Source organism: Onychomys torridus, chromosome 11 (assembly GCF_903995425.1).
Source record: "Onychomys torridus chromosome 11, mOncTor1.1, whole genome shotgun sequence".
In the NCBI taxonomy this organism is placed as follows: Eukaryota; Metazoa; Chordata; class Mammalia; order Rodentia; family Cricetidae; genus Onychomys; species Onychomys torridus.
In genome coordinates, this window is record NC_050453.1 from 28256107 (window position 1) to 28400285 (window position 144179).

The window sequence follows — 144179 nt, forward strand, 5'->3', positions numbered from 1 at the left end:
GTTTATGTCCCACTGAGTTAGTTAGATCACCATCTCAATAATGAAAACACTAGTAATTATGATCTTATAAAAGTAAAGGTGTGTTGGGCTCATACTTTTTGAAGTTCCAGCCCACAGTCAATTGGCCCCCTTGCTTTGATGACCTGAACATCATGATAGGAACCCATGGCTGTGCAAAAACTGCCTATATCATGAGCCAGAAAGCAAAGAAATGCTAAGCATCTACAATTCCCTTAAAGGAAACACCCCTAATGATGAAAAGACATTTCCCAGCAGACACTGTCTCCCAAAGTTCCAGTGCCGTACAGTCGTTCCAAAAGCATTTGCTACTGGGGCCTTTGGCTGACAATCCTGACCATAAGTGGATTTGCTTCTTTATGACCACCATGACTATCTAAAATATGAACATGTGACTCAATGTGGGTAGATCACAGTCTGGGATTGTTCTCTGAAGTGAAGTTCTTCTCCTGTCTGGTTAAATATATTGGTAAAATGTTCCTCTTGGACGGCTAGTGACGAGCTCCTGTAGACCCTCCACCCCTCATGTCACTCCAGGATCTTTCTAATAAGCCACTTCCCACCCTTCTGTTAAAAAAATGTTAGCCTGAATTGGCTTTCTATCACGTGTAACCAAAAGATTTTTTAATGTTATTCTCTTTTAATTGAAAATAGATTTTTCATACACTATATTCTGGTTATGATTCTCTCCCCCAATTCTTCCCAGATCCTCTCCACTACCTACCCACCCAAATCAAAGCACAGAGATGCACAGTCACACACATTCATACACAGAGAAATCCCATAAACACACAAAGCCAGAAATCATAATATATAAGCCAAGACCTGTAAAGTTTAAAAATAAAATGCCCACAGCATTACGAGACAAAAAAAAAAAAAAAAAAAAAAAAAACCAAAACAAAACAAAAAAGTCTCTCAAAATTCCACTGACTTTGTACTGCTGGGTGTGGGCCCGCCCTTCTGTGTGGTTGTATACCCAGTGAGATTCCACTGGATAAAATTAATGTTTCCCTGGAGAGTGGTTGTCAGTTGGAGACAGCTTCTGTCCATGTCCCCTCTCAGCACTGGACCCCATCTGGCTCAGACCTGTGTGGGTCCTGTGCATCATCCGCTCTGTTGTGTCTCGAAGGCCTTGTTTCCTTGGTGTCCCCTGAGCGGAGGGATTTGATGCTGACATCCCAGTTAGGACCGAGTGTCCCAAGGTTTCTCACTCTCTGCACACTGTCCAGTTGTGGGTCTATGTGCTTGTTCCCATCTCCTGCAGGAGGAGGCCACTCTGATGAGGGCTGAGCAAGGCACTGATCTATGAGCACAGCAGAATGCCTTTAGGAGTTGTTTTATGGTTATGTTTTATGCTATTTCTTTAGCAGAAAAGTCGTGTTTGGTTTTCCTCTAGGTCCCTGGCCTTTCTAGTTTCAGGTTCTTGGTCACATGAGCAGTGTCAGAAAAGGCAAAGACTTTCTAAACAAAACATCGATAGCACAGGCACTAAGATCAACAATTAATAAATGAGATTTCATGAAACTGAGAAGCAGAAGCTTCTGCATGGCAAAAGACACCATCATTTGGATAAAGCGGCAGCCTACAGAATCGGAAAAGGTTTCTACCAACTACACACAGGATAGAGGGCTAATATCTAACATCTATAAAAATCTAAAAAAAGGGGGGAGCATCAGGAAAACAAATAACCCAATTTAAAATGGGGTACAGATCTAAACAGAGATTTCTAAAAAGAGGAAACATAAATGGCTGAGAAACACTTAATGTTCAACATCCTTAGTCATTAGGGAAATGCAAATCAAAACTACTTTGAGATTTCACCTTACACCAGTCAGAATGGCCAAGATCAATATGACATCTTGTGCTGGTGAGGATGCAGAGTAAGGGGTACACTCCTCCATTGCTGGTGGGAGTGAAAACTTGTACAGCCACTCTGGGAATCAGTGTGGCAGTTCCTCAGGAAGCTGTAAATAGATCTACCTCAATATCCAGCTCTACCACTCTTGGGCATAAACCCAAAAGATTCTATGTCCTGCCACAGATACACTTGCTCATCCATGTTCATTGAAGCTTTATTCATAATAGCCAGAAATTTGAAACAGCCTAGATGCCTGTCAATAGATGACTGTACTTTAAAAAATGTAGTACACAGGGTGGCAGTGGCACACACCTTTAATCCTATCACTTGGGAAGCAGAGCCAGGTGGAACTCTGAGTTCAAGGCCAGACTGGTCTACAAAGCGAGATCCAGTACAGGCACCAAAACTACACAAATAAACCCTGTCTCAAAAAAAAAAATAGTTGTACATTTACATAGAATATTTACATGAAAAAGAATATTACTCAGCCATTAGAATGAATGAATTAATTAATTAAATTCTCAGGTAAATGGATGGAGCTAGAAAAAAAAAATCATCCTGAGTGAGGCAACCCAGACCCCAAAAGATAAATATGGTATTGCCTTAGTCAAAGGTCTATTGCTGTGAAAAGATACCACGAACATAGCAACACTTACAAAGGAAAACATTTAATTGGAGATTGCTTACAGTTTCAGCACAGAGTGGCAGCATGCAGGCAGACATGCTGCAGGAGAAGGAGCTGAGAATTCTACATCAGGGTCCACAGGCAGCAGAAAGAGAGAGTCACTGGGCCTGGCTTGGGTCCTTGAAACCTCAAAGTCCACCCTGCCACCCCTATCCTCCCCAGTCCCCCCACCCCCGGTTACACACTTCCCCCAACAAGACCACACCTCCTAATCCTTTCCAAGGAGTGCCACTCCCTAATCACTAAGCATTCAAACATGTGAGCCTATGGGGGCCATTCTTATTCAAATCAACACACACACACACACACACACACACACACACACACACACAGAGGAGACTGGAATGGGAGGATTAAGTGGGGGAGGGGAGAAAAGACGGGAGTAAGGAGGGAATGCAGGGTGAGATAGCTAAAACTAAAGACAAAGACTCATATGGAAAGCTAACACAGTAGATGCTTCTTAAAATACATACGTTCATGTAACAAATCTAATGGAAACACCAAATAGGGGAGATGGAGCCCCAGCTAGATCTCTCTCATCACCAAATGAAGCTTCCAGTACTGGGAATGGGTGACATCTAATCAAGTTGCTGGCCAAAGGGGCCCCATGGACACCCCAAACAACCCAGGCTGTTGCCAAGGGTATTGGTTGCTCTTCACAAACTGATGGTAAGGCCCTATGTGTTCCTGTATAACATGGTTATTGAACATGGAAAAGTTGAGCTGGTGTCTACCTAGAGCCTTGACCCCTACAGACTAGTATTGATGGTACTGGAAGACGCTCTTCATACTACTAGAGGAGAAAGATAAAAACTAACCCAGCCACAATCCGTACAATCTATAAATGATACGTCTGCACAACGTGCTAGTGCAATAGGGGCACCTGGACACATGTACCTCTGAGCAAAGCTAAATGTGCATGTGCGTGTACAACAATAGTGATTAGAGATCATGAATTTGGGAGGGGGGACATGAAAGGATAGGGAGGTGCAGCAGTGATATATATATATATACAGTTCTCATGTATGAAAGTTCTCAATTTTTTTTAAATAAAAATTTTAAGGAACATGGGTGAATTAACTTTCAGCAAATTGTTTTATGTGTACCAAGAGCTATTCATGTGGAGGTGTTAAGCTTTTCTGTGTGGTTTTTGAATTTAGAATTTTCCATATTATGTCTTTAAGGTAGACTCTGGTGATTAGTACTTGTGATTAGACATCCTATGTGGGAGCCTGTCCCTGGAGGAAACTAATTCTCCCCTTGTGAGAGTCTCCACTTCATTTTCATCTAAGGATGGTATAGATACGGCTTTTTAAGACCCATGCACTCCTGCCTCTGTCCAGCACGGTGACTCCTGGAAAGTTAAGAGATTCAGGCGTTCCAGTGAATGCTGGCCACTAGATGGCGTGTCGAGATAACTCAATGTCCCTTCCTGGGGCTGGCCAGCTCCTCTACTCCTGCCATATTGGATGAGTGAGTCATCTCAGGCCACCTGAAAGGCACTCAGGAAATGCTCAAAACCAATTCAGCAGAGAATGGAACTTTCACCTACATGGTATGATAAGAATTAGGATGTCTCTGCCAAGAGAATGTCTCTGCCAGGAGATTCTGAAATCAGCCTACTTCTTACTTCTTTGAATTAAAAGTATATAAAAACTTAGAATGGATTTAGCCGAAGTGAAGGAAAATAGATAACGTTATTTCTCCTTATTCTGTCTCATTCAATAGGCCTAGCCTTCCTTGCTTCTTGAATAAAATCTAGATCCATAATTCCTTTAGGTATTCCTCACAATGGATGACCCATTCACGTTTAGCCCCTAAAATAGCCTTATGTCTGCTATTTAAACAGCCATTCTCTTATAAAGATCCAATTCAATACATATAAAGCCAAATCTCTCTACTATCCCATTTATCTTATTAGAAATATGCATACTTTATTATTTTCCTGTCTAGCATGTCTTCACTCAGTTGCCCCTCAGAGTCTTAGGCTTTCTGGGTGCTGGGTATATATAGATTTGGGCAGTGGGGTACATTAAAAAGGAGGAAAGGTCTTTTGCGACCGGCACTAACATATCATGATATCCCACCACATATGTTCACAATTAAAAAGTAAAAACCACACAAAAATACAGGAAATCATGAGCAACAGTTAGCAAATTTTCAAGTTCCAAAATGAAAACTCCAAACATTATATGTATTAAAATATGGGCTGTAAAATTGAGATGGATAGTTGCAAAGAGATAAAATGAACTGTACATAAGAATAAGGTGTGACGGTATCAAAATGACCACATAGATTTGTCAAAAGAGCTAAGTTGAACACCCAGAACTGAAAAAATATATTAGAATTGAGACTGGAATCAATTGATGAGAAAAATTAGTGACTGTAAGATAAATGTGAAGAAATTACCCAGAATAGAGAGCAGAGACAAAGAAAGAGAAAACACGAAAACTATATTAAGAAACACAGAGAGTAGAACAAAAAGATGTTAACATTTAATTGGATTTGTCAAAAGAGAGTTTGAAGATGAAATATTTGATGTGTTAATAGCTTCAAGTTTTCCATAGTTGATGAAAAGCCAACCCACGGACTGCGGAAGCCCAAGTCCCAGCTGGAATAAATAAGAGGAAACCCACAGTGACACGTTCATTAAAACCTAAGGACACTAGAGACAAAGGGAAACATTTAAAAGTGGCCAGAAGCAGGATGCGCAGGAAGAGTCCCGGTGAGGGACCAGCATTGATGGTGCAGCAGACAGGGCACCCTGAACCAGACCAGTGACTTTTTGTGATGAACGCCTGCACGTAAAGACATATGGACACAGGGGTTTACTGTGTGATTCACTGTGTCACAATGCAGCTTCCATGATGAGATTTTCCCTTTCTTCTCATCTTTTACCCTTTTTTCTCTTAAATTTTACTTTGTTTTATTTGGGGGAGGGAGATGGGTGGGATCAAGAGGCATGATCCAAAAGATACAATGAATAAATAAAAAGAAAGCTTTCTTTAGAAAGTAGCCAGAAGACCAAGGTAGGTTAGCGAGTGACAAGGAAGAAGAGCTGGGTTGGTGACTGACCTCTCAAAGCGACAGTGGGAGTCAGAAGGGAGTGAAATAAGGAAAGTGACTTAGGAGTGAGATTCTCTGTCAGGGACAAGACACTTGGATTGAGATCAGCAAAGACCAACAGTACATCCTAACAAGGGACCAGCATAAAAGAAAAACAGTTCACAAAGAAATCTAAAATGCAGCCAGAAAAGATTTTTAGGGGGGAGGGGAAGCAGTGGTTCTAAACATACTTGAGAAATTTTTTAAAAAAAATTATTTTCTAAGGGCCGGAAAAACCAAGATGGAGTTAAAACATTAACCGAATAGCAGGAAGTCCCGAAGAAGCACAAGAGTCTAACTGCTTTAGAGTCTAATTTAAACTAAATCTACATGGAAATATTTTAACAGAATTACTAAAAGAAGAGGGTTAAGCTCAAACGTTTTCAGCAAGGACAGATTGTCTGGAATCCCTTGACAGGGCCCAGCCATCAAAGGGATTAATAGCTCCCCCAGGTACTTACCACCGTTTATGCTCACAAAGGTTTTTAATTGTCTTCCCTTAATTACAGTGCTGTGGAAGTGTCTCAGGTCTCTTCAGAAACTAAAATGTCCTCCCATGAATGGCCCCCCTCCTCCCTTCCCCAAATGTGAGTTCTATCAGGCAAATACTGACTCTCTTCTTGAAAATGAGCCAGATACCATCATTGTCCAACTACCACATCTACCTGTGTCCTGAAATGCTATAGCAGTGAGTTTACCTGGCCAGTAGCTCATTAAAACGTGCTGGAACACACAGTAGCTGGCCGTGTCTGCCTCTACAATATAGTGCTTAGGCTATTCTCTGGAGAGTGTGTACTGTATTATTATTATTATTATTATTATTATTATTATTATTATTATTATTATTAGGCTAGCAGTACTGGGCTTCACAATTCCATTTCCACACATTGTCACTTTGTATGATTCCTTACCTGGAGAAAAACACTTACTGTAAGATCATAACACACCATAATCATGTTAATTGAGTATAACAAAAGTAGATGAAAATGCTTTATTTACTTTAAAACATTACAACCGAATGCACTTTGTATGTCTGACATAGGAAAAAATCATGGGTAACAGTGACGCAAACATTTCAGTTTCCATGTCACAGACAAGGCACGAAACAACTGGGCAGGTGACTCTCATGAAGCAGGCGTCTTCTCTTCACCTCACTGTCCGAATGTCACATTCTTTATTCTCACAAGGAAATTTCTCACGGAGTAGTGTAACACCTCTGTTAATAAACGTGCGGGAGAGAAGCTCTGGGCATCTTTCTCAGCCTTTTGGATACAAGGAGTCAGACCACATTGATCCCCCTGTCCAGTTAGCCCCACCCAAAACTCTAACCAGACTTCCAGCTCAACTGCTACAACTTTCCCCTCACCTTCGTCTCACTCTAGATCTGGATCCTCAGTTCTACCTCTATTAATATATATTAATATATATATATATATTGAAGACCACGGTTCCTGCTCACAACTCTGCAATTCTGACCCTGGGTGAACCTGTAGCTTGGCTTAGAAATTCCTCTTTGAGAAGAATCCAGAAAGTTGCGACACATTTGTCAAAGCCTTCCCCGCATCCCCCTCACAGCATGGTGCTGAGAAGGAACCTTCTCCAGCCAAGACACCTCTCTCTCAGGGCAGGCTTCTAGGAACATCATGTGCCCAGATGAAGCAGCAAATGCCTGTCTCCGTGGCTTCTCCTCACCACACATCCAGTTGTGAAGAGAATAAAACCGGAGTCTGGGCCTGTGACTGCAGGGATCTGAAAGAACCCTAGACAGTCGGAAGGCCATCTAAAGACGCTAAACGCCTTTTAGGCAATAGGCGAGTCACTTGGCATATCCAGCCTCAGCTCCACACTCGGTACGATGGGAGAACATCTAACCTGCCTCTATCACAGGGTTTGCTGTGAGAACAAATGAGAGAATGCTTGTGGAACTGGTCAGTAAACAGAATGTATCACAAATGTAATGCACATAAGCATTAAAAACTGACTTTACCACCCCAGCAATGCTAACCTCAGGCCGCTGCTTAAGAAAGCAGCTCAGCCTCTCTCTACTCAGCTTTGATGCTAACGGGGGCCTCTGAGCTGCAGTGATCATCCCACGTAACTAGGAGGTAGGGCACTGGCAGGGAAAACTAGGCACTATTTTGCTTCTAGGACCTTAGACCTTCTATGGATGATTTCTAAACTCTGCACATCACTTCTAAACTCCCATAAGATCCTGGCAGCAATTAAACCTGACTTTGGAAGAGAGAATGTTGTACATTTTATCATTTTTTTCCTCCACCTGCTTTCGGTCCTAAAATGAAAGTTATGTTATTAGCAAGGCTGTTAATTTGTACCCTTTAAAAATGATTTACATTTGCCATTTTCCCTGATGGCTCCTTTCTTACTATTCACGATCTAAGTTTTATTCAGGATGGCATCAAGGGAATAAGAAAATTACCTGTAATTCCTGTTGTCTGATCTGAGCCTGTCACAACACATCACTATTCTGGGAGTTGGAACATATCAAGCAGGCTCCTGGAGAGGGCTCCCAACCCTCTCCCTTTAAACGTTTCCTTTCAGCTGGGCGGTGGTGAGCCAGTCTCCAGTGTCACAGCCAGACTGCTGGGTGCCTCACAGTACCAGTCTCAAAGGAGTCAGAGGTACCTCACCTTGATATTTGAATAAAATAATCCATAGCCCAAACAATACTTACAGCCAGCAGTTAGGGGTGCACCAGAGGTCTGATTTGGTGTGACACTGCCCAAAGGTATCTACCACAAGGCTCTCTGAAATTACATGTCCAGAGTCCAAATCTTTACTCCAGATCCACCCATCTATTCTCCAAGGCACAGTCCAACAACACTTCTTGACAGTGGCAGTCAAGTAATCCTTGTGGTTTTGATTTATTATTGTTTGGATCTTGAAGACCGAGTATCATGTGGCTCAAGCCGGCCTTGAACTCACTATGTAGTTGAGGATGACCTTGAACTGCTAATCTCCTGCCTCTATCTCCCAAATGTTGTCACTTCCCCCTAGTTTGTGCAGCGTTCAGGATTGAACCCAGGGCTTTGTGCATACTATCTAAGCACTACCAACCCATGTCACATTCCCAGCCCTCCAGGCAAGTGATTTATTTGACCAAGTATTTTTAAACTCCTTTTTTATGTGTGTATTTTGCCTGCATGTGTGTCTGTGCACCACATGTGTGCAGTACCTGCAAAGGCCAGAAGAGGGCATTGGTTCCCCTGGAACTGGAGCAGGGAGGCACCATATGCTGAGATGAATGTGGATCCTCTGGAAGAGCAGCCAGTACTCTTAGCCACAGAGCCATCTCTCCAGCCCCCCCTTACTTAATTTTTAAAAATGTATTTTTATGTTATAAGTATTTTGCCTACATGTGAGTGCATCGTGTGAGTATAGTGCTTCCAGATGCCCTAAGAGATCACTGGGTCTCCTGGAGTTGGAGTTACAGACAGTTGTGAGCCATTGTGAGGATGCTGGGAACCAAACGGTGCTGGGAACCAAACTCAAGGTCCTGTGCTAATTCAAGCAATTCTTCTTATGGCCAGGCAATTTTGGAAAACAGATCCAACAGGAAAGGCCTAAAGATTGGGAATCCAAAGATCAGATAGGTTTGTGCCTTCATTTATGGGAGTGATGGTTTATCCATCTATTTAAAAAGGGGTGGGGAGTGGATGAACTAAAGCAGCGTCTGTTACTCTTTTTCCTCTCAAAGACTGCTTAAGATCTAACCAGATTTTTATATGTAGTGCCAGCCTCTGCTCACCCTGGTGTGCCCAGCCTTACACCAAGTGCATAAGAAAGGGGGTGAAATGCCATGTGAAATTTCTTACATTAGTGCAAGTCCTGCACTCAAAGCTGGCCTGGAGGAGCAGATGCTGAGCTCCCCAAGGCATGCTTGGGTGGGAGAAATGAATACTATCCTCAGTCTCCTAATGAGTCTACACCTGGCCCAGAGAAGAACTCTGAGCACCACAGGACACCTCCTGCCACCTGCTTCCGAGCTCCCTCCTCCAGCCTGTCCCTGACTCAGCTGTGACTCACAGGCAAAGACAGGAGCTCCAGCCCTCCAGGGCCTCTGTCACTCATCCCTCTCCGTTCTCCTTCACCTCTTCTCAGTTTAGATTTTCACAGCCTGGCTTTGCAGATCACTGCGCCTGTCCTAAAAAAACGGGATGGATGGACAAACAACAACACTTAAATATCAAAATATTCCCATTTAAGTTTTAAAAAATTTAAATCTCTGGGTTTATTATAATTTATCCATAGCACTATTTCCTTTCATATGCATAAAATATTCTTATCCTTTCTTGGGCATGTCTCAGCTTCCTTATTAAATTGTAGGGACTCAAGTGGATGGAGATCACATCTTATACCAAACTTACTTTATGCCCTAGGAACACAGGAAAGGAACTAATATGTATAGGCACTTCCTATGCAGGACAGACTATTGGGGTGTGTAAAGAAAAGTCGATGGGAACCAAGGACAGCCAGCTTTGCCTTGTCCATGGAGCATTATCTCTTATCCACACACCCAGAAACGACTGCTTTCTCTCTCTACTGAAGGTCTGGAAACTCAAATGATTCATGCAGTCCTACAAAGAGCAATCTGAGCCCCCTTCCCAGTCATTTTAAAAGCCTGTTATCATCTTTACATTGATTTTTTTTTGTCTGCCTATAGTCTTCTTGCCTTTGGAACTTTATGTTTCCAATTCTAACATGTTTTTCCTATTGCCCCCCTCAGCTTTCACTAAGCTCACACATGCCCCTGGCTTTCCAAAGCAATCTATATGGTCTCCGTAGCCTGTGCTATGGGGCTCTTTGGTGGTAAGAAGCCTGACACAGTGCTCAGTGTAACAATAGCTACTGCAGCTATCCAATATTCTTCAGAAGTGCCTGAGCAAGTTGAAATCAAAAGCTGGTGATTAAGAAGTGATGTTTCTGCCATATTGATTTAGAGCCCAAACAGACAGACCAGACCAAGGCTTTCTGAGGCCAGGGACATTAGCAAGTCTAAAACTCAGCACCAGGGTTATGGCTTTTGTCTTCCAGCCCTTGGAAGTGCCAGCGCTGGACTGAAGTATCTTCCTGTTCTATCTAGGGCAGGCCAAAGTAACTGTGGCATCCTCTGGCAGGCCAGTTCTCCCCCAAGCAATGATATCAGCTTATCCCTCAAACCCTCACCCAGCAGCTTCTTACATCACACACATGAGACCTTTTTTAGAAATGTTGTGAAGAATAATGGATACTAGCAGAACAACCTTTGGAATTCCAGGCAGGTGACCCTGGAAAAGTCTTGAGGAAATTCTGACCAACCTTCTTCAGAGGCTATACATAGACCGGTAAGAGAATAGATTACGGCTGGATTATGGGATAGCGAGCATCATCTTCCCCCAGTCATTTCACCCAATCACGTGTCTCCCCACAATAATGCAGGCTGAAGTCGGTCAAGGAAAGTGAAAGGTGAGTGAGGAACTGATTCAGGGCCAAACATTCTGACATGCGAGAGGTTTATCCTCGATGGTGAATGAGCACACACATAGGAGTACCAAACTTCTCCTCTCAAGTGGGAATCCTCAGTTTGGACTCGGCTCAGCTAGGCAGTTCTCTTGTTGGTCATGGCTAGATGCTCTTCTGAGTCTGTGCTGAGTTAGTGAAACTGTCACATACAATGACAACAGTGACCAGGCTCTTCTCTCACCATGGAGGATACATTTGATAGGGTCCGAGAGGACAAACTCCATGCACAGGAATAATGAGAAGGAAGAGTTCATGGTTGCTTTGGCAGTTTACGAACATTACAAAGTCCAGAGCCTTCTCAATTTGGGATTTAGGCAAAACCAATTACTTTTGCAAGGGTAGGAAGAGGAAGTGTTTCTTGCTGAGAAAGTGGTGCCTTTCTTCTCTCCAAAGCATCTACAGTGGCAGGTCAGGGAGGCCAAGAGGGGTGGACACCACATCCCTGGTGCCCTGCAGTGGCAGAATCAGGGTGGTAGAAATAATCCTTAAATGAAGTACAGATGCAAAAAAAAAAAAAAAAAAAAAAAAAAAAAATCTGAGTGTGTTTGTGGGGAAAACAACCCACATTCAAGATCCAAAGAGACTGCATATTATTTTCCTCTTAAATTCTTCTCCATTTCTCCTCACTGCTTTCTTTTCTCGCCCTCTTCCAAGTGTGTGTTTTGAACATCTGTCAAAGGCACCTGATGACAAGTTAGTCACACTGCAGAGTGGAGTGGGACACCCTCAGACGCACCAGCCCCTCCCTGAAAAGTTCAGGAGAAGAGAGGAGAGGAAGAGAGAGAGGCTTAGGAGTTCAAGGCTTGGATGTCACTGTGCACAACAGAAAGATGAGAAGCAGCTTACGTCCCCCGAATGGAAAAAGAGACCACTTAGACAGCTTTTCAAAATGCTATCCTGTTTGTCCCAGCCACTTAAGACTTGTGAGTCAGAGCAGCAAATTGAAGCCATTTCTGTGATTGCCCAGGAGGTCACTGCCATTAAGCTCACCAAAGGCCTTCTGATTTTAGCATAACGATCTCATTGACCAATGCCTGCAGGTGATGGGGATAAAAGGTATATTTTACCTTGAAGTTATCTCTCTTGTGAGCAGAAGGTCTTTTAACAGTAGTAATAAATTCTTCTGTCTCTAAGCACAGAACAGCACTTGTAGAAAAACATACCACAAGCATGGGTAATTTCTAGAGGTCAGGGGTCCAAAGCTACCTGTTTCAGAACTGGACACAGAGTCTTGATTCTGCTAAGGAAATGTGGGTGAGGCAAGATAGACCCCGTGGGTTATGATGTGGTACGTTCTCACACATCATTGTCTTCTTGGTAAGTTTCTCAAGATAGATTGGGCACCAGGGTTTGAAATCAGCCTCCTTCAAGGATGCCTCCTGTCCGTCACCAAAGCAGAGATCAACAAATCTTCCAAGGTGGTTGCTGGCCAGAGAAGGTCCTAGGCTTGCTGGCTCTCAGCTTTGTGTCTCATCTCCATAGTCTGCATCTGATTTCTAATGATCCAGAGTTGTGTCTTGACACCATCAGACCACAAGGGACATTCTGGTTGGAAAGTCACTCTAGGGAAAAGCACAAAGAGCCCCATATTAAACCACAGGCTGATAGAGCACCAGATACCACTTATGATAACTGGGAGAGTTGAGAACCTGCTCAAAACCAAGCGCACCTTGACTCAGGGCTTTGTTAGACATGTGACGATTATTCCAAAGCCCAGAAAAGGCTAACGCCAATATACATCAGATGGAAGTGGGCCCCATGGCCAAAGAATAACTTTCTATTGTCTGAAGGATAATGATGGTCAGAACTCTACAATACTGAGTGGTGGTGTACCGTTAACCTGAAATCACCTGAAAGCTTCTTCCTCCCTCATGGTACCTTGGTCATGGCATTTCTATAGTTCAAGAATAGCAAAAGACAGTAGCTTGGGAGAAAATAATAATAATGCCAAACATCTTTTTCCTCTTCATTGTCCTTCTCTCCATATTGCATATTCAAAAAATACCCAGAGCTGAGGGTATAGCTTAGTGGTAGAGTGCTTGTCTAGAATGGGCAAGGCCCTGGGTTTGAGTGCCACTGAAAGGAAAGGCAGGTAGGTAGGCAGGCAGCCCAGCTTGGAAGGGAGGAAACAAAATGTCGAGCAGGCAGGTTACCTGATGAACAGAAATTCTTGGACATGGAAAGTGATAGCCAAAGGACATAGTGTGTGGGGTGTGTGTGTGGGGGGTGTGTGTGTGTGAAGGGATGGGGGTCAGAAGTTCTTTGGCGCCCCACTGTGGACATGTGACTCTTCCCCAATGTTTCTGGAGTCCACAGCTCACTTTCAGGGGCTGAAGGAAGAGCAGACTGCTCTTGCATTTACAGAAAAAGCAGTAAAGTCTATGTAAGTCCATTAACAAGAAATCTGAGTGAAGGCAAAGGTTTCCTTCACATATGCAAGGTACTGTGCTCTGCATACACCCAAAGTCAGGAGGAAGCAGGTAAGTTGTCTTTTGTTAGTGTCTCTGAGATGTGTGCTCTTTGGCAGAGAGGAATGCCCACATAAGCATGCATTGAATATTTTGCACGCAGACCACAAAAACCCAGGTAAAGGCCAGCGGGGACGATTTTGAGGGTCTTTCCTACAATAGTCTACCCATTATCTACTCTACACAAATAAGTTTTATTGCTGTTGTTGTCTCTTGAGGGGTCCCACCCTTACTTCCTCCATCTGACCCTGGATAAAGTGAGGTTGATGACTTGGTGGCTCTCCTGGGCCTCCAACCCCGTATTTCCCACCAGGGGCCCTGCAACCCCCCACCCCCCATCCCCGACCCAGCTCAGGAGGATTCGGGGTGCACCCTCACAGTTTTCTTGGCAGGCTCCTTTTTCCTCCTCTTTTCCGAGTTGCTGTGGAAGGGCAGGTCGCGGCCGCGGTAGGACGGGGCCCGGCTCAGCTCCAGCTCGCTGTAGGGTGGCAGCGCATCCTCATCCGCCGCGTCGTCCTCGTCTTCGCCCTCGCTGGCCCCGGCCTTGTAAGTGGCGGGCGGCGACCAGGCGTAGTAGGAGGCGCTGCGCGGGCCGAGCTGCGCACCCAGCTTGGACGGCGTCTCCAGGCTGCCACCGCGGCTGGTGCTCTCGGCTCGCCCCTGGCGCTCCAGCACGCTGCTCAGGTACGAGTGGTCGTACTTGGGCGCGGTGCCCGGGGTCCGGCTCACCAGGCGCGGCAGCGGAGCCTCCTCGGGCGGCCGGCGACGTGCGGGACTGTAAGCCCAGCCGCGATCCCCGTCGCCCGGCGGCTCGCGACTGCGGCCGCGCCCGTAGTACTCGTCCAGAGAGCCGTCCTGGTAGAAGGGGCCGTGGGCCCGCGACTCGGAGCGCTCGAAGCGGCTCCCGGCCCGCGCCTCGTGGCTGTTGCCGTTGGCGCGTCGCGACCGCTGGCCGTAGGAGTCTGCGAAGGCCGCCAGCTCGTCCATCGACACGGCCGGCACGCCCGTGGCGAAGTTCTTCCGCGACAGCATCTCGGATTTGGAGCGCGGCTGGCTGCGGGCAGAGAGATGGTCACTGGTTACTGCGTTTGCGGGGAGGGGATCTTGCAAGACAACCCCCGCCGCGTTCCAGAGGCCCAGCCTCTGCCCTCCACCCAGCGGGATGAGTCACCTCGGCATTTTTCATGCCGCTTGTCCAGCAAGAGCAACCTAAGCTCTTTCACGAGTTTGTGTGAACGATCAGAATTGAGTTGTGTACCTAGAAATAGCTTGTGATCTCTGTGGTGCTGAAACAGATCACCTTCTGATCATGATGAGACCCTTGGTTGGCAGTCACACACTCCACCCATCCTCACAGCCTGGTGATATCTGGTGACAGACTGGGATATCTGGTGACAAGGAGAGGGCTGTCCCTCCCTCAGAGCCAAAGACCAAGTTACCTATTAAATCAGGAAGCCACAGAGACCTCGGCAGTGCGTAAAAGTTAGGTGAGGTCACTATCTTTTTGAGGGCAGATGATGGGTGATGATGCCAGTTAAGGAGGAAGCTGTGGTACACATTGTTAAATGTTGATTGGGCTTGGCTTATCACCCCAGGGAAAATGCCTTAGCATCTGGAACTTGGTGTTGCCTTGCCTTAAAATAGGGACATTAACAGTAGCTGCTTTTTAGAAGGATAAGGATTAATTACTAGGATGTTAATACGATGCATGACAAACGATGAGGACAATGGAGATGGTGGGTGGGAATCTTTAAAGGTTATAGAATAAAAACATAGGGAGAAAGCAATGTCCATGTTCATTAAGGGGCTGAAGACACACATTTCAACAAGCCTTACGTGATTACTTCTCACACATGATGTCACAAGGGTGTAACATATGTAGGAGATATTCCATAGACCTTAGAAAGAGATGTGGTGGAATAAACTAGAACAGACACATGATGGCCCCTGCCCACTGACAGCCATTACCTGTGCCTGAAGCTCTCACGGTCCTCTTTGTTATACTCCAGGGCTGGTCCCCGGTTATTCCCGCTGTTGCCTCCCATGACACCTGACCAGTAGTCAGGGTTGCTCTCCAAGTCCCCAGACATAGGAAACTGCTTGCTCCGCATCTGGTGGAAGGACTGGCGGAAATTGCTGTCATCATCATGCAGGGAGCTGAGTTCTGAGATGGTGTTGTTATCTGCAGGGACAAAAGCAGCCATCACAGAGTTTTCTACATGTTAGGAAGGGAATGCTGTTAAGGGCTAAGATTGGATACTCCAGAAACTCCTGCCTGAGGGCCTTGGTCCTGACCAGTGTGTGCTGTAGATTGCAGGGGTGGTATCTGTGTTCCTAGCTCAGCAGGAATGGACTCCAGCTCAACCCCAACTTGCTTACAGAGAGGGAGGCTTCCAGCGTGCTGTTCTCAGAACAGAGAGACAATTGTCTTTGTTCCACCTAAGGCAGGCTTCCCAGAACTCAGGCTGTCTGCAGCTGGCCCTTGTTCAAATGTTTTTCTCTGTCCTATATAATTTCTGTGATGAACTTCAATGATCCCAGCCACGTTGGGCCAAAAGAGACAAAGAGGGGGGAAAAAGCCATCAATCATTGCATCTTCCCGACTGCTGGCCCAGTCCCAAGAAAGGGGCTTTAGTACCATCACCATACATACTATTCTGCTCAATTTCCACCATTCTGTTCCCCAAAGAGCACAAAGTCAAGGTCAAGAGTATGTTAACATCTGGTTTCAATACGCTCACTTTTTAGACAATGCTCATGTAGGAGCCTAAAATATCCTGCCCACTTCTAAGGTCTGTTCCCCTCCCTACCAAAGTATTCTAGGTTTATGCAGTGGTGAGTGGCCAGGCTAGAAGTTTGGAGATAAGGAGGATGGACTTTGCTTTTATGTCCACTGAGCTGTAGCTTGAACTCTGGTCCCAGTCTTAAAAATGTAAGAAAGATGCCTAGTCACAGTTTTGTTATTTCCTAAGTAGCTTTGTGCAGAAGTGTTTATGGACTAGGACCAGAATTATGATCTGGGCTGAAAAAAAAAAAACCAGGAAATTTGATTATTTATAGAACTTAGAAATGTACTGGATTTCATTTTACTTAAAAAACAAATCTAGTGAACCTATTTGCAATGTAACTGGATCCATTTGTTTTCTAAATCTTTTCATTGAGACTTCAAAAATATTATTAAAAACAACATTTACTAGTTTAAGACCTTGTTGCCGAGTGAAAGGTAAGCCAAGATTAGATGTGGGAACGCAGAAATGTGTATCTTGGGTTCCCTCTGCTTTACCACCACCCTCAGTGATCCTGGGAGGAGCAGAGGGATTTTGTACAACAGCAGGACCTCCCCATCTTGTTTTTACAAAAAACACAGGAATAGCAATTTACACGAGGGATCATTGGGTTTTCAATTATAATAAAAATTTAAACTTATATTCCTCTTTAAGAAATTGTGTCTAGTGTGTGTGTGTGTGTGTGTGTGTGTGTGTGTGTGTGTGTGTGTCTGTGTGTGTGTGTGTCTGTGTGTGTGTCTGTTTCTGTCTGTCTGGTGGTCTGGTGCATGCCTATGTGTATGCATCTGGAAGCCGGAGGACTTGGTGTGTTCACCTTATTCTCACATTAAATTTGGAGCTAGGCTGGTGGTCAGCAAGCCCTAATCATCCTCTTGTCTCTGCCCCATACAGAGCTGGGGTTACTGGAAACTGCAACCATGTCCAGCTTTTTACATGGATGCAAACTGAGGCCCTTACACCTGTACATCAAGCATCTTATCCTCCGAGCCATCTCTCCAGCCCTTACGTCTCTTTCAAAAGGAAACAGCTCATAGACTATTGGTTAAAATCTAGAACATTCCCTCACAATTTCCATGAATCCCAATGTCCTAGTACACACACACACACACGCTTTAAAACACACTTGAGATCAATGCAAAACAATATTGTGGGTTCAGAACTTTCTCTAATTTTCAGCGAATACTTGACATTTTCATTTCTGCAGGTGGTAAGTACTATCACCGCTTGGCCACTCAGAGTAACAAGCTGTCCAGGTTATGTGTCACGCTAAAACTTCTGCCAAGGTGAACACTAACATCAACATACCCTTTGACAGACATCTAATAATGGCAGTTTAGGACAGGGGTACACCAACATTTTCTGTAAAGTACTAAGCAGGGAATGTTAGGCTTTATGAGCCACACTGGTTATAACCATTCAGTTCTGCCATTCAACAAGAAGTTATAGAAGATACATAAGTGAACTAGCCTGGCTGTGTTCCAATAAAACTTTTTAAAAAACAGAAATTGATACTCCTGTGCCCAGGAGATACTGTTTGCGGACTCCTGCTCTAGACATTCCAAAAATGTGACTACCACTTAGAAGGATAACACAAAGGAGAATCACAGTGTCCAACAAATTCGTGAACCTGGACCTCACACTCCCAAGTCTTACAAGTCTGTGAAACCAAGATATCTATTTTATAATGAGATGTTCTACACTGACCATTCCATGATCTGCTCTAGGGCTTTCTCTGTTCTTCAGGATAGAACCAACCTCTAAAGTGATCTATATTCGGACTCATTCCACACAGTTGTTCCACTGCCAATCTGGAGGCACTAGGTGATCTGGGTTCTATTCTTGACACTGGTGATTTTCTCTTCCTGGATCATTTCCTCCTCTGTAAAGGAGGTGGAGTCAGCAATCACTTCAAGGTCTCAACATTCAACCACCATAGTCTCAATATGTATCTGAGATAGGAGGCCAGTCGGCTTAGCTCAAAAGTTTTTGTACATAAGTCACAAGATTGGGGACCACCTAAGTTCTTCAAATTCCACTACTATACTCCCGAGCGCTCTGCTACCTCATCTGAACACTGCACAGGTTGACATGTACCGTCTCTAAGATCCCTTTCAACTCTAAGATTCCACTACATTGAGACCAGCTAGTTTTAGAACATCATTTGGATCAGGTAGTCAAGCACAGAAACATCACACATACTCAAGTCCATTCTTTACTTTTGATCCTAGTTATTAACTTTTCCTCCAAGCCATGACACTGGTAGGTTTCTTGCCCCAGCTTCTCCTGGATCTAGGATCTCTGTCTCTGTCCCCTTACAGAGATCCATGACAACACCGGTACAAGAGCTTGTCAAGTGCTGTGACATCTGCATTCCTGACATTCCAATCTGGAGATGGTCTTTTTATAGTCGGTTTGGTGGGAGGACGCAGCAATGGCTGCAACAGACAAGATGAATTTAGAATTGTAAACTGGGTGGAATATGTTGTCCTTAATCTGAATAAAGTTCCTCTAGTCTGGGACTGTTTTCCCAACAGCTCCATCAAGTCTGTTGTTGGTTCCAAGAAGAAGAGGGTTCAAAGAGAGTGTCTGGTGACCTCACTGCCAGGCTTGCCAGCATCCTCTTGATAATTAGCCCATCCAAGTCAGAACTGCCCTGCTCTGCCTCCCGTGATAGATGGTAATTTGGAACCCACTCTAAAGACTCAGCAGCATCAGCTTCAGTCTCCAAGGGCTGTGGATAAGCTAAGGGTTGGGGCCCTGCCACCAACAGACTTAGTAATTAACACGTTCTTTGACAAAAGGCACAGCCTCCTTGCTCACCCCACCATCTCCGTGGTTGGGCACCTCAGAGGAATTCCAGCCTCTTTTTCCTAGATCATTTACCAGAGTTTCTTCCATTGTCATTGCAGCCTCCAGGTGGTAAGTCAGCACGTGGTTGTTCCATACTGGGGCCCTTCAGGCTGGAGATCACTGATAGTGAATATTCACGTCTCGGGTGTGTGTGTGTGTGTGTGTGTGTGTGTGTGTGTGTATGTGTGTATGTGTATGTCTGTGCAGATGTGGGGGGGGGTGAGGGTGCTCCTCTACATAAATGCAAGAGATTGGCATAGTACCTTCCTTGATCCTCTCCACCTTATTTTTTGAGAAAGGGTCTTTTACTGAACCTGGAGTTCACTGACAGGCTAGAATGGGTGCCCCTTGAGCTCCAGGGATTGGCTTCTCTCTGCCAGCTCAGATGTGATCTGTTGGCCCAGCATTTACATGGGTGCTGGGGATCCTGAGCATGGGTCCTCACACTTGCTCAAGCAATGAGTTTACTGACTGAGCCATCCCATATCTTAAGTGACTATTTTGAGTATTACTTAAAGGGGGTTGTAAGGGGACTGTTCTAATGAAACATTTTAAACCCAGGATCACAAAACCACAGCGATCAAGACCAACTGCCCCACAGGCAGACATGACATAAACCACATGTCACTGTCCTGTCCTTCCCACAGAGGCCCTTCTATACCCTTCCATGTCCCCAGAGACCCTTCTGGGGGTTGGTGGTGTAAAAACTGCTGGCTCAGAGCTTCACATCGGATGACCCTCATGTCCTCTTTGGCTATCAAAATCCCGAATGAAGCACAGGCCACACGAAACTAACAGATGCTCACATCTGCCTCTCATCCTTCTGGCCGGATCGAACTGGGCCAGCTCCTTCTCGACGTAGTACAGGACCTTCATGGAGTCTCTCTCTTTGTCGGCTTGGATCCGGTAACCTTTGCGAACTGTTGAGGAAAGCACAGGAGAGGGAGATAAAAAACAGAAGAGCAAGCAAAGGGGTCCTCCATTCATTTCACCAAGCAGAAAGCGTGGTTCTGTTAAAACAACTCTTTCGGAACCCCCCAGAAATAATAAACTAGTTTATACACAGGAGGCACACGAGGTCCTCTACCAGAGGGTGCCATTGGAGCAAAGCCTGGAGGTCGACAACCAAACCCCACTGCAGAGTCCGTTCAGTCATTTGTTGACTTTCCTTCCTGTTGTCTGGCCTTCTACAGCTGTCCTGAAGCTCACCTCTGTGTAGCTTTTGAGTTCCACTGGAGGAACAAGCTCACAGGAAAATGGGAAAATAAAGATGCCTTTCAGTTTAGGGCCCACATCCCTCTCCAGCATGAGTTCACACTGTCCCTTGGTAGAAGTGCACAGACAGATCCCCAAGCATCACAGACCTTCACAAAGGCAGACTGAAAGCCTCCAGTTGCCTGGGAGATGGGAAAAAATCCCTTAAGCTGGATGGTGCGTGCCGAAGAGCTAATATTAGATTCTAGACTGCATACAGTCTCACGGAACAAGCCGCACAACACATGGATTTCTAATCACACTTCCACTTTATTTCCTTAGCATTTTCCTTTTAGGAAAAGAAATGCCATATTTTAGATGTGACTAATTTGATTCAACCTGCTGCTGTATGGTTTAGAGACAGGTGTTATTTTCAGGGCTTAATAAAACAAGACTAAAACAGGGGAAATAATACCATCTCCTCCATCTCCATCAGTCACACTGTCAGAGACAAAGGCTGCTCACTCCCCACATCCCCTAAATCTAGCCCAACATCAGCCCAAAGGGTGATAAGACAAACAACAGGCATAACAGACAGATGGGGCGGAGGTGGGAATGGAAATGAGAAAGGGGTAACTGGACAATACTCATTGGACACTGACGATGTGCCAGGCACTATGCTGAATGTTTACGAGGACGTTTGTTTCTCACAACCATGCAAGTGAGGACGGCTGTCCGTCATATTTTGTGGCTGAAAAACTAAAGAGGATTTTAGAACATGGCCAGAAATATTTGGCTTGGCGGCACCAGGCATGGAATCCTCTGGTCTCATGGACTGGAGCTTAACTGGATTAGGATATCCTACCTCTCTAAAGTATATAGAGGGATACTTTAGAAGGGTTTGTTTTTGTTTATTTGTTTGTTTTTAAAGAGATAGATGAAGAAGACCAGATAGCAAAGCCCAATGTGAGCAGTGGTCTTGGGTATTCCGGAGAGTGTAAGGTCTGAAGCATGGGCTTATCTTCTAGCCAGCAGGAATGTAAAATGGTAGAGGATAATCCCACTCCAACATTCCCTGTTCCCAAAGCAGTGCACATAACAAAAACAAGGAAACGGCCGGGCGGTGGTGGTATACGCCTTTAATCCCAGCTCTCAGAAGGCAGAGGCAGGAAGATCTCTGTGAGTTCGAGGCCAGCCTGGTCTACAGAGTGAGTTCTAGGACAGACTCCAAAGTCACACAGAGAAACCTTGTCTCAAAAAACAAAAACAAAAAGGAAACCACATAAATGTATATATATATCCAATAAAAGTGACGTTCCGCCCCCCCCCACAGCTGTTTACATGAAAGATTAAAATAAAAAAAATTCTACAGGGCTCTAATCACAACCCAAGCGCTGAAGAAGAGAGCCACCCACACATCCATTTGCAGGTGCACAGACTTTCTGCGTGAGAAAACACTGGGCAGGCCATGTCATTCTCAAATTGTGAAATGGCTTAGAAAAAAAAATTAATAAGTCCTCAGCACATACGTTTCAGTGGCACCTTCTCCCAGAGGTTAGGTCCATCCATAAACCCTAGGCAGAAGACATTTTTAGCAGAAATGATTTTATTTGTCAAGCTACACAGTCTTCCATTTCTGCAGAGGCGTTTACACAGTAGTACAGACTGTTCAATTAAAATGCAATTATCCCACAGAACTGCTATGTCTGTACCAAGGCAGTTACGTCTGATGGATAAGGTGCAGGCCTGGAAAACAGGGGTCTGAGCATCTTACAGGCATGCTGGTGCTGGTTTACTGAGGCACCTCCAGAGAATGGAGACCCATCAGGACTCAGTTTCCATGTAATTACTTCAAGAGAAGACAGCTAAGAGCTAATTAGTGGAGCACTTGCGTGCTCTGTAATGAACTGGGGTATCTCAGATGCCACCTCATCCGAGGAGCCTCCTTTGGCTCTTATAAGTCTATCTCTTTCTGTTCCATCCTTTTCCCAACTGAAAAAGCATTTGATTTGAATTTGTATTATAGGCCTTAATATATTCTAGTTCGTTCCAAGTTCTTTATATAAAGAGTATAATCTTCTTAAAAATTTCTGAAGATATTATAATGTAAGATTTCCATGTGCCTAAGACTGTGTTTTACATATAACAAACATTAAATGTTTGTTGACTTATTCCTAGCCTAGGAATGGAAAGGGTTCATGGCTCTTTGGAAAGTATTCTTTGTAAGCATTAATCCATAGGTTATACATAACCTCCAAGAAGACCATTACTAGAGTTCTCTGTTCACCTATGTATCTCAAGCATCGAGCACGGAGCCTGGCACATTTTAGACACTCAAAACATGCACATTCAAACGAATGGATGAAGGCATGAATGAACTGGAATTAGCAAGTGGTTTTTCGTGGATTACAAAGTATGGCATAGGAAGTTATGTGGGTGATTTACTGAAGAATTTTAACCAGGAAGGGAAGGACTTGAATGGTAGCCTGAGGAAGCAAGAAGGTTTTGTGGTGGTCATTACCGATGATCATTTTCTAAGGAAAGAACACCAGCATGGTGCTAGGGAGGGACACTTTGACAGCAAACCTTCAGCGTCACCAAAATAAAGGTCATTGATTAGGGAGGGTTGTTGCTATTTGTAACTAGGTACCAGCTATTCCCTAACAGAGAGAGGGAGGGAGGGAGAGAAGGAGGGAGGGAGGGAGGGAGGGAGGGAGGGAAGGAGGGAGGGAGAAAGAGACAGAGACAGAGACAGAGACAGAGAGACAGAGAGAGAGACAGAGAGAGAGAGACAGAGACACACACATACAGAGGGAGGAGGAGAGAGAGGGGGAGAGAGAGAGAGAGAGAGAGAGAGAGAGCAGCTATGCTGAGCAACAGCTGGAGGTGCTTGGACTAGAATTTAGGTTGTCTTCACTGTCATTAGGAAAAATTACACTCCTCATTATGATACAGATGAGGCTGTGCGCATGGGTGATCAATCTCGGAGAAGTAGCAGTAACTACAGCCTCAGGGAGATGAGAGTTTTAGCTTTCAATACTAGCATCATAAGAGACTCCACTGCGGCAGAATCCGTCAGCTTTGCCTTCTCCATCACAGCAGCCTGGAGACGTCCGAGACTTAAATTCTTCTAATTTGTCAAAAGACACAGGCAAATGATTGCCCTTCTGACTTTAGTAGCATCATCCGATTGGTTTTAGTTGCTAAAAATCAAGACAATTCTCCCTTTAAAGGGTGTGGCTATTTTTATATAAAAGTAGAAGCTGCAAGTTTGATTGTACAGCACACTAAATTCTTCTCTCATTTCCGGCTCTGTGTCACATATGTGCTCAAGAGCATTTGAATCACCAGGAGACCTTTTCTGATCCTCTCCAACAACATGATTTCCTTTCTGACTGCATTACAGTTTTTCTGTATACGGTTCTGTTTCTTATCCATTTTATTTCCATCAACAAGACTCCAGAAACCATGCTATTAGACTATAATTTTCTAATTTCTTTGAGAGCAGGGGAAATTTGTAAAATTTTTTGACAGGGCGGGCTTTGAACTTGCTATGCAGTCTAGGTTGGTCTCAAATTTGTAGCTCCTCTTGCCTCAGTCTCCTGAGTGCTGGGTTTATAAGTGTGTGCTACCAGCCCCGGTTACAGATTATCTCTTGATTTGAAAACATGTAGAGCCACATGTTGTGTATGGCACATGCCTATGATTCCAGCATTTGTGAAACTGAGGCCAGACGATTGCCCTGAGTTGGAGCTAACCTGAACTACATAAAACAGTTGAAGCCATGCAAGGTCTTACAGAGTAAGAATATAATATACTTACTTAATATACTATAATATATTCTATGCTTCTTATATTCTCTCTCTATATTTAACATGCTCCAAACCAAATAAAAAACAAAAAACAAAAACAAAAACAAACAAACAAACAAAAAAACCACATGGAATGGTGTCAGGTTGGTTTTATCTACAATTTAAAGGCAAGTGAACTCTTTGAAGTGTGGTGGCATTTTAGCAAGAAATGTCCTAGACTGTTGGCCAAAGTCCAGCATATTTAGAAAATGACTTTTCCTGGTGCTGTTTCAGCACAGGGTCATAGGTGACTTATTCTGTGTTTCAGTTCAGCCTGGGCCAAGTCCTTTGGTTTGCACGGCTCTCCACACTACAGCCCCTCTCCCACTAGTGTTCTAATTTTAACTTTACTAGCGACAGAACATTAGGAGAGTCCCAGGGATGTCAAACTACAATCTAGAAAACGTATTGCTGTTAAAGGATTTAAGCTGCTATTTTGACCCAATTAAGGTTGGATTATGTTTCGATCAATTTCCCCATTTATAGCCCGACTCTGACTTAGAAGCCCTGCACAGGCAGTCTCCAGGGTGCACTTCCATGGATATAGGCTTGTTCTTCCGGCCCCATCCTAATGAGCTCAGCAAGGCTGTTTATGGATGATGGAACAGTTGCCAGATTCCACCCCCAGGGTGATGGCAGCTCAACAGTGGGAGAAGTGAGTCCTAAAATCTGCATATTCTGTGTACATACAGTAGGGATATATATAGGCACACACCTCTATTCATTTCAAAATGACATTTCAAGAGCCTGCTTGTCTGCGCACTTCTTTTGTCAGAAGGATGAATGGAGCCCAGGTATACTGAGATCAAATGGACTAGAGCATGGCAGCATTAGGGGACGGAGCCAGTTTCACTGAGCAAGGGAGGGAGGGGGTCATCAGTGAGGGCCAGGATAGCTACAGTAGAGGTGGAGGGAAACAGAATAATTCATGGTTAAAGTAGAGGCTGAAGGTCTTGGTGACCAGTTGGAAAGAGAAGTAAAGAGTAAGGAAGAAGAGAGGAATTCCTGCTTCTGAGATGAGCCACTAGGCAAGCAATGATGCTATCCTCTAAGACAGGTTATATAGACTCTGGTTTGAAATAGAAAAGCAAAAAAAAAAAAAAAAAAATTTTTTTTTTGAAAGGGTAGACTGAATTCCTAGAGGCTAAGGTTTAAATGCCTGTAAGACATCCAGCCGGAGACATTCAGAAACAGTTGGATATATGGGACTTAGCAGCAGAAGAGAGGTCAGAACAAATCATGACTGGGAACCATTAGCATATGGATGATGGGAGTAGACAGGATTAGCTGGAGAGTGGACCGCAGACAAAGCAGGAACACCAACACTGAGAAGATGCACATGGGAAGAAAGGCGCATGGGTCAGAACCGGCCAGGAAACAGGCAGAATGTTGAGCGAGAAAGGCGAGGAAGGGTCAGGGGGGCCAGCATTTTAGAGACGTCAAGGGAGGCTGAGGACTGTGACGCAGCATCAGATTCAGCCATCAGGCAGCTTGTGCGGAGCAAGATGGAAGTTAGTTGAGTCGGTGAGAAGGGAAGGAAGCAGACACATGGAGTATGAAAGTGCTTTCAAGAGGTTTTGGCTGCGGGGAGTGGAGAAGGGCCATCAGGGTGCTCTGCCAACAGCTGCATTTCAGCGGGAGAGATCTGACCACGGTCTGGATGCCGAAAGGAAAGAGTCACTAAGACGGAAAGGTTAGTGCTGTGAGGTGGAAAATGGCTGAAGTGTGCACATTCGACAGAGAACCCAAAGAAGATGGATCCAGAGCAGCCCAGGAAAAGCCCATCTTTTGTCACAATAACAGAGAAGGGCTTGAGTGGCAGCTTTAAATGATGGGAAAAGTAGTCAGGGTACCCCTTATCCTCTTCCATTTGGGATCTTTTCTAGATAACTCATCACAGATGCCTTCTCCTAACTAACGTTCAAAAAAGTGTTGTGTACAAATATAACCCAAAAATTACTATGGCTAGATGACTACCCTAATATGTATGGAGCAGCATACAGATGTAAAAAGATGGAATTCATAATTTTATAAACCAGCATTTATTAACATTTGTAGTGTTCCTTAAAGAATAATCTACATTGGCCCAATCTATCTTCATTAAATGAAAAGTGGCCAAACACCATCACTAATTCTGCCCATGATGAGTCTAGGAATGTGCTCATGAGAACTATAAAGAGCCCTGTCCTGATGTCACAAAACACATATCATGATAACATGGTTTCTGACTAGCTATGGTCAGCACTGGCTGTCATCTTTCCTCTATTTCCTGGCTAACAGGACCGACTCTGATACTGCTCACTTCCAAGGCAAACAGTTGTTCAGGCCTGAGAGGTGGGTCTTCGTGAGCTCAAGCCCATCTGGTTTAGGAAGAAGTGTGAGGCACGATTCTTTCAGATGAAACTGCTGGGAAAGGGCTTCACGGAAGAGGGGAGAGCTTCTGGGGAGCATTTTCTCACTTTGGGGAAGTGTCACAAAGATGAAACACAGCTTTCTGTCTCTCCAAAGGTATCTAATCCCCAGAACTACCGCTGTCATCAAGGGAGCCACCCAGTGGGGACAAAGCGTGTGCTAAAAAGGACAGCACAAGAGACAGAACTCTGTCCTGCATGGGAGCCACCCAACTGTGAGCAGCCAAGTCGGCAACTACCACGCCTTGGGATTCTTGTCGTAATTCATTTTTCTGCTACTAATAGTAGTTGGTTAATATGATGGGGACAGATGATGAAAACTGCAACAAGCAGGAATGGAGAAAAGATTAAGGCCAGCCTGGTCTACACAGCAAGTTCCAGGCTAGCCAGAGCTACATAGTAAGCCCCTGGGACCCTATCTCAAAAGGGGAGGGATACTTAAATACTTGCTAGTTAATTAATAAGACTTATTCTATTGTGTTAGTCCATTAAATAGAGAGTAAGGTGAAGGAGTTCTAGTCAGACAGGAAAAGGAAATGGGGTGTGAAGAGAAATTAGTAACTGAAGGCATGTGTGAAGTTCCCCTCAGTTTTCTTATCTCCTGCTTTCTCTGCACATCCTTGATCATTAGCTTTTCCTTCTCAGCTTGTGACTCATTCCCAGTCTCCGACGTCAGAATTCCACTAATAGTTCCAGGGAAGAGACAAACACAAATACCACTTGCTCACTGAGGCTATCCACTCCTGCCACAGCCAGGTATTGGGGGTTTAGTACGTGGGCTGGGAACCCTGCCTCACCTCCCACGTACACAGATTGAAGTCACCGAAATCCACAATGCATACAGTCTTAACCTTCACGGCTCGCAGTCCTGTTCCAATGCCTCCAGGAAAGCTGTACTTCAACATCTCTCTACCTTTCCACCTGCCTTGCCCCTCGTTCTCTACTCTGCATGAATGCATCTTACCCTGAGTAAAGCTGACTGTCCCTCTCATCAGCCCCCTTCGCCAATCATCCAATTTCTGATCTGTAGCATTGGACAACTTGGGCTCACCCTGAAGTCTCCCTTTGCTTCTTTTCTTTTCTTTTTCTTTTTTCTTTTTTTTTTTGAGCTGAGGCTCGAACCCCGGGCCTAGCGCTCTACCACTGAGCTAAATCCCCAACCCCTGCTTCATTTCTTGACATCTCATTTCTTTCAAAGTGTTTCTCAGATTTACCATGGCATTTCGACTCCCACTGTCTCCAGCATAAACCAGATGCTTGTAAAGCACACCTGCACACTGTAGTCAGAGCTTTGGTCTCTGTCTCTGAGCTCCTCTCCCACCTCACCACCTGCCAGCTCTGCACTCAGCATTCTGCCTATGGTGGCTCCCACTTGTTTGCTCCACTAAGGCCCAGCTCTTTTGGAGAGGTATCAATTCCCATCAAACCCTTCTATCTTCTTCCAGGCAGATGGACAAGATAGACACTGACATGTTCACATCTCTGCTCTGGGATTTGACTATACGACCAACCTTCCTTCTTTGGGACAGTCAGCAGCCCTACAGTTTTCCTAACTCTTCCTCATCTCTCCTGGCCCAGTTCTGATCTCATCTCCTCCGTGAAGACTGTAATAACTCCAGCTCTTCCGTCTTTGGACTCTAAGTACCATATTCTTCAGCATCTAATTGTCTTAATAAAGATCCATTCCCTCCTCTGAGAAGCCAGATTCTACAATCTGCCGTCCCTCACAGTGCCTAGTACAGTCCTGAACACTAGGTGGGGATGAGATCACTATTTAACCACATGATCATGGTTTAAGTAACAATCTCCTTCCCTTTATAGTTACTAAGAACATTAAAATAAGAAAACAGGGCTCAGAGTATCCTGTAGCCCTTGGAAAGCCAAATATGCACTCCAAAAGATACCTGCCTCGGCTGGAAGGGTCCCATTTTGGCAGATGGAGATCACTGTTTCCCAAAGCTACATCACTGAAGAACTGACTGTGCCTATCAGCAAGGAACGAGGGAGGGGCCCAAGCCAAGCATGGGGTGGGCAGTCTGGGACTACATTTACCACTGTGGCTTCCTCCAGTGGAGTCACTTGGTGCCAAGGGAGGTGGATGCGGCTTGTCCATCAGCATGCCAGAAGAGGGGGCTCCTCCCAAAGGGACAGAGGGGATGGAGTAGGGGCCTGGGGCACCGGAGACAGAGGGAGGGTACCCGGCCTTGGCTGCTTTCCCTGCTTCATACACTGTGGAGGGAGATGAAGAGCAAGAGAGATTATGTAGTCCCACCCTCCACAACCCTCATACCCCACATCCCTGCAGTTCCACTCTTTGAAGGGAGTACCTAGACAAACATAAATGCATTCTTCCAAAACTGAACTAGTTCACTGGAACCAACAGAAGCACTCTTCCTTGGATTCCTCCAGCTCCAGGAAAAGGGCAGCAATATGAGGAGCTGCAGTGTTTAGAACCTGGCAGCAGAGCAACCCTGGAGTGGATCTCACAGCTGCCATGGCAGCATCCCCACTTGGAACCACCTTGTCGATAAGCTACCATGGTCCCTCCAGAGCGGGCTAGAAAAGGATCACTCAGGGATGCTTCCAGGAGAAGAAAAGCAAATGCCGTGTATGCACAAGGCCCCTGTCTGTGTTTTCAAAAGCAAAGCCAGTAACCCAGTTCCTTCTAATACTTTCATTCCTAAAGATTTTAAAGATAGAACGTTCCTCTCTCCTTCAATAATGTATTTAGTTTATGGTTGGGATGCCAAACCCAATGTCTTCATAGGCTTGACTAGTAAGCTAAACCTGTGAGTCCCCCGATGAGAACTGGCCCCTGTTGTGGCCGTTTTTATCATAGAAGTAAAGAAAAACGGATGGGCATCTATTGGATGATACCCCAAAGTCGCAGTTTGTACACTCCACTTATAAAAGGAGGACGTTCTCTGCATCACAGGAGAATGACCAGTGCAAGTTTTCTCTGTTTGAAGGCTCTGAGGAGAGGGTGCAGCTTTACCCCACAACTTCACCATTCCGAACCTGCCCTTCCTTTAATCTACGGTGTCCATGAGCATTAGGAATGCATGACAGGTATGGATAAACAGCATGCAGATGTGCATGGAGGTGAGGAGGAAAACAGGAATGGTCTTCCCTGAACCCAGAGTTAAGGAGTAGAGGAGGAATTCGGGGCACATGGCTGTCAGATGGAGAGGTGACATTTCTTCTGATCATTCCACATCTCCCCCACAGATCTACTCACAGGCCTGAGGGCAGCAGCAGGTATCCGGGCAGCATGGGCAGCGGACATAGCAGCAGCAGCTGTGAGGGCAGCACTGGCACCAGCAGATCCCCACCAGCACGAAGAAGAGGAAGATCCCCAGGATCACCAGGCCAACAAACACCCACTCTGGAAGGATGCACAAAGAAATCTACTCGAGGTAGCCCTCCCTCCAGGGCACGGCATACACAGATGGGTGTCTCCCTGTAAAAGAGGTGAGTGGGAAGGACCTGGGAAAGAAAGCGTGTCTAACCAGGATGGAGGGGCCCCAGGCTCATGAAGAACTCAGGGGGAGATATGCTAGGGCCCAGAGAAAAGAGAGCCAGGCAACCTGTATCTCTTGAGGTATACTGAGTAGCCAGCTCTGTGACTAGAGACTTTGGGGTTCCTGACTGGAGGAAAAGGCTAATATACTGACTGTATCAGAATAAAGTGGTGGGACAAAATCTGGGGACTGGGGGGAGGTGTCTTGTGCACTGGGCTTCTAACGTGGATTCTGTAAATGCTTATCTTTTATAATAAAGTATATTGTTTATAAGCTAAAAGTTCTTGCCTTACATGGTGATCCATGCCTAAAGTTCCAGCACTCAGAAGGCTGAGACAGAAAGATCAAAGCAATCTGCACCACAGTGTGAGACCTCAAACAAACAAACAACATCTGCAAATCTAAATCTTGAGGGGCAGGGAGGCTATGTGCCTCCATGGCCTGGGTAGATGGTCTTTATGTCGTCCAGGCTCAGTGTGTATTCATCTGCTTTCCCGAAACACCTTCCCTGTGATTAGCACTAGGGCAGAGATCCAAAACTCTTGCATAAACCTCAATATCTATCCATAGTTAGTGAGAAAAAAAGAGGCATAGTTTCAAATAGAGAAAACCTTGCCCCATCTCCAAGGTAGGGGCTTGGTTTGATCACACACTCAAGATGACCATGCAAGCCAGCATAGCCAAGAATTTAGTGGCTCAGGGTGCTGATGAATGGCAAGCTGAAATGAGCACAGGTAATGTGTTTGTCAGCTTCTATAATTTTCATAGCTCTGTCTGAGGCTGAACATGAATTTTCTTTAATTTGCGCATCCAAAAGATTTAAAAGGCAGCAAATTCTATCTGGTTTCCATAAAAGTGACTGTGATTCTCAGGTAACTTGTCTCGATGTTATGCTATTGGGCTTGGGAAGAAACCACCTTGTCCCTGGAGACCTGGACAGACTAGCATGACCCATGCTTTTCTTTAAAAACTAAAAGACCAAAATGATTGAAAGTCATCCACTCAAAATCCCTTTATAATGAGCTTCAGTACATAATGTTTTTCTTTAAGTTTGATTATTAACTATCCCTTCCATTAAACAAATTATTCATTTGGAAACTTGAGAATGTGATTTTTACATGTAAAGAGTTTTATGACTGTGGTTGAATCGCTGGACCTTTGGTTGGAACATCAACTCCTCATAAATGTCCCCCACTTACCCATCTACATTCAAGTCCAAGCCAACCTCTCTTCAACTAGGGACTGAGAAGCCTTTGTGTTTGACTTGAACTCTGGGGGGGACACTCTTACTGAGGGTAATCGATAGCATGAGGCTTTAGACAGGACCTTATAAGTAACAAAACTTAAGAAGGTGGAGTTTTATCTCTGAGGTGGTTTAGGTCAACTATAGGGAAACAGAAGCAGTTAAAGATAAAAGACCAGCAGGTTATATTTGAGAAACAACAGAATTCTATCTGAACCTGGTCTGGCAGAGCATGACTCTAATCCCAGCACTTGGAGGACAGAAGAAAGGATCGCTGTGAATGGAAGGCTGGCCTAAGATGCACACCAGACACCAGATGAGCCAAGCCTACAATAGCAAGACCCCATCTCAATAAATAAATAGGCAAATCAATCAATCAATCAGTCAATCTGTGAAAGTGTTCTTGGAGTCAAAGGGAAGGAAACTGAGGTGAACAGGACTGGATATAAAATACAGAAACTCTTTCTTGGACTTGAGAGACACATCTTTACTTTGAAACATTAAATGTGACATTTTTACCTGTGTAAATAAATGCCTATAAACTGAGGGAACTTTTGCTAAAGGTGGTTACAATGAGAATGTCTCTCTGTGTCCTTGAGGGCAACATTGATAAAGAAAAAGTCTGAGGCAAGTCAGTCAGCTAAAGATAAAGGGCTGGATGAATCCATAGAAAACAGTTAGTAAGGCTGGGTTTTGAAGACTCTGGACATTTCTTAAAGTTTCAATCAAGCCAAAACCAATGGCCAGGGATATTTTATATCTCTCTGTTGCTATCAGAAAGACCTTAGAGATCTGGCAAAAATCAAGGCTAATTATACACTTTGCTGTTCCTTCTATAGAGACAAACCTTTCTATAGGTCATTTTTCATTCTCCTGCACCTATAAGCTACAGTGCAGCACCGGATTGGTTTGTATGGCTGGTACCTTCACCCGAAGCTACATGAAAGGATGTAGATATGTATTTGGGGCAAGTTATCTTGACATATGGTTCATGGAAGCCTAGGGATTTCCAGTGTCTAAATATACAAGTAATACAGGTCTGTGAACACATGGTTTGGCAGGAAGAAGGAGGACATGTCTTTTCTAAGTTTAAGAAAAAAAAAAAAAGATTTTTGGTAATGTTACAAAAGGTACTTCCGTGTAACATGATTGCACAATAGTGAATGACTAAAGCATATAATTTGGGAAATAAGGAATACAAATAAATAATACTTAAGGACACACAACTATCTGGTACAGGTGAAATACTGAGATGGGCCTTAAGATAACCAATGATGCTGCATGCCTGACAATGAGGGACTAGGTCCCTGTCTCCACTTAGTCTAAATTCCCATTATTCTTTTAGGGCCTAGGAACAGAAGGCATACAAAAGGCTTATCCAAGGGGTTTAGTTCATCCTAGAAAAAAGACAACAAACATTATACAGATAAATGCACCTACCCCCAATCAAACAAGTAATTAGTGACTAATGCAGAAGCAGGCAGAAGAAGTGATAGCAAATAAGAGTTAAATGATCGAATACCTGGCATAATCTCCACAGCAAAACTGGGCAAGAGATCAGCAAGCAGCCCTGTCCTGCCTAGAAGACGTAGAAGGAAAAGAAGAAGGAAAGAGGTTACTCCAAAGAAAATGCAGCCCAATTTCTGGCACCCACCAGTGCCATGACCTCATAGGGCCATTGCTCTGTACAGTCTGTGGTAGGAGAGATGCATCAGGGCCAGGCTCAGTCAAAGGGAATAACTTTAAGCAAGCATTTCTGGCAGCCATCCAAAGGAAGGCTAGGTGGAAGCAGAAAAGGAACCTTATCTCTGACTGTTTACAGGAAGAGGACATCTCTGCCTCCGTGTGAGAAACCCTGCTTGAGCAGACTGACATACACCATCTTCATCTCCATGCATTCACACAGCCTTCTCCACACACTTCAGTGGAAAGTCAAACCCATCTGTATCTAAACATTCCATCTACATTTTCATACAATCCATACACAGTCCCATGTCCACATAAAAACAAAAGTACATATTTGGTTTTAACTTAGAATTAACTAGCTGCATGGTTCTATTTATGGCTTAAAGATATTTCAATGATTAAAATGTTCAAAGGCAATGAAGAGATAACGCTAGACTGGTTACACACTCCTCTACACTCCTTCTGGCTTCAGAAATACTCTGTACATATGTATATGGTATGATTTTTCCATATGGCACCCACAGCTGGCGGTGTGTGTACTCAAGTGCCTTCTGTGTGATATTGCGTAGAAGCTTCAAAGCTGGTGTCAAAGCAGGTGCTTCTCGGGGGCTCTGGGAAGCAAAGAGCTAGCTGCACAGGAAATAAGATGCTAGAAGATGTGAGGAAGGAGATTAACCTACCTTATAGAAGCTACTCTGCGTGTTTTCACATTAGCAAACTTCCTTTGTCTCTGACTTGTGGTGATAAAAGGTCATTGTGATACATCTAAGGCATACAACTGAATTCTCCTTCATTTGCAGTGCAAGCATCTCCAGAACAGCACTGTTCAATGACAGTACAATGCCAACAACATGAGTGATTTTAGCTTTTCTAGCAATTACATGAAGAACATACAAACAAACAGAAACAATTAACCTAATATCTTTTTTTTCTCACTTACACCAGTATCCACAACACATTGTCATTTCAAGGGCTCGGTAACCAAATGTAGCTGTTGAATATCATCCTTCTACGGGTCTGCGGGGTTGTAGCTTAAACCCAAGATGACTTTCCATTATGAATCTAATTAATGTCTTGGACCACAACATATCTAGAGATGTTTAAAACATTGGAAGCCTTGAATTCTAAGTGGTAAATACAAATGAATCTTCTCATTTAACTAGATGCAACAATAAATATATTTACCAGTACCATTAGTCCAGATTGAACACACACACACACACACACACACACACACACAATGCACACTATACCTTTCCACCCATCCATCCACCCACCCATACATACATACACCCACATATCCATCCACAGTCCTATTTCCATATAAAAACAAAACTCGTGCACATGAATTTTGCTCCTTGAGAAACAACTGTATGCTTCCCAGCCTTTTGGCTAAAATCAAGTATAGGAAACAAAAATGTGTGGTTTACATTTTGAGTCTAGAAGTCATTGGTTCCTTAATTCTACAAGGAAGTCCATGAAAAAGCAGTTCTGACAATGGTCAAAGGGGGAAAGGCACCTCTGGGCCCCTGGGGGAGGATCCAGCAGCTGAGGAAAGACAGTAGTGAGTAGGGGGAAAGCCATCTTTGCTTGCTCTGTTCCTTTGACTCTCCACAATAGCAGGAGGGTACCATATTAACATGCACCCTGGTCAAGCCTCCAGGAAGGGAGACGGGTCCACATTTGGAAAGCTACATGTGTACTCCAAAAGAATACTCTCATTGGCTGATGCTTTAGGCCAGCTCAGCAACAGCAAGCCTTGACAAGAAGGCCTCTCTTCTTGAACCTCCATGTTTGCACAGCTGGCACGGGAAGACAACTCTGAGGCTTGCAAGGTCCCTTAGAAAGAGAGCCAAATGGGCATTAAGAAAGGTGTCCTGAAAGGGACTTCTCATGCTAGACTATGGCCCCTGCCTTCACAAAACACTAAGAAGTGCTCTTAACGCTCACACAACTCCCCAGGTAAGAGATGAGATGGAATTTGGGACCAAAATCTGAGCATATGATTAAAAGCACACAATGATCTCATCCGGAATGGTCTCTAAAAATATGCCTTGGAAACTCAACAAGGGAATAAACAGATGGTCAAAGATTTAAGAAATTTGGATCTTAGACGTCTCTTTCACACATACTTAGTATTCATTACCATATAATAGGCAATTATCAAGGGAGAAATAGACAAGGTTTGTTAACAAAACAGTTATCAGATGTTTAACGGTAGATTTTTTTTGTGTTTCACTCCCCCAGACAAATGGTGTGTGTGTGTGTGTGTGTGTGTGTGTGTGTGTGTGTGTGATTTTGTATCTAGTTAAATGAGAAACTGTGCTTATGTTCATTCTGCAGACCTCTAGTCTACCAGTGTTTAAAGCATCTTCAGGTGTGCTGTGGGCCACATTACTAATTAGAATAACATAAATTTACTCTTTACATAAGCTACCAATTTTTAGGCTGTCTCATGATTTTAGTTATATGATTTATAGATGATAGATAGGTGTGTCTACATATATATGTGCATATAAATTTTAATTATTTATTTATTGATTCATTCATTTTGTGTTACTTAAGACAGAGTCTTGCTATACAGTCCAGCCTAGCATGCAACTCGCAATCCTCCTGCATCTGCATTTTGAGAGATTAGATTACAAATGTGTGTCACCATATTTGGCTATGATGGCTATTAACTATAAAACATCCATATAGCCAAAGAGGATTTGGTTTTCATACTTATTCTACTTGTTATATCAGAAAAACACTGGGATAGGAGTCAAAGTGGCCAGGGATGCTTTGCCATTGAGTTACTTGGTAACTACTTCAGGCAAATCCCTCCCTCCCTGGTCTCAGTTTTCTCACAGTAGATGGAAGGACTGTGATGGAACGGTGTACGTATATCTTGATTTTTTTTTTCTGAGAGAGTCCTGATTTATGCCCATGGCCTTGATGTAATTATTAATAGGCACTGATTTGTGCTTGCAAAATATCCTCATTTGGACAATTAATGATATGGTTACCATATTTAGTTCTCAACTCTGATACTCAGTGAATGGGATTTGAACCCAAATGTGCATAGGAACAAGCTGGTGGTGCAAGTGAGTGCAGCTGGCTACCTGTGAGACAACTGAGAACATGGAGGGGGTGACAAACTGCAGTGTCTTTGGGGGGCACTACTGTTTGACTCTAGCCAACAGTTGCCCAGTGGAATGTATTAGGTGATCCTCTACTCATATTCACCCCAGATTTGATGGTGAAATATTCAGATTTTAAATCATGAGGCAAATTAATTCATTTTTTTTCTATATTTTCTTGGGGGGGTTGAGACAGGGTTTCTCTGTGTAGCTTTTTGTGCCTTTCCTGAGACTCACTTGGTAACCCAGGCTGGCCTCGAACTCACATGCCTCCCGAGTGCTGGGATTAAAGGTGTGCACCACCACCGCCCAGCTTCATATATTTTTTAAACAGTGGATAAGCCAAACAAAATATGTCTGTGGTCTGTACGGAACCCTGGGATCATGAGTGTGAAGCCTCCAAAGAGGTACGTACACACACACACACACACACACACACACACACACACACACACACACTGAAAAACCTGGATTTCCCATAGGCTGTTTGGGTTACCTTGACAGTGTTCTAACATTGCTTTCACATGCAGAATGACAGTTCTGGTTACCAGCATTCAAATTAAGATTTCAAAACAACAGTACTACACATTGCTTCTTTGCCTTTCTTCCTTCTGGGGAACCAGAATGGGCACCATAGGAGAACATCGAAGAGACAGACCTTCATTCTGTACTCTAGACGATCTCATTTTTGTAACTACAAACTATAAACTAAAGAGGGAATGTATCAGAAATGCGCGTAGAAAATTCACAAACTTTGACACTCCAACAGGGAGGTCTACATCAAGTTTCTCATTTTCCCTGAAGCAACAGTCAAGGCTTCCCATAATGCACTTGAGTAGAGTTAGCCCCAGGGAGGCATGAATGAGAGAGTCTTGCAGTAAAGTGGGTAAAATTAAATGTCTTTAGAATTTAAGACATGGTAAGAGTTTGGGGATCGCAGACAAGACCACTATATCAACAGCATGGGGGTACAGAGCTCTCTGGCTTTTGCACCGCAACTCTGATAATATTGGAGCGAAAAGCATTTTAAAAATTGAGTTTATACTGGAATCTTTATATTTCTGAAAACCATTTTCTTCCAGCTCCTTCCCTAACAATTCCTAAGAAACGCTACTGTCAGTTAGAAATGCGCTATCGTCTCTTCTATTCTATAGCATCCAGTGAAGGTCTGATCTTAAGAGTGTGGAAACAATAGCGGTAAATACACCCTGGGTTTCAGCAGCGCTTTACCATGCCTGTGAATCACTGTTATTCTCCCAGGATTCAGCTTAAGAGAGGTAATTACAAGTCACTTTAATGTCTGAGAGAAAGATGGGAAGCAGACCCTCTGGATAGAAGGCCGTATTTACTCTTTTCAAATCAAAGCTCAAGCGATCAGTAGAAAATATGGTTTTCATGTAAGCACTCAGTTTTCTGCAAGGCTTGCAAAATCCATTCCTTTAAGGAAATTTCCACATGAATAAGCCAAATGCATCAATCACACGAAAAGCTTGTGCATGCACACATACAAGCACCGGTTTCGTAGCATGCTGGTCTACACTCCACAGCCACACGTGGTCCTTGGGTTGAACGCTCAGAGTAGAAACACGCACTGTGAATGCACGATTTGCATATCTTACCTCCTAATTGTCAAATCCAGCTGTTCCCTCACATTGCCACTTTCAAGTATCCCCAGTTGAGCTGTTTGCACATATTCCTGGAAAACCAGCTCTCCTCCAAATGTCCCCAGCTCACTCATTCATTCATTCACTCAAACAAAGATGTGTATATTTTGTCAGGTGGAGACGGGAGCAGTAACAGAGCAGAGTTGCTTGTGAGGCTCATTTTTAGTCACACCTGTGAAGCTCAAACACCAACATAAGAACTCCAATTTAGTTACTTACTTCTTCGTCATAAGACTTACTAATCTCAAAGGACCTTCTTCCTGCTATGTCTGTTTTTGCCAGCCTCCTTTGACTGTGTGTATGTGTGTGTGTGTGTGTGTATGTGTGTGTGTGTGTTTGTGTGTATATGTTCAGATGTGCTTGGGCACATGTGTGTGTGCAGGTATCTGTTCATGTGTGCACACACACGGAGGCCAGAGGTTGACATCAGGCGTCTTATTGAGTTGCTCTCTACCTTATTTTTTGAGGCAGGGTTTCTCCCTAGAGCCTAGAGCTCGCTGATTTGGCTTACCTAGCCAGACAGGTTCCTCTGGTGTCCTCTGTCTCTGCCTTCTATGTGCTGGGACTATAGAAGTCTGTTCAGCTGGCATTTACAAAGATTCTAGGTCCTCACGCTTGCTCAGCAAGTGTTTTGACCTGGTAGCTATCTCCTTTGTCTTTTGGACATCAGGATCCATCTGGTCGGGGCTTTAGCCGAGACACAGCCCTTGCCACACTTTCTACTTCTGTTTCATAGCTTTGTCTTTGTACATTTCATAGTTCACTTCCTTGTGGCATTTCTTCCAGGGTGATCATTTCTTTTCTTGGTAGCCAGGGTCCTCAAGGTAGAAGTTCATTGCTTTCTTTAGCAAAACAAGTGTTTGAATTGACTTGGTCAAGCACTTATTGCTCAGTATACAGGACTCCAAAATATGTTCTGACAGAGCCCTGGATGGCTGCTACAATAAGCTGCTTCCTCTGCCAAGCTCCCCTGGGAACACTGCACACACCTTCAGCAGAACATTGATCTCTCAGCAGTGATTCCTTAACATGTGCTTCCATTAGCAGGATGGAAGCCCCTTTAGGACAAGGACTATGCCCTAAGCTTAGCATCTCAGCAACCCAGTATCCAGACCCCCTCCTCCATCCACCTATTGGATCCTTTGAGGCTTTCCAATAGCAAATCCCCACAGCTTGGTAGGCTGGGTTTTTAGCTAGGCTTCTGATGTGTTGTTCAATATAGTGCCTTCTACCCAATCCAGTAGGCTCTTAATAGGGAGTATGAAGGAAGCGTTCAGTTGCCAAAGCATCCACACAGCACTTTTCAATGTACAGCAAACCAAGAATGTACTTTAAGCAACAGAACATCTTGCCATCTAAGAGTCGGGAAGCACCATCCCACTCCACACTAATGAAAATAAACCAAGCTAGTGCATTTTCAAAGAGTTCATTATAGAGATGTAATCTGAATATAAATTTTACCCCAAGAGATTGCTTTTGTCCATGCCCTTCACATTTCCATTCAAGTTCTGATAGTTCAATCCCTCCAAGCGTAAAGGAAGGTGAAGTTCTAGATTTCCTACAAACTTGTTTTCAGAAACTAAATCCGGCTCCTTGGCACACAATGGGCAAAGACAGGGTGCTGAGAAACTTGTGGAAGGGTGGGATAACTGCATTTCTTCCATCCGTATGATGCCCAGAATACAGTGACCTCTATCCATTTCTTTGAGTAAAATAACCAGAGACGCTCTCAGGTGTGCCAACCTACCATGTGAGTGAACTTTCTCTTTAGGACGACAGCAAATGCCTTCCCAGTTCCTTGCAATTCCCTGCTCCCCCTTGTGTTTAGTGCACATCCCGGCTTCATCTGCTCCAAGCTTTCCTTAGATGCCCTGGATCTGTCTTCAGGGCTGTACTGTACCCACCCTCTGCGCACTCTGCTCCAAATCCTCCAAAAGGTTGCCTTCCTACGTCTCTGAGGACAGCAGATGCCTTCTTCCTCTGGACCTTGTATGTATGTGTAAAGATGTTTCTATGGCTATGCTTTAAGGGCTGTTTCTATGGCTACTTAAAATGCCAAATATATTGGAAATTTCCCAGGGGCACACACATGCCTGCTTTTATTCTATATTCCCATGGCAACCATGCTTCCAATAAATATAGTTTATGACTATCTGTCACAAGTGTGGATAGAGCCTCCCTTTCCTTTACATATATTTATAAACTGTGTATTTAAGCATTTCGTGTGTTTATTTTTTTCTTTTTGTGTCTTTTATATTTTAGTTCACTTTAAATTACAGACCTAGAGGAGAATAATTCTGACAGTGAATTCTCTCTGTAAAATGACTACTATTGGATCATTTGCAATTAAGTGGTAATAAATGCTTCCAGATTTCTTCTATTTACACATTTTAAGTCATATTTTGTTGCTAAAAACGGACCACTGAGGTTAGTCCGTACTACAGCCCCCACCTGGTGTTTTCAAAAAACCAGAGAGGTTAAGAATCTTAAAGAAAGTCACACAGCTGCCTAAAAATCAAGCTGGGAGTCGGAGTACTCACTCCACCTGTGCCTCTTACCCTCATGATGTCACCGAGTACCAGTCTTGACTTATCCTTATTGTAGAGATGTAGAGGAAGCTCTTCTTAGTCTCCTGGCATTTGAACTGAATGGCTGCAGTCAATTTGTGCATCTGGAATTCCTCTACTTATATAACGAAAGTATATATTTTGGATGTAGAAAATGTTGGAGATTGTTAAACTCTCGGCACCTCTTACAGCGGCAACTAGAAAATGATTACCGGATACATCATAACACAGTGTGATCTAATTAAAAGGCATTCACCGCTGCTGCAAACTAATAAACAATAATAAAAATGATTGCAAAGGTACTTAGGCTGTGCAAAGTGCTGCGGCGATCCCACTTCCCACCCTGGGAGAGTGAATGGATGGAAAATACCATTAGTAATATAGTATGCTTGACTTGGTCTGAGGTGAAATGCGAAAGAGAACCAGACTGACTTAAAATTGATGAGGATGGTGCGATGCCACTGAAGGGGGAAATTGAGTTTTAGGGGACCAGTGTGATTTCTTGAACTTATTTGTGCTGGAAACAGACTAGCGCAAAGACACCCCCCCCACACACACACACACACTACATCCAATATTCAGGGACCACTACTTTCCCTGGAGGGAGGCAGGGGTGGGTGCGGAGTTGAGGGGAGAGGCCCCCGAGGGCACAGGCAGGCCAACAGGGTACACAGCTTGAGAGGTCATGCAAGGCCAGAGTTCCTGCTCTTTCCTTGGTGGCCAGCCCTCTCTTAGTATAAGGGGCTTCCATCATGGACCCTTTCCCAGAGCCCTCTCTGGGAAGCCAATTCAACAAAATCCGAGGCACAGTTCTCCGCTGAACCAAACCTGCACGCTTGAATAGCGGCAGCTGGCTTTGAAGAGAATGGAACTGTCTCCTGACCGGCTTTGAGGGGCTGCTATTCTTTCCGCCCAGGGCTGAGCCGATTTCCCAGTTCCACCCACTCCAGCGCGGGCCCCGCATCTCCGCCCCCGCGCTGGCGGGCGCTGGCTCTGCAGACCACAAAGACAGCGCTCGGGTTGACCCAGCTGCTCCAGCGCCACCCGGGGTAACCAAGGCAACCGCGGTGGTCAGGAATGCACGCTAATTGAAGGGCCCGTTCCTCCCACAGGGATGAGCAACAAGTGAGGCAAAAAATAGTGAGCTGGGCTGCATGTGAGGAGGGAGGGGAGGCGGGGCTCAGCTCCAGCCTTGGCTGGGGTGGATGAGGGACCCGGGACCGTGAAGAGCGCCTGCCAGGCCTCATTTGTTTTCTTAAACGTCGCAGGGCAGTGAAAAGCTGTGACAGGGCAGAAATCTTAGGATATATTTTCCAACCAACTACTGCACTGTGAAGGCCCCATGCTTTGGCTGGGCCGCAATGCTTGATTCATGTAAATGAAGGGAGACATACATCCCTAAGTCCTCGTAAATGAAATGCCAGCAAGCTGTAAGGGCTGGGCTGGCCAAAGGGAGCGGACAGGATTTTGTTTTGTTCAAACCACAGGAAGCTCCTGAGATGGGCAACCACCATTAACCAGTTCTAGAAAATGCCAGTGTTTTGCTCCTGGACTTGCCATAAATTACTTCTGGCATTCCCCCTCACCCTTCACTCTTAAGCGTATCCTCGTGTAGATTATAAATTTTGTCACTGCCTTCCCAGGCCCACTCAGATAGATCCTAATCCAAGTCATGGGTCTCCTCCAAATGCCACTAGACATCACTGAATAAGCTCTGCAATCCAATCCTTATAGTTAGCTAAGAGCCATCCTCTCAGAAAAGGCGGGCTTCCAAATAGCAACCAAAATGAGGCAACCCAAAGACAAAATGGGTGTTGGGTCAAGCTGCCCCAAGTCTACCATCATGGAAATTTCAATGGGGCTCAGGTGTTATTGAGAAAATATGAGTCTGTTCCTAGTGGGTCAGTTCACAAGGGGCCCATTAAATCCCTAAGTGCCCATGGACTGTGCTTAGGGAAAACCAGCTGTTCAGCAGGAATTCCCAGCATAGATGTCCCTAAAGAGAGTTCCCTTTGATATGAAGTCACAACATGCCCACCAGTGTGGGCATGCCCAGCAGACCTAGACACTTCTGCCTAGTTATTTCCAGCTCAAAATAGCCATTTCCGGGTCAAAATATCTCACGTGACTAGGACCCCGTGGCTTTACATGGTTGCGTGTGATCTATGCGCATGCATGGAGTAGCCACATGAGCTCCTGTACGCACGCGAGGCCCACCCTTTATAAGCAGGTGCCATTTTGCACCGTTCTCTCCTTTCTCTTCACCACGTGTGTTTCCTACAGGCCTGTCATGTCTGTCTCTTTTCTCCTATCTTAATAAAAATTCTTCTGTGGATTTGTAGTGTTTCGAACATTTCCTCTCAGGGTAAGAGCGCCAAATAACTAACACCCTTAGATTAGGGATGGTGAGACATGCAGAGGATGGCAGGGTAGGAGAAGAAACTAACATCTGCTGAGTTTTTAGTCTTAACAATAGGTCTTAAGTGTAACTTTTATGACCCCTCTCCTATTTCTACAGATTGGGAAACTGAGTTCATATTAGCACACCAAGGGCTGTCTGGCCCCAAAGCCTCTGCTGTTCACATTGGACCACCTCCTGTATCCAAAGAGAAATTTACTCACCACCACTGGCGCTTGAGAGCACAGATGGAAGGGGTGAGTGTCTGTGACCCGGCCTGTATTAGAGGAGGTTCCAAAGCTTCCCCAGCCTCTACCCACCGGGTTCATAACTCCCGGTGAGTGTGGCAAGTAAAACCAGACAGCCAAATGTCTCCAGAGGGCAAATCACCCCTCTACTGAGAATCAGTGGCCTAGATACTTACTATCCAAGCATAACATTAGGTTTATCTTATGCTGTTCTTCCATCACAGCCAAACTGTAACCTTTGTCTTCACAAAAGACACAGAATTTTAATAGGGACAAGACGGCTATTTATGAATTTTGTATCTTCATTGTGTGGGATCCCAATACAACTAAAAACACTCATTAAATTTTTAGCCTCATTGAAACAGAAGTCAGAATTGAAGCAATACTGATCCACTCTGTGGCGTCCATCACTGAGCAAGACTGGAGTTATGCAATGAATTCTTGAAGCTAAGAGAAGTCCTTTCAGAGCGTGAAAGGCATGGCCCTGTATCTCTGAAGGAATCATATCTCTTCTCCTAGCTACAGTCACCAAGGGGAGGCAGGACTCCTCCTGATGCCTGAGTAACTCCTCGGCCCTTCTCTCTCCTCTATCCTTTCAACACATTTTCTCATTTCTTATAAAAACAAGAACAACCGAGATATCTAAGCAAGTTTAGGGCTGAACCAGCCAGAGCTAGGACAAAGAGGTTGAAGGAGAGAGATCAGGGCATTGCCTAGAAAAACCCAGTCCTCATTTTCTGTCCCTCTGTTCTTGGGAGTCTGTGGGGTTGTCTCAGCTCCTCTAGAATCCTGAAGGTGCAGGTGAGTGCTGAAGTAGGATGTTCCCACATTTGCTAGGGGTGAGTCCAAAACACTGAAAAATGGTCAAGTCTACAAATGAAATGTGGGCACAGCCCCTAAGATGTTCCAAAGGTTCTCTCCAGACTTATGGCCAGAGTGTGGCTCTTTCTGTAATTCATTTTTTTTTTCTCTTCCCTCTGCCAGGAGTAAACTTTTTTCTTCTCCAATTCTTTTGCCCTTCTTCCTCTGTTTGTAAATCTTCCAGAGAGAAACAGCAGCAGCCACTCTGAGATCAAAGTTTTAGCAAGCAACAAAGACCTCCAAGGAGGCTGTTGCCATGGGAACTCTGGGAGCTGAGGCTCTTCTAATAGGCAAATCTCCTTGGTTAGCAGCACCAGGCTGTGGCTGGCAAAGAGGGAGAGGAGGGGGAAGGGGAGTCTTGGCAACAAGTAGCCTTTCTGAACAGCCTGAACTAAAATCACTGGGATGTGGAACAGGGTCCAAACTGGAACTGCAGGAATGCAGGGGTGGGTGCTAGCAGAGGTGGGTGCTAGGACATTCCTTCACAATCTTAGGAAATACTTCCATTAAATATCCCTGGAGTCACCTTGTAGGAGATGCCCCCCCCCACAAAATTTCATTGATTACTTATTCAGTTCATAATGGCTTTTTAAAATACCAGTGAACAGAGACGTTTATTTATACCAGACATAGGACTGCAAATAGCTTGAATTAAAAAAAAAAAAAAATCTATGCCCACCCATTCCTTCACTTGTCTAGGTAATAGATGCTGTACTCTTGGGTAAGTCACAGGAGGAGATGGAAGAAAAAATAGGAACATGACAAGAAAACAAAGGTAATTCTGCAGCATTGTATTTACGGGGGAAAAAAATCAATCCCAAATTAGTGCTTACTCACAAGGACCTGCTGAGAGCACACCTATTTCTGGCCTCCTCAGTTAGCACTACATTTGGCCCATAAAGAAGCAGAAACTGATGATGAATTCCACAAAATGTTAACAGTGTGTGTTTTTGCCTGCCTGGCATCCCTCTCGTCTTCATTTGGAAACAACTGCCTAGTTTCCTTTAGGAAACTGCTTCTCTTTCCCTCTGCAGCCCCAAATGGGGGTTGATTGTATCCCTTCAACAACCGAGCTTTTGCAGGAACTCTGCAGAGCTCTGTCCCCCTGAGGCAGACGGAAGCAGGGGCCTGTCCAGTTCCTCTTTGCTTCATGTGAAGAGAGCCTGCCTGAAAATGATGCTAAGGAAAGAGCAGGAGGTGGAGGCAAGGAGAAGACCAGCTCTTTGGCACACTGATCCGCCAACAGAACTCATTGATCGAAGCTAGGAATACCTCCGGGGTTTGCTTGTTACCTAAGCCAAAAAGATGCACCTAAGTTCGTTGGAGCTTCCATCCTTTGCAATCAAAATAACTGTGGAAAACATGACAGCTCAAAAGAGTGGGCTTTTCAGGGATAAGTTCTTCTTCTGTACTTTACTGTTTGGTTTAAAGTATGATCAATAAGCATGATCATTTTTTTTTTCTGAGACAGAAAGAGTATTAAAACAAAACAAAGCATTGAATAGTATTGGAGGAATTGTCTTCTATGGAGAATTAATTTTGAAATCCGGGGTCTTTGAAATGGAGTGGAAAAAATCATTGAAAGGTCTCTGGAATGCCATTTTGTTTATCCTTGTATCTAGGCAACCTGGATTGAACTTGTTCTATGTGTTAAAGCTCATCAGAGAAGGAGTTTCTGTGATTTCTCCAAACCACCCATAATTTCATTATAATATTTTGGAAAACCTGTTATTTACCATTCGGAACATCTCCCTTAGCTTGAATCTAAGCACCTTTGGCTCATGACCTCTTATGCTAATGCCAGGCTAGAGGCAGGTTCACTCAGCCTCATTTCCACAGAGGCTCTGTCCCCCCTTTTAAAATTGAAGGCCTTTAAACAACAAGCCTCCACCAGAGACATCAGAAAGAAAAGGTCAGGCCCTTATACTGTCCATAGAAAGAAGTAAGAACAAGGTGATCTGCTTTTAGATTTTAAAATAATAACTTCCCTGCATGAGCCTTCCTGAAATGGTGAAGTCTTTTTCCTGCCCGCTGGAGCTGCCCCAGGGAACTTTATTCCTAACCAAACACTGGCATGGTTCCAGGTTATAAACACCCAGTCCTTGCCACCGATGCCAGACCAATGTCTAACCTCAGGTGGTTTATTTCTGGACACCCCCACCTTCAGTGACTGTCTGCTGGTACAGCCCTACCATCATCCACCCTGTCTAAATATTTCTAAGGTATCCGTCACTGTCATCTCAAAGCACCAAAACACTGTGTGCTTTTCCAGCTTCAGAAAGACTTTATCTTCTGAATCATCAAAAAGACAGCAAAGGGTGTTTGGGATGGGTTTCCTGTTTAATGTCGAAGCAGTGGTTGTCCTCCAGTTTCCATGAATCACACATCTTTGGATATTTCTGAAACCTCTGAAGGAAGCATCCACAGCCACGGAGAGAGGTTCAGGTGTATGGGGTAGGAAGAGGGGTGAGTCATGCTCAGCAGGGAGGTATTCAATGGAGACCAGAGCAACTGTGCCTTTGAAGTGAAGGCCTAAGTCAATGGTTATATAGAGTTTAAGGAAGAAATGTAGAGAGTCAAGGAAACAAGCCCAGGGCAAGTAGAAATCATGACCTACACCCCCTAGCAGCAACCACGTTTTTTAGTACATAGCTTAATCCATAGTGTCTCAGTACACATAGGATTTGTGGTACTGTGAAAGCAGATAAAGTCAGAGATCAAGACAATGGGGTTTAATCATCAATACTTTCTAAAAACTAGTGTGCAATCATAAAAGCAGGGCACTGATTTTCTTTAATTTGGAAAAAATGAAGGGACTAATTCCTACTCTCCTAGCCCATAGAAGTATTATAGGGAAGCATTGTGAGTTAATTTCGGTGTATAGTTAACATTAGTGGTGGTCACAATGCTGCCATCTCTTTGGCTGATACCTACTTGGCCACGGGGAAGTGAGGCAGGAGGAGGTGTTCATGTATGCCTTCTCTTTATATTGGGGCACTACCCCCAGGAAGCTCTAATCTCCAGTGCTAAGCAGTGGACAACTGACCTAATGGGGCCATTTGTGCTTTCTCTCTTAAGGCTATTTTTTTTTTGTTGGGAAAATAACATTTAAGTTGTTTGCTTGGTTTTCTTTTTTTCTACCAAGGGAGCCCTAAAGATATTTTCCAACAATTTCTGCAGCATAAACCCAGGAGCCCTGGAGCATCTCTGACAGTGCTGAGAATAACTGCTATGTTAACAACTGTTATTTTTTTTTTCTGGGGTGTTTACAAAATGACTAAGGAAGTGTTCCACGTCACTACCAAATCTAGACCCTAAAAAGCCCTAGATGACCATTCATCCATTTATCCATTCTCCTTTTCATCCCCATCCCCACTCCTCCTTTAGCTGGGAGCAAAAGTCTCCAACACAGCAGAGCTAAACCAAAGAGAAGCCTAGACCCATGAGCCACCACTTGGACAGGAACTGTTCATCTGACTACAGCAAATGTAGAAATAAACTTTGGGCAGAAACGTCACTGATACTTGTGTAAAAGCTAATAAGTTCTTTCCAAAAAAGGTATGTTCTTTAGCTTTCTTTTCAATTTTGATATCTTCCAATGCATTTTTTTTTTTTTTTTTTTTTTTTTTTGCTTCAGTTCACCAGAACCAGTACTTTCAACCATAGTTTCTGCTGGATCCATCACTAATAATACTTAAATACCTAGATGAAGATTGTGACCAATGAAATCAAACCACATCATCTCACTTGTACATGTCTATTGTGTCAAGTCAACAAAGACATATATAGCATTCAACAAAGACATATATAGCATTCAGTAACGTTTAAGAGGCACAAAGTAAGACCATCTTTAGATTCTGCCCTTTGTCATTTTAAAGTGTCTTTAGGGTAGAGCCCTCCTTGATATAAACATGGAGAGATAATGGTCCTTGGCTCTGCAGAGCCCATCATTCAATGCCACTGAGAAATTCTCAGTGCTGGGAGGAACCCAAGACAAGTACACATATAGTATCCGTGTTACCACTCTCACGAGGTAAATCTAGCACACACCACCAAAGGCTCTATTCTTGGCCTTGTTCATTTTATAGCAGTATCTAGGGTGACTCATCTACTCTCACATGGCTCTGCCTATCTGTTGGTCATGATTCTTAAACCCACTGTCCCCTACCTTCACTTTCCTCTGATTTCCAGACTTACAGTTGCAATTGTCAGCAAGCAATTTACCATGGGCAATTTTGGGTAACACTTACATTCCTTACTTAAAGGAACTGGATTCAATCTATGAAAAATATTCTAATGAAACATAGACCCTAGAGCTCTGTTGGTGTCCCACAGATGTGACCATTGGCATCTGAGCCTTCCTTAAATTCTATATGTCCAAAACTAAACTCATCCCTCTGCTTCTATACCTGCGTGCCCACCATGTTCTCTTAGTTAAAAGGGATGGCTGGTTACCCACCTAGTTAGAATCCTTGTATCCTGTTTGTCTTATCTCTCTCACTGCCTTCTATACTGCCCCAAGATCGATTGCTTTGATCTCAGAACTGTTGTTAGGGTGTCTCCATTCCCTATTCTGGTTCAGAATCTCATACCTTTCATCTGTGCTTCAGCAGACTCCATTTCCAACCCCTGCTCTGCTCTCCTACCACTAATGAGCCACCTGCCAGGCAGACAGAGTATGTTCCAATCCTCTTGTACAAAACTTCATCCCAAATATTTGAAAACAAGTCCTTTGGTCTTCAAGTGCCTTTTTACTAGAATGAATCCACGAGCCATTCCTCACAGAAAATTCAATAACCATTAGTTCATGTTGTTGTAATTAGCAAACTGTGAACCCCAGAAATCTTTCCAGGAGACTCCATTCTTTGACAGAGAACCAAGAAATCAGGTTGCTTTCCTAGTCTCACAGAAGAAAAGACCGTCAAACAAAGTGGCCTACAGAATATAACAACCAAACAACTCTATATTTTTAATGTGACAGTATTTTGAAAAATTTTATGAAGGGCTGTCAAAGATCAAGCCTCTGAATTTTGCATTTAGTACTTTAAAACACTCAAAGAATTTCATAGATTGAAACCAATTCCTTTAAATAATTAACATAGGTAATGTTGCCCAAAATTGTCCATGGCAAAACTATGGCAGTTTAGACATTTCTAATTAGTGTGGAGCGGAACAGGGCAGCATGTGTCCCTCGGGTACATGGGTGTAGAAGCCCTGATCGTATGCAGAGCACTGATGACAGTGTTCCTCATTTCCATTCAGGGTTCTCCTCGAAGCAAGCCTAATTTCTGCTCCTCATCTCTCCCCCATCGCTGGTGACCACTGTCTTCCAAGCCTTCCTTTCACTTACCATCTGCTGACCCCCTTTGGCCCCAAGATTGGCATCCTCAACCCACAGTTAGCTTGGATTTAATCCAGAAGGATGTCCACCGTGTATTTGAGCTCATCCTCAGTTGGCACAACTTTCCACTTCCCCCACATCTGCTGAAGTGGAACCAAATTATCTCGAGTGTTTTTTTTTACCTGGCCTCCTTTTCCTACACACACAATTACCTCTCTGCAGATGGCTGCCTCAGTCAAATCGCTGTGCTCACAACTATGTAACTGCAGGTTTAAACTAACGTCTTGTTCCTGCAGACTCGGCTGTTGGAGTCCTGAGCCTGGGCATAAATGTATCTCTTAGACGCTGTCTGACTTGAAAAAGCCACTGAAGATCTCAAGTTTTACCTTGCCATGTAAGACTGTCACTCCTTCAATCTCTTTTTTCCTACAAGCCACAGCAGTTATAGTTTATGTGTTGGCCCTAAGGATTATGTTCAAGTCAACCTTCTAACAAGGAAGGCCAGTATTACCTCAGTTCAGTTTGTAAAATGTAAGACTAAGACGTGAAAGCAATTGCTTTGTCAAAGTCATGACAGACAACTAAAAATTCTAAACAGAAAATGCTACTTTATCCTTGGGTATTGAGTTTCTCACAGTGAGTGGGTAAAAATCAGTCTTAAACTTTTTTTAATTAATTAATTTATTTATTTATTTATTATATATGCAGCATGTATGACTGCAGGCCAGAAGAGGGCACCAGATCTCATTACAGATGGTTGTGAGCCACCATGTGGTTGCTGGAAATTGAACTCAGGACGCCTGGAAGAGTAGTCAGTGCTCTTAACCTCTGAGCCATCTCTCCAGCCCCCCAGTCTTAAACTTTATTTTCCTTTCAAACAAGGAATTCTTGCATGTTCCCACAAATTAATGTCAGCTAACTTTTAGAGGCTACAAGAAAAAAAATTTTTAAAAAAATGTCTTCTGAATCATGGCTTAAAGGGTACATCATCAATGACTTTCCCCCCATACACAATTGATATAGGTTTTTTTTTTTTCTTGTTTTCTGTGTTGGTTTAATCTAAGTTTTTTGTTTGTTTGTTTGTCTGTCTGTTTTACCTAGCCAGCTTTTATAAGACACAAAATATGCACTCAGTTTTCAAAGAGACCATTTCCCACTAACATCCCTCCAGTCCTCAAGAGGAAAAGTAGGCAGAGAAAGGCGTTTCCAGTTAGGAAGCAGTTAATATTAATAAGGGTTGGATGTATTTGCTTGAAAATAACTCAGATGCTTCCCCCTCCAGTTAAACTAGCGCAGGTCTAAATAGCTCTTCTTATGGGGTGCATTTTATTACTAGACTCTCCAGTTTACAGCCATCTTGCCTCCTGATTATCTCAAGTAGAGACAATTGAGTGTGAAAAGACTCCTGGGGTCTTCAGAAGTGCTTGCACACCAGTGGCTTCTTATCTCTCTTTAGGCTGTACCATACTTCAAAGGCCTCTGGCGTCTTCTTGAACAATTAATTACCACATAAAAAAGTCAAGAACAGGACAAGGGGGAAGAGAGGGCTAAATGTGAAAACAGGAAAGAGAGGGTCACTGAGGAAACAAGAAACATTTCTACAATGCTCCAGAAAGAGTCATAGCCTCCCAGAAGCAAGACACGGTAAACACAGCTACTACTCAGAAAGAGAATACCCTCCAACAGGCCTGTCTGTGCACAAAAGATGAAGACCATGTATGCAGTCTGCAAATACATGCAGGGAGGAAGGGGACACGATGCAAGCAATCTAAAGATGACAACGTCTCCCCTGGTTCTCACTTACCCAACACCAGCAGTTGCACGGAGTCCTCATGTTTGCCTTCCAAGTCATCCGGGGTGGTGATGATGCAGTAATAGAGCCCGCTGTCTCCCCACATGAGCTTTCCGATCTGCAGATCTGCATCTGTTATCACAAAGGGGAAGAAAGGCACTCAACAAGGGGGCCTGGGACAGGAGCGCCCTTCTGGGACATCTACACAATTCTGTTTCTTTTCCTGGATAGTGGTTGGGAAAACGCTCGCTCAATTTTGAACAAAATAATACATACTAGCATCCTTCAGGCAAGAGAAGCAGAATACAGCCACAAATAGATCTAGTTCTAGCCCACTTTCAGGAGTAGTTGATAGCTTTGGATTAGGCCTATAATGGCGCCTAAGAATCGGGTAATTTCCCAAATAATTCTGGGTTCCTAGAAACAAACTGATTTCTTCAAATAATTTAAAGATCGAATAGGTCATGAGATTTGTGACATTTTCTTATCTAGAGCTTTAGGGAACCAGAGAGAGGGTGGAATCGATTCCTCTACCTGGCTCTGTACCTTGTATGCACACATCCCTTCCCCAGGAAAGGGAATCTTTAGGAAAGTCCACTTTTCAGGGTCAGTAAAGGGCAGGAAGGGCAATGTCCAGGTACAGAATGTCTGCCTCAAGTTCTTCCACTAAAACTCATTTCAAATAGTTCTGAAAACCATCTATCTCTAAGACTTGAGGTCAGGCTCTGAAAGGCAACTCCGGGGCTTATTTCTGTGTTCCCTGCATTCTACATCGTCTACACTCCCCTCCCGGTCATCCAAAGCAATACTCCAGGACCCTTGACGTTCCCTTCTCCCACAAGATCAGATGCTTGAGGAATGGAAAGGCTGACCTCCCTCCCACTCTCTAGGTTCAGAACAAGGGCACCGGTACCATGAACTATGGTGATCTCTCTGCCCCGGTAGAAATCTCCCAGGGTAACAGTCGAGCCCTGCTTTGAAGCTACCACTCGAACGGTCCTTCTGCTGTCTAGACAGTCCAAGTAGGGGTCCCATTCTAGGTTCCTCTTGCTGAGAGCTTGGGCCCCGGGAGAGGACATGCCCAAGGACTCTCCCATACGGTACTGGCAGTAGGACTTGAACCTCCACTGCACCACTGCAGGCTGCTGGGAGGATGTGGAGAAGTGGCAGCGGAGCACGGTAGGCTGGAAGAGCATGGCCACCTTCTTCTTGTCGGGCACTGTGACCTGCAGGCCTTCCACCAGGGCTGCAAAACAGAAAGAAAAACGTCCAAGCCGCGCCCCTATCACGGGCCTCCCCTTACCACGTGATCACATCATCCCTCCGCACACCCGCACTCTGCATTCATTTGGGCTCACAGTTTCAGGTCACCGTCTAAGGAAGGCAGAAGAGTGGGAGCGGCAGCCAGTCACACCACATCCACAGTCACGAAACAGAGTGATAAATGCGCTTAGCTTGCGATCTTCTTTTTATACAGTCCAGGTTCTGAGCCCAGGGAATGATGCCACCCACAATGAGTAGGTATTCCCACCACAACCTAAACCAGATAACCCCCACAGGCATACCCAGAGGCTGTATCCCAGGTTATTCTAGGTCTCATCTAACCACCACATTTGGTAAGGCATTCTAACCTCAATCAGCTAGCTTCTTGAATTCAGCCTCATCCCTTTGCCATAACTCTATTTGAGCACCGAGCTTCACAAATACCAACAACTTAATCTGAGCCATGTTAGTCCACATCTCCACATGATAATCCTTGCTTCTGGAATGCTTTGCTTCACTTCCCTCGGAAATCTGTTCTCCATCATTCAAAACCCAATCCAAAGGCCTCTTAAAATGCATCCTTTGACTGGCTTGTCCCTTCCTCCCTCATGTCGGCAACATATTCTTGTGTACACAGCTATTGTAACGATTCTGTGAGGATTTCTTTTCATGCTCTTTCAGGAAAGGATAGTATATTGTCTTGTCATCCTGGATTATGAAGCCCAGGGCTGCTGAGCAAATACCTGATAAATAACAATGAAATCAGGAAGTATGACTTCAAAAGCCATTGACTTCCCTTCCAGATGGCGACCCAAGAGAAGGGGAAGCAATAAAGGAGAAAGGCATTCTCTTCATGAAAAGGAGATCTCAGATCCAAAGCAGTAGACTAGCTTGAACATCTTTTAAGAGTAATCAAAAGCAGAAAAGACACAAAAATCAGATGAGAAGGGATGCCAAGAGAACAGGGTAATTACAGTGAATGAGAGACCAAGGAAATTTGAGAGACAAAGAGCCTGTGTAAACTCACTAATGAAATCTAGAAATCCTAAGCAATGAGGACACAACTCCCTAAGTGATGGGAGAGTCTAGAATTTTGAGCCTAGAAACTTGTTAGAAGCAAAAAAAAAAAGGGGGGGGGGGTTAAGGAATTGTGATGAGAAGCAGAGAATAGGAGAATAATAAAGACATATGGAAAAGGTTCCGAGCTGAATACAAGAACTGCCAAGTTGACTTCAGGTAGCTTGGAGCAGGAGGCTTTTCTTTTCCTTTTTCTTTCTTTCTTTTTTGGTTTTGGTTTTGGTTTTTTGAGACAGGATTTCTCTGTGTAGCCCTGGCTACCTTGGAACTCACTCTGTAGACCTGGCTGGCCTCAAACTCAGAGATCCACCTGCCTCTGCCTCCCAAGTGCTGGGATGAAAAGCATGCACCACCACAACCAACACAAGGCCGCAGGTTCTGCCTTAGAACTGCCGCATTGAGACAGGTGAGAAAGGGTGCTTTTTGGTTGATAACTTTTTCCTCTGTGTCTACAGTACAAAGCACTCACTCTCATAGCTCAAACACACTTCTTAGGAACAGGCCTCCTTACCGAAGCAGCCTTGACAAGGATAAGATGTACTCATGTCTCCTGATTTCCAGATCCGTATCCCTCCTCCATGAGAGGCACAGTGAGAAACACAGGCCCTAAGTCTCATTACGAGAAAATGATTTTGTCATTCCATGGAATTTGGTTGTGAGCACAAGAGAGTGTTTTGGACCAGCCATGTGCTTGGAGGCTACCCATGAATAAATAAAGGAATGGATGAGCAAATATATGACTATTAGTATGAGAATTTTGAGGGCTTTGCAGAGGAAAGTAGTAAGTGAGTCATAGATCGCATAGTATATTAAAATAGTGTTGGCACCAAACAGGAAGGGCTTGGAATATCATCTGGCAACATGCTAGTAGCAAGGCCTTAAAATCTGTGTAGCAATCTGAGATTCATTTTCCTCACCTACCCAGTAAGTATCATAATGCTTTCTCCCAGGGATACAACACAGACACAATATCTCACTGGGCTCCTTCCAGGAACAGACTTAATAGAGGTTCACTGAGAGGTAGATCTCACGTGACAACCCCTCACCGTTTTCACCTTTGTCCTTGCTTCCTGTTCCAGTGCCACCGCATCTCAACGACCATCTCCTATCATCGGATTTGATCATACATACCCACATTACATAGACCAGCCCCGTCGAGGGGTAAATAACAATTCCATCTGGAAGCTCAGCTGCAACCTCCCACCCCAAATGTTGCTGTAGCTAATTTCACTCTCCCTGACTCACATCGCTACAATAGGAACATACATTACTTTACAGTTACTCCTTAAATGATACAGCACCAGTTTTTGGCCCTGAAATACTTAGAAGCTTTATTCATATTCCAGTTTTCCAGGAGATATAAATGGAGCAGAGAGGTGACATGGATTCAATTAATAGATCTCTGCGTTTGGATGAGACACAGGCACTATTGCCAGGATACGCCATGCACTTGACCATGCCAGTTCTCTGTGCTGTACCCTGCTGAGACTCTACTTGGGGAATCACAACCCCTAGCCTCTCTAGGGTAAATTAAATCAGCAAGGGGGAAGAGTGTACCATAAAAGCATTGTTCAGGTTTTAAATGTTAGGTACTCTTATATTTTTTTAAGAGTCAAGCTTGGGGTTCTGTTCATTAGATGATTGCTGAGAATAACCTCCTCAGCAGCTCTGGTCTCTGTTAATGAGATCAGCCACTTGAGCAAGCCAAGACATTGAACCCTCTTGATCAATTATTAATAGAAGTTAGTCAGTTCTCAGCTTCTTCCGTGATAGACACACAAACTCATGCTCCAAAGAATAAGAACTACATTCTCAGACTCATTTGCCTTTTTACAGCATGGAGGTTAAAGGCCTGGATTTGGGAATCAGTCCTAAATTAGAATCCAGCTACATAGACTTAGTAGACAAGTTACACAACTCATGAGCTTTAGGTTTCTCATGAGTAAAACCATAATAATAGTAACAGTCTTATGGGTTGTTTAAAGGTTAACTGACATTTTATTCTAAATACTGATGGTAGCGGATGATATATATTAAGCACTGAAAAGAAGCAACTGCTGCTTTGTGGGAGACTGTGGGAGTCCAGCTCCGACCTGTTTCTACCTTTTGAAGAGTTCTTAGGTGGAGAGAGGCATTAAGAAATGATAGATAGGGGTTGGGGATTTAGCTCAGTGGTAGAGCGCTTGCCTAGCAAGCACAAGGCCCTGGGTTCGGTCCTCAGCTCTGAAAAAAAAAGAAAAGAAAAGAAAAGAAAAAGAAATGATAGCTAGAAAGATAGACCTAGATGAGGAGAAGATAGAAACTTAGGATAGCTTCAGGGGGGCCTGGATCAACACCCAACAGCCTTATTTTTTATTCAAAATGGCTTTTTATAATATGCCAAGGGGAGAGGCAAAATACCACCCCCCATAGTGAAGACCCTTCCAAACACCTGGTAAACATACCCATGACCAAATCATCTCCATATGCAGCCCTGCTGGGTAAAGCAAGCTCAGATTCTCTGGTTCTGAGTAATTTTTCACTAGGAAGCCTCTGTGGGCTCCCACACTGTTGTTGTTGCCGTGACTATCAAGAAGTATCTATTGTCTTCTGTGGAGCTGTGGTCCCCAAGCTAGGCAAGTGCAGATAGCCAGGGATGAGATGCTGAGTGTGAAAAAGGCAGAATGGGCAGAAGCTGGATTATATACAAGCATGCTGAATATATCATTAGGAGTTCCATGGGGGATAGTATTTGGCTGTGTTCATCACTTCACTAGTCCATGTCTTTGAAGTCAGAATGGAGTGGTGTGTGTGTATGTGTGTGTGTGTGTGTGTGTGTGTGTGTGTGTGTACGTGCACACACACTGTATTGGCATAGATGCACATGCAGGTACAATGGGACCCTGTACTGAAGAAGGAGCTGGGTCATTTGAGAGGAAAGGACCAGGAGTTCTGAGTATCAGTTTACTAGACTTTTGAGGACCATAACTGTTAAGGTTTAAAGCTAAAAATGACAATTCCTGTCTCCATTTTGTAGGTTTCCAACGGTAAGGTGAGTACCATTCAACTCCCAAGGTTGCTCTGACCCCATTCATCAGGAACCCATCCTCACAAGAAGATGAAGGTCTAGAACTGCTTTTCTGACCCCAACCCTAATGTCTGGGGTGAGAGAATTCCTTGTGCCCACGGGACAGCATCTTTTGTTCTCATCCTAGTTTGCCTCATTCAGAAATTGTGCCCACTTTGGTGTGCTAATTTGCATCCTAGTTGTCCTGCCCAAAACTTCCACTTGCTTTTCCCAGACCCCGATGACAGTCCCTTTTCTGAAGGGTTGGGTATTTTCCTGCATCCCATCATGCATAGTTGAGTCATATCTGAAACCATGATGGTACTATCCACCATGCCTTCTCTTCCACAATGAACTGAAACCCAACAAAACTGTGAGTTGTTGGGAAGTGCGGTCACAGTGAGGCAAAAGTAACTAATAAACCTCAGGTAAAAACTGCAGCTTTGATGATTTTTTTCTCTGCCTTTGACCTCATTCAGTTAGTCACTAAGTCTAAATACTTGAATTTTTTCTATTCCCACTATAACTAGGTCTCTAGTCCCTCCTACCAGGTAATAGTTGTGTGGTGATGTAGACGTAACCGTCTTGTTAAATAAGAAACACAGATCCAATTGCAGAGTTAAAAGCCACGAGGTCGGAGCAATAGCTGAAAGCTGAAAACCTTACCCTTCACAGCTTCTGCTGTCTTTCCTCTCCACTAGAGAGCTACTTCTGTGTGTTGTTTTTTTTTTTTAATAGACTTTCTGTTCTGCTTTCTCATTGGTTGTAAACCCAGCCACATGACCTCCTCGTCACTGCCTGAGTGGATCTGTGTTTCTTATTTAACAAGACGGTTACGTCTACATGGCACTATGTGCTAAATCCCTGTCTTCTAGCATTTTAATGAATTCTTTCAAAGGCCTATAAAACAGGGGTTATTATCACACTCATTTTACATATAAAAAACTGATGCTCCAAGAATATGCGTACCCTTGTCTACTATGTCAGGGCAGCAGGTGACAGTGAGGCTGAGGCCCAGGCTGCCTGGCTCCACAGTTCTTAACCATCATTTTACACAGGCTGCATTACCACCTGTGTATGAGAACAGTGGCCCGAGCAGCCTCCCTACTTCGAACCCAATCTACACTCCACATTTTTTCTAGAGCATTCTTTTTAGACACATCGTATCATCCCTATCAATCTCATTATCAAACACTCCAGTTCCTTGCTTTGAAAACTACTCATTCCTCATTCTCTCCAGGATACAATCCCCAAGTTTCAATGCCTTGGTATGATGTAAGATCTCATTCTCGGGACTCAAAAGATGGCCCAACAATTAGTAGCACATGCTGCTCTTCCGAAGGACCTGAGCTCAGTTTCCAATACCTACATTGAGCAGCTCACAACCACCTATAACTCCAATTGCAGAAGGTCCAATGCCGTTTTCTGGCTTCTAGGGGCACTCACATATACATGTGGTATGTGCACATGCACACACACACACACACACACACACACACACTAAAATTTTTTTAATTTTGTTTTTATTTACTTATTTATTATGTATACAGAAGAGGGCGCCAGATCTCATTACAGATGGTTGTGAGCCACCATGTGGTTGCTGGGAATTGAACTCAGGACCTCTGGAAGAACAGTCAGTGCTCTTAACCTCTGAGCCATCTCTCCAGGCCCCACACTAAAATTTAAAGACGGATCTTATCCATGATTGGTCCCACGTACACTCCAGCTATAAATTTTTCATCCTTTGTCTATAATGAAAGGACACATAGCTGAACTGAGTTCCTGGAGCCAGAGAGAAGCACTGAGGGAGTTGTGGGAAGCATGGGAACAAGGACTGCACACAGTGGGAAGGCTGGTGTTTTGAGCTCAGTCACTGGCACACAGTGGAAAGACAGGCATTCCAGGCTTGAGCACTGACATACAGTGGGGATGCTGATGTTCTGAGCTTGGGCACTAGCACACAGTAGGAAGGCAGGCATTCTGAGCTTGGGCACTGGCACACAGTGGGAAAGCAGGCATTTTGAGCTCAGGTTCTGACATACAGTGGGGATGCTGATGTTCTGAGCTTGGGCACTAGCAGTAGGAAAGCTCAGGCACTTGTATCAACTTAAGGAGCTTGAGTTTTGATTTTCTTAATCATTTTCGCAGTACAGAAAGAATCAGTTCCACCCTCCAAACTAAGGTAGATATTCCAGAAAACTGAAGAGAGGCAGAGAAAAGTAAGGAAAAGGCAAAGAAGGAGGAGCAGGGGATGGTGTGTGTGGTACAGAGCACACCTGTAAAATTCAAAAATCCCTTTAAAAAGTTAAACACTGGCTGAAGGAAGCACCACATGGCTATCAACGGTCACAGGTAGTACATTTGGAGAGGAAAGAGTCGTCATTCTCAGACTATCTATTCTTGCGTGTACTTTGTCTCCTGGTCTCCAGAAAAGAGTTGACCATGAGTATTTTAATCCTGTCAAATGTATTTAAAATACCTCATTAAGCTCTAGCAACACTAAGAAAAGAAAAAATTCCAGATCTTGGCACATTTAATCTAACCTTGCCTCTATTATTACTCTAAGGTCCCCAAGGTTAGTGGGCAGAATTTAGTTGAGTCTACATCCCCAACATATAGCAAAGCCACAGAATATAGCTCAAGTCTAGAAACATGTGGCGTGAATGAGCAAATGAATGCACCCATGAACCTGTGAGTATGAATAGCTTTCTTAGCAGGTGGGCCTCGGCACAGAGCATGGATTCTGGCCAACACCTAGGAAGCTGCCTGGAAGTAGATGTGCGTAGTGAGAGATCAGCACAGCAGCTACCCTCTTGGCTTATTTCCAGACTAGTGACAGTCAGCTCCGAGTACAGACAGTGCCTGCAAAATAGGGTCCTACCCCAATTCTCGTGTGAAGAAAAGAATTCTATATATGACAAACTGTGTTCTTATGGAAATAACAAAAGCAAATTCTAAAGCAAAGCTGTTCTTATTTTAGCACCCTCGTTTTTTTCAAGTTCCTTTTCTCCACTTGTTGTTAGCTATTCCTCCAGCATCTTTGAGAGGCAGTTAGTTCTATAGTCACACCCCCATTTTAGAGAAGCAAATCACTGCTAACGGTCACAGAGAAGCACCCTTGGAGACAGGCACCATTAGAAGCTTTGTACAAAGCTTACCCATCACTTAACTTCAAGTCTCCAAAGCAGACTTGACAAATCTCTCATTCCACAGAGTATCCCACAGACTGCTAAGGTGTGTCTCTATTCAGTATGGCACTTTAAATCTTCCTTCTCCTGCTCTATGGTTGTCCTAGAAAGTTTATCATTTGTTTCATGTTTCAAACACGTTGTCTCAATCTTCCAAGACATTTTAAAAGAGACAATCGACGGGCAGGCTTTCTAAATGTAAGCAGTGAATAGAAGGTATGCACATATCTCCAGTGGGGTTAGCCCATAGTCCAGCCAAGTAGAGAACGACTGTACATCCCTGAGTATCCAGGATGGGAGCATTTGCCTAGTGTCCAGCTGCAGGTTAAAAAGTTTAAAGACAAAGAAAATGTAGATTGATAGTTTTCTTCTAGAAGTAGAAACCATCTTCTTGATCAACTAAGGATAAAAAATAAAATAAAGTCTTTACTAAGAGTAGTAGTAGGCATTACCTTTGTAGCTGACTGTTTCCTGAGCTTTGTTCTCTAAGTTTCCCAATTGACTCCTCAAGTCAATCAGGTTCTTTCCAAAACAAACAAACAAACAAAACAAGCAAACAAACAAAAAAAAAAACCTTCTCCCCTGCTTGAACTGGCTAGAATCAGTGTCTCTTCTTTGCTACCTCAGTACCTGAATCCTTCAGCTATATTAGTTATGGGGTAAACAGACAGACCATTTGAAATTTATTTTCTTTTATGCTAACATTCTACTATGTTTTCCTTCTAAGAATCTCAAAGGTCAACACCATGTCCCCATTTCAGACTGGATTGTGCTCAATGCCACCCAGGGGGGCTTGGCTCATGGCCTAGTTATCATTGGCTGCCAATAGCTCTGATGCCTGTGCACACAGATCTCGCCACTCATTAAGCATACTTCCTATGTCTCCAGCTGGGCCATGCTTCCTCACTCTGCCACTACCACGTAGATAAAAGCCAGACATATATCTGATTTGTCCCAGCATTCACAGATCTGAAATGAACTATGGGTGACGTCTAGCTGGCTTGTGTGCTGTACCAACAGGACCAAACCAGTACTGAAAGAGGTCAGCCTTTATCTTGCAGTGCGGAGGAACCTTAGAAACCATCCTGGTTCTTTCAGATGGGTCAAACGTCAGCCATTTAGAAAGGGCGGGGAACATATAAGAAAGTTCCTATCAATCTTTGTCAACTTGTTATATTTGTATTTCCTGTCTAGGTCTTCCCCTGAACTCCAGACCCAAATACACACTATTTTAGTGTTACACAAGCATATTCACACTCATTCTGCTAAAGAGGGAGACACATCCATTTCCTCCTTTTTAGTAACAGAACATTCCAGGTTTTTGTTTGGCCAGACAAACCACCAAAAACTACACATTTCCTGGACTCTCTTGCAGCTAGCTGTGGCCATGTAACTAGGTTTAAGAAGTGAGAAGTAAGGTGTACAGCTTCTAGGTCATCTCTCTGGCCCCACAGATTCAAGTTGTAATGAGGGAGAATAAAGTATTTTATATTAGTCACTATGTGTGATAGTTAAGATCATCAACTTTATAGGGCCTAAAATAACTGAGCAGGCAGGACTCTGGGCATGTCTGGAGGGAATTACTGAGATGAGGTTAAGTGAGGTGGGAAGATCCGACCTAAATGTAGACTGTATCATGCCATGGGCTGGAGTCCAAGACTACATAAAAAGCAGAAATGGCTGAGCTCAAGCATTTCTTTCCCTCTGCTTCAGACTGCAGATACAATGTAATCAGTGTCTCCGGCTCCTGCCTCCATGACTCCCCTACCATGGTCCACTGTAGCCTTGAACTGTGAGCCAAACTCTTGACCTGAAGTTGCTTTTATCAGGTCTTTTGTCCCAGCATTGCATAAAGTAGCTAATGTTTTAGGTTACCTTAATCATAGCAGCCTAGGCTATAATATAATTAGGAGAAAGAGATGGAGAGGTTTCCATGCCCTGCCTTTATGTTTCCCCTTTCATATTAATTCATGCCCACAGATGGTAACCCTAGAAATTCCCAGATAGAAATCTGGAGGCATCTTCAACATTCCTTCTCTGTCAACCTCCGCATGCAGCTAATCCTATTTCTACCATCCTGTTAGTCTGTCCATGTCTGTCTCTCAGCTCACTGTACCATGTCAGTTCAGGTCCCATCACACCTTCTCCTACAAGGTTTTTTTTTTTTTTAACCCACATCTAATCTATTCCCCACCTTGAGCCCAAATGTTCTTTCTAAAATGCACATTTGATCATGGCACTCTCCCGCCTCTGACTCCTGAGTCCCTCTAGCCTTCTGGAGGACAAAGGGGCTTCTCTTCTGTTTGTTCCTGCAGCACTAAATGCTTCAACCACAGATAAATACTTTTAGTTTTCAGAAAATATCATGTGCTCCCTTGATTCCCAGCCTTTCCATAGCCTGTTCCTTCTGCACATTTCTTCCTCCCCCATCGCACCCCTTCCTTTCTCCAGGACTTCCTCAAGTATCACTGTCTCTGGAAGCTGCTCCCCGCTCTTAGGGCAATCAAGGTACCCTGCAGAATCACATCTCATTGCCTGAGAATTTCTTCTTCAGTCATCTGGGGTTTTTGTTAACAACAGTTCCATTCTGCAGGTTTCTAAAGAGTCTGCTACAAGGTAATAACATTACGGTTCGTAGATGACTTAGTTCCTCTGATAGACTTCATTGTTTGCTCCTTCGCCAGTCTTGCGTTTGGACTCTACCTGCAAGGGTACAGTTCAAATTCCAGACTATGCTCTGGGCCACAGAATTTCCTTTGCCCAGTGTAATATGAGCAGATAAGTCAGAAGGCATGCTTAAGTAGAAGTTTTGAAGGCACTTGTGTGGTTTGGCTCTACACACTGCCTTTACACTCCCACCCAATGCCCCAAGCATTTACCCTCCCTCCACTGTGAGAACAAAATAATCAATGTCTGTTCCTTCATACTGAGCATTGGAAGGTAACTAGTAATGAGTCAATTCCACCAAATCTAGCCAGCAGCCAGCTACCCACAGCTGACTGCAGCTTCCATATGACATGATTAAGAAATAAATATCAATTACAGTGAGCTATTGAGATTTATTTCTCGAGGTTGCGTCAAAATGCTAATGAATATACCTAGTTGGGTTCGTGAGAAGGACTGAGTTATGACTATGTGCCAAACACTGTTCTGAGAGTTTTTACATGGTTTAATTTTAGTTATCTGACTAGCACTGTGAGATGAGTTAGCTTTCTATGTCAAAGCCAATGGAAATAAGATAAAATGCTAATCTAGCATTCATATCTAAGTCAGTTAGTGCTAATCCTACCCCTAAACACACACACACACACACACACACACACACACACAGACAGAGACAGAGAAACAGAGAGGAACAGAGAGACAGACAGAGACAGAGACAGAGAGACAGACAGAGACAGAGAGGAACAGAGAGAAAGAGAGAAAGAGCTGCCTCTGACCTGCTTCTGCCTCAGTATCAGCCCCTTGGCAAGCCCCAGTACAGAAGGCGTAATAATGTGGGGGCCCTGCTCCTAAGCCAGAGCCCAGCATCCTGGAAGCTCCACACACGGAAGGAGGACAGAGGAAGTAGCATGCTCTTCTGAGTTCTCTCTTGTTTCTTGGCCCATAAAGAACTCCAGTCATCCAAAATACTTTCTTTCCTTTTCAGAGAGCCAAAAACCTATCTCAACCACCAGGACTTGAAGCCCACATATAGCACAGCCACATCTTGCATGGCTCTGGGGTGTATAGCACCAACGCCCAGTCCCAAATGCTCAGCGGTGTCCTCTGTCCCGGGGACACAGCCTCTGCCTTCCCAGCGTATTCCCCATCCCCACCCCCGACGCCTCAAGACTTAATTTAGGGAAAACCAACAACCAATCTTTCCCACTTTCACCTCCACTATTTCCTGAATTCCATAAACTCTAAGCCTCAATACCCAAGGTGCCGCAATAGTCATGTATATTCACTTAAGTCGAGAGTTATAGTTTGGATCCACCTTAGTCAAAATAGAATGATTCCTTTGGATTCTGGCACTTGAAATAGCCAACTTATGCTAAAGTGGTGACACACTGTAGCTCATAAATTTTTCAATAAATAAAACCCCATGGACAGATACGTCCCTTATTTCCTCTGAGCCTTGGTCTTCTTGAGCATAAGGATCACTGAGATAACGTAGATGAAAGTCACCCAACACAGACAAAAACAGCACAAAATAAGAACAAACCACAAACCATTACTTTTCTGTATATTTCTGACTAAAGCAAAAGAAGGATAAATGCCAAAAGGTGGGAAAAGATAGATGGATCCTGGAAAATGAAGGGATAGTCCAGGGCCATGCTGGCTGTAGCAGGATTCAGCCCACCTAGTCCAATGTATTTGCCTTGCTCTACCAGTCCCCACGGTGACCACCCAAACCTGCCTTCCAAAAACTGGATGTTAATCCATTTGTTCTGAGAATCTAAACAACAGATCTCCCTTCCTAGCTGGTGGTTTTCATTCTAACCACTGAAGAGAGCCAAGATTGCCTCGGTTTCCTTCACTGGCTGAATTATAAAAGGATGAATAGGTAGGTCACTCTTGAGCTTTGATATCCAGCTCATCAAAATTAAATGAGAAAGAGTCCAGACTCAGAATCATACAGCCAAAAGAAACCCTAGGAACCACCTCATCCAACAAACTACAAGATCAAGATAGAAACCTGCCCAGGGCGATACAGCTATTTGTGGAAGAGCTAGTCCTTGAACTCAACCTGCAACACCCAGGGCAGGGAGCTTTCCACCCACCAAGTTCCAGTACCAAGACAGCTAACATCGGATCAAGCATGAAGTACTTGGAATAAAGCTCCTGGAGCACAGTAGCACAGAGCTTACAGTAACACAAGCAGTACTAAGACTTGAATCTCTGCAAATGAGCCTCTCAGCAGATTCATGCGTCTGAACTGGAGGCAGAGATAAGAGTACAAACACAGCCACCTTCTTCTAATCCGGCGAGAGGCCTCCAGGCTGGGGGATGGTGAGCGTGGGAACAGCTATGATAAAGTAGTGAAAAAAGTTGGCTATAAACAATGTTGCTTCTGTGGAAGAACATAGAAGGGAAAGAGCGGAGGAGCTACACAGGACGTGAAAGGGATGATGGGAGTTGAGGTACCAGTAATCTCTGAAAGCAGGTCTTCCTTTCCCAGGATTAATAACACTGTTAAGTCTCCATGCCCACTATCCTTCCATGGTCGTCAAATAGCAACGTGGCCCAGGGAAGAACCATGCCAGTACCTCCCTGTCTCCTCCAGGCTGGGTCAAGGGTTTTCTGAAGTACCTCACAATACTCAGGGAAGATTTCTCTTCCTGCTTCTACACAGGGCTAGTACTGTTGTCCACGCTGCACAGTCAGTTCTCTGCCTCCAGACTGGACTCCTTGAAGGCAGAGGCTGCATCTTACAAATCCTATTATTAATCCCAGCACAATGCCCAGGACAAGGCAGGAACTCACTGACTGCATGTGGAGCGGGGGGGGGGGGGGGGGTGGGGGTGGGAGAACCTCTCAATTCGGCCATCACCTCTTAAGGAACTTCAGTTCCAAGTCAGTTTGGGTTGGAATCCCCTGGTTTGGATTGAGTATGCCTCTTCCCTGTGCCTAACCCAGGTAGCTCTTACAGAACCACCAAGCATCCTAACAAATTACCTGAGTGCTTGTTGGAATCACCAACTAGATTGACCCTTCTCTGAGGGTAAGAACTGTCTCTTCAGGGGGCTTGATTCTCAGCACTTATCATCACACTTAGACACCACAGGGATCAAGTACGTGCCTTCAGAATGGGTTAAGTGAACGAAAGAATGCCAACAGACATGCTCACGGAGCAGCGTATAGTTCCATCACAGAGACACTCAAGAGTCCCCAGGAAAACCTACAGCTAGCTCATGGAGTGGACTCTCAGAGTTGAATCACCATGGCATTTCTCACAGCCTCTGCTGCCACGGGTACCGGGGGGGGGGGGGGGGGGGGGGCAGTGAGGGGGTGGGGAGACAAAGACTGAATGGGCCCTCCTTCAAGTCCAGATTCAAGTCTAGATTGCTAGATGGCACCTGTTGCTAAAATAGCAGCTGGTAAGCATTTTGTTTTGTTCAAAACAACAACAACAACAAAACCAATCTACTGCAGGAAGCAGCACCGCAGTACAATGAGAAATCATGAGGCTAAATATGTAGCAGGAAGAAGTACGGAATCTTAGCAATGAAAGACAAGGAAGGAGCTGTTACAGCCTGAGGAAAAGAACCCAAGTGTTGATTAGAAACTGCTCAGCCTGCCTCACAGCGGAGCAGGGGAGTAGAATGGTGGTGAGAGCATGGGGGAGGGGGAGGGCGGGAGAGGACCAATGTGGTTTGTTCTTGGCTCTCTGTCTCATTTTTAATCTGCTTTTTTCCCCTTCCCTTTCTCTCTCCCTTTTTACCATGTCTCAAGAGAGAATTCATTGACTGGGCTGGACCGGAATTTCTTACCTTTCCTCGTATGGTTCCTGTGTGAGGAATGAGTCTAAATCTCTCTCATCCTTCACTGCTCCTCTCTCCTCAGGTCCCCCTCTCTGGCAGCCATTGTTTTGCTGGGGCTGAGAGGCGCCTTGTCCATCAGCACCTCTGACAACAGGGAACGGGGGTGGGGGGGGGGGGGGGGTCAGGGGATGTCAGGGGGTAGTCCATGGCATCACAGGAACCAGTCTCATGTACAGATCACCCCCTGCCGTCTGACAGCCGAGACACCGTGATAAGTAACCTGTTGCCTGTTTCTGGGCAGAGACAGCTCTCCAGGTGTGGATGGCAGGAGGCACAGACAATGCAGCACCCCCCTCCAAACAAAAATAAAGCAGCGGAGCCTCCCACAAGAAACCCATGAAGCCAGTGGAGCTGATGCAAGATTGGCTAGGGTCAGGGAGGACTAACCTCTAGCCCCAGCCACAAATACACATATTGTTTCTCTGTCAGTCTATTTCTGCAAACCGGGGGTGCTGAACTAGAGTTCCTGTGGTCCCTCCACTAATAGATTCCATTTCATAAGAAACTCTAGAGAGACCATATGTTCTTCTCCCACTCTCCATGAGTCCCCAGAGTACTTCTCTTGGGCAGACCCAGTGGCGGGGGGAGCAGGGTCCAGAAAAGCACCTCTGACTTATGGACCCCTCCGAAGCTGCCTGGCCGACTTCAGAAAAGCCTGATGCCACGGGCTGCAGACCTAAGTCCCCCTGGAAGATGTCAGCTGAGCAACAGAGACACTCAAAGAGTTAGACTGTGTGAGGGTGGCAGTGGAACGCGCTGGGAGGCCAGAGGAGGGAGAAGCATGGATCAGCCAAACCCTGGAATTAGATGATTCATATCTGAATAATGTGGGAGGGATGAACTCAGAGCAGCCAAGATAAGAGGCTAACTCTGCTGAGGGTGCCCCCCCCCCACCAACCACCACCTCATCCCAACTGGGGGCAAGAACAGTGTTAGGGCCTATCATCTGCAATAGGGAGAGAACTCCAGCCATTGATGATCTCATTCTGAAGCTAAAGAAGGTAGGGACATTTGCCTTTCTTCCTCCTTAAATGCATTTTCTCCAGTTCCGGTGATTTGCTTTGGGTATTTTAAGCTGGTTCCTATTTTCCTAGTGTCTTGAGTCCTGTGCTCCCACCCCTATCCCCACCATCTAGTGGATGCCCTGGAGGACACAAACTTTTTCCTTCTTGCTGCTCTTTGCTCTCTTCTCTCCTGTCTACCACTGCCCCCATCCTGTCCGAAAAGACCTCTTGACACCTTACTGTGCTTCCTTGACTCTGTCTCTTTGGTTGCCTCTGACCCACCCTAAGCTGTGGAAATCCTCCTCGCTCTACCCCATCTATCCTTCAGCAGGGCTGCTCTGTGAATCTCTCTGAGGTGGTCACCTCAGGGCCACCTTGTTCCTTAACCCACAATCGCGGCCACATTTGACGAAGTGTTACAAACAAGGGCCTCTCCTAGCACCAGAAGATAGGAAGAAAGTTCACAAGATGGGGGGAAGGGATGAACCAGAGACACCACCAAAGTTCAGTGCCTCTGAACCTCCGTTCAAATTAACCTTATGGGGGGAGAGGGGGATTGATCTATTATCCTCTCCAAAGGATTCCAGGGAGACTTGTCAGGCCTTAAATTCCTGGACCAATCAAGCCTGTTTTCACGTTCCCAAGCCCCCGTAGCCACAGAGAATGCCCCAAGGTCTCCCTCCTTCTCTAGAGAAGTAGCTGGTGAACACTCCCCTGCCTCCGCCTCTAGGACCTCTATCCTCTTCATGAATCAACCCCTTCAAAGCTTTCCCCAGGCATTGCCCAGGACTCACAACCTAACAAACTCAGGGGAAGAGAGAGGAAAAACCATTGTCTGAAGCGGAAATGTACATCTTAAGAACACCCTCATAGCGCTGGTGAGTCTAACACCTGCATCTCCATCCGGCCGCTTTGCAATCGGGCTTTTTTCGGGCTTTTTTCCCTGCCTCCCCAACCAACCAACCAACCAACCACACACACACACACACACACACACACACACACACACACACGCAGCACCAGCAGCAGCTTTAACACGCTCAAAAAGGAGGAGGAAAACGAAGGTGGAGTGGACCACCACCACTGTGGGAATACACATTAAAGTATTCCAAACGACTCTTACCTGTTAACCAGAAGACAGCGGTCCACCCCAACACGACCCTGTCCATCTTCCCCAACTTCCCATGCAGATCCGGAGTGGGACAAGTGGGCAGCGGCTGGCACCCGAGGATCCCGATGGCCTCGCGGCGGCAGCAGGCGGCGGCGGCGGAGCACGGGCCCCCCGCGCGTCCCTGGCGCCGCAGCCCTCGGGGCTGGCCGCGCAGCCCGGGCCCGGGCGCTGGACGCCGCCGCCCGCGAGACGCGCGCTGCCGCCGGCTCCAGAGTCCGCTTGGGCTGCGGGGGCCGTTCCCGCACGCACAGGCAGCGCGGCGCGGGGCGAGCGCCTCCCCGCAGCAGAGCCCGCCGCGCGGGGGAGCTCGGCAGCCGCGCCGCCGCTAGCCAAAGTTTCTGAGTCACGTGCCGCCTGGGGGGGGGGGGGGCGGGAGGTCAGATCCTAGCAGCGAAGTCCACCCCGGAGGGCGGAGGGCGGGCCATGTGGCCGGGGCAGCCATCCGCCGCTCTACCCATGCCACTCCGCAGGTTGGGACTCTCCGGATGCTAGAGAGGCAGTTTGCACCTGAAGTGGGTGGCAGGGACAGAGAGGCAGCAAGGACTTGGTATAACTTCTCGTGGGGCTTAGACTAGCAACGCCTGTAGGCAGAACAGTGTGGTTTTTTTGTTTGGTTGGGGGTTTTTGTTTGGTTGGTTTTGGTTTTGGTTTGGGGGGTTGTTTGCTTGTTTGTTTGTTTTTTCTGTGCCGTGGCCGGTGTATCTGGTTCAAAGAACCAAGAGGCTGCAGTCAAATTGGAATCCACAGTGAGACAAACCCACTACACAACATTTTTAAGGCCTTTGTTTGTTTGTTTGTTTGTTTGTTTTCGAGACAGGGTTTTCTCTGTGTAGCTTTGTGCCTTCCCTGGAACTCACTCTGTAGGCCTCGAACTCACAGAGATCCGCCAGGCTCTGCCTCCCGAGTGCTGGGATTAAAGGCGTGTGCCACCACCGCCCGGCTTAAAGGCCTTTTTAATAGAAAAATAAATAAAAACGAGATTAAAATGGCCTATACCTATACCTTTGCCATTTGCAGAACACATTTACATGTATGCCTGCTTTTTAAATGGAGTTATCTCCTGTCTATTGGAAAGGAGTCACAATATGTTGAGAAATGCGTGCCTGAGTTAACAAACATGTATTAAGACTCCACTAGGTGCTAGGAACTAAAGCTACAGGATTTGAGTAATAGTATAGCCTTCCTGTCCTTGAGGAGCGTCATCGTGGGTCCAGGAGACAAAGAAGGCCAGACTATTAGATACATTATGCATATTCATTGTAAAAATTGGGCCAATGTCATCTTCTGAGACCTAAAGGGAAAGAGCCTGGTGGACAGAGGAAGGAGCAAGTTAGCCCTGGGCTAGGGCTTCAAACCACAATAAAAGAGATGTCTGTGTTAGCACTTGAAAAATGGGACAAGAGTTGGGATGTTCAGGATTGGCGGTGGTAAAGAAGCAGGCATCCACATTCTGGCTAGAGGAAGGGAGAAAGCACACTGAAGAACCTAAAACAGCCCTTGAACTCCTGAATTAAAAATCCTCAACCTAAGAACAGATGTATGTGAAAGCAGAGGTGATGTAGGGCAGGACATGTTTGGAATAAGAAGGAGGTCTTGGGTGGTGGCCTTTCGCCACAACGTGCCTTCTGAGTTCATCTCGTTTATCTGAACAGTTCCAAATACAGAAGCCAGAAAGTCTAGTTACCTCCTAACCACCAAAGCTGGAGTGTAGGCTCTGCCCCCAGCATGGCCAGGGTGACTCAGTTTTCTGAATGTGGATCAAGCAGTGTAAGCAGGGACCAGTGGAGAAAAGAGTTGGTTTTGCCATGAGGCAGCAGAGGCATCTGTGGGGCAGAGCAACGGTGGAGGTCAGGTGGGCACACTGCTCATCGGTTTTGCCATGAGACAGCAGAGGCACCTGGGGGGCCCGGGCCAGGCCCAGAGATGGTGGAGGTCAGGTGGGCACACCGCTTGGGAGTGTGATCTGAGTAGCAGTCTCAGAGTGGACTGTCTGGGTTCCAACTTGTCTCCTGCATCTGGATCTTCAGCATTCTTAGTAAGACTTGGAACCACTCACTCCATTTTCATAAATGGTCTCTTTACTTAATTCGGCCTGGGTTATTTCTAATGTATGCCATTAAGAACCCTGAATACGCAGCTCCATGAGAGAAAATCAAGAAATATTCCCTTTAGCACCCAAGAAATTAAAAATACAAGCATCATTTAACATCTGTAGGTTTCTTAGTAGAGTCTAAGCATGGTTCTGGATGTTTTTAAAGATTCTTTGCCGGGCGGTGGTAGCACACGCTTTTAATCCTAGCACTCAGGAGGCAGAAGCAGGCAGATCTTTGTGAGTTTGAGGCCAGCCTGGTCTCCAAAGCGAATGCCAGAAAAGGCGCAAAGCTACACAGAGAAACCCTGTCTTGAAAAAAACAAACAGATTCCTCATTTAATTCTAATGAGGAAGGTTGGACATAAAGATTGCAACTAATGCCTTTATGATTAAGTAGCCAGTAAATGGTAGAGCTAGAATTTGACCTTGTCTTCTGACTCCAAAAATGTATGCTTTGCACTACAAAAAGTATTTCTACATCAAAGGGTTGAAATATCAATGTATTTGTATTTTGCTCTGTTATTTACTGCATGTCTATGTATGTACATACAATGTCTGGTTGAGCATTTTGTGCACAACAGAGACCTATGAACAAGTTTATTCAGAGTGGAAATATGGGATATGGGCTGAACTGAAAAGTGAATGCTGACAGAAGAGAACTTTGAATGTGTGCTCAGCATATGTCCCTATGTGTATGTCAACAGGAATCAGAAGTCTTGCAGAAGAGCTATATCATAGTGAATCATAGAATGCAGGTGCCCTGTCTTTCATCCTAGGAATGATTTTCAGTGTAGCATACTGTATGTTTACTTTACAACTAGAGAGATGGAGTGGTCTGTCCCAAATGTTCCTGAGCTACATTCTAAACTGAACTATGTGCTCCTCCCAAATGCACATTGTTATCAAGGTGATAAAGGTCAAAATGAAAATACTAAGGCCACCCCTAGTGATCCAAACCATGCAACTAAAGGATAGAGCCGGAAGGATGCTGCGACAATGGCATTATTTTTGTCATATTGGTGGTGGATGGTAGAATATGGGACACCCAGAATCTCAATTAAAAATAATTACATCAAAATCAACATGCAGCCTGGGAATCTCCATTTTAACTCCCTTCCTCAGCACTTTCAATAAACTTTAGATTTTAAGAAGTAATACTTTTTTTTCTTCCCAGGAAGCTGTTCCCTTAGTATCTTCAAATGATCCCATGATGTGACTCAGTTTTCGTTGTCCATGTATATTAGCCAAGCAGAGCAGGACTCTAGGTAGAGACTGGTTGATCACAGCAAAGGGTGGGGCTTGATCCCCAACATGTCACTCTTTTTCTTGCAATGAGCCCAACATGTCAGAACAAGAGTAGGAGTCTCAGAAAGTCACGGCAAGGACTGGGCTTGGTGAGGAGAGGGAGCGGACAGTCTACTTTCTTCAAAGCTGCATACCATAGAACAGAAATCAGGACACAGAACAGAGACGTGAGCCACCACAAGGAAACATGCTGGGAGCTGGGAGCAACACATAGTTATAAATATAATGCAGCTGAATCCTCTTTAAAACATGATTTCATTGCAGGCACACAGGCATGCATGCACATGAATCCTGCTTAACGTGGGTCTTTTTAAAGCACACAGATAAAAACCATATTTCTGCCTCGTTCTGCTCTTTGTTCCAGGAGGAATAGATGAGGTAGGGCTTTCAAGCAAGGGCCACATATTTTTAAAAACCTGAATTTGCTTTATCCTTCTTTTCTTTGTGCTACCTATTGGGTTTGTTATCATCCCCAACCTCACACAGTGAAAATCACCCTCAGTGATTCTGAGTTTAAAAAAAAAAAAAACAACTAAACCAAGGACTCTACTGGAAATGGAAGCATTTTCCATCTGGAAGCTCTCTTGTAAACAGGGGATACATTGTTTCATTTTTTAAAGCTTTAAAGACTAGCAATGTAAATATAAAGCTTCTGATGCCCTCCGTGTCAAGTGCCAAGAACTGGTAATTCTATCATAGGCAGAAGACCGGGAGGATGCACTTAGTTCATGTATTTGTGTCATGTCTCATCTTAGAGCCTGCTCTCTCAGACCCCAGATTTGGGTGATGCAGGACGCTGAATTAAGTGGTGGTTTTGTGCCCTACCTGGGTTCAGAACCTCCTCTGCCTGAATTAGCTTCCTGAATACTTTTCCCAAAAGGATCCATCCAAGGATAATGTGCAGAACAAAAGAACAGAGCAGCATGGCCTCAAATATGGAAGAAAAAAAAAACTTTTAAAAAAGACAGAGGAAACAACAAAAAAGATAAGATTTTCATTCATTTTTACCTTCTTTATAATTTTCTATACACTGTTATTTCTACAATGTGGAAAAGTCTCTGGCTAAAGATATGCTCCTCCCCAAATTTATTCAGCGTCTAGTACTTCCCTGGAGGAAGGGGAAAGGCAGAGAGGAGTGGCAGGTGTTTTGTCAGGCCCTATATTTTTAGCCAGATACAAAGCTCCCGAATGTACACCTGCTCTCATTCTGTCTCGATTGTGATCCACTAATCAAGTTAATTGTGAGGATTTGAAGTCCTGGGAACCCTTACCGACTGATACTTCAACCCCTAAATTGTTTGTAATTTACAGGGCTAGAGATGAAGTAAGGCTATTTCTGTTATGAGCCCTGATTCTGATTTGGGCTTGTGTTTTAGTTTCTGCTCCAATATTAGCATCTTTTGGAAACCTGGGTGACACTGGCAGCTCCTGAAATGGAGAACAGAGCAATTCTGAGCCCAGTAATGAAGCAGTGGCCGACAGACCAAAAGAGAAAGAAGAAAGGGGGGCTGGCCAGTTGGGTTTCCCAAGCCCGAAATGCCTTGAGCACTAGATCTTGACAATTAAGCTAAAAGATTCTTGCTCAGAGGTCTAAGCATTTTCTTCAGAGGCTTTCCCTGACCCCAAGTCACAGACACAAAGAACCCAAGGGATAGATGTGAATTTTTAAAAAATAAAATACATTATCTGATGACCTTACTCACTCCCAGAATATGGATAGGTGCCTCATCTAGCACAGTTCCAAGGTCAGACTGACTGGGGGAGTAAGGGAACAGAAAAAAGATAGACACACAGAGACACATGGACAGACAACATCTTGGATGGGCTGGATTGGGCTCTCTGATGGAGAAACCTCAGCACACAGGAAGCCCAGCATGTTTATTATATACAGTTGAACACAGAAGCTGGGTTCTTAAATATAGATACACAGAAGGCAGGGTTTATGGCTTACTGCTGGATCAAGAAGACAGGTTTAGCTCAAACAAGTGAGAGTGTGGCTTGCTTCCAAGAGCATGCGCTCACATGGGCACAGGAGCAATAGCGCTGTAGGTAAGCCAAAGCCAGACCAGGGAATTTGAGCTACAAAGTCTGGATTTGGTAGGAGTAGTCTCTGTAGGGGAGCAGTCTTTAGGCCATAAATGTCCAACATCCCTCTAAGCTTCAGCTTAGAGTGTTGGGGGAAGGCTTTGCCATTTTCCCATGGGTCTAAGGCCATGGCCCTGGACATGGCCAGGCCAATGTCAACAGCACATATTCACTCAGGAGTTCATTCACTCAGGGATTCCTGTGTTGCTCACACACGGAGATGGTGAGGTGGAACACAAAGGCAGAACCCTGGGCATCCTGAAAGGAAGCCGCTCAAATGAGCAAAGGGCAGGTGAACTGTCAAAGGCAGTATTAGAGAGCATTCACCTTGACCTTCCTGTTGGAAGGTGTCTCACACAAGTGTTAATGCACTCTACTCCTCTTCTCCAACTATAGATGCCTTACACACTGAGAGAAGCAATATGGATTACCACCCACTCCAGAATTTTCTCCTTCCCTTTACTTCCTATCTTTTCCTTCTCTCTCGGTGAAATCATTCACTTATTGAGTGCCTGCAATATCTAGAAATTCAAGATGAATAGGAATTCAGAGATGAATGAGTCATAGCCCTCCAAAGAATGTGCAGTTGCATGAAGCCATGTGAGTGGAGAGGGAGGCAGATACGAAGGTGTGACAGGGACTATGTTAGGGAATGTGTCAGGTATGATGTGGGAATGAAAACAGAAGGAATGGGTCATTTACGCTGCTCAGGAATGTTTTCATTGGAAGGTTACCCCTGATCTAAATCTTCAGCACCATTGGGTCAGAATCTCTGAGGACAGAAAAGAAGCTAGAGGTACAGAGACAGAAGCAGCAAGCAGACGTGAGAACGGGGCTTGCTTCCCAGAGCGTGTGCTCACATGGGCAGAGGAGCAGTAATGCTGCCATCACACCCAGGAAATTGGGTTACCAGGTCTGGATTTCAAAGGAACTCATGAGAACTTCTAAGCAGAAGAACATCAGGCTTGTGTTTCAGCAAACTGTGTTTCTGGCCACAGAACATAGGATGAGTTGAGGAGAGCAAGGCAGATAGAGGCCTTTTCTGGGGGGGGAGGGAGTTTATTTCAAGAGGCCAGGAAGGGACAAACCATCCAAAGTAGGCCATGGCACACCATGAGCAGGAATTGAGAGAAATAGTACAGGACAATGCAAGAAGCAAAATCCACGTCACCCAACAAAAGTGTGGAGGTATACAGACTCAGCCGGCAGGAAGAAATAAACAGTTGGAGTTGGTTTACTCAAAATTCAGGCAATGTCTAAAAGGAACTCAGAAATTCCTGTTTTGACTTTGGTAAATCTTCAGATCATAAAAATCTTCGTGCATCTATGATAAATATGTGGATATGAGAGTGTTAAAGTGTCATGGATCCCAGAGTCATGGGCAGTGTCTGTTGGGGAAGTCAGTTTTCTTCTGTAGGCTCCAATATCCTAGCCTATGAACAGATCTAACCAAAGAATCTGTTTCTTACAGTTGTGAAGGGGATATGAAATACTTCTCGTGGAGTTTTTAGCAAAGGCCAATATAGTACCTTTCAAAGAATGTTAACCCATTACTTTATCAGAACAGGGTGGAGGAGATACGCAAACAGCATCAGGTAATTAACACAAACCAGCACCAGGAAAAACTCAGCCCCATTTTCAAGAAGTCACTATAGTGTTTTGAGGTGCTTTTCAGCACATTTTGCTGAAGATTGCACCTTCTATGTTTATCCTTGAGAAAGAGAGAGAGAGAGAGAGAGAGAGAGAGAGAGAGAGGGAGAGAGAGAGAATCCGCCAAATCTCTAGTGCCTTTCCCTCACGTAGACTAAAATCCAAGTCTTATGGTGGCCTTGTAAGTCCTATGTGGCTTGGCCCTCACTCACCATCTAACATCCTATTTCCAACCCTTCTACCTCATTCTAGTTTTAGGAATGGCTTTGCTGTTGTTCAAACACACCTAACATACCCCACGTTATCTGCATGCTTGCTGTTCTTCCTGCCTGGAATGATATCTAGGACTGTCGTGGTTTGGCTTTGCAATTGCTTCTAGTCTGTTCACACTTGATGTCTTGTCCAGGGGCTTTTCTGCCACCCTAAATTTCAGGCTTTGTCCATTACTATTCCCCTATTCTCTTTTTCTTTATTGGACTTGTGTGATACAATGCTCTGACATCTAATTAGATGGATAATTGATTATTTCTTTATTGCTCATTTTCCTCATTACAACCTTTTTTTTTGTTTTGTTGTTGTTGTTGTTGTTTTTGAGTTGAGGCTCGAACCCAGGGCCTTGCGCTTGCTAGGCAAGTGCTCTACCACTGAGCTAAATCCCCAACCCACAACCTTTGTTTTATCTAACCTATTCCTTGACTATAACAGGATTGGTATCAGGAGGCTCTTATTAAACCTGTACTGAGTAAATAAACTGCTGCCAGGTGGGGTCTCTCATGCCTTCATTTTCCTCCTTTTATTTATAAGTCTCTCTACATCCTTCTTAGTCACCTTTACTTGGTCTTCTTCCTATGAATCCAAATGCTTGTGTTCCCCAGCACTCCATCTTGGGTCCCTTCTTTGGGTTGTCTCATCCATTTCCATGAATTTAAATTCCATCTTTATGTGGCTTACTTCCCAATTCCGTCTCAAGGCCGGAACTCCAAACTTATATGGCCTCTTGCCTGCTTTATAGCCTCACTCGAATATATAATGGGCATCTAGAAATTAACACGTCCATAATGGATTCCTTAATCCCAAGACTACCACAACCAAACAAAGTCTGCTATCCTCTAAAATTTCTGAATAGCATAACTGACCTGGCTGAAAAATAAAGTTGTGTTTATTTAGGACTTAAGAATGAAAAAAAATGTATCAAAGAATGAGATGAACAGATACTAGCAGTTCCTCGTTGCTTTGGCCCCTCCTTGGCACCAACACTGTCTCCCTCTACCCTAGATCCTCCCCAACACAGTAAAAGCACCACTTACCACTTGGTGACTCAGTCACATACCTTCAGGTTACTCCATTTCCCTTGTTTGTACAGGCACTCTAGAAGTTCTGTTTTATGCAGTTCTAGCCCTCCTTGCTTCCCTTGTCTGCCAGTACATTTCTGTCTAGGCTGATGTCTAGGTTCACTTGCACCTAGACTTTCTTAAGACCCCCAGGTTCTGGGAATTGAATCCTAAAGATCCTTGTGCGTGCTAGGCAAGAACTTTGCCATTAAGCTACATCCCCAGGCATTTTCACTTTTTGTATTTTGAGTCTAGGTCTCAAGTTATTTAGGTTGGCCTTGAGCCTGTGATGCTCTTGCCTCATGTAGCATTCACCTAGACTCTCTTTCCTCACCTGGTGATGCGAGGGACCCCAGGAATGCTGGCAAGCACTCTGTCGCTCAGACACATCCATAGCTTTTATCACCTTGACTCTTGAAGGGACCTCTTAACAGAACTTATCCTGCCAATTCTTGCTGCTTTTTAAAAACATTTATTTAGTGGGGGAGGGTGGCACAGTGCACATGTGGAAGTGAGCAGACAACTTGTAAGAGTCAATGTTGTTCGAGAATCTTAGATGATCTTAATGAAAAAACCCAGAGCCAGATATCAGGGTGAAAGCTGAAAGATCAGAGAAGCAGAACAAGCCAGCCACTAGTTCTTACCTCTACAAAATCCTCAGCCTAAAGAGAGTGAGTTCCTGTTTCCTCAAGCCTTATAAACCTTTCTCTGCCCTGCCATATTACTTCCTAAGATCAAAGGTGTGTGCCACCACTGCCTGACCTCTATGTCTAATCTAGTGGCTGGCTCTGTCCTCTGATCCTCAGGCAAGTTTATTAGGGTACACAATATATCACCACAAGTCAATTCTTTTTTGTACTACCATGTGAGTTCTGAGAGTTCAATTCAGGTTGTTTGGCTTCTCAGCATCTTTAAACAAGGAGCCATCTCGCCAGCACCCATTCTTGCTGTCGTGAGTCACTCTCCAAATAGCAGTAACAGTGACCTTAAACTATGAATCTTATCATGACATGCTTTTAAAAGCATTCAAATAATAATAGATTTCTGTTCCAAAGAGATGGCTCAGCAGGTAAAGGTGTTGACCAGCAAGCTTGAGACCTGCATTCGACCCTCATAATGCACATGGTAAAAGGAGAGAATGGATTCCCACAAATTGTCCTCTGGCTTCCCTTACATACCATGGCACATGAATATCTCCCCAAACAAATAAATACAGTTTTAAAAAGAGATTTCAGATGGTCTCGCCACACACACAAAAAGGTAACATATATTAATTAGCTTAATTTAGCCATTTCATGGTGTGTGCATATATTGAAAATATCATGTGTATACAATAAATGTGTGTGTTCTGTCACTTAAAATAATACAACATAAAACCCTTAAATGACCATTTTATTGAGATTACAATTTGAATTCTTCATAATGGCCACACCCAAGTCCCTTTTCATTATTCAAGCCTCAACATATATCAGTCTCTGAACAGAATCATGATGCCAATACCAAGCAGGCTTTCATCTGTACTGAGAACATGCCTAGATCTTTATCATCTGAGCCTTTGTGTATTCCATTCCCTTTGTCTGGAATTCTTTTCTCTCTGTTCCTTTCTCCCCCCCCCCACCCGCCTGCATTTTTTCATTTTTCTTTATTTAGAAATTTTCTACTCACTCCACATGCTATCCACAGACCCACCCCCTTCCCTCCTCCCACTCCCCAGCCCTCTCTCCAAGCCACCCCGCATCCCCACATCCCCCAAATCGAGATCTCCCATGGGGAGTCAGCAGAGCCCAGCACACTGAGCCTCAGCAGGTCCAAGCCCCTTCTCTCTCTTTGCATTTTAAAAGTCACCTACTCTTCATGGTGATCTATCCTAACCACCTATCTAAAAATTTAGTAATTCAGTATATATAATGTTGTTCTTTTAAGTGTTAAAATAAGAGAAAGTCATTTGGATCAAGGTGGAGGAATAGGGAACACGGATTCTTCTGACAGCCTGAAGCATCTAAAAACCTGGCCAAATATGCAGGACAATGACTTCAGACACTGGACATCATCAGAGAGCCAAGGTAACTAATGGTCCCAGAGAGATGAGAAACAGGGCAAGCTCTGGGACGACACCAAGTGCTGCAGGAAGGATCCAGAATGCAGCCCCAAGAAGGACAAGCCCTAGGGCCTTAGAGTCTCCTTGGGCTGAGCACATGGAGCCGAGTGTCCGGGTTGGCCAGAGTGAGAAGAGCTTGCAGGCAGAGTACCAGGAAAGAGGAAGCAGCATGAGGAACAGAAAGCCAAAAGCACCCTGGCGCTCTGGTGAGGATCTCCCTTGAAGCTCTAGCTGAATACTGATGAGTGCCTGCGTGGGAGGAGACTACACGGTGCCAGGGAAAGAACAACTTGAAAGGACTGAAAGAAGGAACAATCCTTGGAATTCACACAGGGCTAGAAATAGTTTGTGTGCTTGTCAGCCCAAATGGAAAAGCCTCCAAATTCATGGGCTATCAGGTGGAGTGCTCGGAAGGGTGTCACATCAGTAGAGGAGAAAATTCGCCTTAGCGGTTGCTCTGCTCTCAAATAACAAAGCAGGAGAGAAAGGAGCAAAAGCAAGCATTGAACTGTTTCCAAGTAATAAACCACATCCTAAAGCAAGGCACAAGAATACAGAAATATACAGCATGTAACGAAGTCAAAGAGCCGGCATCCAATCAAATATTACCAAGCAAAGACATAGGACGTTAACTCACAATGAGAAAAATACCAACTGTTGAGACAGACCCAGACGTGGCTCAGGTGACAAAATGAGTGGACAATGACAATTAGTTGTTACTATGACTTTAATATGTTATAACTCAACTCCATGTGGAGGAAAGAAAAGAGCTATGTTGAGTAGAGAGAAACAGGAGATATTTTTAAGAGATTCAATTAACTCCTGCTGATAGAAACGGAATAATCTGGTATGAAAATATACTGGTGGGATTAACATCAGATATAGAAGAAAATGTGAGTGAACATGAGGACACGGTGATGGGAGAAGTGTACACAGTGAGACACAGAAGGAGACTGGAGGAAAGAGGAGTGGAGAACTCTGGGAACTCCGTGAACTGGGAGGGGGGAATGAAGAAATGGGGATGGGTCTGGTTTTTTTGGCTTGTTTGCAGGCTTAGTTATACAGGCGTACAAATGTCAAAACTCATCAAACTTCCTATTTCAGATATGTTGTTTGTTGTATGCTGATAATTTATCAACATTGGTTTAAAAAAATAAAAACAAAAACAAAAACCCACAAAACCCTGAAACTATCACAAGCGGTTGGCCAAGGGCTCTTTTGTCTTTATCCAAATATAAGTGCAGGTAGCAGGGAGCTGCTCCTTTAATGTTGAGATGAGTTCTGGAAGCTTACAGACAAGGCTTCTAAGGCAGATCTAATGTAGAGACTGAGAGCTCTATGCCTTGAGCCAGAGGGTTAGGGCTCCAAGCTTTTAAAGACAAAGGCTTATTGCTGGATGTGCTCAAAATGAGCACTCTTCTGGGCTAGAGGACCAGTACTCAGAGGCTGGAGTTACAGTTAGACTCATTCACCTTTAGTGGATGTTTCAGACTCTTCTAGTGAGCAAGCCTTGCTGTCTAAATAGCCTTGACTTCCAGCAATCTCACCATCCAGAGACTTTATCACCCTATTTCTAACACTCTTCCTAGTATGAGCTCACTCTAGCTTCAGCCCTTGGGGATTGTCTGGAACACTCAGCTGCCTCCCAATAATGTATCTCAGAGCTTGGATGCCAGGCAGGGCTCTCAGCTCACCGTGGCTTATCTGGACCTTTAACTGCCTCTTTTCTGCTGGGGTAGTGTTGAGGCTGCTCTTCATGAAACCTGTTCAGCCCATTACACCAATGACCAACAGGACATCTCAGCCAAAGGCCATTCAGAGAAGCCCTTATTGGGCTCAGTGCTGCAGCCTTTGGGGCAGTACATGGAGAAAATCCTCCTAAACGAACTTCAAAGGCATGGAAATCATCTTGCTTCTATCACTCATGATATAGGGGTACCATGCCTATGTGCAGATTCTAGTCCCACCTCAGCTTTACCTAAGTACCAATCACAAGCCTTACATAAACACCACATCACAACTTTTTCATTTTTTTTTCCTGAGTCACCCTAACTTTCCCATCCTGAGAGAGAACAGCTGCAGGAAGAAAGCCCTGTCGTGGCTGATTGATGCTCCTGTTACTGATGTAAGCTGGTGCAGCTGCACGGGAGCAAGACCTCCTGAAGGAGAAACTGTGGCTTCAGCAGCAGCCATAACTGCAGCTGGAGGGTAGTCTCCTTAAGACATCTGTGAAGTGCTCTGTAGTGGGAGTACCTTGATGGCAGTCTATCCGGTCATCGAAGGTGAGGCGGCTTCATTAACAGTTCCCTCCAACAACTGGCCAAAAGAAAAGGGTCTGTAAGCTGTCTTTCAGGAACAGGGGCTGGAGAGATGGCTCAGCAGCAGGTAGAGATGTTTGTACAGGCCTGATGACCTGAGATCCAGCTCCAGATCCCACATGGTGAACGGACTCCTGAACGTTGTCCTCTGGCCCCCACACCCTATCTATGGAATGAAGAAAAACAAAATGGGTAACTTTGAAGTCAGCAGCAAAGTAAGTAAAGTAGAAATACTGATCAATCCAACTAAAGCAGAAACGAGAGAAGTAAACCTATAAAAATAGACATTGGAAAAAAATAAGATATTTTATTTCAGAAACTGGAAAAAGAAATGCAAAACAGGCTGAAGGCTGATGGCTACATTTAAAGCAGAAAAGGGTGAAAAGAAAAACATTAAAGTTTCTCAATAGAAAAGAAATTGAGATTTTTTTTTATGAGCGATAAAACACTTTAACAAATATTTTAGAAAGGCTTGGAAGGCTTAAATAATATTAGGAAGAAAATGAAGGAGACAGAATGTAATTTTTAAAACTATAAACAAGTGAGACATTCATTAATTATGCCAATCTTGTCTTAAAAATTAATTTTCTTAAACTGTAGCTTACACAGAATAAAATGCACACAACTTGACTCCGGGGTTAGGAGGTCTTACTGCTCTCCCAGAGGAGATACGTTCAATTCCCAGAACCTACATGGCAGTTCACAAACCATCTATACCTCCAGTTCCAGAGGATCCAGTGCCTTCTAAGTGTACCAGGCAAGCACATGGTACATAGACAGACATGCAGGAAATACACCCATGCACATAAAATAATAACTTTTGAAAATGCATGCATCTCAAAATATAATTTGATGAATTTTGACATGTTCCACTTGTCACCACTAACACTACAAAGCACAAAATAGTTTGCCACCTCCAAGGTATTCTATGTTAGTTCTATTATTTCCTGTACCTCTGGGCCTCAGGCTGCTACTGATCTGATTTCTCTAACTATGTATGGTCTTACCTTTCTTAAGGGTTGTATCCATCGTGTCACAGAAAACGCACATTTTTATGTATGCTTTTTTCCACTCAGTAACATTACAGAATTCATGTTGAGTATCAAGACAAGCTCATTTCCCTTTAGTTCCCAGTAGTCTGCCATATTATACACCACAATTTACCAATTCAACTGTTAATGACTTTGAGTTATTCAGCATGGGGCTTTTGAAGAACAGAGCTGTTATAAAATTTCATCTACAAGCCTTTGTGTGAGTCCGCTCCTCTTGAAAGAGTGAATTTGCTGAGTCACTCAGCTAAGTATGAGATGATCCAGTCAAGCTGTTGTCTTACCAATATTTAGAAAAGTTTCAGTGGCTTCATCTCCTCACCAAATTTTATACCAATATACTTGTAATCCCCAATGTGACATAGGTTTCTAGGAGAAATGATTGAAGACAACCCATGCCAGATCCTGACAAGGTTCAGCCCCCTGCTGCTCTCTGTAGGTTGTCAGTATCAGAGCTTAAAGAAGAAAATCTACCAAATTTCCAAAGAATCAGTAGTTCTCATCTCTTATTCAGTTCTTAAAGGAGAAAAAGGGCGTTCATTTTATGAAACAATAATAACCTTGATACCAGTCTTTAGTAAGGAAAGCTGCCCCAGTCCTGCATGGCTTGGGTCCTGGAACCCTTCCTCACTAGGGGCAAAGAGAGAATGAAGAAAGGACAGACACACCGCCACACTTAGAGTGAAGCTGGGATCAAGTGAGAGTTTCTTCCCTGCAGAAACCTGGAATCCTAGCAATGTGTAGAGACAGAAGACAGGGAGGGAGTTAGGGAGTCTCCAGGGGCAGTCTCTGTAGATGAGCAATCTCCACTGAAAACATCCTGGAGGAGGAGGCCCCAGTAGTTGCCCATCTTTGCACACATTCATCAGCCATTCATAAACGCTCATTCTGGTACTCTCCAGGAAAACTGTGTCATTTTTCTTGAGACTGCATAACAGCTTTGCTGGTTTCTCACCAGTTGGAGATCTTGGAACTGTGACCCTGTCCATGTCAACAAAGCACATTCTTTCAGGACACCGCCCACTCAGATCTTCCTCAGCTCCCTACAGAAAGCACCACAAAATACTAATTCCATACCTACTAAAAAAGCAAAACATTTTCTTTAAGTATCAGCAATGCCTCATGATCAAGAAGAATGTGTCCTTATAAATGTTAGGCTGGTTCAATACCAGAGGAATCTAGCAACATTATTAGCAACAACAAAGAATATGGTTATCCATACTGCCACAGGAAACAACTTCCTGAACAGAATACTGATAGTGCAGACACTAAAATTGGCAATTAATAAATAAATGAGACCTCGTGAAACTGAAAACCTTCTGTAAGGCAAAGGACACCATCAATAGGACAAAATGGCAGCCTACAGAATGGGAAAAGATCTTCACCAACTCTACATCTGGCAAAGAGCTGATTTCCAAAAAGTATATAAAGAACTCAAGAAACTAGATCAAAAACCAAATGATACGATTAAAAAATGGAGTGCAGATCTAAACAGAGAATTCTCAACAGAAGAATCTTAAGTGGTGAGGAACACTTAAAAAAATGTTCAACACTGATCCTTAGCCATCAGGGAAATGCAAATCAAAACAACTCTGAGATTCCATCTTACACCTGTCAGAATGGCTAAGATCAAAAACACAAGTGACAGCTTGTGGGGGCACAGCCCCCACACTTATATACCCCAGGAACTCTTTGAGGATTGAGGGATGAGACTTAGTTAGAAATAGAAAGTAAAGAAACAGAGAGAAAGCAGAGGATAGACTCGGGAGGGCCTGGATCCTTATCCACTGGCCCAGAACTTTATTCCTAAGGTCTATTTATAACAATGCCAAGGGATGGAGCAAAAGGCCTCCCCCTTGCTAGTTACAGTTACCTGGTACCCAGGCCCGTGGCCCAATCAACCTCTTATACAGTCCTGCTGGGTACGGCCACTAGGAAACCTAATGGGCTCCAATAACAGCTCATGCCGGAAAGGATGTGGAGCAAGGGGAACACTCTTTCACTGTTGGAGAGAGTACAAACTTATACAGGCACTTTGGAAATCAACATGCAGTTTCTCAGAAAACTGGGATTCAATCTACCTCAAGACCCAGCTATACCACTCTTAGGCATACACCCAAAGCATACTCAAACATATCGCAAGGACACTTGATTAACTATGTTCAAAGCAGCTTTATTCATAATAGCCAGAACCTGGAAACAATCTAGATGTCCCTCAACTGATGAATGGATAAAGAAAATATGGTACATTTACATAATGGAGTATTATGTAAAAATACTGTTAAAAAACAGTAACTTTACATAATTTTTACATAAAAAAAGCTGTTAAAAAACAATGACATCATGAAATTCGAGGGCAAATGGATAGAATTAGAAAAATCATCCTGGGTGAGATAACCCAGACCCAGAAAGACAATCAAGGTATATACTTACTTATAAGTAGATATTAGCTGTAAAGTAAAGGACAACCATACTATAAACCACAAAGCCAGAGAAGCTAAGTAACAGACAGGGCTCAAGGGGGAATGCTTGGATCTCCCTGGGAAGGGGAAATAGAAGAGATCTCATGGATGGACTGGGGTAAGTGGGAATGGAAACATGAGGGATCAGGTGGGAAGATGGGGGATACTGAAAGAGGCGACTGGAAAAGTGGGGACATTTCCAGATCAGGTAGAAACCTAGTGTAAGGGAAATTCCCAGGAGTCTACAAGGGTGACCTCAGCTAAGACTCACAGCAATAGGGGATATGTAGCCTGAACTGACCATCTACTATAACTAGACAAGACTTCCAGTGGAGGGATTAGAACACCAACCCAGCCATATAACCTCCATCTACATCTGTCCTGCCTACAAGATGTGCTGGGGTAAAGGTGGTGCAGAAAATGTGGGAGTGCCTAGCTAATCAATGACTGGTCCAGCCTAAGACTCATGCTACAAGAATGAGCCCTACCCCTGGCACTGCCTGGAGTACTAGGATCCAGAGGATGGACAGCTCAGAGACCTAGGATAGAACCAAACACAACTGGGGGAAAAAGTCAATGTAATGGTGCTTAGTGATATTCTGCTATACTCACAGATTGGTGCCTAGCCCAATTGTCATCAGAGAGGCTTCATCCAGCTACTGACTGATGAAAACAAACACAGAGACCCTCAGCCAAACATTAGGAGGAGCTCAGGGAATCCTTTTGAAGAGAGGGAAGAATTGTAGGAGGCAAGAGTCAACAACACAAGAAAACCCACAGATTAATCAATTAACCTGGGTTCACAGGGGCTCACAGAGACTGAACCAACAACCAGGGAGCCTGCATGGGACCAATCTAGTCCCTCTGCATATATGTTACAGTTGTGTACCTTGGTCTTCCTGTGGGACTCCCAACAGTGGGAGCAGGGGCTGTCTCTGACTATTTTGCCAGCTTTGGGGGCCCTTTTCCTCCTACTGGGTTGCCTTGTCCAGCCTTAATATGAAGGGAGGTGCTTAGTCTTAACTGCAACTTGATATGCCATGCTTTGTTGATATCCATGGGAGGCCTGCCCTTTTCTGGGGACTGGGAGGAGAGGAGAGAGGGGAAATTGCCTGCTAACAGGATGTAAAAGTAAATAAATAAATAGATAGATAGATAGATAGATAGATAATAAAATGTGGTTATCTGAAAAGATGCAATTTTTTAAATGAATTTTGAACTGCCTTTTCTAAAAATCATACTCTATTTATACAAAGACTTAGTAAACTGAGTAGACAAAGGAATTTTGTTGGGAAATAGGAGAAAATCCAAGTGAATTAACAAAGCACTAATTTGAACCAGTATGAGAACTCAGTATCACTAAATACACAGGCTCAACCTTGAGTACCTAGTTACCAGCAGTAACTAGGTACACAAGATGAGAAAAAACAAACAAAAAAACAAAACAATAACAACAACAACAAAAACACTTCATAATAACGCCCAAAATGCCACCTTGTAATAAAACTGAAGAAAAAGAAATTACTCAGCCCTGAGAAAGCCTATAAAACTTTATTCACAGACATTATTTGAAATCTCAGCCTCTTGTGGTTTTTGTTTTGTGTTTGTTTATTTTGTTTTTCGAAACAGGGTTTCTCTGTCCTGGTACTCGCTCTGTAGAACAGGCTGGTCTCAAACTCACAGAGATCCACCTGCCTCTGCCTCCCCAAGTGCTGGGATTAAAGGTGTGTGCACCACCATGCCCAGTTTGTGTTTCTTTCTTATGACTAATTGCATATTGCACTTTAAAAATTGAGGGAAGGGTTGAGAACATAGCTCAGTGGTCTCCTAGCTTGTTGGAGGGTCTGGTTCCATCCTCAGCTCCCCAAATGCTAACAAAGTAACAGAAGTTTTCAAATATGTTGGGTTTGTTGTTGCCGTCTTGAAAACACCCTATTGAACCCACTTTTTTTTTTCTGTGCTTTGCACACACTCGCTATTTCTAGCTGTCAAACACTTGGGAACCGCCAGCACCCGCGAGTCCTCCGCCTACCAACTGGACACCTTACGCAACAATACACAGAAAAGGCGCCTGGCCTTCCACGTGACAATCCCCGCCTACCAGGCATGCCAGCCAGCCAATCGCAACGCTCCCCACCTGCGCCTGACTCCTCCCTCTTCCCCGCCCCCTCGGCCTCCGCACGAGGTGGAACCTTCCCGTTTCAGGCTGTTTTTCCTCCCCCCACCAACGGGGGGGAGGGGAGAGCCCAATGCGGCTGCGCGCTGCGCCCTGATTGGTCAAGCGCAGGGCAGGAGCGCGCGCAGGCGCCCAGCTCGGTTACTAAGGGCGGGAGCCCGGCGAGGGCGCCGGCTGCTCGCTGTGTCTCTGGAGGGCGTCGAGGCCCGACGACGCCATGCCCAACCGCAGGGCCAGCCGCAATGCCTACTATTTCTTCGTGCAGGAGAAGATTCCCGAACTGCGCCGGCGAGGCCTGCCGGTGGCCCGAGTGGCGGACGCCATCCCCTACTGCTCGGCCGACTGGGCGGTGAGGCTGCGGGCGGGCGGGCGGGCAGTTGGGCAGCTGGGGAGGGCGCGGAGGGGACCCGGGCTGCGGCCGGGCCGTCCGTGGAGTGGAGGGAGGGGACGGACGGGGGCCCTTCCCCTGCGCCGGACCAACCGACGGAACCTTCCAGAACCGGGGCGTGGAACGGACGCCTCACCGCCTGCCCGTCTTGTCTCCCTCTTCTCCCAAAGCTCCTCAGGGAGGATGAGAAGGAGAAATACTCAGAAATGGCTCGGGAATGGAGAGCAGCCCAGGGAAAGGATTCTGGGCCTTCAGAGAAGCAGGTAAGGGGAGCGCCCCACCCCCCAGTCCAGCCCGTCCGCCCGCCCGACCGTCCAGTCCGCCCGTCCAGCCCACCCAGCTCGCCCCGTCCAGTCCGCCCGTCCGTCCAGCCCGTCCGCCCCGTCCATCCAGTCCGCCCCGTCCTCCCGTCCAGCCCGCCCGTCCGTCCGTCCAGCCCGCCAGTCCACCCCGCCCACCTAGCCCGCCCGGCCGTCTGTCAGTCCGCCCGTCCAGCCCGCCCCGTCCATCCGCCCCTGCGCTCCCAGCCAAGGTGGAGCCCGAGAGCAGTCGGGAAGCCTCCAGACACCCAGAAACCCCGGTCACAGGGTGTTTGGGGCCCACACTGAACAGCCTCCCAGAGCCCCTTTCCGTTCTTAACGGTTAGACGGCGGCGTTTCAAACACTTGGGCGAACTTAGAAGCAGTGGAGTTTCATCCTTTTTAAACGGTTCCTAGAAGCAAGCCCGTTCCTGTGCTTTAAATAGTTTGAATAACAAGACTTGAAGGACCTGGGTTGACATTTGTAGATCCTACGGGCAGAAAGGTTAAGCAAGTTCCCGTGCGGTGGGGGCAGTGAAGTACTCAATAGACCTTGTTGTCCTGCTCATCTCTGTTCAGAAAGTACAAGGTCCTTAACGGGGTTCTTTTTCTTCCCCCTCGTGTTCTTCTGTCTGTACATACTGAAGTTTCATTCTTTGGCTGTTGGCATTGGGTTGAAACCCAAAAGTTTGGTGAATTTTTTTTTTTAATATGGTAGATTTTTGTTTTAAGTTGGTGCCTTAAGTCAGGTGGATATGTGATGTTCTGTGTTTGTGAACTTTGATTTTTCTTGTTATTATAATTTCTTATAAGACATTTCTCCTCAAGGGGCTAGAAAATGGCTCAGTAATTAAGGGCACTCTTACAGAGGACCCAGGTTTGAGTCCCAGCACCCACATGCTGGCTCACAATCATCTGTAACTCCAGTTCCAGGCGATTCTGATGCCCTCCTCTGGCCTGCACTGGTGCTTCACATGTGTGACACACATATATGCAGGCAAACACCTATACACATAAAAAAAGAAAATAAAAATAACTTTAAAAAGTTTCTCCTCAGAACTTAAGTATAATATGAGTGTGTGTGTGTGTGTGTGTGTGTGTGTGTGTATGTGTGTTGTGACAATTGGAGGCACATTATGCTCTGGTTTTTCCTTTTAAGTGAAAACCAAACAATACTACAGGATTGGAGGTTTAGGTTGATTTTCTTTCTAAAGTAATCCTTTGACCACTAGCCTGGCATTTGGTTGTAAGTGCCTCGGGGAAATGAGATGATCATGGTGTACAAATGACTCTCCACTATAGTTGTCTATTTACCACTCACCTGCTTATTCATAGTACTTACAGATTGGCTCTTGTCTGCCATGGACTGCTCTTGTTACTGATAAATTCCTTTGTTTTCATTGATGGTGAGAAAATGCTGAAGCAGTCCACAGGCCTTTTCGAAGTTACTTTGTTAAATATGTGCAGTAAAGTATCTAGCAGTAGCTCTGTTTAAAAGTATCTGATTGGCAATTCTCTTTCAGAAATTCATATCTACGCCACTGAGGAGACCAGGCATGCTTGTACCAAAACCAAGTGTTTCTCCCCCTGATATGTCAAATTTATCTATAAAAAGTGATCAAGGTAGAGTATTCCTAAAATACTGTGCTTGAATTTGGATGGCATATTGGGCAATAAAAAGTCTTCTTATGGTGGGGAAGAGGGCATGGTCAGTAAAGTATTTGCCGTGCATCCATATAAAAAGTGAAGCATCGCCGGGCGGTGGTGGCGCACGCCTGTAATCCCAGCACTCAGGAGGCAGAGGCAGACAGATCTCTGAGTTTGAGGCCAGCCTGGTCTACAAAGCAAGTTCCAGGACAAGCGCAAAGCTACACAGAGAAACCCTGTCTCGGAAAAAAAAGTGAGGCATGATAGTGCTGGGGAGGTGGGGATGGTAGGATGACTAAGCAGCTTAGCCTAACTTGGCAAGCCTCAAGTCCTACCTCCTAAAGAATGACACTAGAGATTGACCTTTGACCACCTCACTCAAGGACATACCTGTGCATCCCACCCCCAAATATGTTTTATTCATTTTGATCTTATATTTCAAAGTAATTGACTATAAGGGTTTAAATATTATAGCACTGGTGTTATGCAGGGTGAACTAATTTGCATTTGCTGAAATAATATTGGAAAGTTTTTTGTAATAGTCTCTCTTGGTTTCTACCACTTCATACATTATTAAACATAATTCTTCTTTGTAGCTCCCACACTTAGGTTATAGAGGTAGGTAGGAAGAATAAGGCTTTTGACCTATTACACAGCCTGGTAAGAGAGTAGATTTTAAATTTTGAACAAGAATAAGAGATTGAGGATTGATAGATATGCTAACCAGCTTGATTAAATCATCTCACAATTTATAAATTTATTGAATCCCCATGGTAACCCATAAAGATGTGCTGTTATTATTTGCCAATTAAAAATAAAAAATTTTGGCCAGACGTGGTAGCACATGCCTTTAATCCGAAGAGACAGAGGCAGGAGGATAACTGAGTTGGAAGCCAGCCTGTCTACAGAGTGAGTTCCAGGACAGCCAGGGCCACAGAGAAACTCTGTCCAAAAAAAAGGAATAAAGAATTTTACAATATCCTGGGGTGGGCAGGCATGAATCAAGGATGAATTATTGCACTACTCTAGAAGAGAACATAGTTAATAAAGGCCTTTGCTGCTGCTCCTAGCTGCTTTTAATTGTGTTCTGCCTTTGTTTAACACAAACTTTTAACCTAAATGTTTTAGTCTTCAGTTGACAGCACTACTCCCACATAGTTCTCTGGTATTATAGGTGGTCCTCTATATTGGCAAAAGTATAAAAGCAGAGAACTAAATTTTCCATAGCTAGTTTTACTTCACGTGTTCTGCTTGACTTTATTTCCCAAGTCTTTCTATTTGTATCATGTATATCACAACTTTTATGTCATTGCTGAAATTCAGTGCTATTCTACAGCTGAATTATGTAGAGGCAAGACTGAATAATTTTGTTGCTTTATATAAAGAATGGTTCTTAAATTCTTGATAAATATGATTGTATAGTTTTTACTTGGTATAATTGAGTTTTCTCTTTTATAATTCACTAAGAAATACAGGAACATATACCTGTACAAAAGTAGTTCTAACAGTCTTGAGTTTTTGTTTTGCTTTGTTTTTCAGCTCTCCTTGGAGGCATTTTTTATTTTCTGAACATTTTTAGCCATGGTGAGCTACCTCCTCATTGTGAACAGCGCTTCCTCCCTTGTGAAATTGGCTGTGTTAAATACTCCCTCCAGGAAGGTATTATAGCAGATTTCCACAGCTTTATCCATCCAGGTAAGCAGCCAGTATTTGATAGATCCTAAAAGTATGTGATTTTTAAAACTGACTTCATTTATTAGTAGTCATTTTCTTAAAAGCTGAGTTCTTAAAATGTAAGTAGACATACTACCCAAGTGTCAAACTATTAGGAACTAGGTGTTGTGGCTGGTTGATTGAAGCTTTTCTTCTTCAGTAAACATTAGAATTCAGAGGATAGAGCACCTCAAAAATGCACAGCCTATTTGTTTGCCCATGGCCTTACATTCTGGAATTCTTCTGTTTTATGCCTTGTTCTTTTCTTTCAATTTCCCATCCTTCACCTTAGTAATCTTTAGTTTGAAGCTGATACAGCTTTGTGACCTTTAGAAAACCTTTTTCTGAACCAGTTAGATCATTTGTAAAGTGTCTATAGAAACGATTGAAACAGTATGGAGGTATCTCAGCTCTCTAAACATCCTTAACCATCTCCTTCCCACTATTCTACCCGCACTGAAAAGTAAAATAGCCCAGGGGAAACTCAAGCCTGTGATCCCAGCACTCATTCAGGAAGAAGGCTGAGGCAAGAAGATTAGTCTATATTGGTACCCTGTCTCAAAAAAACAAACAAACAAACAAAAAAAAAAAACAAATAAAAAGCAGATAGTTAAAGAAATGTCCGATCAGTTCAGTTCCCTAGAGGACAGAGAGCAGTTAAGGAAACCACTATCCTTGAAGTCAACAGGGAAGTGTATCAAGATAGGAAAGACCTTTAAAATTAATTTGGACCTCTTCATTCTCAGAGGACAGCAAAGCTAATTATCTTATGCTTGTGGGCATTGTTGCTTAGGACAAGTCATACCTTTTTTACATTTTGTGGTGTGTGGATTATGAAACACTGAAAAGGTAAGATTTTGAGATTCTTTTTTTCCTTCATTCTGAAAAATGTGTATGTGCTTACAGTATAACAGACTCCGCCACCCTCCAAGCCCTTCATGGACCCTAGCTAGAAGTCCGTCTGCAGGAATAGTCTTTTCTCTAGTATAATTTCCCTGTGAGGAGCAACTTGCTGTGAAAAGTGGGTTGGTAAATACATAAAAATTATTTTAGTCATCATACCTTTGATTTAAACAACAACCAAGACAAAAGGAAACAACAAAAAAGGACACTATGAAGCTCTAATCTTGTATTTTAAAATAATAAAGATTACCTACATTGAAACTTGTCATATGAAGTATTACTATAGCACAAGCAAGAGAACTTCCAGAATTCGGCTTCTCAATAAAACGCTTTGTGTTGTAGGTGAAATTCCACGAGGATTTCGATTCCATTGCCAGGCTGCAAGTAAGTATAAAGGAATTGGGATAAGAGGGACTGAGTGTGTGCAGCCCCATTAAGACTAACTCTTTTAACTTAGAAGATGTAAGCTGCAGGGAATGGCAGGTGGAATGATCTTTAAACAAACTTAGACCTACACATGCACACTCCTGCTTCTGGGGGTAAACTGGGGCCTCACACATGCTAGGTAGCCACTCTGCCACAGAGTGGACCCCCAGCCCCAAACTTTTAAAACTTCACTGACTTGTGTGTATGTATGAACTCTTTTCGTTCTAAGGAAGTAAAATTTTATTTTCCTATTGCTACATATCCATGGAGTTCTAAGGTCAGCTGTTGATATAGTGGCCAGGCTCTTTGGAAAATCATGAGAAGTTTCAGATTCTCTAAACTTAGACCCATTTATGAGCAATGTCTATTTTAAAAGTTTTTCTAGAATTCATGCTTCAAAAGTAAAGAGTTCAGAGTGGAACAGTTTTGAGTTTGGGGTGAGGAAGTCAGGCTTTTAAGTATTTTGTAACCAAAAAACTTGACTATGACTAAATTTACCTAAGGTTGGAGCTAAACTCTTACAGAAAGAATTTTCAGAAGTTTCCTATTTGATTAAAATGAAAATCATGGTAGTTTTATATTAAATTGAGATTAATTCAGTATATTGCTTATGGGACCATTTAATTCCTGAGTATACAGTTTAACTTAAAAATATGGCCAACTAGCCTATTAGAAGTATTAGAAATGTTTGTCAGGCCTACTGTATCAGGCATATTGTAGTCTTTTAAGAACCAGAAATGGAGCCAGGTACAATAGCTCGTGCATCTAATTCTAAAGTTTGGAAGACTAAAGGCAGGAGAATCAGCTACAGTTTGTAGCATGGGCTATAGTGCCACAGGGCAAGACTTTCTCAAAACTCAACAAACAAAAAGTCCCAAACACAGATTTTATGAAACCTAGTTTCTGATTTAGTTTTCATGTTTGCACTTGAAAAGATGGTTTTGGTTGGTTCATCATTTGAATGACTGCATTGTCTTCCTGCTGTGTGTCACTCACTTGTTGAGTGTCACTGGCTTAGCATCTTTGCTAGCTTGATGCTGATAAAACTTTTAAATATTTTATTGCATGTTTTTGCAGTATTTTCTCATTAAACAAATGAACACAAAGTATCCTTTCTTAAAAGCTGTCTCTATCCTATCTATATCTTACTATAGGCCAGAAACATTTCTTTTTTTTCTCATGCTGAGGATCAAACCTAGGCAAGTCCTTGTTCAGCTAGGCAAAGGCCCTCCTGTTGAGCTGCATCCACAGCTGGGAATGACTTCTTAATTTATTATTCCAGCTAATTGAAACAGGATAGTGTTTCTCATTCAGACAAACTTAAAATGTTTGGAGCCTGCCAATTTAAGCATGTCTTAAGTTGCCAATTAAATAACCCTGGGAAATCTGCCAATTAAATAAGATAAACGATGGTTAGAGTGACAGCTGTGTTGACATAGTACCTAAAAATGCCTGTGCTAATGTAATTGCACTGATTTGGAGAAGACCAGGATTCATAGAAGAATATACCAAGCCAAGTTTACATACTGATGTGCTCTGTTTAAGCAGTAGCCAGTGGGCATGCACATAGATTTCTCAGAGCTAGTGAGATGGCTCAGTAAAAGTGCTTGCCACCAAACCTGATGACCTGAGTTTGATCCCTAGGACCCAGATGTACCTCCTCCCTAAGTAAATAAATACCTTTCAAACATTGTGCTGCATGATGTTTCAGGTACTGTGAAATCAAGTGACTGCTTCATGGGTGGGCATTATAGTTTATCATGTTAGAGTAGTAAAGAATTTCAGGGTTGGAAGACATTTTATTATGGAATCTGGTGGCGACTCCTTTCCTACTAAGGTTTCTCACAAAGGTGCTTCAGCTTCTGTGTAAGCTTTGGGACTAAGAGGTCTTGACTCACTTGAGCCAGAAGAGCTCGGCTTCTGTTCATTTCACTGGTTAATGGTTTTTCTTTAGACAAGTTCTGCTTTAAAAGAAGCAAAGCTTTGAATCCTGATTACAGCTTTTTATATGAAAGGTCCATTGGCTTTTCAAATGTAGTAAATACAAAGAATGTAGCACTGACTTACTCTGTAGAATATTAATGAACAGCAGTATACTCACCAGTCAGCTGAAAACAGCTATCACCAGTACCACTGGCAGTCTCTCCCTCTCCCTCCCTCTCTCCTCCCCCTCCCCTTCTCTTCTCCTCCCCCTCCCCTTCCCTCCTCTCCCTGGTTCTGTATCAGAGAAGGGTTCTGAATATTGTGTTAGTCATTATCTTTTCTGAATAATTTTACTATGTATATATAAGTTTATTTTATTCACATATTTATATTTTAAGTACATTATCTTTTATTCATTTTCTACTTATTTTTTTTATATTATATGTGTTTATTATAGAACTTATCTGTTAATTCTTACATTATGTGAAAATGGGTTCTCTCAGCTTGAGCCTTGCATTGTTCAATCCATATGAGATCTCTTAAGTTTGAGCACTGGCTACTAAACCCTAGGTGGTATTGTGCATGCCAAGCAAGTACTCTATCACTTCTGTAATATACTGAGCTACACCTCTAGCCTTGTGTGGGGCCTTTTAGTAAGCATAAGTGTTGGGCTTTCGTTTAGCAAGTCAGACAATTTTTTTTATCACTGTGAATCTTTGTGTCTTAAGAGCTCTTTGCTACCTGAAGAGGAGTCTCCTGTTTTCTTCTAAAATTTGCAAAGTTTATTATTTTGTATTCGATGCTTATTCCAGCTGGAATTGACTTGTGTATGCTATGAGATGACAATTTAATTTCATTGTTTTCTCCTGAAGACAGCCAGTTGTCTTAGCATCATTCATTGAATAACCTGTTTTTCCCTGATATGTAGTATCAGGTCAGATCATACATCTACTTGGTTTCTTTTATTAATCTACCAGGATTTGGGTTTTGTTTTGTTTTGTTTTGTTTTTTGGGGGGGGGAGTGGCTTGACTGTCATATTCTTAATTAAGCATACTAGTTTGAAAATCTTTCGAAAGCTCCCCTGACCTTTTTCTGTAATATCATAGCTATTTTTGACCCTAGTTTTTGACCACAATTTGGAATCAGTTTTTTGTACTTTACCAAAAAAGCCTTATTGATAGATTTGGGACCACCTGTAAATATTTAGGTTGTTTTGGAAAAAATAGATAACCTTCATGTTGCCTTTCCATCTGTGAACATGGAACAACTTGTTTCTTCAGGTCTATACTTTCTTTAATAAAGTTATTGTTAAGGATCTTAATAGCTTTTGTTAATTTTATTTTATATTTGAGATGAGGGTATCACCTTGGGTGCCTAGAATTTCTTATTTAGAATAGGCTTTCATCATATTTGGGGCAGTCCTTGTGCCTCTGCCTCCTGAGTGCCTACGTCACCATGCTACCTTTTTGTTGTAAGTGCTATGTTTTGAATTGTGTCTTCTGGTTGTTTACTTGGTTTGCGTGGTGATTTGTGCTCTACTAAATAAAGCTTGCATGGAGATCAGAGGAAAAAGTCAGCCACTGTATTAAACAAAGAAGTTAGGCAATGGCACATGCACCATGCTACCTTTTTGTTGTCTTGTAAGTGCTATGTTTTGAATTGTGTCTTCTGGTTGTTTACTTGGTTTGCGTGGTGATTTGTGCTCTACTAAATAAAGCTTGCATGGAGATCAGAGGAAAAAGTCAGCCACTATATTAAACAAAGAAGTTAGGCAATGGCACATGCTTTTAATCCTAGCATTCAGGAGGCAGAGATTCATCCAGATCTCTGCAAATTTAAGGCCACACTGGGAACAGAGCCAGGTGTGGTGGCACATGCCTTTAATTCCCAGCATTAGTTAACCATAGAGGTCTGGAGGTCTGTACAGACAGACAGACAGAAAGTGATAGAGCTGGACAGAAAGAAGAAATGATGTAGCTGGGCAGAGAGAGGAAGTGAGATGGCAGGGCACAGAAAGGATATAGGCATGAGTATACTGGAAGTAGGTCTCTCTGGAGGCTGAGGAGTTGGTGAGGTGAGGTTGGCTGTGGTTTGTCCTGTTCCTCTGATCTCTCAGTTTTCATCCCAATATCTGGCTCCAGGTGTTTTATTAATAAGACCGTTTAGCAATTTGTCTTACAGGCTTGGATCTCTAGTTTCCAGTTTTTTACCAACAGGTTATTTGCTATAATTTCCTCTCCCCTGATTGCCCTTATTTTTGCTGTGCACACTTTATCAGAGTTAAGAACTTTCTTCTGTTTCCAACTTGATTAGGGATGACAGTTGAATGTTTTAGTAAGGATGCTCTTTTGAAATCTCCAATATTTTATTTGTATGGTGATTTACCAATGTTAAACTATTTTTGCACTCTAGAACAAACCCAACATGGTAATCATAAGTCTCCTAATTGTTGAGTTTGGCTTGCTCATGATTGTCTTAGAGTCTGTGCATTTATGTTGCTGTTGATATTGTCTAATTTGTTTTTCAAGGTTATTTGCTATAATGAAAGATGAGAAGAATGGTTTGTATGATATGTTTTCATTACTTTTAAATTTGGTTTCTGGGTTGCAGAAAGTATAAAGTATTACTTTGAACAGAAAAGGCCTAGTTATTTTACAGTCTTGTGTCAGGAATCCTATTACAATTATCTTTGTTGCTCTGTTTTCATAGTTTCTTGGTTATCATGTTTATTAGATACACACCTCAGATGCATTGTGTGTGTGTGAGTTATCATATTATTCTTATCCAGAGAATGTTTATGGTTGTGTCTGGTGGAAAACTGGAGTCATGAGGCATCTAAGATTGCCTTAATGCATGGTCAGGGATTGGGGTAATTTAAATTATGCTTTGAACTTTACAAGGACTAAGCCGTCTCAGTTCTTTAATGAAAAGAGAGAGAGATTACCACCAAATGATTATACATAGAATTTGTAGCATAACTGGTAGAAGTCAGAAAACAATAGATTTGATTAATATTTTTATATAGGGTCTCTTGTAACCCACTCTGGCCTCAGACTCTCCGTGTAGAGATGCCCTTGAGTTTCTGGTCTTCCTGCCTCAACTTCCCAAGTGCTGAGACTACCAATATGCACCACATGCTTAACATTTTATTTATATAGTAGTAACAGCGTATTTTAAATTTTTAATGAGTCTGCTAAGAATTCTGTCTAGTGTCTGAGCCTTTAAATCTTTCCTTCCTCAGCTTTCCGGTATTTATTCCTTTCCAAGATTCCAGACTCCTAAGTCCTCACCGCATTGTTCTCTGTAGCACTTGGAAGTAGACATTCTACTTAGTGAGCTTTCCTCTATCATTATGCAAAGCTGAACTTCATCTTTTTTATAGTTTGCAATTTTATGCCAAAATTCATAATTGATGTGAGTTTTGTTCAAATGTGAACATAGTTTTTTTTTTTTCTTTTTAAATCTGTGCCTAGTAACTTCCACACCAAAGAAACTTTTGGGTACCTTTTTGTGAATTTCATTTTGGTTCTCCTTCTGTCTCTGTACCTGCTTTTTCAGAGTGTTTGAAAAGAAGGAATTCTAGAGTAACTTCGTCAGAGAGGTATATTTGTTTTTTTGAGGCACTTAGTGGACTTAGAAATTGTAATCATAGGTTCTAAAAGCACTTTGCTCAAACATTTAGCTGTTTTTAGAATTGACAAGTGATCTAAAACTAGCCTTTTAGAATTTCCTAACTTCCTGCTCCTGTATCAGTAAGTCTTAACTGCTGGATATTTTTGTGCTGCCAATATCTCCAAGGTCACTTATTTTGTTGTGGGAGGGTTCATCTGAATTGCTTGGTCCTTATTATTTCCTGGAGATGTGGAGTTCTTCATACTGTCTTTTAAAAAAAGATTATTATTTTTAATGTGTATAGGTAGCCATTGAAGTCCGAAGTAGGGAGCTGGGTCCCCTGGAACTGGAGTTACAAATGGTTATTAGGCACTGTATGGATGATGAGATTAGAGCCTGGGTCCTCTGGAAAAGCAGCCAGTGCTTCTAACTACTGAACCACCTCTCTAGCCCCATTCTTATTTTTAAAAATCAATCATGGGCCAGGACTATGGTTCGGGGGATAATGGTACTTGCTGCTAAGCCAGAATACTTGAGTTTGATCTTGGAACACACACACACACACACAAAGTAATATTTCTTTTAATGAAAACGGAGGCTAGAGTGCTCTACTCACTGGTTAAAGTGCTTGCTGAACAAGTATGAGGCCAGAGTTCAGATACCCAGAACCTACCAAAATGCCTAGTGCCTGTTTCCAGCCTCAGGCAGAGACAACAGATCCCCAGAGACTAGTCATATCAGCAAGCTCTGAGTTTGATTGAAGACCCTGCCGCAATGAATAAGATGAAAGAGATCAAGGATGATTCCTGATAGCACTCTCAGGCCTGGCCTCCACATGGCACATACATACACATGCTTTTGCACCCCCCCATTCAGGCAAACATGCATACACACACAAAAAAAAAAAAAAAGAAAAGAAAAGAAAAAAAATCATTGCAACTATGAAGTCCTCCAGCCTTATTTAACAAACATTTTTGAAAGGCATCACAAGAACAATGCAAACACTGTAAACTTGGTCATTAAGAAACATGGGTTCAATAATGACTTCATTGTTCATTAACTGTTAATTTCTGGGGAGTCTCTGTAGTCTCTTCTTAATTTATGTATGTATTTCTCACCTCTAAAAATTCTGGGTTTAAGTGTGTAAAGTACCTAATGAGAAGCAGGCTTAGTACAGGCGCGTATTGTAAATTACTCCCTGCTCTCCTTTTGATTCCTATTCCCAAGTTGATGATACTTGCCTTGCTCAGTGGTTGAACTTCTACCTCTTCATTTCCCTCAGGTGATTCTAGTCACAAGATTCCTATTTCAAACTTTGAATTCGGGCATGACCAAGCAACTGTGTTACAAAACCTTTATAAATTTATCCATCCAAACCCAGGGAACTGGCCACCTATTTACTGCAAGGTAATATCCAGTAAGAAGGTTTTTAAGATATCCAATTAGACTCCAGAAGAATTGAAAAGATACTAAAAGGATTTCAGTTTTTTGTTAGTTATATGTTTTAAAACATGTTCATTCTGAATTGATTTCTGTGCAAGTAGTATGACCTTTAAATTACTAATTTTGGAAACAGCAAAAGCTGAATAATAGCCTTTTCTTCAAATTCCTCCTGCAATACCTGCAGTATCTTTTTAGCCCAACGAATGGATGTTCATTCACTTAACCCTCTTTTGTTGTTGTTGTTGTTGTTGTTTTGAAAAGACATTTTGCTTTATCTAAAGTCTCCAGAATAGTAGTGAAGAATTGGGTCCTAAACTGTTGCATATTATAAATACTAACATGATCAGATCACATGCTCTGAACATTGACTTCATCATTGGTCTACCCCAAATCTCACTTGCTTTTCATAAACTATTAAAATACAATATATAAATATATATATCCAGTTATCCTAGCAATAATGTTTTTTTAATGTGTGCTATTTTTATATAATTTTCAATTAGTGTGTGTCTTTCCTACACATACCCAAATTTGAAAGGACAGTGTTAATTAAAATAATTCAAAAAAGGAGAAAATGCAAGTAATGATTTTTCCCTCTGCAGTCTGATGATAGAGCCAGAGTCAACTGGTGTTTGAAGCGTATGGAGCGGGCATCAGGTGAGCAGAATCTAGGTCATGCAGAAAGTGTAGTCTATGATTTCATTTTGACATGTGTGTTCTGTGTGCCCAAAATCACTAATTGTATTTTTCTATTTGCTAATTGGAAGAAATCAGACAAGATCTAGAACTTCTTACTGTAGAGGACCTTGTAGTGGGAATCTACCAGCAAAAATTCCTCAAGGAGCCCTCTAAGACCTGGGTTAGAAGTCTCCTAGATGTGGCCATGTGGGACTATTCTAGCAACACAAGGTATTGATAATGATTTTGTAATTGACTAATGTTGGTTTCTTTCTGAACTATATTCTGAGAAAATAGACTCGGACTAGGTTTTAGGTTTGTGACTTTTGAATTGTTTTGTTTTGCCTTCTGTGAATCGCTTTTCAGTTAAATCTTGTAAACTTGAAAAAATGGTTTTTACATGTATGAGTGTTTACCTTTGTGTATACACATCTGGAGATGAGGGTGTCAGATCCTCTGTTGCTGGGAACCAAACCCAGGGCCTCTGCAGGTGCTCTTTACCACTAAGCTAGCTCTCTGGCCTGGGGAAACTTACTTTTAGATATTGTTTTTAATATTGTGTTTTTTAGCATTAATAATTGATGGAAAGATACATTGCTCCTTTATACTAAGAACAACAGCAAAAACATTACCAAATAAACTGATAATTCCTTACCAGTTAGAATTTACTGATAAAAGAATGCTTTTCAATTTATTTAGACTTTATTTTTAATTTTTATTAAATTGTTTTATCATATGTATTTAATTTATACATAGTGATACATAAGTGAATTAAATTGGCAAAATGTTTTCTTGAAATAATCCTAGATTTACTGAAAAATTAAAAGATTCATAAAAATAAGCATAATACTCTCTTAGCTTCCTTATACATTTCATTATAATTTGTCTCTAAAAACATACACACTTTTTCTAAGCCACTACAGAGTAAAAGAAGCCACCCTGCTTTGTGTCTAGGTACACCAATATTTCCTTAGCATAATACTCTCTTACAGTAGTACAGATACCAAAGTCAGAATATTGCCATTGACACACAGTACTGTTATCTAAGCTGAAGTTCATAGGCTGCCAGTTCTTTGGTGGTGTGTTTTATTTTATATCAAACAGTATCTAGAGTTCAGTCCTGGATCACATGTTGCTGTTCATGTGTGCATGTGTGTTACTTGGGCTTAACTGGAATTCATGACTCCTAATGCTGGTATTCCAGGCATTCTCCACTCCTGGGGGCCTTAGTCTCCTATAATCTTAATTTTTTTTGAAGAGTGAAGTCCAGTTAGTTTATAAAATGTTTCTCAGTTTGAGTTGGTTTATATTTCCCGATGACTAGGTTAAGGTTACACTTTTTAGGAGGAATACCAAAAATAAAAAATGCTATGTCTTCTCAGTATGTCACACTCGGAAGTATATTATGTCAGTGTGTCCCACTCCTGATACTGAGAACTTGGTCACTTGTCTAAGATTGGTTAGAGTCACCTCTGAACAGTTACTATTATGCACCTACTTCATAATGGGCTGACATGTGCTCTGCAGTTAGAGTGATGATTCCTGGATAACAGAAGACCCTGGGTTCAATCTCCAAAAAAAGTAGAGTATTTTTGCAGAGAAATAGAATTCCTTAAATTACCAAATACTAGTTCTGACATTCAGTGATGATTTAGTTGGAATGGTTCCTGCCAAGCTTATGAAGGTAGATTTTTCTTAATTATTCCTTCAGTATTTATTAGTTAGGATTCTATAATAAAGTGCTTTTCTTCATAATTTCTATGTGAATGTAGACTTAGGAGTTCTTGTTTTATCTAATGAATTATATATACTCTGTTACTACCAGTCTTGAGGGTTTTTTGCTTTCTGCTGGTACATTCTAGCTTCATCTTGTATTTCTCTATTCCACTCTTGGATTAGCAGTTTCTCCAATAGACCCTTGTTCCTTTCAAAGGTGAATGGTGATGAGTAAGGACCTGTTCAGAGTGTGTCTTACTGTTTGAGTTTTTGGATGCACTGAATGAAATTTCAGTGTTCGTGAAACCATGACATTTCTAGTTGACTTTAATCTGAGGATAGAGTCACAGTAATTTTCTCAAAAGTTACTTGGATTATTTCTTTTTCACCCTTCACAATAGTTAAATTGCTGTTTGCTTATATTCCATGTTGGTCCCCCGCTTCCACTTTGTTGGTTTAATTAGCCTTTAGATGTAAAAAGTACTAGCATTGTTCAACAGTGTATATTCACTTCATTGAAACCCTATAAAAGCTTAAAAATTAACTTTGGGAGAACTGAATCTTAATAATGTTGAGTTGTGTCCAAGGGTAAAGGTTGTTATTCTGTTGTTCAGATGAACACTGTCTTTGTGATATCTTTGCTTTCTACAAAGGTTTGTAAGTCTATTGTAGATGTATTGTTGCAGGGCAGTTCCTTAGGAAAGAAACTGCTTAATTAAGCTTCATAATTCTAATGGAGTAAATTTAGTGATTGGTATTTTTCTGGAAAACTACATATGGTAAAATTGATTTTTAAATGTTTTTAGATGGCTGCAAGGAAGGTGGCCTCAAAAATTTTGTTTCTAAAGTTTCATTGTTTTGTTACATCCTATAGATTCTGAAATGTCATTTTGAACAAGTATTGTTTAATTCATTCTCTAACAAATTAAAATGCTTTTAAATGAGCAGATGGAAAGGCCTTCCTGGATTTTGTTTCTTTTAGTAAATTATGGGTGTTTGCATTAAGACTAAACAATGTTGACTACTATATCAAAAACTATAGAAGTTATTTATGTTTAGGGTATTTTTGATAACTTAGTATATATCAATTTTATGAACTGTCCTGTGAGCATATGAGACTATTCTGTACCCTTTGTTTTCAGTTCCAGGATTTGACTCTGACCACAGGATCTATGCTGATTATTGACTAGTTGTTTTTCTGTTACTATAGTTAACACACAAGATAATCAGCTATAAAAGGGCTGATTTTGATTTTGGAGGCTCAAGTCCATGATCAGTTGGCTCCTTTGCTTTTGTGACTGTGTTCAGACAGTGCAGTTACAATGAGGAGTGTTTGTGGTAAAGCAAACTGCCTCACCTCATTACAGGGAAGGTAAAGAGGAGGGAGAAGACTGGTATTCTACAGTTGTCTTCATGGACACACACACACAGGAGGGAGGGGACTGGTATTCTACAGTTGTCTTCATGGACACACACACACAGGAGGGGATTGGCATTCTACAGTTGTCTTCATGGACACACACACACAGGAGGGAGGGGACTGGTATTCTACAGTTGTCTTCATGAACACACACAGAGGAGGGAGGGGACTGGTATTCTACAGTTGTCTTCATGGACACACACACAGGAGGGAGGGGACTGGCATTCTACAGTTGTCTTCATGGACACACACACTAGCCTCATCTACCTAGGGCCTCCCACTCACACCCCACTCCTTTTTAAGATAAAGTCTCACTGAAAACCAGACTGTCCTGGAACTCACTATGTCGATCAGGCTGGCCTCAAACTTAAGAGTTCTGCCTGCCTCTGCCTTCTGAGTACTGAAATCAAAGGTGTGCACCACCACACCCTACACCCTGTGTATTACGTAAATTTCTGTTACCTCCCAATAACTAAGAATGGGCCTTAGCAAGAATGGTCTGCATCTTGAGCTCTTGATCATTCTGCCTCACACTCCTGAGTGCTGAGAGTAGAGACGTCACCATGTCTACAGATTTTCTTATTCTTCAGTTCACTCTTTGTCCTCTTGATATATCAACTCATCTATTGAGAGTAGAGTTTTACTGTTTCCATACCTCCTTATATATACATTGTGTAATTTTAAGATGTTTGCTCTTTTATTTGGTGTATATACATTAAAAAGTTTGGTGATTCTTGGTGTATAGTAGGTTGAAGGGAGACTTAAAAAGTATTTCCTGGTTTTTTGCATGTTTAAGATTTCCACAGTCACACTTGTGTCCGTGAATTCCTGGAAAATACAACTCAATGGAATTGTGTATTCCTTTTGCAAAGCTTATCATTTCCTTAGCTCTAACGAGACGATGTCTTTAGCCTAAACACTTGACTACTTTGCCATCCTTTATGTTGGTAGCTCCTCTCAGTTTGTTATTTCAAGTCCACGTTCTGAGGTGTCTGATAAACCATTTCAGTATGCGGAAATTGGCTTCTGTTTCTAGAGCTTCTTCACGGATTGTAATTTTTCTTCCACTCTTTAATTTCTGTTAAGGAAATCTATAATATATGCTGCCATAGTATCTTTCACTTTAGGGGCTGGAGAGATGGCTCAGAGGTTAATAGCACTGACTGCTCTTGGAGGTCCTAAGTTCAATTCCCAGCAACCACATGGTGGCTCACAACCATTTGTAATCAGGTCTGGTGCCCTCTTCTGGTCATACATGCTGTATACATAATAAATAAATAAATCTTTTAAAAAAAAAGTATTTTTCACTTTATTTTCTCTTTTTACTCTTTAATTATTTGACAGTTTTCTGGGTTTTTTTTTTTTTTTTTTTTTTTTTTTTTTTTTTTTTTAGTTTCTTTTTCAAGATGACTATATTTCTTTGGGCACTTCATAATCCATTTAGATTTTTTTCTGTTTTTGATTTCTGGGTCTAGTCAACTCTTTCTCATTCAAGAAATCATTTGGTTCTGAATTTTTTCAGAGTATGCTTCCATATTCTTTTTGTTGTTGTTGTTTTGGTTTTGGTTTTTTGAGACAGGGTTTCCCTGTGTAGCTTTGCGCCTTTCCTGGAACTCACTTGGCAGCCCAGGCTGGCCTGGAACTCACAGAGATCTGCCTGCCTCTGCCTCCCGAGTGCTGGGATTAAAGGCATGCACCACCACTGCCGGGATGCTTCCATATTCTTACACACTTGGGTGAGAACATTTTAATTCCATGTGGAATGTTATATTAGAATGCCCCATGTGTTTTTGGAAGTTATGGGTGCTTTCTTAGTTTTTATGTGCTAATAGCTTTCTGTGGTTGAGGCCTTCTGTTTCCTTTGTCTCCTTGGTGGCAGTTTGTGACAGATTTGTGAGTTCAGTTCAAGAGCTCCCTCTTCTGTCAGTGTAGCAACCAGCATACAGGTTCACACTAACATTTGTAGTGACTTGGATGGAAGGTGGCCGGTTTCCCATTTTTGTTTGTTACAATGTTAAGTTCAGTAGATACAGCTCAGCAAGACCAGGGTAGCTTTACTGTAAGGCATTTTTTGAGGCCTGTGCCAGAATTGGTTCAGAGAGAGAGACTGAAGACATAGTGCTGCAGCCAGCATAGTGAGGAAGCATTTGGACCAAATGCCTCTGCCATTCACTGAGCACTTAAAATGTAGTAAGAGTTCCAGGGGATTTGAGCTTAACAAATAGAAACTAATTAGAAACTGTTAATATAGGTCAATAGGACTCATTTTAAACACTGCTCTGAAGTACCTACTGAAAGAATTAGTAGTAAGTGGCTGATAACACATTATCTTTGGGGTGGGGGGCGGAGGTGAGACTGGGTTTTTCTGTGTTGTTTTGGTGCCTGTCCTGGATCTCGCTCTGTAGACCAGGCTGGCCTTGAACTCACAGAAATCTGCCTGGCCCTGCCTCCCAAGTGCTGGGATTAAAGGCATGCGTCACCACTGCCTGGCTAACACATTATCTTAAGGTCTAGGAGAAATGGTTAAGTTCTTTTGTTTTGTTTTGTTTTGTTTTGAGATGAGGATTGATGGTTAAGTTCTATATTGATGCAGTTTAGTACTTAAGTAATAAGGTAGTAACTATATCATACTATTGTGGAGGCTCAAACATTTGAATTTTAATAACTTCCTGTTCTCCTAATGTTTAGTATCAAGTTATCTTTAGGTTAACTTACAGTCTGTGATGACATGCTGACTAAAGCAATACAGCCTTTAATCAACAAATACTGACCCAGGCATAGTGAACACAAAATGAATGGTCAAGGAGACTGTTTAAATTGTAATATGAAAGCTAAGAATTGAAGCAGAAGAAAGATAAAAATGAAGAGAACCTTGTTAGAAATAGGATTTTACCAAGTAGGAAAGAAAATAGATTGAGTTTCTTAAAGGTCTCTGAGGTTTCTATTACAGATGTATTGAAAGGAGATAGGAAAGGAGGTATGGATTCTATTATTATTAAATGAGCTGTCAATAAATGATCTGGGACTAGGGTGGTGACAGAGACAGAAAGGAATGGGTTTTAGATTGGTCAAAAGCAGTAGGCCTTGCTTAAAGATTAGAACTAGAGGGAGAGAATATAAACAGAGTAACAACTCAGGATTGGCTATATGGGATGAAAGAATCAAGTTTAGCATATTTCCAAGAGACTAGTGAAGTGTCTTATGAACTCACCATGTGTAGATCATTACAGAGGTTTGCAAGAAGAGGACTCAACACAGAACCCTTAGTAGTAGACTTTGTCATTATCATAAAGCTTGGGCAGAGGCAGTCAGCACTCCCAGCCTACAGTTGCTGTGTGACACAAAGTATAGTCATTGTCAGTGTTCATGATGGAGACTGTAAGGTGAAAAGTGAAGCCATGATGAGTACAGTAACTTCACAGACCACCTTGAGCTACTTACTTCCTGGATTAGGGCTGTTCTTCACTTTTGTTTCTTAGTTTATCTCATTCTTTGGGAATGTAAATTGTCTTTCTATGGCCTTTTTCACGTTGCAGATTTTCTTTGAATGTTTGGTTCTCTTTGGTTATGTTTATATTTATAGATGTGGCTTCAAAACCAAAACTGGTCCATCTTGTGTAGTGGGAACTATCAGCTAATTGGGCTTTGCTGCAGAGGAAACTGACACAAGAGCTTAGCAAGTTGGAATCAGAATCCTAAATTCAAGAGCAGTCAGTGTATTCCCTTATGTGAATTGACAGCTCTTTGAACAGAAATTCAGCTTCATAACCTGCATTGGCCCTTCTTTAGTTTACTATTCATATGTGTACATATTTGGTGTGGGTGTGGGTGTGGATGTGCCTGTGTATGGAGATGAGAGGACAGTGGGAATAACTTATTTCCTTCCACCATGGGATCCAGGGATTGAGCTCAGGTTGTCAAGTGTACATGGTAAATGCTTCATCTTATGTCTGCTTTTGGTATGGACATGTCCTTGAGTCCAGCACCTTGCTAAAGTTCTCATAGGCAGATCTTCTGGGAGATCTTTTATTTCATGCCTATTCTGTGAACCACAAAGTCAGTGACTTCTTAAGTCACTGTTCTTTCATCTAGTTATACGATTTTATTGTCTTTTATAGAGAAGCCTGTTTGTATTTTCTCCTTTATTGTGTGCATTTAGTTAGTTGACTGTGATTTTCAAAAGACTTGGAGACAAGAAATAAATATATTCATGTATTTAATTCACCATCTGAACTGAAACCTTTGCAATAGTAGTAGTAAGAAGTGAGGTTTTATGTTGTGATATCTCTTTAGAATTTCTTTGTTCAATTAAATAAGCTTTTTACATTTAACAAAAAAAAATGAGCAAATCTTGTATAATACATGAAAGCGCTGGAGTAGGTCCTGTAAGAAATGTGAGAAAGACTGACATGATGGTCCTTACCCTTAGTCTTCTGTCTGATAATAGCAGTAAGACACGTGAACATACTAAGGTGACTTCTAAGAAGCATTTAAAAAGTTTCAGAGAGCCAGTCAGTGGTTGCACTGGCCTTTAATCCCAACACTCAGGAGGCAGAGGCAGGTGGATCTTAGTGAGTTGGAGGCCAGCCTGGTCTACAAAGTGAGTGCCAGGACTGTACACAGAGAAACCCTGTCTCAAAAAACAAACAAACAAAAAGTTTCAGAGAGTAATGTCTAGTCAGATTAGAGACAAGTCACTTCAGATTACCGCAGTGTAAGGGTTTTAAAACTAGGAAATACTTTATGGGGTGAATATTTTATCTATTCTTTTGGAAAGATGGAATTTCTATGGGCAGAGATGTGGACTGAAGAGAGGACATTGCCTGAGAAAGCAGCTCAGTAGTAGTTCAGGAATGGGGAGGGGATACACAGACTGTAACAAAAGCCAGTGAGTGAGTCTGACTAGAAATACAGCTGTAGGATGATGTGCATTCTAAGGGTAGAGTTTTCCTTGGAAGAAGGAATCCTAACCTGAAATAGGGGCAGAAGCATTTACCAGGACTTTTTTCGAATAGAAAGAAGGTAAATATGCTGCATATATGTGGATGAAGCAGCATCAGGAGCATGGGGAGTAGATGGTAGGTAAATTGACTTCAGTATAGAGAAGGTGTTGGAGAGATGGTACATACTACTCTTCCATAGGACCAGGTTATAGTGAGAAATCCAGAGTCTGTTTAAAGGGCAAAGGAATTTACTAAGGGGAAAAACTCACTGTACAGAACAGAATAGTAGTGGGTTCTAGAATGCTGTTCCGGCCACCAGAGTCAGGCCTGTATCTAAAACCATGAGGCATGTGCTTCTCAGGTCTTAAGGGTCACCAAGAGGCCACACCCCAGGGGGATATACTTCAAGGTCATAGGCAGGTAGAGCAGTTACCTGCTGCATCTCTAGGGGTGGTACTTCAAGGTCATAGACAAAACAGCTATCCACTACACCAGAGTTCAGTTCTGAGAACCCATATTGGGTGACTTATGCATGCCAGTAATTATAACTCAAGAGAATATGACCCTTCTGGGCTCCATAGGCACCTTCTCTCTCTCTCTCTCTCTCTCTCTCTCTCTCTCTCTCACTCTCACACACACACACACACACACACACACACACACTAACATTTTTTAAAAATACACAAACCAGATCTGATTTTTTGACAGATTTAGACAGGTACTTTAACTAGAAAAAGACTCATATTTTTAGGAGTTGTTGTTTAGAGGAATAAGATCAATAAATGAGTATTGGTGTGCTTTGGAGAAACAAGATCAGTAAATGAGTAAAAACAGATTAAGCAATTTATCAGGAAGTTTTCCTGTGTCCCACCTGGTTGCATAGTGTCTCGGTACCAAGTAAACACACAGAGGCTTATATTAATTACAAACTGTGTGGTCTATGGCTCACGCTCATTATTAACTAGCTCTTATAACTTAATTCAACCCATTTCTGTTAGTCTATGTTTTGCCATGTGTTTTTGTGGCATGACCTGTTCTCTCAAATCTTGCTTCTCCTGGTGATGACTACCAGCATCTCCTCTGACCCTGCTTCTTCATCTCCGTCTTCAGTTTGAATGTACTGCGTAACTTTATTCTGCCTCACCATTGGCCAAACAGCTTTAGTTATGAACCAGTGAGAACAATATATATTCCACAGGACTTCTCCTTTTTCTGTCTAGTTAAAAAGGTTTTCATTTTAATATAGTAAAATTACATGCAACAAAACAGTTATCAAGCAAGAATTATAGTTATAATATCTATTTTATTTGTATCTAGCAAAATTAAAGGAAATATTCTATCATCTATCCTATATTTGAGTCTAAAGTTTCCTAATTTACCTTTTATCATAACCAAGGAAAACTAACTAACTAGTCTTTGTATTACTTAAGTAAACAGGAAGTGCATTGTAAGCAACTTCCAAAATTCTAGAAATGACAGAGACATCTAGCTGCTAGGGCAGTCACCCAAAGTTCCTCTGCAACATTGGGACATCCATCTTCAGCCAACAGGCCTGGAGTCTCTGGCAGACTTTTTTGTGAAGCAGGAAATTTGTCTCGCCTATTGGCAAAGTTAATCAGTTGCTTTTCCCTGTGTCCTGCAGAATGTCTGGCAGTCTTCTCTGTGAAGCAGGAATCTGAAGGACCATCTCACCTTGTTTTGGCAAAGTTCATTGGTGACCTTCCTATGGGTCCTGTGTGTACAGTTTATACAGCACCCTGTCAAGCAGTCAAGGCTAGGGCACTTTTTTGCCTGGTGACTAACTTTTGCCACAAAGAAAGCAAACTCCATAATGAGTTTCTTTGATGCCCATCATCATCTTTGAAGTAATTGGTGCTGCCAGGAATAGACATGTCTCAATGTCTAGAAAAGTCTAAGTTCTTAAAACATTTTAAATGCCATACTGTAGGTCTTTGAAGTGTTTGATGATTACCTACCCCATTGAAATATATCTTTGTATAGCTAGAAAACTTAACTAATATGACTATAAGTTTGATTATCATAGGTGTTTATTATGCATTTCTTAATTATATATTACAGTTTTAAATGAGTTGCATAAACATATACCTTAAACAAGAGCAGAAATATATATATATATATATATATATATATATGTAGTATAACAAAATTAACTTTAAATTTGTATCAATAAACCAAAATCTATACCAGTGTAAAGTATGTAAGATTTAATAGTTTTTTCTTAAAGTAGATTCAATAATCTACCCTTTTATCTTATCATTTCTTTATTATATCCCCCTTTTTTCTTTTAGAAAGAGATTGACTATGACCAATAATACTTTGTAATGAAACCCCTAAACAAAGACAAACATTCATAATCCATTTTTTGGAAATGTGGGTGTAGTTTTCTAGGCCACTTCCTGCTGATTGGGTGCTAGTAATCTTTGGGGGACAGTGAGAAAATTTAGAGTTAAGGTCAAGTCCTGACTGGAGTAGTCTGTGAGGCTGGATCATCGCAGCCAGCAGCCTTGACCCTATTCTGGATGCAGAACTCAGAGGGAACTGCAACAGAGACATTTTGATAGATTATCTGGATCCGTTCATTTTCGTTGGTGTCTGGTCCCCTCATCCTGAAAATGCATAAGCTTTTAAAGTTAACATACATATCTGCATCAATACAAGTACAAACTGCATTGTACACAAGTCAGCTAAAGATAATTTTCTTGTTATGTGTTTCAGCAAGTAAAATATACATACATCACATGTCTTGCAGTTCTCTCAGGTTTATGTTTTTATATCTGTAGTCAAGATTTCTGGGGGTCTTCCTCAGTTAAATCAATCATCTTTAATTTTGAATGAATCCATAGCCTCTCATTTCCTGTGGAAACAAAAACATAACCTCTCCCCCAAAGTGACATACCTTTTGACTTAAATTTTGGAGTCAAGATATTTATTTTTAAAATATGTAGGTTGGTTTAATCCAGCAGCTTTTATAATCAAATGTCTCATAGAAGTCAAAAATAAAGACAACCCAATAGTATACATAATCCAGACTTTCTGTGCATTTTCCATCCTCAACATGGCTCACTTTCTTTATATTACTTTGCTCCCCTTTCTAAGGACTTTTACTATTTTAAAACTATATGTCTTTTTTATGACAGTCTATATCTTCTCTTTTAAACTATATGTCTTTTTTATGACTGTCTATATCTTCTCTTTACTCTCCCAAGCCTATGTATAATTTAAACACACTGTAATCCATTTAGAGTTTTTTTTCCCATTTGAATCTGTTCTTATTGTGTATCTGTAATCATTTTCTGAGCATTGCTTTAAACAGCAGTGTGACTAGGACTGAAGTGGCAGCCCTGACTGCTAGCTCTGCCCCACTTGGCTTTTCAACATGGCGAAGATACATTTACAGCCATCTCTGGGAGCCATGCTTACTGCCAATTCTGGGAGGCAGTAGGTTTATGCTTCCATCAAGCAGCATGTAGTCCAGAAACCTTACAGACTAGCAAAAGCTAAATCCACCACACATTGCTCTGTGCAGCTTGGAAATACCTCTATACTGCAGCAAGAATCCTCCATACTGTTTTCAAGCTCAGCTCGAATGCCACAGCATCTCTGTACATGGCCCGCATGAGAGACATGAACTAGGAAGCTGCTCTTGGCTCCACTTCTGTGCAATCAGAATCTTTCTGTAAGGTTTTTCAGGTCTGTGTGGATCAATGCCCCACATTGGGTGCCAGATGTAACTGGAAGGATTCATGTGTCCCTCCTGCCACCACTCAGTCCCAAGTAAGCAGAAAGAGATCCCACAGCAAAATAGTACCACTTTAAATAGGGTAACCCTAGATTTAGAAGCGTTTTTGTTTGGGGGGGGGTCAGAATTTTGTTAAATTTTTGTTCTAACACGTGAGTATATTATTTGATTGATTTGTATTATTTTTTAATTAAGTGTCTGTGTATGGGTTTGTGCACACAGGTGCTCATGAATTTGAGAGTCCAGAAGAGGGCATTGAATCCCCCTGGAGATGGAGTTTCAGGCAGTTGTAAACTGATATGAGCTAGAAACTGAAAGTGTATTCTCTGGAAGTGCAGTTTGCACTCTTACCTACTGAGGCATTTCTTGCACTCCTTGAGTGCAACTTAAAACTGACCTATAATGGAAAGCATGTATATGGGTAGGTCCTCTAGACAAAGAACAAAACTACAAAGTTAAGTTTGGTTCTTCAGTCCTCAATTTAGAGCTTTATGAATCACATTTATTGGATCACTAGTCTTTGGAATACAGAGGGAGGTTTTAGATTAATGTTAGATCAGTTAACTATCACTTGGCACAAATAACTTTTTAGTTGCTTTTGGCACAAATAACTTTTTAGTTACTTACAGCAATTTTGTAGTATTAAATGATTCTTGTTAAGTTTAGCAAAGCTTTATTGTTCACAATACTGTTCTGAGTCTTAGTAGATGCACTTAGTGGAAAGGCTCTCACGAAAGTATGTTGTTTCTGTGTTTGTAACTCTGGGTTGAATCATTTGACTTTGGTCATTTCCTTTCCAACTTTTCCTCTTGTCTCTGTTCAAACATCACTTTCTCAGTGGTGCCTTGCTGGTCACTCCATCTAAACTCTTGGCCTCTGCTTCACAGTGTTGTCATCGTTTTTTTAGAATTTTTCATTAAGCGTGCATGTCTGTCTTTTTGATCTTTCCCACTAGAAAGTAAGTGTTGTAAGATGATTTCATTCAGTAATGTGTCCTTCATGCCTAGATCAATGCCTGGCAGAGTGTATGCAATTCATGTTTAGTGGCTGAATATATGTTAACATTAGTTACTGCCTCTAGAACCCTCATGTTAAGGTAAAATTTAATTTTATGGTTATGTGTAGTTTGCATATTAAGAATTTAACATACAACTCTATTTTAAAATTATTAAATTTTGTTTACGGAAAGTTCCTTGTCTGTGTATCCTGCATATTGGGCATTAACAGCTTAGATGCCAGATTGTAAAACATGGGTATCGAACTTCTGCCCTCTGGGGTTTTCCCATTGTGCTGTAAGCCTGTATTTAAGACCTCCTCCCTCCTTCAATAAACAGCATTCTAAATAAATAAATAAGTAAATAAATAAATAATAAAAGAAAAATTATTAAATACTTCTTTGAGGGCCAGTGAGATAGCTGAGTGAGTATAGGTGCTTGCCTATCAGCGTTTGATCCTGGAAACCCACATAGCAGAGGGAAAGAAGCAACTCTTCAAGTTTCTCTCTGGCTGCCACATAAGCACACACACAAACAAGCAGTCAGTGTAAAAAGTGTAAGAAATTTTGAATAATGGTATCAGCTAGGTGAATTGGAAATCTGGCATATAAAAATCCCTAAATGGTTTAGTTAGTTCAGCTACTTCAGTTAGTTCTGTGTTTCTCCTTATACTGGGGATGGTACCAGAGACTTATCATAAGCTCCATCCTCAACCACTTGTTAGTACATTAAACTCCTTGTTCTTGTACAGGTGCAAGTGGCATGAAGAAAATGATATTCTCTTCTGTGCTTTAGCTGTTTGCAAGAAAATCGCGTAAGTGTGGGGAGGAGCCCCCCTCGGTGCTGTGCTCTGCAGGGAGTCCCTTGTGCCTGTTGTGCTTGCTCTTGTTGGTCAGCTGAGGGGATGGCTGTCTGCTCAACTTTCTTACTGAAGAATTTATGTGAATCTTCAGAAGCATTTATTGCGGTTTTTCCTTCCTGGGCCCCTTAGGAGAGACCATTTCCTGCTAGCATTAAGGACATCACTTTCTTATAATGGTGCCCTAAAATTGTAAACTAGTTCCTCTCATTTTGTAGTGAGGTACTTACATACAGTTCTGTTCTAGTTTGCTTTCTGATGGTGCAACAAGCACCATGACCAAAAGCAACTTAAGGGAAGAAAGTGTTTACTTCTAGTAAGCCCATCATTGAGGGATGTCAGGGTAGGAACTCAAGCAGGAAACAGGAACTGTGGAGGAATGTTACTTGCTAGCTCACCCTAGGCTCGTGTTTAACTAGGTTTCTTATGCAGCCTAGGGTTGGTGCTGCCTCTGGTTGATTAACAACAAAGACAATGCCCGCAGACCTGTCTGAACCAGGCAGTTTCTCAACCTAGGCTTTCTTCTCAGGTGACTCCAGACTATATCAAGTTGACAATTGAAACTAACTAAGACAAGCCCCAAGTCTGTGGGTGCTCTGGTAGTACCTTTCCGTGGAAATACTTCTTAGCTCTGAGGATCTACTGTTCATGGTTGTAGTTTTATTTCTGCTTCTGCCTCCTTTCCTTCAACATTGGAGAATCCTACTGATCCTTGCACTCATCCCTGTAGCAAACCTGAAATTTTATCTACTGATGATGAGATGGCTTACCAGTGATAAATGTTCATGGTTTGCATGCTGCCTGTTCCCTTCTCTTCTCTCTGAATCTTTAGATTCCCCCCCCCCCCAAATTAGAATATTACCTCTGAGATGCTTTCTTTGTTGGAAACTTAACCTGGATACTTTCAGAATGAACTCGATGAAGTTGCTCTAGTGAGATCTGTCTTCTTTTTTAAAGGTACTGCATCAGTAATTCTCTAGCCACTCTATTTGGAATCCAGCTCACTGGAGCTCATGTACCACTACAAGACTATGAGGCCAGCAATAGTGTGACACCCAAAATGGTTGTATTGGATGCAGGGCGTTACCAGGTAAGGAAACCTCTGTTGTCAGCAGAATCTTGGACATATGCAACCTCTTTGAGGGAAAATCTGTTTCCTTTCTTGTTTCTAGTTTGATTCTAAGCAGTTTCTCTGTTGGCATGTTCAAATGAGGATATATTTCCCTCTCTCACTTGAAAGTAGTGTCTTTGATTTTTTTAGCTTCTAGACTTCCTTCAGACCTTCTTCCTACAATTCCTGAATTTTGAAACTCACACTATTTGTGCCACAGAACCTGTAACCTGACTGGGCATCAATAGGCACTTTAGTTGGGACTCCTCATTAGAGACACTGACCCGAGGGAGCAAACGGCTTTCTGCTAAGTAATCCTTCCAGTTCCCACTTCTCTGTTCTTCACTTCCTCTCCTCCTTCTCCCATACTGCCTAAGTCCTCACTCCTATGCTCATATCCTGCACCCAGTGCTGTTGCTTCTGATCTCAACTTCAAATAGCCTCTTCTCTGATTCCCACCATCTTCCCTAGCAAGCCAATACCAGCAATTCCTTGACCTCTGCTGTGACCTACCTGTAGTTCACTTATAGCTCCACTTTCTCATGCTCCTTTATAGAGCTACTGCATTGAACAACCACAGGACACTGTTTGTGTGTATAAAGTTGTGACCTCTTGTTCGTATTTTCTTTTTACCACCTCCATCCTCCCCTTTACTGCCTTCCATCCCAACTGTTAGTCTGTCTTTTCTACTACCTTATCTAAACTCCATTGGTCCTGTCTTCATCATGCTTGGTTGACAGACTAATCCTGATTAAATCTAACTCTTCACCTCCACTTCTTCTATTTGTAAATTGAAATGAATCTAGAATGAAACTATCTGGCAGCAACTAACTAGAATCCCAGCCACTCTAGAGGTTAGGGAAAGAAGTTCACAAGTTCAGGGTCAGCCTGGGCTGCATAGCAAGTTTGAGGGCAGCCTAGACAGCTGAATGAGACTATTTGTTCTCAAACTTAAATAATGGAGGGTGGAGTTGCCTAATATGTACAAGTCTCTAAGTTTAGTCAACACGCGCACACACACGCACATACACGCACACACGCAATCACAGAAGAAACTTTCATACCACCCACCATAATGACTAATCTTAACTAGATGTCTTTTATGATCAGTCATCATTTCTCTAGTCTAATTAATTTCTCATGTATATTATCTTTCAATTTCTATCACCTTTTCCCCTACCTTTGCTGTAGCCAATACTAATGCTGCTGCTGCTTCTCCAGGAAAGCAGAAGTAGTCACAGGTTCTCTACATATTCCTACCACCTCACCTATCAGCTTCTCCTTTATTCTCTGCTTTTACTCGGGTATCTATAAGTATTCTCTGTTCCTATCTAAAATTGATGTATTAGATCTTGTTCTTTCACTAACCAAAGACATGGCTGCAGTGAGTTTACTTTTTTGAATCCTTCAGGCTCCCTCTATTCTGGGTCATTCTTTTTTGTCGTCCCCCCCCCTCCTCCCTCTTTGTCTCTGTGTCTCTCTGTGTGTGTAAGTCTGTATGTAGGCATTCCTGCCCACATGTGCTGTAGTGTACATTGGATGTCCGAGAACTTAGAGCAGTTGGTTCTCCTACCATGTGGGTTCCAGGGATTGAACTCCGGGCATCAAGCTTGGCACAAGTACCTTTGCCCGTTTTGCTAGCCCTGTTCTGTAATCACTCTTACCAAAATAAATATGTCATAATCTAATCTTTTTAAAAACAACAAACAAGCAAACTCTTAAGCCTGTGACCCTAAAGTCTCTCCAGAGTCAGCCCATCCTGTCCCTTACAGAAAACATGACTAAACATTGGGAAAATACATATTCATTTGCATTTTCAATCTGGAATTAAAGTAGGCCATTTAATAATTGATAAGGAGTAAACATTTTTCCTGGCATTTTCCTGTTCCTTTACAGAAGCTAAGAGTTGAGAGTCCAGGATTCTGTCATTTCAACTCTTCCAATCAGGAACAAAGATCAAACACATCCACTGGTGAGCACCTTCAGTTTTATAAGATTGGAGTTACACCTTAAACCTTAGAAAGATCTAGGGTGTTTCTGGGTAGCCATAAGGATATGAGGAGCTTGTAATTTAATTGAGCATTTTGTTTGGAATTAGCAGTTAAAACAATTTGAATTTATGGATTTTTGTCACTAGTGGAATGTAACATGCCTCAAGCTTTTGTCCAGGACATTTCTAAGAACCTTTTTTTTCTTATAGCAACTATAGCTTCATAGTTTTGATGTGATAGATACATGATGTGTTTTTGGGAGATGAGAAATTTCAAAAACTAGTTAGATGGAATTTCAAGTGATACCTAAAGAACTTCAGTCAGGGTGTCTTGCCCTAAAAGCAAAAGGAAACATTTTGCTTCACCCACTTGTCTTCTGCTCATGGTTTTTTAATTATGACTTAGTGAGAGTCCTACAGTGAGATGAAGTTAACTGACATGCCTCTTTATAAATCAAATGTAAAGTTTCTGCCTGTTTAATTACCTTTTCAACACCCTAGGTTATTACCCATCTGGGGTGAAAATTTCTGGCCCCAACAGCAGTGTTCGAGGAAGAGGGATTACCCGCTTACTAGAGAGCATCTCCAGCTCGTCCAACAACATCCACAGATTTTCCAACTGTGAGACCTCACTCTCACCTTACATGCCCCCAAAAGATGGGTACAAATCTTTCTCTTCCTTTTCTTAATGATGGTACTTTTTGCAATTTCTGGAAAAATAACAAGCCCAACTTCCTTTCTGACTACAGTCAATATTAAACAAACAGATCACATCAACAGTAAATGTCATTCCTCTAAAAACTATGTAATTTGTAAGGAAACTATTTCATAGATTAAAAGTAATTGTGGTTGGAAAAGATTTTGGCATTCTTGTTTGTTTGTTTGTGTGTGTGTGTTTTCTTTATTTTCTCCTAAGACTTATACTTCTGGGGGTATGATGAGTATGTCCTTAAGGTTTTGAGTTCTAAAACAAAACTGGCAGTTTCAGAGCATTTGAAAATGTTATACAATTCTTTCCCCTGAAATAAAGGTATTAAGTATCTTATGAAATGTAAACCTTAGTGATCAAAAGCTATTTGCATTAAACATAACTAACAAAAATAATGATTTGTTATTTTAAATAGTCTTAGAAGTAATTTGTCTCTGACCAAAAAAAAAAAAAAAAAAAAGTTACAGAATGAAAAGACAAAATGAAAGATGAGAGAGCTATCATTTACTCCCAGTCACATGTACACATATAAATAATCTTAGGTCCTATAGATTTTACTTTCAGAGCAAATAATTAAAAAAAAAAACAAACTATATTATTAATATAATTCAATCCCTTTTTTCCCTTCAAAAAGTATCTTTGGGCACTGAACTAAAAAATATTAATATCATTTTGGAAAACTAAGTATCAGCTGATAGTTTCATTGGGTATCTGGTTGCCAGGGATCTCCTCTGACTCTTATAATGGCCATGACAAGGACAGTGACTGTTGTAAGGTCACACAACAGTTACTGTTGTTGTTGTTGTGAGACTTAATGACCCATGGCAGCCTCAAACATCCCTGCTTTGCCTCCTGAGCACTGGACTTTGAAGCATGTACCCATAAAGGTACATATAGGTTTTTGGTTGTGACTATTTGGGTTCATGACTTACCCATTCTACTTTAAGGTTCCACTTCCTATGCTCAGTATGTGTCAAAATCAATCGCTACTATTGCCAGTAGAGAAGGTAGGCAGAATTTCAGAGTCACCTAAGAATGTAAAGTACTCTGTAAATAAAAGGACCAACCACCATTCTTAGGGATTCCATTCTTATCCTGGGTAATTTCATTTGTGTGGTGAACATGGTCTTAAGAGTCTGCCTAATGTTGGATTTAGAATACTAAAATGAAGAAAGACAGCTCCTGATGTTGAAGAGTCTATCTACTGTGGAGGTAATAAACAGTTGTATGAATTAGTAAAAATGCTCTTCAGCATGAAGGGGGATGGACACACACCAGAGGGAATCTAGAAATGCATCTTTGGAGTGGTTTTTCACAATCTCCAAATCACTGAGAAGGAAAAAACAAACTTGTCTCTTCCACCAACAGTTCTAGGACAGCTAGCTGGACATGGACATAAAAAGGAAAACTCTTGGTGTCTCCTTCAAATTCATTCTAAAACTTGATCCTAGTAGTTACAGTGAGTTATGGGTTAGTGAGGCAATCCAGTCAACAGGGCTCTGCCCTCCTCAATGGGGACTGGCTAGCACCTTCGCTTGACAGTTTGAACAGGGAGTTCTCTGTACCCTTCTGGCTGTTTCATCATTTGAAATCACAGCATCCCTTACAAAGAAGTATCAGATCTTCTGGCATCCTAAATTTGTGCTTCACAGCCTCTAGAGCCATGAGTAATACATTTCTATTTTTAAACCACTGGGTCCTGGGTATTGTGTTATAACATCATAAATGTACTAAGACAAGACCCCTTTTCACATCTTACACAAACACTACTAAATGGATCAAAGACCTAAATGTAAATGCTAAAGCTATGCAATACTTAAAAGAAATGTAATTGTAAATATCCATGTCCTAAGATGAGGCAACAGCCTTAATTGACACCAAAAACAGAATAAAAGAAAATATTGGTGAATTGCAATTCATCCCAGTTAAATCCAAAGAAAATCATCATTGTGTATTTAAAAGACTGAAAACCCATAGAATGTGAGAAAATACACACAAACCATTTATGTGATAAGAGTAGCATTCAGAATATGTGCAGAACTCTCAAAACCCAGCAATAAAAAGAAATTTAAAGGAATAGACATTTCTTCAGAAAAGATTTACAAATGGCCAAAGCACGTGAAAAGACACTCAACACCATTAGCCATTATCAAATGCAAGTGAAAACAACAAAGATATACAAATCACTTAGAAGATGGTTGTTACCCAAAAAAGGAGAAACAGAGTGTGGGAAAATCAGGACTCATATACATTGTTGGTAGAATTTAAAGTAATGCAGTTGTTGTGGAACTATTGACAGTTTCTTAAAAGCTTATGCAACCACCATATAATTCAACAAGTCCATTCTTGTGATCAACCATCATTTCCCATAGACACTTGAATATGTGTTTATATTAACCACAAAATAGAAAGTAGATGTCCATCAACTCAGGTAAAATGCATATTCATACAATGCAATGTGTGTGTGTATATATATATATATATATATGTGTGTGTGTGTGTGTGTGTGTGTGTGTGTGTGTGTGTGTGTGTATATATATATATATATATATATATATATATATATATATATATAATGTACACTACAACGTAGAAGCCATATGTTATATGATTCAACTTACACAGAGAATTCCAGAAAAGACATTTCTAAAGATAGTAGATTAGTGGTTACCTAGGTTCTAAGTGCATGGGTCACTAGATACAGGTTTTTTTTGATTATGATAGAAACATTTTTCAATTAATAGTGATGGTTTTAAGGCCTTGTATTAAAAAAATACCACTAAATTATGCACTTAGTGGTACATACTACTAAAAGGCACATTTTATAGTGTATGAACTTTTTCCCCAAAAAAAGGTACTGTAGGCAAAGGGATGATTAATCTTTTGTGGGAAAAAACATAAAGGGAAGTCTGAAATTAAAGAGAGATTGCAGGCATAAAGAGTGTGAAAAAAACTAAGACAAAGTAGGGAAAGAAATGTAAATAGTATTTGTTAAAGTATAGGTGTTTGAAATGAATTGGTATATTTGAAACAATTACTTTTGTGTGTGTGTGTGTGTGTGTGTGTGTGTGTGTGTGTGTGTGTGTGTGTGTGATTGAAACCAGGATTACTTTGTCTTTTTTATTTAATCAAAATATATAATTCCTCCTTCCTCTTATTTCTCTTATGTCCATACTCCCTCCCCTAAATTCAGGGCCTCCTCTTTACCATTGTTGTCACATGTACATATAAACAAATAAACAAATACAACCTGCTGGGTGCTTTCAGTGATGCCTGCATGTATGTGTTTCTAGGGCTAACCATTCAGTATTAGATAACCAATTGGAACTCATCACCAAGACTAGTTCTCCCTCTCTTAGCAGGTGTTAATTGCTTGTAGTTCCCCATCTAGAGATGGAGCCCTGTGAAATTTATCCCATCTATGTTAGGCTATCAACTGATGTTGGAATTATTCAGGCCTTGTGTAAGCAGACATGTTGGTGGGATTTCATGGGTGTAGCTTTTCTGTCATAGCCAGAAGGAATAATCTCCCAGCAAACTTCCTGCTCCTCTGGTTAAAATCTTTCTGAACCCTCTTCCATGATGTTCCCAAGCCTTGGGCACAGGTATTGTATTGTAGATGTATTCATTGGGAAGGGCACCTTTTGGTCAGTTGTCCTCTGCATGAATTGACTAGTCATAACCTTCATTAATGGTCTCCTTCTGCTTCAAAAGGAAACTTCTTTGATAAGGAATAATATCTACATTTCTCTGTGAATATAAGGATAAGTATTTAGAAAGCACTGAGAAATTATACTAGTCTAGTAAAGTGGCAGTAATAGATTCTCCTCTAAGATCCATGACCTCACTAGCCACAGGTAGTTTAGACAAGTGTGGTGACCCACAGAGGCTTTCTAGTGAGACCTTACTCAAGGTCAGAGAATCTGAGCTTGCTTTACCCAGAAAGGCTGCATAATGGATGATTTGGCCAGGGGTATGTTTACCAAGTGTTTGGAAGGGTCTACATTTGGCTATATGATGTGCTTTGATCTTGCAAGGGAAAGGTCTTTTGCCTCTTCCCTTGGCATATTAAAAAAAAGCCCTTTTGAATAAAGCTCTGGGTGACTGGGTATTGACCCAGGGTATGGGATGACTCATCCCTAACAGGCTTTAGGGCCAGGAGGCCCAAACTAGTAAAAAGGATATTTTCTGAGAGCCAACCTGGGTCTGCCTAAGGGAGGGCCTTAGCAACAGCAGCTGAGGCATCATCTGGAGATGACCTGGACCAATGAGAGGCAGCCATGTCATGCCAGCATATGCATATTCATCAGACCTTCCCCCAGGGTGGGGTGGAGGGTATATAAGTCTTGGCTCTTCCTGAATAAACTGAGCTTGTTGTTTTGACATTCTCCCAGAGTCTGTGTCATTGACTCTGTGCCTACTTGGCCCCCTCCCCGAAAGGGAACAACAGCACAGGACCCTACTACACCAGGGCCCTCACAAAGCAATCCTGTGTCTCTGTCTTTATTGTCTCTATCTTTCTACATAATATTTATTTCCTCATTCCCCTCTCCTCCATCTAAGAATCCTTTGATAGATGGGGACAGGTCAGAGCTAGATTCTGGCAGACTCCCACAGACAAGTACAGACATGCTTTTTTGCAGGACAGACATGATTTCCCTCATGCTGAGGGGGTCTTAAATCCAATTAGATAGCTCTTTGTTACTGCCAAGAATTATGTGCTGCTTTTGCACCTTTAGGGAATAGTGTGTCATGCTGGCCATGAACATGGCAGAGCAAGTATTTTGGAGTAGGCTATAGAGTCCTTTGGGCACATGCCAAGGAGTGGTATGACTGTATCATATGGTAGTTTAGTTTTAGCTTTTTGAGAAGTCTCCAGAGTGATTTCCAGAGTGGCTGCAGCAGTTTGCAATACTCCGATGGTGAATGAAGGCTCTGTTTGCCTTCATTCCCATCACCATTTTTTGTTGACTTTCTTGATCTAAGTCATTCTGACTGGGGTGAGATGCAGTTTCGAAGTTGTTTTAATTTGCATTTCTCTAATGCTGAGAATGATGAACATTTTTAAAGATACTTCTTAGGTGTATTTATTTCTTTTGAAAACCCTCTGTTCAAATCCACAGCCAATTTTTAAATTAGTGTTTTTGATTCCTGAGCAAATGGAGTCCTATTCAGAAAATCCCTTCTTATACCGATATCCTATAGGGTACTGCCTAGGTTTTCTTCTAGCAGTTTCAGGTTTCATATTTAGGTCTTTGATACACTGGAAGTTAATTTTTGTTCAGGGTTATAGATACTGATCTAATTTCATTCTTCTGCATGTGAGCATCCAGTTTTCCCAGTACCATATGTTGAAGATGCTATCTTTCCTCTATATGTTTTTAGCATCTTTTCCAAATCTTAAATGGCTGTGGTTCCTCATGTTTGAGTCTTCTATTTTGTGTCATTGGCCTACATGTAATTTCATATGGATTCGATACTGTTTTTATTACTCTGGCACTGTACTACATCTTGAGTTCTGGAATAGTAATCCCTCCAGCATTGTTATTTTTGCTCAGGGTCGCTTTGGCTATCAGGTCTTTCATGGTTTCATATGAGTTTCAGCTTATTTTTGTTGTGGGGATTTTGGTTTGTATTACAGTGAATCTGTAATTGCTTTTGGTAGAATGATCATTTTCATATTAATTCTACCAATCCAGTCTTTAGATTTTCTAGTGTGTTTCTCTTTTCAGGTTATAGAGGTTTTTCACCTCCTGAGTTAGGTTTATTTCTATAGATGTTTTATTTCTTAGAAGCTGTTGTAAATGAGAATGTGTTGATGATTTCTTTCTCGGAGTGTTGGTTGTTAGTACACAGAAAGTCTGCTAGCTTTTCTAAGTTGATTTTGTGTCTTTGCTGAAATTGTTGTTTTCAGAAGTCTTCTGGTGGAATTTTTGAGATCTCTTATGCATAATATCCTACATCTGAAAAGAGGGATTATTTTACTTCTCATTTTCTTACCTGTAGCCCTTTAATTTTCTTTTCTTACCTTATTGCTCTAGCTAGTGCTTTGAGCACTATATTGAAAAGGAGTGGGGATAGTGGACACCCCTGTCTCACTTGTGATTTTAATGGGATTACGTTGAGTTTCCCTCCATTTAGGATAATGTTAGCTGTGGGTTTGTCAAAGCTGACCTTTATTATACTGAGGTATGTTCTCCCTAGTCTTATTCTCTCTAGGACATTTTGTTATGAAGTCATGTTGGACTTTGTCAAAGGCTTTCCCTGTATCTATTGATGACCATGTGATTTTTATCTTAAAGCCCATTTATATGACTTACTACATTTATTGACTTATGTTGAACCATCCCTACATCTCTGAGATAAAGTCAACTTGATCATGGCTGTATTTGGATTTTTAAATCTATATTCAGCAGGCCAGTTGGCCTGTAGTTTTGGGGTTTTATTGTTGTTACTGTGTCTTACTGGGTTTTAGTATTAGAGTGGTACTGGCTTCATGGGAGAGGTTTGGAAGAGTTCCTTCTGTTTCTTTTTTCTTTCTTTCTCTTTTTTTTGGGGGGGGTAGTTTAAGTATCAATTGGAGAGCATCTTTGAAAGTCTGGCAGAATTCTGTTGTTACTCCATTTTGGCCTGGGCCTTTCTTTGGCTAAAAGATTTTATGTTACTATTTTGATATCCTTGTTATGAGTCTGTTTAAGTTGTTGAACTTGGTTTAACTTTAGTAGTTTGGATGAATTTAGAAAATTTCCCATATCCTTTAGAATTTTTAGACTATTTTAATATTCTTTGTTGTATGGTCTAATTCCTCTGCTTTATCTCTGAGACCTGATACTCTATCTCTTCTTTGATCCATTCTACTTGTGAGGTTTCCCCTGAAGATTCTAATTGGGTTATTAAGTTTTCAATTCCAACTTCATTCAGCTTGAGTTCTTGTCAGTATTGGATTTTATTTTCAAATTCTGGATTGCCTTAATCATTTCAGTCAACCTTATGGTTTTGTTTTCTTAGCCATCACCCATATGTTTATTCTCATTGAGCTGTTTCTTTGTGCTTTTTTTAAAATTTCTTGAATTCTTTGATGAAGTTTATGATTGTTCTTTTAAGATTTGTGTCCTGGGGTTCAATAGGTAATTCTCATTGGAAAACATTTCCATAGAACTGGCAGATTTGGAGTGGGGAGAGATACACTCTTTGGCCTTTCATATTGTTTATTTTTTGCTATGAGATCTGGGCATGTGGACTTATTTGCTGGTTATGTGGCTGATATGGATACAGAAGGCTGGACTGTATTCCTGGCCTAAGTTTGGAGGTAGGATTCGTGTACATGGGCCTCCTCACATTGCACTGAATCACTAGGTATGGTATACAAGCTCCATCTGACTATGGTAGTGGTTGAGAGTGAGGACTCACCAGGTTGATCCAGAGCACAGTGTGGGCTCTTCTAGGCTGGGGGAATAGATATGGCATGGGTTTCCACTGGATAGAGTCTGGTAGACAGAGGTCTAAGCAGGTATAGGATAGAAGGATCATTTTGAAGAAAGGTAAAAAAGAATGTGGTATGGCATGCTAAGTAATTTGCTTTGGTCATGAAAAGTTAGGAACTATGATTCATGTTAGAGCACTAAGAACCTATCTACCTCCCCTCCCCTAAAATAACAGGGACTAGATGTTGGGGATTTAGCTCAGTGATAGAGCGCTTGCCTAACAAGCACAAGGCTCTGGGTTCGGTCCTCAACTCCGGGGTAAAAAAATAACAGAATAAAAACAATATGATCCATCCTATTTTAAAAAATTGGAAATCAAGGAAGAGTTGATAGAAAAATCCTGAAGGACAAATGTCATAGAGAAAACTATACCAAAGAAATGTACTCTCTGGTTTTATTTTACTAAAGATAAAGATAAGGTCATTAAGATTTTAGAAAACTATAATTTAAAAAAAAAAAACTGAGAAGGCTAGAGAGACATAACTAGATGCTAGACACTCCATGAGAAGAGATAGAACGAAGGCACTGCATGCTGTAAAGACTATCATAGACGTATGGCATAGGAATTTAAAGATTATATGGAGGCATAACCCTGACACTGCTTAGGTGATCAACAACACAGGAGCATGAAAAGACACAAACATTCTCAAGAACTGTGGCTTGATGAAAAGAATTCGGGATCTGGGTAGGAAAAGAAAAAACAACTGCAAAGTCGGGGTCTCTTAAATAACAGTGGCACACATGACCTCAAGACAACTCACCACCAAGAAGACTCACAAAAAATCAAAAGTGGGGAGAACTACACATTTGTGGCGGTTTATCCACGTGACAAAATTAGTCCTCTTGAAAAAGGCAACTCGAGAAAATGTCTTCATCAGATTGGCCGGTAGGCTTGTCTGTGGGTCATTTTCCTGATTGATCATTGATGTGGGAGAGGCCAGCCCACTGTGGGTGGTGCCACCACTGTGCAGGCAGTCCTGAGCTGCATAAGAAAAAAGGCTGAGAAAGCCAGTAAGCATAATCCTCCATGATTTCTCCTTCACTAGGTTCCTGCTAGGAGTTTTTGCTCTGACTTCCTTTTGTAATGTATTGTAAGCTGTAATAAGCCTTCACTCTCAAGTTGCTCCTAGTGTTTCTCACAGCAACAGAAAGTAATCAAGTACACCATTCCTCTGAACAGAGGCATAAAATGGAAACAAAAAAAAAATGAAAAGCAAGCCACTGTGACATTCTTCAAGAACACTAAGATGAAGTCAAAGGACCAAACATAAGAATCCATGAGATAAAGAAGATAAAATCTAAGCATTTGGACAGTCTATTCACTAAAATTATAGCAGAAAATCCCCCAAATCTAGAAAACATGAACAAAACAAAAGAGGTATTTAAAACCCTTAAATAGACTAGAAAAGAACATTTCCATGATATATCAAAAATGTGAAAAACACAAAGAGAAACTGTATAAAAACTGTAAGAGGAAGATATCAACTCACAAAGGCAAAGACTTCAGAACATTGGTTCTCTCATCTGCAGCCATGAAATTATGGCATGATGTGTGTCAGTCTCTAAAAGTAAACTGCCTAATCAAAAATTTTTATCCAGAAAAACTGTCTTTTAAATTAAAAAAAAAAAAATCAACATTTTTTTAACACAAGCACAAACTAAGAGAATTCATGACAACCGAGCCAGTGCCACAGAAGATGTCCAAAGTAATACTCTACACAAAGGAGTAACAATAGTAGTCACAACAATGAAGGCACAGTAAAAAATATATTACATGAGAGGAATACAACATTTCCTACAGAGTAAACCAATAAATCCACCCAAACAAAATAAATACATAACACACAAATTAGAAAATGCTCAATAATACCTAGAAATGTAAATTGCTTCAATCCACTATTTAAAAGATGCTAACTGGATATCTGGATTTAAAAAATTCAACTATCTGTTGTCTACAAGAAACATACCTCATGGTCAAAGTTGCCCATGGAGTCAAAACACAAAAGTCAACCTGTCAAGTGGGAGCTGGAAACAATCTGACATAGATATTCCAAAATAAGTCGATTTTTAAACAGAAACGAGAAGAAAAAAGGATGCTTCATATTAATAGCAGTGCAATTCATCATAAAAGATTGAAATGTATATGCACTGAATGTTAGGGGTCCTAATTTCATAAAATGCCAAATGACATGGGCAGGCAGAGGGTTTTGTTCTGGTAATAGTGGCCAGTATATCTCATCTTGACATATAGGTCATCCAAACTATATTGGCAAAGATAATTCAGAGATAGACTACACCAGGGATCAGTAGACTTCATAGACACCTGTGGGATATGCTGTTCACAGGATACAAAACATATATTCTTCTCAGCAGCCCATGAACTTTCTCTAATGAATCACATTGTTGGTCAACAAAGCCATAATAAGCACAAAAGAAACTAATTCTTTGTATCTTACCAAACTTGGTAGGATAAACTAAAAATAAATGAAAAATTCACAGTACAGACCACAGAGGCTACAAATATTTGGGAGACTGGACAGCACACCATTGAACTGGCAGTCATTGGTGACACTAGAGGAAATTTAAAGGGTCATATAATCAAATGAAAATGATAGTACAATTTATCAGAACCTTTGGGATATAGCTAAGCAGTTCTAAATGGAAAGTTTATTGCTACTGACTTAAAAAAATTCAAATCTCCAATAACCTAATGATGCACCTGAAGATCTTAGAAAAATAAGGACAATCCAAACCCCAAAGCAGAAGCTGGTGAGAAAGATGAGAGCAGAAATTTAAGAAATAGAGAATAAAGTCATAAATGGAATCAAATGAAAGGTTATTTTTAAAGATACTGATGAACTCCTATCCAAACTAATGAAAAGAAAAAAAGAGAAAACACAGATGAGTAAAATGGGAGATGTAAAGGATGTTAAAACAGATTCTGCCGGGCGGTGGTGGCACACGCCTTTAATCCCAGCACTTGGGAGGCAGAGCCAGGTGGATCTCTGTGAGTTCGAGGCCAGCCTGGACTACCAAGTGAGTTCCAGGAAAGGCGCAAAGCTACACAGAGAAACCCTATCTCGAAAAAAACAAAAACAAACAAACAAAAAACAAACAAACAAAACAGATTCCAGTGAAATTTCACTCACCATTACAGCTAGACTGGCTGGTCACCTGGCCAGCAAGAACCTAGGATAATTCAGCCTCCATTTGGAATAATATTTTAACTATCTAAAGATGTGTTACATTTGTTTATATTGCAGAATATTACTTTAACTGTGTAGAGGTATATTACATTTGTTTTTACTGTATTTGTTTAATTGTGTAAAGATGTGTTGCTATCTCACCTTGCCTACCTAAGGCGTCAGATTGGTCTAATGAAGAGCTGAATGGCCAATAGCTAGGCAGAAAAGGGATAGGCATGGCTGGAAGACAGAGAGAATAAATAGGAGGAGAAATCTGGGCTCAAAAAAAGAATGAGAGAGGAGAGGAGAGAACAGGGGAGGTGCCCAGGGCCAGAAGACAGGCAGCCACCAGGGAGGGAAGCAGGTTAAGTACCATATATAGAAGTAAGAAAGGTAATAAACCTGGTATACCATCCCCTACTCCCAGGAGTGGGGTTACAGGTGAGTCACCACACCCAACTTCTATGTGGGTGCTAGGGTTCCAAACACAGGTCTTCATGCTTACATAGCATATGCTTTATCTACTGAGCCATCCCTCAGCCCTGGCAAGTATTCTTAATAGGGAAACATTAAAAGCATTTCCTTTAAAATCAAGAACAAGATTAGAAAACCTTGTAGTGCTGCTTCTCAACACTGTACTGAAGTTTGGACTGAGTAAAATATGACAAGAAAGAAAATAAAAAGAGTATTTAGTTTGGAGAGATGACTCAGCAATTAAAACAAGACAACTTGGGTGCAATTCCCTACATCAACAGCTCACAACAACCTGTAACTCTAGCTCCACAGGATCCAACACCCTCTTTTGACCTCCATGGGCACTGCATACATGTGACACACATATAGACACTCCAGCACACACACAGACATAAAATGAATAAAAAACAACCCCACTGTATTTAGGAAATATTAAGTAATATTTTATTGTACACATACAATTGTCTACATAAATAGTCAAAAGAATTTATGTATCTCTGTAAAACAAGATGCAGTCAACTGTAAGATCAGCACCAAAATTCAAATATATTTCCTTAGAAACATTTAGGAAACATTACCAAAACCCTGCGGAATTTGTAATAGAAAATCTGTGAGCTACCTAATACTAAATCTGGTCATGCAGAAAATAACAAAATTTTAATGGAAAACCATAAGGACATAATTGGAAATTCTCATATTTATAGATAGACATACTATTATAAAGATTTTAGTTTTCCTTAGCTGATTAATTTAATGCAATGCCAATCGAAATGCCAGTTTTATTCTCATGAGACATACATCAATTCCACGGAGACTAAAGGTGAAGAAAAGCCAGAAGAGCCCCCACAGGGAAGTAATACGGTAAAAGGAGAGCCTTAGCTCCCCAGATCTTCATTGATGTGTTAGAAAAATTGTAATGATATTAAGATTCTGAATTACTGAAGATGGACAAATTAACCACAGAAACAGAATCAAAAGTCCCACCCATTTGTGGAACAGGGGTACATAGCAGAAGTGGCGTTTCAGAACAATGTGACTCTTCAGGTGACTGTCCAGGAGCAATCAATGAATGCATGCAGGGTGAGTGCCTGCAGGATGAGTGCATGCAGGGTGAGTGCCTGCAGGATGAGTGCATGCAGGATGAGTGCATGCAGGGTGAGTGCATGCAGGGAAAGCCTGATTTCACTTCTCCACACTATTTGAGAACAGTCCCATTTTGTTTAGGGACTTTATATGCAAAAAAATTTCTTTACAACCTTTAAAACAAAAATGACACCTTCTAATCCTCACTCAAGCCACGAGGATTTTTAAAATACATAATACCTCAAGAGTTCACTACCAAAAGAACCACTGCTATCTATAGCTACATTAGAGTTAAGAAATTGCATTCAGTTAAAGTTTTCTAACTGGAGAGAATATGAGAATTATAATTATAGGCATGTTCACCACAACCAGTGGAAATTATTCTATCCTAAACATAGTTTCTCCTACTTGACATGCTAAGGGCTATAGTTAGTGAGTTACCGGAGCCTTAAGAAGTAGACATAGGGGAGCGCTTCGTGTGCTTTCTCAGGAAATGAGGTGTCCTCACTTGCTGAGCTGGAACCTTGTCCTTCCTTAATAATTTTTGAAAAAATAATATCCTGAAACTTGGGAGTTTGGCCCAAGTTGTACGCCACCTTGGGATTTTATTCACCCACCACATCACTGTTAGAGTATACTAAAATGTCCATTTCACCGTTTAAATTGACAGGGGTGACAATTTAAATAAATTGGGCTTCTGGGGAGCTGGAAGGCAAATCTGCCAGCGGAGTCCAAGGAGCATCTACCATTTGTACTAGAAGTTGCTAAAAATAACACACATTTTCTGTCTCCTGCTAGCACACCATGCTGTTAGCCACAACTGCTTTAATGATGGAGCTGGTCATAAAGGAGAACGATGAGTACTTTAAAAGCCTTTAACTAGTAACATCAGACCCTTGACTTTTACCAGGTGCAATCAATACCCTTTTTGGATTCTTCAAATTTTCTGAGTACTACTTTTAACCAAAAACCTTGTCAGCAACCAAAGCACTGCTGTGCATGCCTGACTTGGAGATGAGAGCGCGTGCTGTGCTTCCCTGAAATCGCATCTACACATTCCCCTCAAGCCTAGCTTCCCGGCAGCCCTGTCCTGTCACATCCAGAACACAGTTCATCTCTGCCTGGCCAGTGTCATGGAACACGTCTCGCCCTGCAGTAAAGTGGTTTATTTTGTCTCCCAATTTGAGGACAAAAGGTTTTTAAATTTAGTATCACAACTACAGTCACTGGGGATAGAGTCCCCCTAGAGTTTAAATAAAGGCTCAGAAAGGAACTGAAGGACCATCCATTAGGGTTAGGGATCGGGAGACAGTGCCCTGAGTGTCGGGGGGAAGGAGATGGAAGAGGGAGATGTAGAAAGGCACAGTCTTAAGTGAGCTGAAATAAAATGATGACACCTGGGAGTGCAAATGGGGTGTGATGGGAGGGAAAGCCCCGGGCACCTAGGCCTTTGCTCTTTGTAGTCTACGGATGAGGTCCCACACCCTGGGGTGGTGTGTGCCTTGAGAATGAAAGCAGTACTCCATCCCCTAGACCCAAACAGAGCAGACATATTTAATCTTGATACTACTTGGTTTAAGCTTGTGGTCAGCCAAGAGTTACTTTGTGTGGTCTAAAAAAGTTCAAGAAGTGTTTAAGATAGGAATAACAACTGTATTTATTGCCGTCAATTTACCTTTTATGTTTTAGCTCTAGGCCAGGAAGGGATTGCTCGTTGTATTTGCTGTTCTCTGTTTACTTTTTAGCATTGTGATTAATGTAAAACCCCTACCATTGGTTCATCTTGAGCCTTGCAGTTAGTTGCAAGCACTTTCTGGGTCTTCACCATAGAAAGGCCAGTGCTGGCTGTATATTGACCTGCAGAAGGCCAGCACTTGAAAAGTGAGTCACAAGCAGCTTATAGCTTTAGTTATACATTTGAAATATACCTCCTCTTAAATTTTGTTAATTCCCAACAGGCCTGGTTTGATTTTTTAGTAGATCTCACTTTGTGATTCATATGAGCTTGTGAGCCTACCTCAGCTCTCTGAGTGAACTGGCAGAATGTTCCCGACCACTGATCCACCTGTCACTCATCTCAGAAGAAACTGACATAGTCACGTGTCTCACACGTTTCCTGTCTGAGAAGCAAAGGCCGCAGAGGACTCTTCTTTCCCTCTCTTCCCCTGTAGTACCCCTATCGCTACTGTTTGGAGTATACACTACACGTAGTGTAGTTCAGATTCAAAAGCTACACAATCCCTAGGTGTGACACCATTGTCCCATACATGCAGTTCTTTACCCCAGGCAGTCGGTGTGCTCAGCTTCTTGTGTATCTGCCATTATGCACAGTCGTACCTTTGATTTTCCCATTCATATACCAGAAGAGCATTTCCTAACGCTCTTGGAATTCGGGGTTAAGGTCCTGGGACAATAATCAGATTAGCAAGTGAGAAGCTTACAAATGGTAAATTCTGCATAGTTTGGGAAAGTTCCTAAGGGAGCAATGATGTGTGCTGTGTTGTTTTAGCTTGGCGAGGAATGAAGAGTTACGGGGACTATGACAGGAGGAACGGGGTACGGGGTACGGTCAAGTGGTGGTAACCTGGGGAACTTAGCAAGAACTGTTACTCAGAGTCCTCCCGGTCCTTCAGGCTTTGAAGACAAGGATGTTCCTTTCCTCTGGGAAACAAGAATTCAGTTCTCACAGGATAGTCTTATGACCTGCTTCAGAGTAAGTTAGAGAATATGGCCTCCTCCAGGGGAGATGAGAGAAGCCTTCCAATTTCTGCTGCTTTCTGCATCTCCCTCAGCTTAGACTAACCCGTGTGTGGAAGCGCCATATTTGAAGGAGTGTGTCCTCAGCCCCATCTCTGCCTTTACCATGCATACGCCGCCTTGAGTCTGGCGCACACGCCTGGCTTTGCACGATGGATCTGGGACCCTGTTCCAAGTCATTCACACTCCTGTTCTTTTTAGTGACTAGATGAAGGGTAGACTAGATAGGCATGGGATGTTGCATGATGGCTAGAGACCAATGCCATCACAGGGCTGTATCACAGTACGACCATCTGAAGCTGACAGGGATCAACATGGCCAACCCAGGCTGCTACGAACTGTCTTTTGCCTCATTAAAATGTCACCTCTATAATATTAGCCTTGTGAAATTGCCTGTTTCTCTCAGACATCTGATAGTTTGCCACATTTGAAAACCTCACATAAAAATAGAAAAGAAGTGTAAACTCTGTTTCAAAGAAGGTCTCAGTCCATTCCAAGGGTTCCTCTCCTTAACTCATGAATAATCCTCCCCTCCATTAAATTCTGCCCTTAAAACAAGCTATCCCTGTTGCTGTCATCCAATCGCCCATCTTTTCCACTCATTCAGATTGTGACTCGGCTCACAGTCACTATCTCTAATGCTATCTCTACTGTGGTGGCCTCAGTCTCCATGGAGACGATCTTTTCCAATCCTCATGACTCTTCTCAGTGAACTTGTCATTCACCCTACTTCTCCTGTCCACAGTCTTATTCATATACTCGTCTTCATTATCCATAACACATCTCTCCATGCACTCCATTGCAAGCAGGATATACTCTGCTAAGCACCTCTCATTTTTTGTTTTGTATTTTTGAGACAGGGTCTCACTATGTAGCCTTGGCTGGGCTATAGCCCACTATGTAGACCAAGTTGGCCTTAAACTCAAAGAGATCTGTAGCATGAATTGCTAAATGGTCTTATTAATAAAAAAAAACACAGAGCCGGATATTGGGGTGAAAGCTGAAAGATCAGAGAAGCAGAACAAGTCAGCCACATTCTTACTTCTACAAAATCCTCAGCCTCAAGAGAGTGAGTTCCTGTTTCCTCACGCCTTATATACCTTTCTCTGCCCAGATATCACTTCCTGGGATTAAAGGCATGTGCACTTTCCAGTACTGAGATTAAAAGTATGTGCCACCACTGCCTGGCTCTGTTTCCAGTGTGGCCTTGAACTCACAGAGATCCAGAGGGATCTCTGCCTCCAAATGACAGGATTAAGGATGTGTGCAACCACTGCCTGACCTCTACATCTCATCTAGTGGCTGGCTCTGTCCTCTGATCCCTAAGTAAGTTTTATTGGGGTGCACAATATATCACCACAGAGATCCTCCTGCCTCTGCCTCCTGAGTGCGAGAATTAACGGTGTGTACCACCATGCCAGGCCTCAACCACCACTTTTGAGCTTACTTCTTTTACCATCTCCAGTTCAAAACTCTTTTATTGCACATGGGACCTGCAACCTGCTGATTTCATCAATAGTCCTGCGTCTTTCTGTGTACTCACTGTGTCTCTTACCATGTTAAAAGCCCAAGATGGAGCAGTACAATCACCCCCTTGCATACATTCCTACCCCTACTTGTCATGTCCTTTTCTTTCTTTAATTGCTTGACACAACACAAAGTTTTGCTAAATGCAACACTGGGGAGGCCGAGACATTCAGCTCGAGTCCCCGGCAGAGAGTGTCCTCTCTGCCATCTCCACGGATGAGTCTGGCTTCTCACTTTCACTGTAGATAGTTTTGGTTTTTTTCTCATTGGATAAACAATAGTAACTTCAGTTGGAAATGCATTACGTTCTAGTTGTTCTCAACCCCACAATGTATTTTTGTTTGTGTTTGGTTTTTTTGTTTTGTTTTGTTTTTGAGACAGGGGTTTTTCTGTGTAATAAAGTCCTGGCTGTCCTGGAACTAGCTTTTTTTTTTTTAATGTGGAGCTGAGGATCGAACCCAGGGCCTTGCGCTTGCTAGGCAAGCGCTCTACCACTGAGCTAAATCCCCAACCCCATGAACTAGCTTTTTAAATGAGGCTGGCCTTGAATTCACAGAGATCCACCTGCCTTTGCCTCCCAAGTGCTGGAGTTAAATGCATGCACCACCATGCCTGATATTGACGAAATGCTAAATGATCTTATTAAATAAAAAACACGGAGCCAGATATAGGAGTGAAAACCTGAAAGATCAGGTAAATAGGAAAAGTCACTAGCAAACCTCACATCACCAACACCTTAGTCTCCAAAAAAGAGCTACTTCCTGTATACCCACGCCTGTATGCCTTTCTTTTCTGCTCACTCATTTGTTCCCTCAGCCCAGCTATATCACTTCCTATTCCTGCCCAGCTCTGTCACTTCCTGTCTCTCTGTACAGGCCTCCAGACCTCTATGGTTAGTGCTGGGACTAAAGGCGTGTATCACTGTGCCTATCTCTGTTCCCACAGAGAACTCACAGAGATCCAGACAGATCCCTGCCTCCCAAGTGATAAGATTAAAGGCGTGTGCTACCATTGCCTGACTTCTGTGTTTACTATAGTGTCTGGCCTTTTCCTCTGATCCTCAGATAAATTTTATTGGGGGACATAGTATATTGGAGGATACAATACATTAGCCCAGCTCACATAATATATTAATGTCCTTAACTACTTGCTATTTTCTGTTGTTTGTTAGCGTTGGGGGGTGGTGGGTATAGGCTGCCCCAGGACAGAGGGTTTTGGAGGAAACAAGGGAAGGCCTCCTCAACCCACAGCCCACTTTTAATAAGCTTAAGCAGCACATGACAAGTTATTCATATAATGCACTTTATATACTTAGTTGTCTTGGAAATGTTTTGGTCTTGCTTTTTGTTTTATAACTTGGTAGTCCAAATTGGGATATAGCTAAGGTCGGACACTAATTTGTTGATGTCTCTTTAGTCTATAGGTTGCCAATTTACCATCTAAATTTAAGGTTTTAGTTGAAAAACAAGCTCTTGTATTTCAGCGTAATATTGATTTTGCTGACTGCCTTCATGGATCATTTAACCTAATTATTTACTGTGATGCCCATAAACTGAGAGTTATACCCAGATGCTGGATCATATTTTTATTTTTTTTTCAACCTTGTTTCATCATGTGGCATTTGTATATGTAATGAGGTGAATGTTCTGTTGCTTCTCTTCCTAAAGAATGGTGATCCTTGGCCACTAGCATTACTTTAGTAGTACTTCCAAAAACTGATAGCCCGTTCTTTCCTTTTTCTTTCTTTTTCCAAACTAAGATACTTTTACAAAGAGAAGTCCCTCTGCCTCCACCCTGCATCATCATCTCATTTCTTTGGTCATTTAGAAAAAAATAGGATGAGCACTTAATTTATCAGCTTTTAAGGTAATCATGTGGGTTGTTATAGCATCTATTCAAAAGACACCAATGAATTGCTATGATTATTTTTGTACAATCCTAAATACACATTTTTTAAAAGTTTATGCATGCATACTAGTGAACCACATTGCTTCTAGGTCAGTTTGTAGTAAAGAAATAATCCAAATGGCCTGGGTTTCCAAACCCTGCACATTTCAAAAAAATTCTGACCCTTAACCAACTCTTGGGAGATACCTCTAAGTCTTAGAATGTCCTTGCCAGGAAGAAAGTCCTGTATGTGGAATCTTGGACCATTCTGGATAGTCTATGCTAACGATAGGATCTATGGTAGGAGTCTAGAGCACATAGTATTAGTTGACCTATAAAGAGAAGGTCATGCCCATGTGACCAATAAAAAAAACAAAAGAAAAAGCTGACACCAAACCTTCTGTGGTAACCATTCTTCATGCATGTTGCCACCCATCATTGTCTGGAAAATTCGGTGACCGTGCTCAGAGAGGATACCTGAAAATGTGCATCTGGCTTTTGGGTTCCATTCTGTTTGTCATTTTCTACTGCTGACTTGACTTCATTGTGAACTGTAACCAGGAGAACAGCCAGTTTTTGAATTCTGTCACTGAACTCTAAACACAACTTCATTGTTACAATAACTTGTCATTTGGGGAACTGGCTGACTGCTTTTGGAAGTTGGATTCTGTTGACTCAGGCTTTGTTAGTCCTTTGCTGCTACACATAATGCCATAGTAGTACTTCGTGCATTTGTCTTGACCATATTTTTACAGTTATGTCTCTGAATCTAGATCCCTTAATGACAAACATCTGGTGTGATTTCTGGATCAGATTGTAAATGCTTATAAACTATCTCTAAATTTTGCAAAAAACTTCTCTAAATTATGTATTTTTCATTTCTGCCAATAATCTGGGGCAAGTTCTTCTTGTACCATAGCAGCACAAATAAGTATGTGGTCAGATTTTAGAGTTTTTCTAGCCTCATTGGTGAGAAATGGTTCAATTTTAAATTTCTTTTGCAGTAAGATAAATGAATGTTAGTAAGTGTTATTTCCCAGGAGTAAGGCTAATTTTCACATTTTCCTTGTGAATTGTCAGTTCACATCTCATACGAGGCTTTTCTTTATGCTTCAAATTATTTTTGTATAAATTAAGACAGGCTCAAATTATAGCAAGTATAGGATATGTCAAAAAGACCTCAGGACCTATTAAAATTGGGTTGAGAGAGTTGTAGGGGACCATGGAGTATCACAGGACTCTAAAACACACACAAGAGCTAAAGTAGTTTTCATTTATTATAGTTTTGAAGGCAAGTTTATAAGACAAGAAATACTGGAAGCCAGGCATGATGTTGTATGCATGTGATCTCAACACTGGCAGACAAAGACAAGGGAATCAAAAGTTCAAGGCTAGCCTCAGTTACATAGTGAGACCCTGTCTCAAGACAGTAACAGCAGAGGTTAGATATCTTGGATGTTCAGGTTCATCTCATTCATTAATTCATTCATGTAATAATTACTGTGTGCCTATGATGTCCGAGCATTGTTGGGAACACTAGAAATACAACAATAAACTTACTCTCTTTTCTCAAGGAGCAATACTTCTATTGAGCTGAAACATAAAAGAACATACTCATATTTCGTCCCCCTGTTTCTATTTTCTTTAGTAGGGTTAGTTATCCATCTCTGGAACAATAGGCATGAGAGAGTCAAAAGATGTGGTAATAGTCCTGGCTCCGACCATAAAAATGGCTGACTGCCCTGGAAGAGGATCTTCAGCCTCATTTTTTTTCTCATTATCAATAAAGGGGAGAAAATTCCAGAGATCTTGCCACTTATCCGAGGCTCGTGGCATCTAGTTTTCAGGTCTTCCTGAGCTGTTTCTACAGAATCAGCCTTTGAGCTGAGAGTGAAGCCTTGCAGCCACGACCCCAGCCCCAGCTGGACCCCCAACCCAGCTGGACCAATGCTGCACAAGCAGTGTTTGGTGGCATTGTTTCTGTGTGACAGGGTCCTGGAATGGGTTCAAAGGGACTACAGGATGTTTTCAGTGTGACCATGAAAATGAGACAATGAAAGCCACCCAGAGAAAAGTGGGAGAAGGGAGGTGAAAGCCGCATGCTGTGGGGGCAGGAAGGCTGCTGGGAGCTGATGAATGATGTCAATTGTTCCTTACTAAGGGAAAGCTGAGGCTTATGATGTGAAAAGTATATGTAAGCAACTGACCCCCACCCCCACCCCCTGCACAGTCCCACCTCTGGCAGCATGAACCAAGCACGCATGTGCAAGAGATGGGGGTGGGGGTGGGGCTGACAAGCTGGGGTGTGCTGAGTCTGGTTTCTCCAAAAAATTGCTTGTTAGTGTTTCACGAAGGAGTCCGGAGCTGCTTCCTAGATGCTCAGCAAGATGAGATACTCGGAATCCACACCACAAAGCCCCTGCTCCAAGACAGCTGCTGCCTCTGCTCCTTCTAGAGCACTCTGAAGTGATTGCCCATCAGCCCGAGAGCCCACCTTCTCTCTGGCAGCTAAAGGAACCAAAGGCAGCTTGCTTCTCGGACTTTGATTGCTAAGTGAGGCAGGGAGAGCAAGCAGCCTAAATTAAGAGTCCAGGTGTCTCCCTACAGAAACTCTCTCTGCCTCCCTGCTGTTCCAGAGATGCTAAGTGGACAAAGGTGTCACTTTGGGCATCCGATGCTTTGAGAGCACTGGGACCGCTCTCATTGGAAGGTCATCCACCCGTGTAGTGGTATTTGCTCCCCTCATGACCTTGGGCTTTAGGCCCAAAGGAGGTGGTACTTCCTGCCATTGTACGTGACCCCTTATCAAGAGATGGAGAAGGGTCACATGCCCCTTCTCCCTGCTCCTGCCTGCGAGGTGGATTGGCTCCTGGTCAGATCAGAGGACGACTTCTGCCGTCTACTCCGTTCTGTATTCGTGAGTGTATTTCCTCAATTTATATCTTAATAAATTCTGTTACCCACTTAATAGACTCATGTGGGTTGATCATAATACTCCTGTGGTCCAGCGCACACTCTCAGCCTGAATGTGCTGGAGGATTTGCCTCACCTGGGCTGCACACAATCCTGACAGGTGTGTCAAGGCTGATGGGAATGTGGGGGAAGAGAAAAGCCTATTGCTGTGGCTGGCCTAACACTGACTTATTGGGGGGTGGGGGGTCAGAAGATTGTCACGCCCTGAGTAAGCTGTGCTTGGTTGAGCCTTTCAAATGTGAAATCCCTCTGGTTGGTTTTATGAAGAACAGAATAGAAACTTAAAGGAAGAGAGTACTGTATTCTATTGCTTTGTGGACCGCCTTGTCTTGGACTTCCCTCAAGCCCTTCTGCGGGCCTGTGCCATCTTCTCTGCTGAGTTCTGGACCTCCATCTGTTGTTAGACATGTCCTAGGAATGGGTCCTCAGCACTCTCTCACCACACACCCCAATCCAGACACTTCTTCCGCACCCAGGACTGCTTCCCCCTTCTTTTTGTTTGGTTTCATTCTGTCTTGGACACGGGAAGACAGGCTTCTTGTTTCTGAAACAAGGTCTCACCCTGTAGTCTAGACTGCTCTGTGATGACCATTCTTGGTTGCCAACTTGACCTTATCTGGAATGAGCTACAAACAAGAAATGGAGGGCACACGCCTTTGCTCCTGATCTTGCGGCAGGATGACACACCTTTATTCTGGGCCACACCTTCTGCTAGAAGCCTGTACATGGAAGAAAGAAGGCTTCCTTCTTTGCCTGCTTCCCCCACCCTGTCAGCACATCCATCCTTCACTGGGACTGGAGCCTGTGTCTTCTGGATTCCAGCATATACAGAAGACAGCTGAGACACCCAGCCTTGTGGGACTGAGCAACTCTAGATTTTTGAGCTTTCCATTCACAGCTAGTTGGACTGCCTGTAAGTCATTCCAATAAATTTGAGAGACAGAGAGAGAGACAGAGAGAGAGAGAGATATTGAGATTCATTCCATAAGTGCTGTGACTCTGGAGAACCCTGACTGATATAGTAGACTAGAACTTTTGGCAATTTTTCCTGCTTCTGCCTCTCAAGTTCTAGGTCCCAGGATGCCACCAGGCCTGGCTCCTCCCCTCTTTGACACCTGTGACCCCAAAGCCCAAAATCAGCCACAACTCTCAGAGCCCCACGCATTAAACCTCATTCCCCAAAACTGTTGTTACTGTTCCTCCTCATTGCTAATTCAACCCTGCCTTGTTTTTCAAAGATTGTAAGGGAGATTCACTAAATGTACAAAAGGTGAAAACTAAGGAAAGATCATCAAAGGGGAGATAAGAAAGGAAAAAATAAATGAAACTGTAGACAAAATTTGCTCGTCAACTCCATTTTGAAAAACTCTGTATAGTTCCACTTTCACCCTGAGTTTCTTAGCAACCATTGCAAAGAAAAGACAAACTGTGGTGTGAGGTGTCTTTAAATTAAAATAATGCCTGGCAAATCCATTGTTTATGAGTAGAAATGACCTTCCTAGTGAGCAGATTTGAGAGAAAAATCTCAGATGTATTCTTTTCTACAAATAACTTGCAATGTACTAAGCCATGTCTTCAGCAGCATCCTAACTATAAATACAAAGGTGGAGGCTTAAGGCTATTTCTGACAACTTTCTACAATACCCAGTGGAAGTAAGCCAAGTATTTATGTAAAATAATTCCCACATCAAAATGGTACAGGCAAGCACGTAGATCCGAGAACTTGCCCTGAGAACAGGGTAGAGTAACTATTGCCTTCTTCATACAATTCACGCTAAATAGAATTTCTTTAACTAGGTTTTAGACTTATTGTTTGGCACGGAGCCCAAAGTTAGTCTCTTGAAGTTTGGGGACCACAAATACTCTTTGCCTAGTTTAGGTGCAGATGTTCTTTCTGGAAAATCCAGCCAAGGCAGGAAGGAGGTAGGAGGGTATCCTTTTATGGAAGCTAAAATGCCCGATGTAAACACTGCCCAAGTAGAGGCCACTCTGCCTCTTGCTCTGTGGAGTTGGCCTGAGGGACCGCTGATAAACAGAACACAATCCAAGGTTCTCTGCAAGCCAGTGACATCAGCAGGTGCAACCCCAGGTCGGCGTGCAAAGGGAGACCAGCGCTGCTGCAGCCGGGAGAATGGAGAGACATGAACCAGGTGGAGGCTTCAGAACTGGCGCTGACTGGCCTGCAGAGACTGAGATCTAGGCCTCTCAGGCTGGAAAAGCATTTCAGTTTGTACCCTTTCTCCCCAGTGTGTTAGCTTGGGCAAATCATTCCCTAGCCGGCCACAACTGAGGAAGTAGCCTGCGATAGCCCAATACTGCAGGCCTGTGAGGTCAAGCTAGGCCTGCCGTGGGTTACTCTGTGTTGTATTGAATAATTATCCCATTTTGTAAAGCAAGGGCTTTCACCCAACTTACTCCATTTCGAGCCTAAGTACCACAAAAGAAAGACTGCACTTTGTTTACATAAACAGCTACCATCTGCCAGCACACCAGGAGGCACAAACTGATCATTATCTGTACCAGTAAATGATGATACCTGTAAATATGCCATGTCAGAAATGCCAGACACATGGGCTTATCAGTCACACAGATGTAATCCCCATCGCCAAGGAGCACCCCAAGGCTGAAATTTGGCAAGCAGACTGACTAGTCACCCAGGCATTTGTCATGAGCCTCTTCCAGGAAAATTGTCCCAGGAAAGGACCCCTGCCTTTGTCCCCAGGTTCCAGTTCAGGCATAGTTCCTCCCAGTGGGACAGCCAGTGAATACCGAGCTGACCATCAAAATGGCCTGTACCCTGACCCACATCTGACACCTGCATATGAACCTAAGACTTCCTACCTTGTCCCCAAAAGACTCTTCCACCTGTGTCGGATGTGGATTGGGGTATAGGCCTTTGCCTCCAACTTCAGGACAGCTTCTCAACACTTCAGCCACTTTATCCCCTTCTTAGCCACCCTGTAATCTGCAAGTGTGCGTTAAAATTGTGTTAAGTATGGTATGTGATCTGAGAGTTAATATTAGTACTTGAAATAAACAAACCTGTGATTGCCAACAGCCAGCTACCAAGCAAAATCAAGATTAACTGACAAGTTACAGCTAACAAAACTGATAGTGCTGGTGAGATTTTTGTTATTCAGTGTGTTCAGAGACTGTGGAAAGGCATGATCTCTTCTGGCATCGGTCTCTTCTGGACATGGGCGCATGACACAGTGGCCAGAGGCATCAAGGGGCTGCTGAGTAGTAAGAAAGGACCCTTGACCGGGCTTCCAGCCTCTCCTCCCTGGAGGTTTCCATTGCAGTCAGGAGAGGGGGGCTCCTGAAGAGGAACTTCAGAATTTTTTTGCCAGAAATGGTCTCTCTGGGGACCAGGGTTTCCTGGGAGTAGAGCAGACTTGTAGTCTCAGGGCCTAAGCAAACATTTGTGGGTCTCTAGACCTCATTTACTTGGCCACCTGACTTTAGTGTGGCTGTCATGGACAGGTCCAGGAATTATCCCTCTATAGCTACTGGAATGCATATTTCCCTCTCTTTTTTGCCTGCGAATGCCACTTACCTACATGGGAGCATATAGCAAGTATTAGGGAAATGTCAGCCACAGGAAAACCCTATTAGAGAGACCATCACAACAAATCCAGTTTTACCGTCTTAATTGGGTTTTATTTGCAACTCCAGAATCTGCCCGCACAACAGAATGTTCCAACTCAACACATTTGCAGATTACATTTATAGCAAGAGAAAAGGAAATGACAAACAGAAAACGGAAGCAGGTACAAGGACAGTTGGATTGGCCATGGCTGCTTGCTTTATCTGTAGTTTGAACAGTTGGCCACCTGGGATTGGCTGACACTTGTGTCTGTGGATGGTTGGGATCCAACTATTCCTTATAAAGACCAGTTCCTCAGTTGTTAGGTTTTCCATGTGTTTACTTGTTGAGTTAGATTGTAGCTCCTTATATAAAGACTTAGGCCAAGTTTAGTTTAACTTGGTCTGTTGTTGGGATAATCTTTTTGTATACTACGTAAAGATGTGTTTTACTTCACCTGCCTAAGGTGCCTTCTGATTGGTTTAATAAAGAACTGAACCAATAGCTAGGCAGGAGAGAATAGGTGGGATTTCTGGGCAGAGAAAGGAACTCTGGGAAAGAATCTGAGATGGAAAGACAACTATGGAGAGGTAACGAGCCACATAGCAGAATGTAGACTAATATAAACAGGTTAATTTAAGTTTTCAGACCTAGTTGGGAACAAGCCTAAGCTAAGGCCAAGCTTTCATACTTAATAAGAAGTCTCTGTGTCGGGGTTGGGGATTTAGCTCAGTGGTAGAGTGCTTGCCTAGCAAGCACAAGGCCATGGGTTCAATCCTCAGCTCCACAAAAAGAAAAAAAAAAAAAAAAAGAAGTCTCTGTGTCATTATTTGGGAGTTGGTGGTCCAAAAAAAGTCCGACTATAATCTGTAACCAGTAGAATTCCTGCAGAATCCTTGTTATGGAATGGCAGTTGGTAGGTAAATGCACTGCCTACCCATCCCTTAGTGGAACCAACAGCCCGAGGCAATTCTAAGTTTCCTGATGGGTCCCCTGTAGGGTTGGACCCTTGTCAGTAGCAATGGCCAGTGCCAGGACAGATTGTTGTCTTTCTCTCTACCCTACTCCTTGCTCCATCCCTTCTGCTCCCTGAAGACAAGCACCTTGATTCTAGGCTCTGCCTTCAGAGGAGCCTGAACTGAGCTCGTCCCTGTCCTAGAGTTGGTGAACTAGAAGATGGTGTTAAGGAACTATTCCATAAAGGAATAAAGCAATGGGAAATACAGAAGATCTGGCTGCTAGATGGGTCAGTAGGCTACTAACAAAAGAAAACAGGAGACAGTTGCAATGATTGAATCATATTGTCTCTGTTGAACTTTATGAAGATCCTCATTGCCTTCTTATAGCCCCTTCAACATCTCCCTTCAGGAAAGGGAGCTCAGGGGGTGTGGGGTGTCGCCTGACATTGGGTCACTGCCCTTGTCATCCAGTGAGCACAGGCAGTGTGCTGTGGAGAATTTTGGCTATCTGATAAATACCTGAGAGAAGCAATTTGGAAGGAGCAAAGTCTTGGCTCATAGTTTGAGAAGTTTGGGTTCGTGGCTGGCTGGCTCCGTTGCTCTCAGGCCTGTGGTAGGAATAGTATAACAGATAGACACAGTGGAGAAAAAAAACATCTGCTCATCTTGTGGTGGACAGGAAGCAGGAGATGGGAAG

The 144179-nt window shown here is 42.6% G+C and overlaps 2 protein-coding genes across 3 annotated transcripts; one reads left to right on the top strand and one right to left on the bottom strand.

The window, feature by feature from the left end:
* Positions 1–11725: 11725 nt before the first annotated feature.
* Ildr2 (immunoglobulin like domain containing receptor 2) lies at positions 11726–87250 on the bottom strand. Its single transcript, XM_036202690.1, has 12 exons — positions 87177–87250; positions 69850–69919; positions 68418–68790; positions 52103–52435; positions 51202–51321; positions 33033–33089; positions 29985–30131; positions 28799–28975; positions 20097–20210; positions 15623–15836; positions 14033–14708; positions 11726–12748 (listed from the first exon to the last, which is right to left on the bottom strand). The coding sequence occupies exons 1-12, from the start codon at positions 87248–87250 to the stop codon at positions 12713–12715; spliced, it is 2391 nt and encodes a 796-aa protein (XP_036058583.1). The 3' UTR covers positions 11726–12712.
* On the top strand, positions 67117–117717 carry Mael (maelstrom spermatogenic transposon silencer). Of its 2 annotated transcripts, XM_036202819.1 has the most exons (13): positions 67117–67291; positions 87297–87380; positions 87590–87682; positions 89242–89341; positions 90905–91060; positions 92324–92365; positions 99226–99350; positions 99989–100043; positions 100154–100295; positions 113650–113712; positions 114715–114847; positions 116765–116840; positions 117360–117717. In XM_036202819.1, exons 3-13 carry the CDS (start codon positions 87626–87628, stop codon positions 117545–117547), a joined length of 1137 nt encoding a protein of 378 aa, XP_036058712.1. In that variant the 5' UTR covers positions 67117–67291; positions 87297–87380; positions 87590–87625; the 3' UTR covers positions 117548–117717. The 2 variants fall into 2 exon arrangements, with proteins under 2 accessions (XP_036058712.1, XP_036058711.1); XM_036202818.1 differs by lacking the exon at positions 67117–67291 and having other exon boundaries at positions 87219–87380.
* Positions 117718–144179: the final 26462 nt, after the last annotated feature.

What these genes read in the sequence shown, in the direction of transcription:
- Mael (XM_036202818.1), top strand. Translation starts at nt 87,249, where the DNA reads ATGCCCAACCGCAGGGCCAGCCGCAATGCCTACTATTTCTTCGTGCAG. An exon ending in GGCCACCTATTTACTGCAAG is followed by an intron (nt 99,351 to 99,988) that starts GTAATATCCAGT and finishes TTCCCTCTGCAG; the next exon opens with TCTGATGATAGAGCCAGAGT. An exon ending in GCGTATGGAGCGGGCATCAG is followed by an intron (nt 100,044 to 100,153) that starts GTGAGCAGAATC and finishes GCTAATTGGAAG; the next exon opens with AAATCAGACAAGATCTAGAA.
- Ildr2 (XM_036202690.1), bottom strand. Translation starts at nt 87,250, where the DNA reads ATGGCGTCGTCGGGCCTCGACGCCCTCCAGAGACACAGCGAGCAGCCG. An exon ending in ACTCTTGTCCCATTTTTCAA is followed by an intron (nt 68,791 to 69,849) that starts GTGCTAACACAG and finishes AACTTTGGCTAG; the next exon opens with CGGCGGCGCGGCTGCCGAGC. An exon ending in CTGCTGCTGCCCTCAGGCCT is followed by an intron (nt 28,976 to 29,984) that starts GTGAGTAGATCT and finishes CTCCCTCCACAG; the next exon opens with TGTATGAAGCAGGGAAAGCA.